This window comes from Haemaphysalis longicornis, unplaced genomic scaffold (assembly GCF_048455015.1).
Source record: "Haemaphysalis longicornis isolate Haplotype H1 unplaced genomic scaffold, Haemaphysalis longicornis Haplotype H1 scaffold_6, whole genome shotgun sequence".
Lineage (NCBI taxonomy): Eukaryota > Metazoa > Arthropoda > Arachnida > Ixodida > Ixodidae > Haemaphysalis > Haemaphysalis longicornis.
This window is the reverse complement of record NW_027526407.1, coordinates 83,484,473-83,606,972: the sequence shown is the minus strand read 5'-3', so window position 1 is coordinate 83,606,972 and position 122,500 is coordinate 83,484,473. Positions and strand designations below refer to the sequence as shown.

The 122,500-nt window shown below is 47.7% G+C and overlaps 3 protein-coding genes across 5 annotated transcripts in view; 2 read left to right on the top strand and 1 right to left on the bottom strand.

Annotated features, from left to right (window-relative positions):
• Positions 1-20,272: 20,272 nt before the first annotated feature.
• Positions 20,273-48,719, bottom strand: Cct2 (chaperonin containing TCP1 subunit 2). 2 transcript variants are annotated; one of them, XM_077675413.1, is made up of 11 exons: positions 48,575-48,719; positions 47,341-47,494; positions 42,018-42,132; positions 39,136-39,325; positions 35,022-35,215; positions 28,676-28,860; positions 26,922-27,069; positions 25,869-26,083; positions 24,521-24,658; positions 23,489-23,588; positions 20,273-20,573 (listed from the first exon to the last, which is right to left on the bottom strand). In XM_077675413.1, the coding sequence occupies exons 2-11, from the start codon at positions 47,485-47,487 to the stop codon at positions 20,404-20,406; spliced, it is 1,602 nt and encodes a 533-aa protein (XP_077531539.1). In that variant the 5' UTR covers positions 47,488-47,494; positions 48,575-48,719; the 3' UTR covers positions 20,273-20,403. The 2 variants fall into 2 exon arrangements, with proteins under 2 accessions (XP_077531539.1, XP_077531538.1); XM_077675412.1 differs by lacking the exon at positions 48,575-48,719 and adding an exon at positions 48,410-48,474.
• Positions 48,720-51,854: 3,135 nt separating this feature from the next.
• Positions 51,855-95,347, top strand: LOC144143593 (toll-interacting protein-like). 2 transcript variants are annotated; one of them, XM_077675411.1, is made up of 8 exons: positions 51,855-51,967; positions 56,032-56,211; positions 59,579-59,712; positions 67,852-67,900; positions 69,110-69,262; positions 73,914-74,007; positions 75,749-75,915; positions 87,524-95,347. In XM_077675411.1, exons 1-8 carry the CDS (start codon positions 51,920-51,922, stop codon positions 87,644-87,646), a joined length of 948 nt encoding a protein of 315 aa, XP_077531537.1. In that variant the 5' UTR covers positions 51,855-51,919; the 3' UTR covers positions 87,647-95,347. The 2 variants fall into 2 exon arrangements, with proteins under 2 accessions (XP_077531537.1, XP_077531536.1); XM_077675410.1 differs by lacking the exon at positions 51,855-51,967 and adding an exon at positions 52,292-52,496.
• A 24,627-nt stretch (positions 95,348-119,974) lies between these two features.
• The window catches only part of LOC144141727 (venom metalloproteinase antarease-like TtrivMP_A), a 44,035-nt gene continuing 41,509 nt past the window's right edge, over positions 119,975-122,500 (top strand). Inside the window, exon 1 of the mRNA XM_077673237.1 lies at positions 119,975-120,184. Within this exon, the coding sequence (XP_077529363.1) occupies positions 120,112-120,184 (73 nt within the window). The 5' untranslated portion in view covers positions 119,975-120,111. The remainder of the gene's footprint in view (positions 120,185-122,500) is intronic.

Sequence of the window (122,500 nt, the reverse complement as noted above, 5' to 3'; positions counted from 1 at the left end):
TCGTTGCGGCAGCGAAGAAGCAAATCGACTGCAATCGCGCCGTGATGGTCGTGAAGGTTGCCTACAGATTCGCTACCTTGAAGTCTTGCGTATTACTGCGAGCTTCCTACATTTTTTTCTGCCTCTTGTCGCTCTGTTTAAAAGCGGGGAGGAGGGGGAGCTTCTTCGCGTTTGTGTGTGTGTATGTAAAACTTTTACTATTTGATATAATAGTAATTGTATAGTTTAGAACTCTATAGCGTGTTCTTCGTCGAAAGCTCTGAGAACATACTGCGTAAATATGTTAGATTTTGTACATTGAATTGATGATAGCTGTTGCAAAGAAAACGCAGAGTTCGCTGTGTCGTTATTGGCACAGCCCATCATCAGCGCCGACGTTGAGCGCGTGTTCTCACACACGAACGTCATGAAGTCTCGCCAAAGAAATCAGAATGAACAAGCCGGAAGAACAGAATGAACAGAAGAATGAACAAGGCGGAATGAACAGAATGAATGAGAGTCGTTCTGCACGTACATTAATGGCCTCAAGTTCGGATGTGCCTTCTGCCGGGATTTTCAACCGACCGCAAAAATTTTGCAGCTTTTCAATTCAAAAACTATCTATGGTTCAGCCAATAGACGGTGAGGATTATACAAATAAGTCGGACACGGGCGTGTGCAGTTGAGGTGTGAAACAAAAAATACGATGGGAAGTCAAAGGGTAAGTAAATCTTGCACTGGCGTGATTAACATAACTGACGAACGTGCATTGAACATGGTGGAGGCACCTTTTGGAGCCTACAATAAAATTGAATAATTGCTTTTGATCATTATTTTGCATACTTTCGCGATACAACATACTTAATGTTGTTTGCTTCCCAATGCTATTTGAGGGAATTTTTGGTCTAATGATGATTATAAACATTTTTCAAGTGCGTAAGTATTTCAGAAACTCCAGCTTGTTTCCGGCTTCTTCAAAAACGTCGCGCCGCATTTTTTGGGCTTCATTTGGAACGATTATTCCCTTTTTAGCTATTGCCGCACCCAGGGTCGTAGCCAGAAATGTTTTTTTCGGAGGAGCTTATAAGTTATCGTGAGGGAGGAGTTCTGCGGAACAGCGTTCAGCTTCGCTGAACAGGAGTTCAGCTTCGCTTACGCGCTTCTGAAAGAAATTCAGAGCGGGTTTGAACCCCCCAAACCGCCCTGCTACGTCCCTGGCCGCCCCTAGCCCCTCTGATGAATGCCTAACCCCTCTCCATCCATTAAAGCAGCGCAGGCCCAAACACAACTTCCGCAACTTGCGCCCTCACGAAGAGACCGAGATCTGATCTGATCCAGCTTCATAAAAAGAAATCAAAGCGTTCCCTCTTTATCTAAGCAGGCAGCCAGCCCACTGCGGACATAACTAAGCAAAACTTTTGGTGAAATTGTGCCCCAACTCCCTAACCGAGCCGAAAGTTCTGCCCACGCAAATGCATTTCCAAAACCTTGCTTCCCACAAACAACTCCCCAGAGCCGCAAGTCACCTTTTGCCCCCCAAAAATCCCACTGGACGACTGACTGTACATCGGTGCTATTCGCCTCCCTTTAGCTTTTTGGCGAAGTGCGCTGGGCTAAATAGACCCTACACAGAAAAACTCCCGCCGTAGCAGCACCCACGTACTCCACGACGTGATCAAAAGACACGGCAACAAGAGTAGCTGCTTGCTATCACGTCCACGACGTATTGACGTCTCTTTCACCGGTGGAGCCGTCGCAGTAATGACGGCTCTGATCAGAGTTGGGCACAGTACGGCAAAAGGAATGCCCATGAGGAAAAAGAGAAATGGAGAGACCATATCGGCGCTCTTTTCTTCGTGGTCGCCAGTGCGGAAATGAATTAGCCCAGCACGCGAGGCGCTTTTCAGAGCGAATGGGGCCGCGAATAGAGTTCATCTCACGGTGCCCATCGTGAGACGTCGGGAAAGAAAGAGGAATAAAATACGCGGTTCTTCGTGCACAGCCAGGGCAAACACATGGAGGGCCCTCAACAGGCTGGTGATTTTATTGGAACAAATATTGACTACTGTCTACCTCTGTCTGCGTAAACACCTATTTCCTAGCTGCATGTGCAGAGAAATCATTTCCACGAATAGTACATAGCATCAACAGGATTGAGACGAGACCAAAAGGGGCATAGTGTTTTACTAGTCTGAAGGTGGGCTTCCATTCGGATGAAGGAAGGCTGTTCGTCGGTTCATCGGACGGGTATATCGAGCGTTAAAGTTGTGAGCAGATGTTTTGGAAACGAACAGACGCCGAAATTCTTGAAGTTGCCGTTAGGCTAAGAAATTCACCGTTTCATTGCTGGTTTTATTGCCGGTTTCATAGTTTCATTGCCGGTCTCTTTCTTAGTTTCGTTTCTTCATTGCTTACATTTTTTTTTTCTAAATTTAATGTTTTTTTTTCTAAACAGAAATTTACGTGTTGTTTTTGTTGATAATAAGGATTTGGTATGTTTTAGGTCGCTTTAGGTTTGGGGTGCAGCCAATGACGACATTTAATTGCCGTTCTGCATCGCGCCAACAGACATGTCACGTGAGTGCTCTGTGCAGCGAAGCGTTCGGAAATACACCTCCCGGTTGCCGCCGTTGAGGCTGGCGCCTTTACGTCCCCTCATCTGGAGATCACAGCCATCTCATAGTATCTTCTCTCGCGCAACGCGAATTTAGCGTGAAAGAAACCCTTTTCACGCCAGCCGTGTCCAGTAGTCGTCGTTGCCCGCGCAGAGTGACGCCCGATTTACGGATTATCAACGGCGGCTCGAGGCGAACGGGCGGATCAGTCAGCTAACCTCTCATTTCACGGGCGATTATCGCACTTTACCGGTAGCAACATTTAAATAAGGGTTACTCCTCCAACTCCTACCCTTTTCCGGGTGGAGTGCGGGAAATTGAAAGTTCGGGCGGCTCGCTTAACCACCTGCAGTGCATTTTGTTCATTTTGCCGACTTTAATAAAGGGACTAATACCCCTGCGACAGAAGCGTCCGAATGTCATTTGAACCAAGTGTCATTTGACTCAAATGCGAAGTTGTGCTGTTCCACGGGGGTTAGAAATGCCATTCGGCTCAAATGACATTCGAGCCAAATGAGCATCCAGAGAGACATATGGGGCTCTTTAAGGCCATTTGTAGCACTCTTGCGCACAGCGTTCCAAGTTAGCATTAACAAAGTGCCAGCTCTCTCCGAAGCCTGCGAGAATTCTCGCGCCGAGAGGCGAAAACGAAAGCAGACACCAGCGGCCTGAAACAAAATATTCTTAATTGTGGGACTTTGTTTACTGCTCGTTCTCTTAAATCCTGATATCAAGATGGAATAATTCCGTGCTCTCAGCAACAGTGCGAGCAAGCGACAAACCAGTGTTGCAAGGCAGCACAAAAAACTCGATTGCGATTCAGAATTAAGTGAAAACTGTGTCAAAGCTTACTTTATTTATAATTTAATATGATTTTATGCCAAAGACTGCTACTAAATTTGATTGTTGCATTATTGTGTAAAAACAGAACTCGACAGCAGCAGCGCCATGCAGCACGGCGAGTGGTTGTTACCGCTTTCAAATGCCATCGAAATTGTAGTGGAGCACGGCGGATTCTGAATGGCACTCGAAACACCCCATTTGAGTCAAATGACATTTCGTTTGAATGACATTCCGACCATAGTGTAGCCGGGATATTAAGCTGCTCCCTGCCGAGTGCCGAGTACATTGCTTGCAGAAGCTCGGACACTCGCCGTCGTAAGTTATTGACTTCGCTAGTTGCGCACTAACGAAACTTAAAACATGATAGCTGACGGAATAGTGAAGGAAGCAGCCTGCCTCGCAGTGTATAAGCGCTGTAGTATGTGTTTTTAGGAGCGATGAGCTCACGGGAAGCTTTGATTTACGTTTATTTCACGTGCTCAACCACTTCGGAACTGTTTATTTCAGGAAAACATCTATACGTGTACCTCTAATCAGCCCTCGCCGTTCACCACTTGTGTGACGTCACAAACCGTGGTACCCAAAAGCGTACGGGGCGCCGTCCCCTGTTTTACCGGTTCTGGCATTTCCTGCCTTACTAAACAACTGCTAGATGCGAGAATAATGTATTTAGATTCTCGGAACCACAATCCATCGATACAGGCCAACTTGTTTCTGCCCTTTGATGCCCCTTTCAAGTTTCGGTGAATCCTCTTCTCAGGTACGTCTAAACCCAAGGGACGCATCAAAGAGAAGTACTGCGCACGCAGCACTGGTGTGGCAGAAGACCGAACCCGGGTGTCAGAAATGCGCAGCAGGCGAAACTACAACGAAAAATTGGCCGCGTATCTGCTCCTTTCGTCGCAAATGTCGACAAAAGACGATAATCTTTGTCGACATTTGCCAAGTAAATGCCTCCCTTCGCTTTCCCGCTCACCTCTCATGTCCCTCTTTTGTCGCGCTCCTTCCTAAAGGTTCACGCTAAAGCTCCACGCTAAAGGTTTGCTCAAGTCAATTTAAATTTACCACGTTCCACTGCTCCAGGCCGGGCGCCTCGATGCCACCACTGCCGTACCGCGGAGATGCGCGTGAATCGAGGCGTCCCACTGATCTCTACTTAGTTGCTGGATGGCGCTTCGCCGCTGTCGCGGCCGGGCGCGCGCACGGCCACCGGAAGTTCAACGCCTCGTCCCGGAAGTCAGGCGTCTGCTACGCTTCTCACCCGCTGATAAGCGTGCCCATTGGTGCGTTTTGGCATTTTGTTCTCACTTTATTGCATTTTGGCTGTACACATCGCGTTCAGATCGCCACTTATGCTATACCGAAATATGGGACGTTAATATGAAGCAGAATTTAATTGCAAAGGAGAATGAAAATGTCACTTGGGTCTTGGTTTGAGAGGAGACGACGCAGCTCTAACGGGATTTATGCTAGAAACTTATGCTAGGGATTTATGCTAGAAAGAAAACAACGTGGGCACGGCGTCAGGCTGTAGCCGAGTTCGTGCGCCCGTTCTGTCAAAACAGTTGTCAGTAAAGTGGTCACTGCAGAGCCTGCCGCCTGGGAATGGAGAGCTAGTTACACGGGCACAGTTAACCAAGGAAAAGCGCGGTTAGACAAAACCACAGTTTGCTGCGTTACACGACAGACGAAACTGCGGTTACGTCGCTAACGATGGTTAACGCAAACTGAGCTTGGCCAGTTCGGTCACGCTAACCACAGTTTCCGCAGCCGCAGTGCTCAAAATCACACAATTCAGTTCGGACGCAAGTGGCGGCGCATCAGCGGAGGCGAAAAAAAAAAATCACCTGGCGTTCGGAAAAGACGAAGGTTCTCAAAAAAGGGCCCATCTCCCCGCGAGGGGGACTCGAGTAAATGCGTCGCATAGGGGGTGGGTGTATTGCGTTAACGTTTAGTGTTTGGGGAGTTGGTGGTAGTGAATGCGTTGTATCAGCAGCTTCTTGACGTAGTTTGAATGAGTCAAGGATATAAGGCGCGTTCGTAGCCTTCCATTCTGTGTCGGCTTTGTGGCGCAGTGAGTAGAGCACCATGTACCTTGCGTTCCGCCTGCAGGGTCGTGGGATCGAAACCAGGCGCCGGTAAGTATTATTTTTTTTATATAATGTAGGGGGAGGGGTGCGGACCTGTTGTTGAGAGCGAGGAGGGTAGCGTGATGCGGGAGAGGAGGAGTGGGGGAGAGGGCGCACCTGGAACGGCTGTTGCGGACGCCGAGGCACGCCGACAACGGCGGGTGACATCGTGAGTTAAAGAAATGCTCTGCATTTAACAGCGGACGCCCCAAAGCTGTCCCCAAGACGCGCTTGCGTTCTTAGCATCGCTCTCGCAATCAGCGCGACTGCCCGTCAGCAGCGGCTCGTTTCCCGATCCGCCCGATCAACTACGACAAAAGCCGTGCTAAATTTGTAAATTCCGCGCGTCGTCCGCCAAAAATGGATATAGCAGGCAATCTTGAAGCGTTTTCAGCACTCGGAAACGATCGGCGCGCGCGTCGGCCGTGCCTGTAAACACGCCGGCGCGCCTGCCCGCACGGCACTGCTTGCGGCCCGAACCGGCAGACCACGGCAGCAACAGCTTATCGCATCGCCGCTCTTCGAAATCAATTTGATCGCGGAAAAGAACTTCCGCATGCGAGAAAATGGATGTTAGTGCGGCGAAAAATTTTGCTAAGCTGAAAGTTCCCAACACCGAACAGACCTATAAGCAAACCAAGCCGGTTGCGAGCTGTTGGGGAAGCCCCTCTTCTCGCCGCGCACGAGTGCGTTTCGTTTGTGTCAGAAGCGAATGCTTTAACGATATTTCTTTTTGTCTACACTGCTTCTCTTTTGTTTTTTATCGTGAAGTTAAAAGTGTGCATTTATATTTGTTGCGCTCATAATCAAGTGACTCCGGTCACCAAACTTGCAATTTCGCGTGTAACATCCAAAACCGCAGTTTGCGATAACCGCGGTTAAAGTTTAGTAACCACGGTTAAACTTAACTGGTTACTTTCGCCGTGTAACTATAGGGTATAGGTTTGCCACCCAACGCCGGTATAAATCTGGCTTAGAGCGAGGGAATCTGCGTAACAAGAGCTACAGCTTAAAAACGAAACTGATATGACATTTGCGTTTCGCTGCGTATCACGCACGTCGTACCGAATATTGTAATACTTCCAAGTGAAACGTCTTCCCAGACGACTACTCTGGTCTGCTTGTGCAGTTGACGGCGCAACAAGCAGGCATTTTTGGCGGAATGCGTGCGAAACCAGCCCATGCGTAGCATGCGCTATGCTGGAACGGCCCGACTTCCGGGACGAGCGCGCGAACTTCCGGCGGCCGTGCGCCGGAGAGCTCGAAGCGCCATCCAGCAACTCTAGTGGAGATCAGTGAGGCGTCCTAATTCAACGTTTATAGAACCCCCTTGACCTAGTCCACGTGCGTTCCAAGCAGAACGTGGAACCCATCTAGTGGAACCTTTCGTAACTGTTGCCGCTTGAATTCTTAGAAAGCCGCCAGAAGCTATAGTGGCGCGGGCAACAGCAGGCGACAAAGTGTTTTTTTTTTTTTCTGCGGTAGATGTAGTATTTCATATCGCGAAAATCAAGCATCCATGATTTTTTTATTAAAGAGCACTGTTAATATCCCTTGCGCACTAATTTTCTGTCTTATATTTTCGTAATGTCTTGTTCTTGTTCGACAATGTTGAGAAGTATGAACAAAGCGGACTTGGACGTTGAGATTTCGATGTGAGTATATAAGACTATTGCGCAGACTTCGTTTCACTTTGTCCGGGTGGCTGAATCGAGTCATACAGACAGACCAAAATTTCTGGGTTTATCTAGCCCAAGAAAGACTATCGTCTTTAAAAATATTAACTAGGTGTCAATAGGTAGCTTTGGTAATAAACAGAATTTGCCATGAGAGAATCCTCTCAATCAAAGTCCTCTCCCATTAATCTCCAATTACCCCGATCCTGTACTAATTGCGACCAATTTGTTCCCGCAAACTTCTTGGTCTCATCTGCCCATCTAACTTTCTGCCGCCCCCTGCAACGCTTGCGTTCTCTAGGGATCCACTCTGTTACCGTTAATGACCAGCGGTTATCTTGCCTTCGCATTACATGCCCTGCCCACGTCCATTTCTTCTTAATTTCTACTAAGATGTCCTTAACCCGCGTTTCTTCCCTGACCCACTCCGCTCTCTTCTTGTCCCTTAACGTTACACCTATCTCCTTCCGCTCCATTGCCAGCTGAGTCGTTCTCAATTTAAGTTGAACCCTCTTAGTGAGCCTCCACGTTTCTGCCCCGTAGGTGAGTACCGGTAAGATGCAGCTGCCATACACTTTCTTTTTCAGGGGCAATGGTAGGCTGCCATTCTTTATCTGAAAATGTCTGCCGTATGCACTTCACCCCATTCTGATCCTTCTAATTATCTCTGCCTCGTGGTTGGGATCCGGGTTCACATCTTGGCCTAAGTAGATATATTCGCTTACCACTTCCACTGCCTCGCCACCTATCTCAAACAGTTATGCTGTCCCGAGGTTATTGATCATTACTTTCGTTTTCTGCATTTTAATTTTCAGGCCAACGGTTCTAATCTGTTTGTCTAGTGCGGAAAGCATGCTTTGCAATTCGTCCCCCGAGTTACTTAGCAAGGCAACGTCATCAGCAAGTCTGAGGTTACTGAGGCATTCTCCATTAACCCTTCCTCCCACCTGTTAGCAATCCAACGTTCTGAATACTTCTTGTAAACATGTTGTGAATAACATTGGAGAGATTGTATCTCCTTGACTGCGCCCCTTATGGAGGATGATTCTAGCTGTGGACCCATTGTAAATATCATCTAGTGTTCTTACATAATGCTCATTTACACCTTGGTTCCTTAATGCCTGAATGACTGCTGACGTTTCGACCGAGTCAAATGCTTTCTCATTATCTATGAAGTCTATATATAGGGGTTCAGTATACTCAGAGGAATTCTCTATCACCTGATTGATCGCATGAATATGGTCCATTGTTGAATAGCCTTTACGCAATCCCTGCTTGTTCTTTAGGTTGACTGAAATCTAAGGTGGCAGAAATTCTTTTAGCGATTACCTTGGCAAGTACCTTGTAGATGACTGGCAGTAAGCTGATCGGCCTGCAATTTTTCAAGTCCTTCATGTCACCTTTATTATGGATTAGGATGATGTTCGCGTTCTTCCAAGATTCCGGTACACTTGCGGTCATTAGGCATTGCGTATACAGGTTTGCCAGTTTTTCAAGTACAATTTCTCCGCCATCCTTCAAGATGTCTGCTGTTATCTGATCCTCACCAGGAGCTTTGCCCCCTTTCATTTCTTTCAAAGCCTTCCTTACTTCTTCGGTCGTTACTGGTGGGATGTCTATCTCCTCTGAAATACTTTCTCGTTCGGCATTATCCTGGATGCCCCGGCTACTGTACAGATCCCTAGAACTCCTAGGCTACTGTGACTATTTTATCCTTATTTGTGATGACATTGCCTTGCTTATCTTTAAGTGCACTCATCTGATTTTTCCCCACGCCAAGACGCCTCTTCACTTCTTTCAGGCTACCTTCGTTCTTTACAGCATATTCAATCCTCTCCATATTGTACTTTCGTATGTCAGCTGTCTTAGGCTTATTGATTAACTTCGAAAGTTCCGCTAGTTTTATTCTGTCAGCTGCGGTGGAGATTGTCATGGTTTTCCGTTTCCTAATTAGATCTTTCGTCTCCTGGGAAAGTTTACCAGTATCCTGTCTAGCGATCGTGCCCCGACTTCTGCTGCGCACTCCACATTTTGATATAGGACGGCTTAAATTGCTCCTAAAAAATGTACTCCCAGCAATGCCATTCTGTTTAGACGTGAAAACGACTTCCAGGGTAATGGTGTCAGCTTGGGCTTTGTAAGCTGGCTTTCCAAATTTCTTGTTCTGCAAAGAAGCATGGTCATTTTCGGAGGAAGTATCATTACAGAAAACGGCTCTAACTCTTGTGTTATCAAAAACATTCCGAAACAAATTCTATACAACGGTTCCTAGAGTCCATCCAAATATACATGAGGGAAATAATCGGCCAGAAGCCCTAAGATTTAAGGGTAGCACAGAGGCAGTTAACTTCAAGGCTGTCGAGGGGACGAAAAGAAGATTAGAGTGCTGGTGGACGAAAAGCGGAGCGGGGAATGTGGACTAGGACAGTTACCACCTGTAACCGGAAAAAGAAAGTATTTCGTGCCTAATAAGTTTTTTGTGCCTGCCCTAAGCCCAGCTAGCATAAAACCAATAGTATAAAACCCCGCTACAAAGGGGAAACCGATTGCAATCATCCATCATTATCGTCGTCGTTGCCGTTCTTAACTAGTACCGAAGTATAATCGCTACTTCGTTTATAGGGGATCCGAGGGATGCGCAGAGGGGGATAGGGGGAAAGAGAAAGGGCGCGTGCCATCAGAAAATGATACAAGAAGGCGCCCGATGCATCAAAGTTCACTGCGCTTTTGTCTTCACAGCGGCACGAGCAGCGTCCGTGTTTTGTCTAGCGTGGTATTGTGTGCTGTAGCTAGAAAACAGAGCTTTTACTCGAAAAACTTACCTTAGCCGCGTTAAACCACGGCAAAATTTATGGATGCAGTTGTATGTATGCCATGTGGCCAAGACGCAAACTCTTTCTTAGGAACGACCGCCGCCTCCGCTCGGGAGAAATAAAATTTGCTCAATTAATCATTTCGCCTGAATTGTGTACGTGTTACCTCTATATCGTGCGATAAAAAGCTAAACTAGCTTCGTGGATATAGCTCGAACTCGCTCCGTCTCCACTAAGCCCTGTGGATGCAGTTGTATGTATGCCATGTGGCCGAAACGCAAACTCTTTCTTAGGAACGACCGCCGCCTCCGCTCGGGAGAAATAAAATTTGCTCAATTAATCATTTCGCCTGAATTGTGTGCGTGTTACCTCTATATCGTGCGATAAAAAGCTAAACTAGCTTCGTGGATATAGCTCGAACTCGCTCCGTCTCCACTAAGCCCTGTGGCTATGGAAAACACGAAAACACAACAAAAAGCTTCTTTGGCCATCCATGCTTCACAGAGTGGAATGCCTCCTAGTTCTTTTTCTCAGAAGCAAGGCGATAACGATCATAACGAGCGTGCACACACCGAGCACTTACACGGAAGATGCCGATAGCCTCCTGATTGATTGTAGGGTTTAACGCGCCGACGCAACGCAGTGGAGGGCACCGGATTAATTTCGACCACCTGGGGATGCTTAACGTGCGCCGAAATCTCGTACACACGGAACTTTGAGCTTTTCGCCTCCATCACAAAAACGGCCGCCGCAGCCGGCAATCGAACCCGCGTCTTTGTGCTCAGCAGCGCAACGCCTTAGCCACTGAGCCATCGCGGCGTGTGGACAAATGAAGGTCAAATTTACCGGTAAAGCTTTGCTTTAAAACCAAAACTTGATTCCTTGAGAAGTTGCTCCGAATAACTTGACAGATACTAGCCGATAAACGTGGTTGCGTAGTCATTCTCCGAAAGGGAAAATAGTAAAAGTGCGCGAATATTCGTAACTCCGAGTGAGTCATGAACAGTGTTTGACGATCGATTCTATTCACCGCCCCGTTTTATTGCTCCAAGTACACGAAGTTTCCGGGTAATCAAATTTACGAATAACAAAGCGATGCAAGTTAATTCTGCCACACGACATGCAAAATTTCAAGCTTCACCTCAAGGCATGCTCCTTTGGGTTGGCTTTTTTGGTCGATGATCTAGCTGTGAAAGAAAGCTGGAAACGTGCGCGCCTTGCGCGAAACGAGTGTGCTAACCCTGGTGTGTGTGAGCTATGTTGAAGGGCATTTGTGCAAAATTTACAAGGAGAGAAGGGCTTTCGTCGCAGTAATTAAAATCACAGTAATTAAATTACAGTAATTATATCATTTTTTACTTTTATGAGTAATGTAATGAATTACTTTTGAGTGTTGGTAATTTAGTAAAGTAAGAAATTACTGCAGGCCAGTAAGTTCATGGAAATTGCTCATTCCTTTTAAAATTAATTTTGACTACGATATAGCCTGTCCGCTTCTCTTACGGCATAAAAAGTTGACAAAGAAAAGTTTACTGAGTTCCATTGCCCGGAGAGTCTCTAGGCATTGGCTCGACAACAAACGTCTTTAGCGGCAAAACTGGCAGCTGGTCCGGATCCACTTCAACGAACTCTTTCCCAGCGAGGAATGCACCGGAAGCAACACGGCAGAGCTAGTTCACAGACGCCGACGATGATTTCTTCAAGATCAGGAGGACCGGGCCCATTCAGTCGTCAAGCGATGAACTCGAGCGTTGGAGGAGCAGCGGCATCGCTGATCTCACTCTTTTCGAAGGGTACGCGAAAATGAAAAAAAAGTTCTTCATTATGTTCAACACAACCCTGGCCTCATCCGCGCCAGTGGAGCGTCTTTTTAGCATGGCAAAAACACTCTGTCGTACAAACGGGCACACCTTTCCGATGCCCACTTTGAATCGCAGCTCCTTCTGAGATGTAATAAAGATATCTAACATATCAATGTATAGCGCTGTAAATAAACTGTACATAAGTTGGTGTATAAAAATATTTTTGAGATTGCAGTGTATATAAAGTGTAAATGAAGTATAAAGTCTAAATATATGAGTGTAAATAAAAAGTATATAAGTTGGTAGTGTATCAGTGATGAATTTTTGTTAAAGTAATTTCAAAGTAATTTCGTTACCTTTGAAAAGTAATAGTATTGTAATGTCATTACTTTCAGCCACCTGTAATTTTTAATGTAATTTAATTACATTTTATAAAATTCTAGGAAAGTAATGCGTAATGTAATTTAATTACTTTTTAGAAGTAATTTTGCCATCTTTACTTTCCTGTCAATATAGTGACATGAGTGAGGAGTCAGGACTTTTCACGCGTTGGTAATACTTGTGGTAAAGTACTGGTCGTACCAGCCTGTAGCATGTCTCGCCTGTTTTCAATGATCGGATATATATTTCCAGTATTCATAGCCTAGTCCCTTTTCAATGATTGGTGGTACCAGACATATATATTTCCAGTATTCATAGCCTAGTCCCTTTTCAATTATTGGTGGTACCAGTCAGATATATTTCCGGTATTCACAGCCTAGTCTCTTTTCAATGATTGGTGGTACCAGTCAGACATATTTCCGGTATTCACAGCCTAGTCCCTTTTCAATTATTGGTGGTACCAGTAAGATATATTTCCGGTATTCACAGCCTAGTCCCTTTTCAATGATTGGTGGTACCAGATATATTTCCGGTATTTGCAGCATGCTGAGAAACCCGCCTTTCTTCATGGCTTAATGTGTGCGGAATTTTGTTGCACTGTATTGCCATCTTGACATAACCTTTTATTCCGAATGGTTTGTAATAATTTCTCGTTGAAGAACATGAACATTCAGATGCATTTTCTGCCTGCACCGAACATTAGTTCTGACTGCCCAAGTGATCAATCTTTTAGCTATATATTAAAAGTTCTATGCCAACTAAACAAATATTTGTGTTTGAAAATACTTGATTCATTCGCACCAACTTTCTCCTGTTCGTATTCAAACTATTCGCTTCGATTTGGAAGCAGTTCCTACTATTCATATTTCAACTGTAGTTAAAAATTGAGCATTTGCACATTGCTAGAAATTAGAAAAAGAAGCCTCGCAGCTTAACACCTAATGCCATTACAAAATTACGATCTGACCCAGGAGTACACTTTAGCAATCCTTAATGTTCGAACACAAATATTCTGTTTAAACAATATTATCTAAGCCGAATAGCGTTTACCTCTCGTGGCGTGAAACAGATTTTCCGGCCTCTTGATAAAACCCTGATGTATGATCGATGTATGATCACATTTATTCCTCTGTTATGCAACATGCCTGCTCCCACCTTGACGATAAGCTGCTTCGTAGTGTTTCGAAAGGAGGTGGAAGGTAATGTAGACGGTGCCTACTGCCTCCGGGTGATTCTGGATGTTCTTTGTAAACTGTTCTGCCTTTTGAGTAGTTTTATGCTCATTTTTTTATATAGGTTCGTTAGTTGTGAAGCGAAGCTGTAGTGTCCTCACTGATGTCGTTGTACGCCAGTACGCCCTGCAGGAGAGCCAACTTTCTCTGACGATGATGATGAATAATAGTGGGTGAAGTGAAAGAAAGAAAAACGCTTCCCGTGGCTGGAATAGAACCTGGGTCCCTCGCGTTATGAAGCCGGTGTCTATCCGATTGCTCCATTTCGACATGATCAAATTGCTCCATTTGGTCATTGCTCCAAATTGCTCCATTTGGTCATTGCTCCAAATTGCTCCATTTAGACATGATGGGGCCAAGCAGTAGGTGCCGATTCGCGCCGTCCACCCCAAACCCAAACGTTAGGCCTACGGAGTGCACACCCAAGAGTTGCTGTGGGTATTCTAGAAAAGTGGTGCGTACACCTCCAGAAAAGCACATAGTCGCAGCGTGGGATTGGCCAACCAAAGGATTCAGCACGAGAAAGCTTTGCGTTCAACCATTGCCGCCGTTAGACGGAGGAGTGGATTTTTTATTTGCTGCCAAATTTAAAGGTTTATTTCAACGTTTGTCAAGCTCGGGGCCACAGCCCCCTCGTTAAGGCCCATGCAATCTTTTGCGTGAACCTTGCTCTGGATGGCCTCCTGTGGTGAAAGCATACAGCGACAATAGAAAGGCGACTAAAGTTTTGTATACAACTGCCCCACTTTGGCGCCTTTGCCTGCATCCCTTTATTCTATCCTGGAGTTAGCATTTTTAATTTACTGCTCTGTTTTTAACACGACAGTGTTTTCGTCCCGGATACACGAAGGCTTCGCTGACGTCATATCCGTCACGGAAGTGACGCCAGTACAACGGAGCAAGTGGACTTTAAAGGGTGCACCCCTGCACCGTGACCCCTGCACACAGTAGCTCCATTCGATTCAGACGCGATTCCCTGCAACGCCTGCACCGTTGCAAGGTGCGCTGCACCAAAGCGCTCGATTCGCCGCTGCAGGAATGGTGCCGTGCACCGCGTCGCTCGATTGCTCATGGTGCAGCAGCGGTGCCGCCGCGGTGCAGAGAACCGCTGCACCTGCTACGGAGGAGGTGCAGCGATTCGGTGCCGTGAGCGTTGGGGCGTTGCGGGTTGGAAGGCGGCTACCGGCAGTTGCGGCGACCGCGTGAAAATGTCCGTCTAGCTCGAAGATACGCTGGACGAACTTAGCGTCGCCGCTGATGCGTACGACGCAACCCAGATGGCCGTAAACATCCAGTTGTAGAGGACGACAGGCGAGGATGATTAGCAGACGACTATGCCTGCACCTCGCTCGATTGTAAACACGCAGGGGCGCTGCTGACGGTGCAGCCGTGATGCACGGCACCGCGGAACCACGCTGCTGCACTGCACCGGCACCACAGAACTTTTAAGTGCGAATGCACTTTATAAGCGACCCCAAACCATCCACCGCCGGCGGCGGCGGCGTCGGCGGCGGCGGCGTCCGCAGTGCTCCTCTATATTTAAAAAAGAAACAGCATCCGGCGCCAGGTTTCGATCCGAGGACTTTGCGGCCGCAGCGCGACGCTCTACCGACCAAGCCACGGACGCGACGCTGATATCAGTGTTAGTGACGCGCCTTATATCTTTAACGCATTCAAACTACGTCGTCAGCGGCGTGCGTTAGCGACTCAGCGGCGTTATAGCGGCTTGATAACTGCGTGGTGTACACGTGATACTACAAACCCGATGGAAGAGATGGAAGAGAAGGCGGCGAGGCGGTGGGCTGCGGGGGCCGAGCGCAAGCGCCGCAAGCGGGCCGACAACCGTGCATTCGCACTTTCACATTCTCCCCCTCGGGGAAATGCGGGGGAATTTTTCTCTGCAACGTTGCCGTGCACCCCTTCTGAATCGAATGGAGCTAGTGTCTTCTTGCAGGGAAGCAACCTTTGGCACTAACGAGTACGTTATACAGTGTGTTGCGACGATAACTGGAACACTTTAAAAAATTTTCCTGAGCGATCCGCCGCTCTGTTCACGCTCAAACTTCACACAAAGGTCGCATTTTGTGGTCTATTTTGTTTGACATCGGGAACAACAACGGTAGTTACCTGTTTATTCTGAAAATAAATAAAAACGATTTTCGCCTATGGGAAAATGGCGGCGATTTGGACGTGCGAGCCCGAAAACCGGGTTTTCTGATCGTCTGTTAGCTCATTTCTAGGTGCATTTTCTGATCGTCTGCTGCACCATTTGGCTCCGTACGTGAATCCCAAACGTGCGTTTCACTCTGCAGGTGGTTCCGTCGTTCCAACATCAACTCGCGCTGGCTCGCACGTCCAAATCAGCGGCCATTTTCCCATAGGCGAAAATCGTTTTTATTTATTTTCAGAATAAACAGGTAAGTACCGTTGTTGTTCCCGGTGTCAAACAAAATAGACCACAAAATGCGACCTTTGTGTGAAGTTTGAGCGCGAACAGAGCGGCGGATCGCTCAGGAAAAATTTTTAAAGTGTTCCAGTTATCGTAGCAACACCCTGTACGTAGGGTTGTTCATTTTCGGGTTTTATATTTTGACACAAAAGTTTTTTATGCCGGAATACCTAAAGATTTCACTGACGTCATTTCCGTCATGGAAATGACGCCAGTACACCTTTGTCGAAGCGACCCGCCAGCAGGACGTCGCTCACCAAGCACACCCACAATACAGCCGCCGACCCGCAAATCATGCTGCGCCGAAGATTTCGCTGCACATTTCACTTTCGTGTTTTACCGATTCCTATGACAGAGGGATCAACCACTCTTTTTACTATAGCTTTGTATCATTCTCGCACTGCCAAAATTAAGTAATGTCTGGTTTACCGCAGGATCCCTTCTCAGCCCTGTTATTATTCACTGTGCAGCATTTTCCCCTTCATCTGCCTATTAACATGATTGCGTGCTTTGAAAGCTCATATCCGGTAACGAGAGACCACTTCTAAAAAATGACCTTAATCCAGATAGGAAAATGGTGCTTACTGTGGATGATGAAGCCTAACATGCTTAAGAGTTATTCAATGCATGCAACATGTGAATACCACAACGTGTCTTCATACTTGCTGAAACCTATTGGCATACCCAGAGTGGAGCGTTGCCTCTAACAAGGAAGGCATCCTCATTAACAGAAAAATAACTACGTCCGACCACAATTTACAATCATTATCATATCATCTTTCATATCTATAAAATGGCTCACAAAACATTTGGCCCAATCTAGAGCAACACTGCCTGTTTTTCTGCGCAACGTACAGCTTTCCTTTCAAAAATACCAACAATTGCCCCTTACTTGTTATCCAAGTAAGAAAGTCAACCAACTCCTTGTACAAAATACCCTAATACTTTTCTGACGACTATCACATTTCATTCCCTCGATCTACTGCCCCCATGCACACTGCGCCACCTCTAACTGAATAAACATGTTAATTGTTAAACCGACACGTTCAACAGATCATACCCATTGCACTTTAGGAGCGGAGTAGCTTGTTGTAACCGATGGCATTGAATGCAATCCCACGAAGGCCAAACAATTCCCAACAGCCCACATGCATGACCTACCAGCTGCAGTGACGAAGTTTGCATCGTTGCATTTCGTCATCATCATCAACAGCCAGCTACGTACACTGCACTACAAAGACCTCTTGTTATCCTCGCCTTATCATTTTTGTCGTTGTTTCTCATAGTTCTTGTATCAAAATGTAACTTGATAATGTAACTTGATGTGTTTGCATTCTCCTTATGTATTAGATGCCCCAGTAAGGGGCCTTTAATTAAACCCTTTCTGGTCTGTTGTCGGGCCCTGCCTGAAAACGCAACGTGGCTGTAGCGGTCCGTTGTCGGGTTAGGCCCGACTTTGGTGTTCAAGGTTAACTTTCGCAGTTTTTCTCACTGCGATATGGTAGCATTGTTCTCATACATGATGCACCATCTTTTAAGGGATAAGTGAACGTTGTTTGTTGAAGTTTTTACTTCTTTTTGCACAAGGGTGCAGCACAATGTTTAACACCGGCCCTTTGGATAGAGAGAGAGAGAGAGAGAGAGAGAGAAAGAGATCAAACTTTATTTAAAGCGGCTCATGTCCGAACTGCAAAAAATGAGGTTCTGGTAGGCCTGGAATCAGGCGGGAATTCCGCAGGTGTCAGGGCCCCGCCCGTGAGCAATGTGCCGGGCGAGGCGAAGCCAAAGGATGGGGCGAAGGTCAGGCGGAGGAGCGGCCCAGCTTTCCCATGAGTATGGAATGTGGGATGGTAAAAGGTGTGGATGAATAAAGTGAGGTGATCGCCTGGCGCGAAGACAAGTCCAGTAAGTGTGCTTAACTTTGGGTAGGCACCACACACCTGACAGTGGGGCGTGCCATGCGTGCCATCTCGAGAGCGTTTTCACGTGCGTGTTGTTCGCTGAGAAGCATGGCTGCTTTTTCATTACGTGCATTTTTCGATAGTGCACTTAGCGAAAGCGATGATTTTAATGGGGTAAGGAATTACGCACCTGCATCAGATGTGCTGTTTGTAGCGATGAAAAAAGGCAGCAGGAGAGAAACTGTGTTTGTCTGTAAAACCTGCATGCGGTAACAACCAACCCTGGCCTGCACCCAGTGAATGCTTCGAGCGGTTTCACACAGCAGCGGAAATATCTGTAATGTAGTCGCAAGCAGAATGCAAGAGAAAAAATAAATATCCCGCGAGTTTTTTTCGCGGCGCCAGAACTTGGCAAAATAGTTTCGGACCAGGAGGGCCAGAAAGTGATTAAGAGTTTTGGACTGGCACATCGGTCCTTGGGACCAAAAAATTGCCCGAAAAAGCATTTTTTTAGGTACCACTTTTTCCTTCGTTTGCACAGTTTTTCCTCCGAAAAGTTGGTACTTGAACAGTACCAGGTACTTATAAAAGCCGTACAGGCTGAATTTTGATGAAAAAGAAATGACAATTAGTATTTTCTCTCTTTTCGCCATTAGCGATATCACAGCAATAGGAAATTCTCAAGGTACATCCCAGCATATACAGCAGCTAAAAAGATAATTTCTTTTGCAGCGTAACGCTGAATGTTGTAACCATCCAATAAGGAAAGCAGATTTTGCATTTTGTGTATCAGTAGTTGTTTAATTAGCATTATTTTTAATCGGTTAGTAGGAGTACTTCAAACAAAATAAACTGCTTGCCACATTTCATTCTCCACAACTTCTGGTATCTATTCATGCGTTGCTGGTAATTATTTGTTGATTACTTCTTGTTCCATTGTTCTCAATAACAATTAAGGAAGATTTTAATTATCTCAGAAACCAAAAGCCTTACTTCAAAACTAATTGGATATTTGAATTCAGCTAAGAAAACTGAACAAACCTATAAAGTTTCAAGATTGGTTGGAAAGCAAAGAACTGTGGTTGATTCCTCTGTCATAGGAATCGGTAAAACAAAACACGAAAGTGAAATGTGCAGCGAAATCTGCGGCTGAGCATGATTTGCGGGTAGGCGGCTGTCTTGTGGGTGTGCTTGGTGAGCGACGTCCTGCTGGCGGGTCGCTTCCGCAGAGGTATACTGGCGTCATTTCCGTGACGGATATGAGGTCAGTGAAATTTTGGTGTATCCCGGCATAAAACACTGCCGTGTTAAGATATAAAACCCTAAAACCAACCACCCTAAGTATAACATACTCTTTGGTACTAAAGGTTGCTTCCCCACAAGAAGACACTGTGTGCAGGGGTGCACCCTTTGCAGGCGGCTTGCTTCGTTGTACTGGCGTCACTTCCGGGACGGATATGACGTCAGCGAAATCTTCGTGAATCCTGGAATAAAACACTTTCGTGTTAAAAAAAGTTTCTGAGACCAGTGTGCCCCCCTTAATTAAGGGAAAAACAAGACCTAGAATGCTGGTGTAATTTCTATACCTGCCTGGTTTGCCGAGATGGCATTCGGTAGATCTGAGCAAGAGTAGGTGAGGAGGGGTTGAGATAAAAAGGTTAGTAGCAACAGAATGGAATAAATTAGTCAGCCCTGAATTTTGTATTTCTACCAAAAAGTTTTTTTGTTTACCTTAATATTGGGACCCTATAAGCTTAAAAACAAAAGAAAATAGCTTGCGGCGAATGTAATTAGCAATTTAGAGGCACATCTAATTGGATCATAAGCTAATTAAACTTTTCAATTCTAGCAGAAAATTTTATTGTGCTTATCCTAGATTTTGGAAACCACCGAGCTCACATACAAAAAACCTCTTATTGCAAGTATTTTTAGATATACAGACATGTTATCAAACTAGGATTTCAGTCCTCGGGGTCACCCCGACGTCAGTCTGGTCTTCACTGCAGTGCCTTCCTCTCTGTAGCGTTCAGCTGTAGCAAAAAACAAACAATGGTGATATTAATAAGAAGAGCCATCCTTGAAGAACTACTTCCCAGAAAACTAGCCATTTTGGCTTTGTTCACAAATTGCTAGTAGAATTTTAGTTACTGTCCTAAATATAGGACACAAGGGCTGAAAGGGTTAAGCTCTTCACTGATAACGATGCCAATTGGTGTAAGATTGGATTGGATGGTCAGCTAGCTCTGGCGCAATGTGGCCAGAATGGGAGAAAGGTTTGGATAAACACTGGTCTGGAGGATTTTTGTTTTGGTCTTACAATCATACAAAACTGAAACTTGGGAGTCTCCTGGACAATTTAGGAAACTTGGCAGGTATGCAGTTCAAACACCCATTCACAGTTCAGAGCTTCCATCCTAGCGAGTCAGCTACCATTTAAGATACAGCACGCACATAGCACAACTGATCTTTTATTATGACAAACAAAAATAAAGACAAAAAAAGGCAACTGACAGAACATGGCCTTCACCTCCTCATTAAGTTACAATGCAGGGAAGAGAAACAAAGGACGAGAAAGCAACGCGCTCAGTGGCTTCTGTCGGGGTGACGTTGTCGCGGTGCTGCCTTGATGATGTTGTCCACGCGCAAGATCATTTCGGCCGCCTCGGCCGCGCTCAGCAGAACCTGGCGCTTGACCACCAGGGCTTCGGCGATGCCCAGTTCTTTCATGTCATCCACACGGGCTTCCACCATGTCTGCAGGAGCAAGAAAAAAAATGTGAAATTCAGAGATTAAAAATTGACAAGTCGACCTGCGAATGTCCAAAACTCGAGTGTTTAGCTTGGTTCTGAACATACGTACAACTCCGAAATAAACAATGTTATAATTAACCAAAGCTCGTGAAAAATGAACGACCACATAATGCAATAATGAAATTCACGTTGAAAAAGTTTGCCATCCCTTCCTGAAAAAAATTGAGAGAAGCGCGAAACCTTTCTCACATCAAAATTCGTCAAAACCACCACTAAAAGTGCGTCTAATTGACTGTCAAACCTTCAAAAACCCAAATTGCATACGAAGAACTAACCCATGCGGCGATTCCACGTGCACTAAGTAAACGCATCTGTAAACGCATCGAATTGAAAGCTAAGCAATCGGAAGGCACTTTTATTATCATGTGGATGCCGAAATTATTATTTTTGTAATCCCAGACTCGGCTTTATGGACAAGTGTAGAGCCACGACAAAAGTTGCGCCAAGCGAGGTGACAGTCGTAGCACCCCACCAGCCCTCCCATTTGAATCCCCACGGTGCACGTTCACTACGAACGTAATTTGAGTAACTTTGGTATGTCTGGCCGCCTCCCTTTTGGCATTAAATTTCACTTCAGATAGATGAACCATTATTACTAGCATGCAATAATAGCCCGTCCCGCTATCGGACACTGCTTGAACATTTTGCGGCAATGTAGCTTGCACTGCCACTTCTGCGGTGTCGATCGTCCCATCCCCGCCGTCTGCAAGCTCGCTGTCAAAGGCAGCAATAACTTAGCGTTTTATAACACCGCAATTAGTCCGAAATTTCACTTCAAGCACGCATCGCGACTCACACTCAAGGCCGAAACACGGCGAATTCGTGGGCACCAAGTTCTTGATGAACTTCCGTCTTTCGAGTCACGCAACTTCCCACAACAGATCAGATGACTAAATGTAAACCCGGCCACCCCCATAACCAAAACCACGGTAGAAATCTGCGAAGAACACTCTGCCTGAACCACGGGCAACTGCTTTGCCCGGCGGCCATGTTTTCCAACCTTCACCACACCAAGATGGCCGCACCCAGTAATGTCATTCAGGCGATACGACGCTCCGAAAATAGCCGTTTTTTCATCAACTTGCACAAGTAGTTTGTCGCCTCAGTACAGATAGGTATTTTTTTTACAGGACTTTGAAATAGTTTTCGATGGGAAAACTTTAAAAACGCACAGAATATAACATATTCAACCAGACATTGTAACTTTCGAAAAAACTATCTCAGGGACAATTTTATGCGGTTTTTTTTATTGAAGGATCAATCAATTAAACCTTTACAAACAGCATCACCTTGGGGGTGCAGGAAAATCTGTCGTCAGTAAGCATTTTCCCCCACAGAAACTGACAGGAGCGTTAAAATCCTTGGCTCTGAGACTGTTCTGGAGCAGTTTGGCACAATTTTTGCAATTGTCAAGCTTTCAGAGCAGCCCTACGCAGGAAAACAATTTTGTATCAAAACTGTGCAATATGCGCAGCTGTCTCACCCCTGCTTTACAAACAGCATCACCTTGGGGGTGCTGGAAAATCTGTCGTCAGTAAGCATTTTTCCCCACAGAAACTGACAGGAGCGTTAAAATCCTTGGCTCTCAGACTGTTTTGGAGCAGTTTGGCGCAATTTTTCAATTTTCAAGCTTTTGGAGCAGCCCAGCACAGCTGTCTCATCTCTGCATTATCTTTGATTATGTCTATCAGTTTTTCTAGCGACGAGATCTCAGCAGTCACTTTCAGGCAACACGCTGTAGCCTACTCCGACGATTTGCGCGTTCGTGCTTTGGCAGGCTATGACGCCGGCAAATTTCGCCTCCTCCTTCCGCATCAAGAGCGACGGTGGCGTCAAAATTTGGCCAATCCCTCCTGTCACGCCACGAATGTTTTGCCGGGTGACAAGAGCGACAGAAATCGTGTCGCTTTTGGTCGCTCCAGTCGCAAGTGTGAACGGGCCTTTATCGAAATTGGGCTGTCAGCAGTACAGTGAAGCCGTGCATCGGTGCTTTCGTTTTTGGCCGCTATCACGCCTCTGCCCTTTTCCCCTGCTTAACAGTACAGCGGTACATACTACCTACACCAAAACTAAAGTCACACTACTTTTTAGGGCGACCTTACCTTAGTTCTGGCATAGGTACAGTGAACTAAAAGAGGCATGGCCGCTGGACAGTGCACCTTTAATCCAGCGGCCGTGGCAGAGGCTATAGACTCTGTATGAAGGGCTGTCTGCATAAGTGGATTGAATTGGATTACGCACATACCTCAGGTTGCCAACGCATCCTTTATTCTTTTCTGGAGTTAGCAAAACTGAGAAATTTTGAACCTAACCGGCATTTGGGCGCAACGTGGCCTAATTTAAGCGAATGTCATGGTTTTGGCACAGCTTGGCTCAAAAATAAGAAATTGTATCAAAATTGATGATTTCTATTGTATCGATTGTAAATTGTGTCAAAAATTTACAAAATTTACAATTGAGCGTCAAATTGCGCTAATCAAAATTGACCCAATTGTTGCACCCCTGACAGTGTTGTAATTAACTGAACCTTCTAAAGGCATTTTGGGGAGCAACGTGGCCAAGTTTAAACGGATTTCATGATTTCGGCGCAGCTTGGCTCCAAAATAAGAAATTGTATTTAAAATTGATGATTTCTATTGTATCAATTGTCAATTGTGTCGTCAAAAATTGACAAAATTTACAATTGAGCATCAAATTGCGCTAATCAAAATTGGCGCAATTGACGCAGTTGTTGCACCCCTGAAAATGTTGTAATTAACCAAAGCTTCTCAAAAAACAAAGGGTTACACAATAAAATAATGAGTTTCACGTAGAATAACGACTGACGAGGCAAGAGCAGATGTGCAATGGGAACTCACTGATGCCCGCAGTCCTCTTTCCCTCGGAGTGAGCTGCCCGCAGCTCAGACACCAGTTGCGCACTGTCAAAGCCAGCGTTGTCCGCGATGATGGTTGGAATCTGGGGAGAAGGCAGCGACATTAGCGGTAATACATAACGGCAGGCTGCATCCCTGCCGCCCAGTTCTTACTGGCAGGCATGCTGCCTGGGGCTTTTGGAAAGCAGTGGCTGCGCAAACTGGCATACGCAAGCTGCATTGTTTGCACAGGCTTTAGTGCAAGAGCTCGAAAATGCACTGCACTTGCTGCTCAGCATGGTTTGCACGCAAAATATATATATAAAAAAAGGCCTACTATACAGTGGACACTTTTGCTGTGAGCAAAGAAAACCCTTTCCACAGCACACAGTCTGCCTGCTGCCTTGTTGCAATCAACGCACTCTGGAGAGAGAGAAAAAGGAAAGCGAAACAACAGACAGAAATGGCGCCAGAGCATCTCAGAATCCCTGCTTCCAGCATTGCTAGTTACACACACATATACATGCACATAAAACTCGCATAAATTTTGCCATAGACGATGGTATGAATCCTGCAGCACAACAAGACTTTGGGTAAAAATCCGACAGAGTGCTCCCATCCAGTACGGCAATCCTCGCTGGTGTCGTTCCACAACTGCAAACGGATCAGTCTGTCTTGATTTTACCCAACCGGACAAACCGCTTCTGCTCACTGACTAGCCACAGTCACTGTTAATTCTTAATAATGACTCTGGCTAGTCTGTGAGCGGAAGCGGTTCGACCAGTTGGGTAAAATGAACATGACTGCTCCCATCGCTGCCATCATGCGACACTAGCTAGACCTTTGCCGAGCCACTGTCCCCAGCAGAAACTGTCCCCAAGCGGAGCTGTCCCCAACTGTAGCATCCCTCCAGGAGAGCTGTCTCTAGCAGAAACTGTTCCTAGCAGTAGCTGTCCCCAACAGTAGCTTCTCCCAGCAGGAGCTGCTCCTTGTAAGCCACCCAGACTGGGCCCACCACAGGGAGCAGCAGCGTTACCTGTCTGAGCGCCCGGGCAAAGGCCTCCATGGCGAGGGCCTCCTTTCCGGGCGTGGACTCGGCCAGCTTGCACACCGCCGAGGCCATGAGCATCTCCGAGCTGCCGCCGCCGTACACCACCCGCTTGTCCTTCAGGGCCTGCAAACAACCACGCAAGACATGTTGGCATGATCACCCGAGCGGACCCACGTACAATGAAGCAGTGCACAACACTACCATTCGTGGCTGACCTCGTAGTACGAGCAGCAGTACAGGGTGTAATGCTTGTGAGGTGAGGTGTGTCGTGCGAGGGAAAAACCAATGCAAAGCGCAGATCCCTTTAGCAATGAAAACAATTGTATGGAGCGCAGGCATTCCCCAGAGAACTCCTGTTACAGCCAGCAGCGCCACCTGTAAGTTTCTAAATCGAACTAAACAGCTATTTGACAAGTCAGTTTTATGAAACTTTATACCATAAAATGAAGAAAAGATTGTTTAGGGTATTAAATAAGGATTAATTTAACAAACAAAACTTCTGAAAACAACTGGTAAGGAGCGGCCGCCAGGGGCGCTGCTTACAACAGGAGTTTCTCAGCAGAAATTTTCATCGCGAAAGGGACCCCCCTAATCGGCCATAAATGACACCTCTCTCTTCTAGTACACTGTATCAAAGGCCTTCGGAAGGCCATCGAAACAAACTGTCTATCGAGTGCCCCATTGTTGTAAATACATTTGGCGTACTTGTGGGCGTTCAACTGTTCGATCGAAAGTAACCGTGTAGCACTGGCATCACACATTTACGTTGCCCTGTCTTGGCTGCTCACATTGAAAACTTCGCAGATTTACTTTAATGTTGCGATACTTCAAACTGACAATCAACAAGGCAACTGTTAACGCGACAGAGATCGAAATCCCTGCCCGCACGCCTACAGTCCAACAATAGCGCAGCTGGTTTCAACACTTGCTGAATTTACAAGCACGGAGTTGATTTGCTCCGTGCTTTGCCAGTGCGTCGTACACTGACACAGCCCCTTAGTCCCGGTGCAGGCCAAACTATCGAGTGAACAAACCACAGAGCTCAAAAGCTTGCCATGACAGGAACAAACGAAAATTTAAAGAAAGAAAGATTTCCTTTACAATTTGAGCGGCCTACAAGACCTGAAAATGTAAATGCCCGAACTCACAACACCAGGCCAAACATTGCTTCCACACGTTAAGACAATCCAGTCTTTCATCGGGAGCAGCAGCAGCAACAAATCTGGCTGAGACTCTTTCTCAACTACTTCTACAGACAGTGCTGCTCGCCAAGGGGAACAGAACTGTGCCCCCACTACTCCCGGGGCTTCCAAGAACGAGCACGACCGCATACCTGGGAGAGGACGCAGAGCACATCGTGCAGGGAGCGGTCGGCCTCGTCGAGGATCTGCTGGGTGGCCCCCCGGATGACCACGGTGCACGCCTGGCCCAGGGGCACCCCAGAGAACTGCAGCAGCTTGTCCTCGCCCACCATCACCTCCTCGATCAGGTCGCACGTGCCCAGCCGCACCAGCTCGGGGCTGTTGAAGGTCGACACGATCTCGCCCCCTGTGCGTGCACGTTAATCAGAGGCCGCTCTCAAGACGTGGGAAACACGGCATCGTCGAAGTATAGCTCCGTATTCGCGCACTCCCAACGCACCGCCCCCGATTGCAACACGCAGGAAAGATTGCTGAAAAAACTTCGAACAAAAGTTTGCTGGATTCAATCGTATTTTTGGAGGCGTTCATGCTGATGGATGCTTTGGGGCCGATTTCAGCTTTGAGCCTAATTGTAATGCGCACACAAATTCAAAGCTTACTTTTAGAAAAAAAAGGTGCGCGTTAGAATCATGCCAATACGGTATCTCAAGGTTTCTTAACATGCGGAGTTTCCCACTGCAAGGGCGTCATCCCACTACTAGTGCTCAAGGTAACACGTATCACGTTGCTGATAAAGGCGTCACAGAGGCAGTTACACGATACCACCTGCATCCCATCAGATGGTGCGGTGGATGCAGATGGTGCAACAAGTAAAAGCTGCCTTTGTACGTTTTTTAATTATGGAAAGCACAGATGAATTCGATTGATTGAAGGGTTTAACGCGCCGACGCAACGCACGTGATGAGGCGCGCCGTAATGGAGGGCTCCGGATAAATTTCAACCACCCGGGGATCTTCAACATGCGCTGAAATCTCGTACACACGGGCATTTTTGCTTTTCGCCTCCATCAGAAAAGCAGCCGCCGCGGCCGGAAATCGAAAACGCGACCTCGTGCTCAGCAGTGCAACACAGACGAATTCACTATGTGAGTAAATACGGTACTTCTAAATACGGGGCAGCATTCCAAGTTCACCAAAGAATCGCTGCATCGCCGACTGTATGTCACGACTGGAGCGAGCCCCCACCTGTGACCAGGGCCAGGCGCTCGATGCCGTCAAAGTCGGCGTGCTCAATGGCCATCACTCCGGCGTCGGCGAACAGCTGCTCGGGGTAGTTGTAGATGAGCTGACGGTTGATGAACACGTTGATGTCGTGCTTCAGGATCTGGTCCACCTGCATTCCAGCCCACGGGGGAAGTGAAGTTTGCACCGCAATCAGCCCCTGTCTGGTAATCCTGTGGCATCTATGCACACCAACTCTGCAGTGAAGCACGACCTAATCTGTTTTTCAGCAAAACTGGGTAAACGGAGAGAGCTTTGAAGGTCAAAAACAACAAACTTGGCCTCTCCCATCACAAACCACAATAGAGAGAAACATCTATTTCAAGCCCAAATAGTGCATCCAAAAGTGTTCTGAACTCCAAGTGAAAATAAAAAGCAAGTTTCTTCAGATGTACAGGTGCTTTCATGAGTAATTGGAACAAAGATTTGCGAATGTCAGAAAATTTGTCTTACTGGCCTTATGACAGCCATTACCAAAAAAGCTCTTTCTATTAGGAAGGACTCCTTTAAATGCACACCAATGAAGCCAGGGAGTTTCTGGAAGAAATTCCTGCAAATTCGTGAGACTACTCCTGTTACTTTTGATGGCACCTGTACCTCATGATTTTCTGTGATACCACCACTTCTTGGTGGTTTGGCACTGGCATACATGGAGCTAGAGAAGCCATAGAAAAAGAGGCCGTCACCGTGCCAGAAAGTAAAGAACAAGCAGCGCACAGCCACTTCCCCGCAAAGAAGTCCTGCTGAGCCTTACGCTCATTCCGTACTTACTTGACCTACCTCGAGCCATCAATATGGTCAATATGACATGATATGGATCATATGATATGACCAATATGATTTGTAGGATGATAGGTGTAACGTTAAGGGACAAGAAGAAGGCGGAGTGGGTTCGAAAACAAAAACAAACGTGTGTTAAGGACATAGTAGAAATTGAGAAGGAGGAGGAATGGGCATGGGCAGGCATGTAATGCGAAAGCAGGATAACCGTTGGTCATTAAGGGTAACAGAGTGGATCGCTAGAGAATGCAAGCGTGGCAGGGGGCGGCAAGAAAGTTAGATGGGCAGACGAGATCAAGAAGTTTACGGGGATAAATTGGTCGCAGTTGGCACAGGACCGCGGTAATTGGAGATTAATGGAAGAGGCCTTTGCCCTGCAGTGGGCATAGATAGGCTGATGGTGATGGGCCATCAATAAGCCTTAGCTGCACACAGGGCTCCTGTGCTGCCGGCGAGCTATGCAGAACGGGGAAAAGCCAATGCTCGGAGGCCATAATCCGTTCTCAGATAAGCACAAGCCTGGGCACTTCTTGTGGGCTGCAAAATATTAACTGAACGTGCTGCTGTGCTGCAACTCTAAACAGACCTAAAAGACGTGAAACCCCTTCTATTTATGAAAAGAATGCGCAGAATTGAGCTAAGGAAATTCACACACACACAAAAAAAAATTAGTCTAGCAAGCAATATTGGCATTGCTGGGACTCTAACCCGGGGCATTCGTTCCAAAAACCCGAGGCTCTATCCCTAGGCAACTGAGGAAGTACAGTGGACTTCTTTTAGCAGTTGTTCGAATCAACAGAAGGGGTGTTCTTAGTGAAGCAGTAGATGGTGCTGCATGTGCACAGGAAATGGCGGGCTTGTGCCCACAGGGGAACGGAATATCGAACCCTGAAGGGGGAAGAGAACGTTCAGTCAGAGCCATTCATTCTGGCACTCGCCTTCTCCTTCATCTTGACCTTCTCGGCGAGCTCCATCTCGGCGATCTGGGCGACCGACTGGACGCGCACCCGGCTGCCAAACACCTTCACCTTGTCCGCGTCCATGGGCGTGTTGGCGATCAGGATGCGCGCCTTCTCCACCCGCTTGGGCTGGTGCACGCCGGGGCGCTTGTCCAGCAGGAAGCCTGCGGATTCACGGAAAAAGAGGGGGTGGGGAGGGATGAACGTCGCCGCTGCTACCGTATTTACACGATTGTCATCACCAGCCTATCTACGCCCACTGCAAGGGAAAGGCGCTAACTGCGACCAATTTATCCCCGCAAACTTCTTGATCTCATATGATCTGTCCACCTAACCTTTTGCCGCCCCCTGCCACGCTTGCCTTCTCTAGGCATCCACTCTGTTACCCTTAATGACCAGCAGTTATCTTGCCTTCGCATTACATGCCCTGCCCACGTCCATTTCTTCTTCTTAATTTCTACTAGTACCGTATTTACTCGCATAATCCTCACACTTTTTTTTCGGAAAAGTCAATGCGAAGTTAGGGGTGCGAGAATTATGCAGGGAAAAAAAAAAAAAATCTGGTGCACAGTGTTGCCAATTTGCCTTCTGCCAATCCCGCTAAATGTAGCGGTCGTTTTTTGTACATATGTAAGCTCAGTGTTGCCAACAGCAGCTATTTCTTTTTATTTTATTATTTACAACGTAAACAGTCTCCCGTCAATCAGCGATCATGAAATTGCCGCCTTTGCTTTCTGGCGCGCGCCCTATCTCGTCGTCGTCATGTGCGTGCCCTACTCCAGTAACGCACGTTGAAGTCGGTGACGCCGAAGTGCCTGCCTGCGGCGCGGTTGCCGTGTTCGATCGGGTACTCTATTGCTTTCAATTTGAAAGCGGCAGTGTAGCTGGCGTTCTTCCCCATGGCGAAGCGGCACCAAGCACAAAACAAAGAGATCAAAAAGTTCTCGATATGGCAGCGAGCTATCCACCACTGACGCGAGTGACTCACTGACTGCTGCTGCTCAACGACGGGACCACAACGGCGACACGACGACACGACAGCGGTAGAGTTCCTGCGCGAACGCCATCTAGTTGCGCCCACGCAAAACCGGCTCAAGGACAGTGTGAGTAGCGTGTTAGGGTGCCTGTTAGGGAGCAGCCATGCAGGTTGTTAGGGCGCCTGGATGGCCTTCGATACACAGCGCTCTCCGCCGAACAGAGAGGCGGCGGGGGAGGGCGCGCGTTGGAGAGCGCGTGCACCATGCGGGTTACGCGAGCAGGCAACTTTCGCTGCTGCTAAGTTGGGGGTGCGAGGATTATGCGAGGAACCAAAAAATCCAAGTTTTGGTGGCTCACATTAGGGGTGCGAGGATTACGCGACTGTGAGGATTACGCGAGTAAATACGGTATGTCCTTAACACGCGTTTGTTCCCTGACCCACTCTGCTCTCTTCTTGTCCCTTAATGTTACACCTATCATCTTCTGCTCCATTGCCTGCTGAGTCGTTCTCAATTTAAGTAGAACCCTCTTAGTGAGCCTCCAAGTTTCAGCCCCGTAGGTGAGTACCGGTAAGATGCAGCTGTCATAGACTTTCTTCTTCAGGGACAATGGTAGGCTGCCTATCATTATCCGAGAATGTCTTACACGATTGTAAGTTGACTCAAATGTAGGTCGACCCCCCAAAAATTGCATATATATCTCTCTCTCCGAAAAAAAAAAGAAAAAAAAAAAAGCAAGCGCTGCCTAAAAAATCGCATCACAAAGAGAAGCTCTTCCGTCAAATACCAATACCCCCCTACAGGGCGGTTATTCCATCAATGATCGATGCTCCCACAAGAGCCGTGCAATCGTGGTGAGCACACTTGATGTTAAAAAAGAAAAGCTTTTCCATAAGCACGCAGAATAACCATGCACTGTGGGGTCAAGCGAAAAACTTTATTCACAATTATAACACATTCGCTGCGAGATGACAACCATCAAAGCAACTGGCAGCGGCCACTACCGTGCGATACCCATACCTCGGCAAAGTTGGCGCGGCTCACTCAAACTCACTCACAATTTTTTTTTCGAATCACCACTCACTCAAACTCAGACTCAATGCTGAGCAGCACATCTGCGCTCACTCAAACTCAAACTCACATTGAGCTCAAAACTCAGAACTCACTCGGACTCAAAACTCAAAATGTACTCAGAACTCAAAATGTACTCAAACTCAAAATGTAATCAAAAATCAAAATGTACTCAAACTCAAAATGTACTCAAACTCAATTTGGACTCAAAACTCAAAATGTACTCAAAACTCAAAATGTACTCAAACTCAAAGTGTACTCAAACTCAAAATGGACTCAAAACTCAAAATGGACTCAAAACTCAAAATGTACTCAAACTCAAAGTGAACTCAAACTCAAAATGGACTCAAAACTCAAAATGTACTCAAAACTCAAAATGTACTCAAACTCAAAGTGAACTCAATACTCAAAATGTACTCAAACCTCAAAATGTACTCAAACTCAAAATGTACTCAAAACTCAAAATGTACTCAAACTCAAAATGGCTTCAAAACTCAAAATGTACTCAAAACTCAAAATGAACTCAGAACTCAAAATGGGCTGAGAACTCAAAATGAATTCAGAACTCACATGGCCTCACAGAGATTGAGACAGTCAGAGAGTGAGAGTGAGAGTGTGAGATTGAGAGTGTGAGAGTGTGAGTGTGAGTGAGAGTGTCAGTGAGAGTGTTAGTGAGAGTGAGAGTGTGACTGAGTGAGAGTGAGAGTGGGAGAGAGTGAGAGTGTGAGTGAGAGTGAAAGTGAGAGTGCGAGTGGGAGAGAGTGAGAGTGTGAGTGAGAGTGTGAGTGAGAGTGAGAGAGAGTGCGAGTGAGAGTGCGAGTGTGAGTGTGTACCTTTTGCTGTATACCTTTTGCGATATCCTCATAATTATAACCAGAAAGCATTTTCATATTTGTCCCACGTGACCCCCTCGACGAGACCTTTAATTTGATACCCCACACACCCTAGCAGGGTCATATGGAATTCATACCACTCAAACTAACCATGACTCATGACTGTAACCAGGACGCATCATTTAGGTGTCCGACATGATTCCCCTAACTGGAACCTTCAATTTGACGCCCCACATGCTTCAGCGGCCTCACCTTGAATTTAACCCCATCTATGACTCATAATGACCATCTCATGATTCGAACTACGAAGCCTTTTTTTTTATTTGTACCACGTGATTCCCCTCTTCAAGACCGTAAATTTGATACCCTACACTCCCTAGCGGGGTCACTTCGAATTTTACCCCAATATAAGACTCGCCATGACAATCTAATGGTTATAACCAGGAAGCATTTTTGTATTTCTCCCACGTGATTCGGCTCATCACGACCATTGATTTGATACCCATCACATCCTAGCGGAATCAATTTGAACGTTAAACCAATCAATGACTAACCATGACTATCTCATGATATAGCCCTACCACATTTTTGTCCCACGTGATTTTCCTTATCGGAACCTTCAATTTGATACCCCGGACACCCAGTGGCATCATTGTTAATTTTAACCTAATTTATGACCCATTTTGACTATGTCATGATAATAATCAGGAAGCACGTGATTACCCTCATCGAGACCTTTAATTTGATACGCCCTAGCGTCATGAACCTGAATTTTAACCGAATCTTTGATTTACCATGACTACGTCATGATATATCCATATCTCATGTTCGTCCCGAATGATTCCCCACATCGAGACCTTGAATTTGATTCCCCACATGCCCTCGCAGCGTCATTTTGAATTTTAACCCAATCTATGACTCATTATGACTGCCTGATGACTACAATCAGGAAGCATTTTTTTATTTACCCCGCGTGATTCCGTTAATCCGGACCTTTCATTTGATACCTTACACGCCTTAGCCTCATCAGTTTCACTTTTCGCCCAATCTAATGTGGTCATTATTCTGTCTTAAGGGGCGCTGCCCAGTCAATTCAGCTAATTCATTTGAAACAGTAGAAAGGACAGCCCCCGCACCCATTTCCCCCCGGCTCTCACCTCTTCCTTTGTGACCCCTAGTATATCAAGCCGTTAACAGTAGCAGGCGAACAACCAGCACGCCAGCGCCGCCGTGTGCTTTCCCACCACCCTTTCCCACGCTCTTAGTGGATCCGTCAGGAGGAAAAGTTAAGACAACCCTTTTTTATGACCTCACCAGTCAATTATCACTCACGCGCCCAGCCGCGAAAATTAGGTATACAGCAAGTGCTTATGGCCATAAAAATTCAACAAGAAACTAAAAAAAATCAGACACCACCTCCCTCCCAACCAATCATGCAGATTGCGATTGGTGCCATACCCGCAGGTAACTTGAATTCCGAGCCCACAGTGACGCATAAAACTTAACAGCCAACCATAGCTGCGTGCTAGGCTACTCATATGTACTCAAACTCCAAATGGACTTAAAACTCCTATTTACTCAGAACTCAAAATGTACTCAAAACTCAATATGTAATCAAACTCAAAATGTGCTCAAACTCAAAATGTACTCAGAACTCAAAATGGACTCATACTCAAAATGTACTCAGAACTCAAAATGGACTCAAACTCAAAATGGACTCAAACTCAAAATGTACTCAGAACTCAAAATGAGCTCAAACTCAAATTGTACTCAGAACTCAAAATGAACTCAAACTCAAAATGGACTCAAACTCAAAATGTACTCAGAACTCAAAATGGACTCAAACTCCAAAGTGTACTCATAACTCAAAATGGACTCAAACTCAAAATGTACTCAGAACTCAAAATGGACTCAAACTCAAATTGTACTCAGAACTCAAAATGGACTAAACTCAAAATGTACTCAGAACTCAAAATGGACTCAAACTCAAAATGTACTCAGAACTCAAAATGGACTCAAACTCAAAATGTACTCAGAACTCAAAATGGACTCAAACTCAAAATGTACTCAGAACTCAAAATGGACTCAAACTCAAAATGTACTCAGAACTCAAAATGGACTCAAACTCAATCGGACTCAAACTCAGTCGTGATCACTCGGCTCAAACTCACCATGCCACACTAGCCTCGCGCTCACTCAAACTCAAACTCACGCGTGAGTTTGAGTCCAAATGAGTCTGAGTGAGTGGGCTCATGAGTGAGTTTGCCGACCTCTGGCGATACCAAAACAAATATGCCGGCTGGCAGACGCAGCCGCTCGCGATTTCTTTTTATTCGTGAGTACGTTACTCCCATTCAAGTACATTACTCCCATTCAAGGAGTGTTTTGTTCGTCTCTAATAAAATAATTTTTAGCGAATCCCTTGATTCAATGCACAGCGCTAACATAGCCACAATCATACCACATCATTCAGTACACTTCCAAACGTGCTGGTGGAAGGTTAGCCGCTCTAGGTATGGTGGACAAAGGGCACAGATCGGGAACTCCAACTTTCAAAGTCGGCATCACCTTTATTAACGCCGTACATTCTGGCGTACATTCTGGCCTGATTTCTCATTTCTCTGGCTGTTACTAGCGGTACAAAGTTCAATTTAGATTGCAAAAAAGGGTCAACCTACAATCGTGTAAATATGGTAGCCAGGCTACAAGAACGGTTATTCAATGTGCCTTCTGTTAGCCCTATCAGATAAAAAACTAAATTTTTTCCGTGATTCCTCTTATTCTTTCCCGTCATCCCAGCAAGTCTCTTGCAATTGCAAGAAAATGACGCGTGTTGCTGTTTTATGTGCCTTTTTTGTTCATTTTTTACACTTCTTCATCAAACTTGACGCACATAAGCTTAATGCAATTCCCCGATTAGAGTCATTAAATGTCAGCATTTGCGTTGTTCCATCCTTCCTTTTCGACCTCGTTGTTCCTTGTTGTTAACTTTTGCCTGCACAGCCTCACTGGCTGCAACAATGCCAAAAATTCCAGCTCTGCATGTCGGCAAGACTAACGCAAACATATGCACTTTCGAAGGAAAACACTTCAGCAACAGCAGCCCCCCCCTCCCCCTCGTAGAAAAACGTAGCACTACTTCTGACGTGATGCCAAGTTTCACAGCACACAGCACATTTACTGTGACAGCCAGAGTACTGTTCCAACCACTGCTACAACTGCGCTTGAATAATGTGTTATTGGGTGAGTTGCCACTCGGCTATAAAACCCGTTACAGTGTGAGGGTTGACGAAGATTTAGAATGCACATGGGACAGTGCTTTCTAAGTGTTCGTCAACATTAGCGCTGTAATGTGTTCCATAACTGCACTTGACTGGCAAGCGATTCCAAGGGGCGTACCCCAAGGCTGCACCCTGAGCCCTCTCATGTTCGCGGTCCACTAACCTTCGGCCAGGTAGGAGTCGGTGAGAGAGCCGCCCAGCTTCTTGAGCACCTGGATGGCGTCCAGGTTGCCGGAGCCCTTGAGCCGCGTCACCGCATCCACGGCCAGCTTGGCGAAGAACTCCTTGTGCTGGGCCAGGATCTTGGAGCCCAGCGTGGTGCGGGCTATCTTCAGCAGGTCCTCGTCGTCCACCACACTGCACATATTCCCCAAACAACATTCAGCACTGCAAACACAAACCCTCCCAGGGCAATATTGAGGCAGAAAGTCACCTCCAGGAGTCCGTCCAAACTGTCCGCCCGCCAGCACGCGCACACACACACATACACACACACACAAAGCACCCTCATAGAACTTGAAATAAAGTCAGGGCTGAAACTAAGTAGAATCTCGATGATACGAATCTCGCGGGACCGCGAAAAATATTCGTATCATCCGAAATTCGTATGAACCAACACAGACCAAAAAATTGAGCGCTGAAAAAAGTTTTCGTTTATTTCTTTTCTTACTTTCGCGTGAAAAATTCCATGATTTTTTCTGCTTTTTTTAAACCCCCACGTCACAAAGCAGTCCTTTCTGGAGCGCGTAACGCTTCGCCGAGCTTCGCGCTTGTCTCCTCACTCCCGGTGTCCAAGCTCGCTACACGCCGCAACAGTCAAGCGTGAACCGCATGGTGCGTTTTTGCACGCGATTCGCACGCCTCGGCTTTGCACGCGCTGTATTTTCAAGGCCGCATTGACGATTTCGCGCCCGCGGTATCTCCTACCTCGGTCAGAAAAAGACGCTGACGACTTGCGAAAACGCTCGAGACAGCCCGCTGGCTCCGCCCGAGATGTTTAGGCTTAGCACTCCGGCAGATATTTTATGGGCGCTTTCACTAGCGGCGCGGATGGTGTTTTATAGTACCGTTTTCGCCAACGTTATCAGCTCCTTTACTGCACAAGAAACTTCGTGTCTGCCTTGAGCGGCATTTTAAAGAGCGGCTAGAAGCAGTCGCTCAAGCGGCCGTGCCACTTCACGGCCGAAGCCGCCGCCATGTTGCTGCCGCCGGCCGCGGCACGCGCAGCGTGCGGGGCGTGTTTTCGCGAGCAGAAAACAACAGCCCGGCCGTTTCTGGAGAAAGAAGAGTGACAAATGGGGAGAGAGAGCCGTCACTTGCTTGTTCGGCAGTCGGGCGCCTCGCCGGCTCGTTCGTATCATCCGCCGGGCCGCGCAGGTCCGTTCGTAAGAGCCGAAATTTTTCCCATTGCAAACAATGCAATTTTGCCGGGACTTTTCAGAAACTCGTATCATCCCGAAATTCGTATCACCCAGAATCGTATCATCGAGATTCTACTGTAGTTGGCTGCACATTATTACACACACAAAAAAAAGAAGACGAAGCAAAAAGCAAAGCGAAAACAGCACGTCTCTTCCTTTGACATTCAGTGATGGTTTTATGCTACATGCATATTCCTTGTACCGTATTTTCGCGCATGCAGTGATGTGATTGCGTCGAGTCATTTTGGAGCAGCTTTTGGAGCAACCAGAACGAGCATTAGGATTTGAGAAGTATTGCTAGAAGGGGAGCAAAACCACCGAGAGGAGCCCAAAAAGCAGCATCCTGGGCACACAGAAATGTTTAGACAAGAAAAACTCCTTCACTGCAGACGAGTTTCTGCCGCAGATGTATTTTAGCCGTAACTATGAAATGCCTCAAGACAAGCACCGAAAGAGTTCAGGCGAGTGTGTACATGCATTCACTGCATGAGCCAACAGATCATGAAAGAACTTTATTTTATTTAAAAACGACTATCGGGGTAGCATTCCAATCGGTAGGCTACAGAACGTTTCATACAACCATAATGAATGAAACACAGTGACACGCGACAGAATGTACTGAGTGCATTTTATGTAAAAGCTTATAGCACACAGCCTATATGTCTGTTTCTCTACGGGTTCCCAAGATGGAATCGCATGCTACATGTCCTCTCCGACTTCTACACTCGCTTTCCAATTTGCAGGGGACTAGGTTTGCAACAGCAACTCTCTGGCATTTTTGAGCGGTAAGACTCTGTCTTCACGAAGCGCCCACCCTGCTTGTGGAAGAGGGTCACCTATGATGCTCATTGAGTAGGTGGACCAACGGCTAACTTATTTGAAATGAAGACAAAAAATCAGTGAAAATGTCGACCACATACTTCACAAAGAGTAGCGTTGCAAAGAAAGTTTCATCATAAAATACTTTCCTGAAGCGCTCCTGAACGACACGTTGAGTCAGGCAACATCACTTTCTTGGAAGCTCAAAACTGTTCAATGAACTGGCATACAGCCGGTCCCAAATCAAGCCATCTTGAACTTTTGTCCCTTTCCCCTTTCCTGCTGGCTACCCTTGCAATGCCCTCTCCATCTCGACCCCTTGGAGTTAGTCACGTGAACTCCTGCCAAGTTTTCATCATCATCACTACCATCAGCGTATATATCTATGCCCACTGCAGGGCAAAGGCCTCTCCCATTAATCTCCAATTATCCCGGTCCTGTGCTAACTCACCAAGCTTTATTGAAATGCAGATAGTAAAGCGTCAACCACATGGCGCGTTTTTACACGCGATTCGTGCTCGTCGGCGCGCATTATTTTCACGCCCGCATCGACGATACCACGCCCGCGGCACCTTCTACCTCGGTCAGAAACTGATGCGCGAGACAGTGGGAAGAGCTTGCCAACTTGCCCCAATGGGGAGGCGCCTCCCCAATGGGGAGGCGCGCGCCTCATGGCGGAAGTTTCGAAGCACTCCAGACAGCCAGCTGGCTCAGAGAGAGATGTTTAGGCTTACTACCCCGGCAGATATTGCATGGTCACGTTCACTAGCGGAGCGGATGATGGTTTATAGTACCGTTTTCGCCCCCATTATAAGCTCCTTTACCGCACACACAACTTCATGTGTGCCTAGAGCAGCATTTTAGAGAGCTGTTACACGCAGTCGCTTGAGATCCCCACACCACTTCGCGGCCGAAGCCGCCGCCAGGTTGCCACTGCCGGCCGCGCCGCGCGCAGCGTGCAGGTGTTCCGCGGCAGCATCAGTGTGCCTGTGGCGTGTGCGGCGCGTTTTCGCGAGCAGATTCCCTCCTCTTCAACGCTCATGGCGTAAAGAGCACGCCACATCGAGGAAGCACGGCGAAACGAAGCTTCGGCGCAAGATTGGCGCAGATTGCTTGAAATCAGAGCCTTTGTAGCAGGATGTAGCAGGATTTACCTCTCGGCGAAGTTAGGCGCAATTGGCGCAGCTATCACATCACTGCGCATGTAACCCGCCCCTGCATATAATCTGCACCCCCTATTTCAGGCCGCCAGAGAAGAAAAAAAATTCCTCACGTATTGGCCGCACATTTGACACAGGAAAGCTGCACCAAAGCTACCGCTCAAGCAACACATCCTATACTATGTAGACGGCAAAAGCGTATATTTAGCAAGTAGAATACACTGACTGCAAGGCAAAAGTCATAATTCACTAATAAAATTTAGTTGTTAGGGTGTACTTGTCCTTGTTTTTTCTTCCTTGACCTTGTGTATGTTTTGCGCAATCGCTGCCATGGGAGGCTTAGTCAGTGTTACTGCATAGGAGCTTCACGGCACAATGCGCATTGCCATGAAGCTGCACTAAAGGAATTACCCCGCGTGTTATCCGCGCCCCTACTTTGCCACTGAAATTTTCGCATTTTTGGTGCGGTTTACACAAGTGAAAATACGGTACTTGCGAAAGCAGCTCAATGCAACGCAGCCTAATGCAACCCTTTTCTTTTAGGTTCAAATTCTTTCTGCCAACACCTTTTCCCTCTCTCAAATCCAACTCAAATTTGAACAAACTCGCGCCCTGTAGCTTTGTACAAGCAAGGAATGCCACAGGCCCCGTTAGGTGAGGTTGCGTCATCGCAGATGGCTAGCACCAGTTTTGCACTCCGCAATAACGCAGTTACCTCATACAGGAAAAGAATTCCCTTTCCCAACAGAAAAAAAAGCGCCGCACCTTCGGATGATCTTCCAATGCAAAGCAGTGATAACGCAAACAACAATTCTCTATTGACAGGGTTGCCCACACTTGAATCGAACCACACAAAGGGTGACCATGTCTCCCCTACCTGTTTTCTTTGGCCATCTCCTCCAGAGCTTCCCTGGCGACCGCGGTGGCCTTTCGCCATCCGGCCACGATGGTCTGTGGGTGGATCTTCATGCCCACCAGATGCTCCGCCTCCTTGAGGAGCTCGGCCGCAAGCACGGCCACCGACGTCGTGCCGTCTCCCACCTCGTCGTCTTGCACCTTGGAGATGTCTGGACGGACAAGAAGGGGCCTTACCGCTGGAGGGACCTCAACAGTTTCTCTCCTCAGCAGTCTAACGTCCAACAACCAAGACATGTCAAAACGAGATAACGTCACTCCTCCTGGACCGTCAATTAACCTCCCCTTGGACACCGGCATTGCATGTCAGAGCCATAGAGGCACATGTAGGCTTGTGCTAATTCTTCACTAGCGGAGTTTTATGCCATCCTGGAGGGTTCTGACGAAACGTTGAGTGACCACAAGCATTTTTGCTGCAACCTTAAACCACTGCGCCACTAACTGTCACAGATACGTGTGCATCACTCTCCTCGCATCTTGTTTGTGAGCGAGACTGTTCTTTGTTAAAGAAAAAACAAAGTAGTGTCAACTACTACCGTCTGTTTAATAAGCGCACTTTCAAGTAAGCAAAGACAATATTTGGCCAGACAGAACTTAAGCCACCCATTTCCACTGCCTAATTTGGGCATTCAAAAAATATGTTGAGAAAAATAAATGCTACAGCCAACTTGCTTTAAAAGGAAGACACAAATTTTTGTACGCTTACAGCTAGTAAAAAAAAAAAATGCATCATCATCATCATCAGCCTATCTACGCCCACTGCAGGGCAAAGGCCTCTCCCATTATTCTCCAATTACCTCGGTCCTGTGCCAACTGTGACCAATTTATCCCCGCAAACTTCTTGATCTCATCTGCCCATCTAACTTTCTGCCGCCCCCTGCAACGCTTGCCTTCTCTAGGGATCCACTCTGTTACCCTTAATGACCAGCGGTTATCTTGCCTTCGCATTACATGCCCTGCCCACGTCCATTTCTTCTTCTTAATTTCTACTAATATGTCTTTAACACCAGTTTGATCCCTGACCCACTCCGCTCTCTTCTTGTCCCTTAATGTTACACCTATCATTTTCCGCTCCATTGCCCGCTGAGTCGTTCTCAATTTAAGTTGAACCCTCTTAGTGAGCCTCCAAGTTTCTGCCCCATAGGTGAGTACCGGTAAGATGCAGCTGTCATACACTTTCTTCTTCAGCGACAATGGTATGCTGCTATTCATTATCTGAGAATGCCTGCCATATGCACCCCACCCCATTCTGATCCTTCTAATTATCTCTGCCTCATGGTTGGGATCTGGGGTCATAACTTGGCCTAAGTAGATATATTCGCTTACCACTTCCACTGCCTCGCCACCTATCTCAAACTGCTGTGCTGTCCCGAGGTTATTGATCATTACTTTAGTTTTCTGCATATTAATTTTCAGGCCCATGGTTCCACTCTGTTCGCCCAGTGCGGAAAGCATGCTTTGCAATTCGTCCCCCGAGTTACTTAGCAAGGCAACGTCATCAGCAAATCTGAGGTTACTGAGGTATTCTCCAATAACTCTTACTCCCACCTGTTCCCAATCCAACGTTCTGAATACTTCTTGTAAGCATGCTGTGAATAACATTGGAAAGATTGTGTCTCCTTGTCTGACACCCTTCCTTATAGGTATTTTACTGCTCTCCCTATGGAGGATGATGGTAGCTGTAGACCCATTGTAGATATCCTGAAAAAAATGCATACATTCTTGCAATTTCTTTCGTTTCGCTCAACCATTAAAATTTCATGCAACTTTTACTTCTGTGCCTTTCTTTTTGGCTACGGTTGCCTACAAACTTGCAGTGTGCAATCGACCAACCTTACCACATGTATAACTATCACGTGTACAGCCGTACCTCGTCACAACCAAGACTGATATAGTGAATTATCAGATATAGCAAACTAAATACGAATTTTGTTTAGTCACGCTTCCTTTCAATCACACTTATTCTTTTCATAACGAAACGGAAACCTTGAGACCCGCGCGATAGCGCCTATAACGCAGAAATATTTGGTTGCCACGAAGCTCAAAACTCAAAAGCTAGCACAATAAAAGCAAAGTATAAAGAAATTGAGACAACACAACCATTTTTTAGTAGCTTGAAAAACTGCAGAAATGGAAAAGGCCCTTTGTTGCATGGAAATTGTGAAAAACTTCATTCCGCTCAGACCATGAAAAGCCACTAGGCGAAGGCCACATCCCTCCTCAAGTAAATAAGAACGCAGGCCTGTATTGCCGAATCAACTTTGCTCTGTTGTAATTTCACGTTCTCATGTTCAGGTCCCTTTAGTTTGAAATGCCAGAAGGAGACAGATAGGGATTACCTCGTTCATAGTGGGTACAAAGCCTAGAACAATGCGTTTTTACCTCAGATTCTTGCGCGAGCCAGACTGCCGATTCAATAGAGCCAATTTTTAAATCTGCGGTTACAACAAATATTGGATATAATGAACTAATTTACTGCCCCAAACTGCTTTGTAATAACGAGGTTCAACTTTACTAATATACACAACACTTCAACTGCTGCACCGAAGAGCATATCTTATGCAACATTCATGTAATATCATTATGTTTATTCAGCAGTGCTAGGTGCATAATTGGCTTTTTCCTTTTCATTTGCTTCTGTTACACAAAACAAGGCAAGCAGTTTTGACTGGCCACTGAGAGAATTGTTAAACATGCAGGTTCATGAGTTACGAAACGTTCTACACATCGTGGAAGACGCACAAAGCTTCTGACATCTCCGCGGTTTGCCACTGTTGGCGACAAATACCAGACACGCGATAAGAATGCAACAACATTCGCGGTCCTCCTAGAAGGTACACATACCGACAAGGATCTTGGCGGCGGGGTTGTCCACCCCGATTGCCTTCAGGATGGTGGCGCCGTCATTGGTCACCTCCACCTTGCCTTCATGGCGGCCTTCGCACATCAGGATCTTGTCCTGCGAGACCATGGGGGAGCAGACCTTTAAGCTCGGTGCAACTAGCACTGCCTGCAACAAGGCAGCTTTATTCCCCAGCGTATTGCTACACCAACACACAGTAGAAATTATCATTAACCTTCGGCTACAGCCTATTTCTCAATCCCATACCTTTTACGTAGGGGCTGACAATGGGCAAGCCCTCCTGGTAGTAGACTGGTGACGATGATGTTGTATGTACTGAGGATGATGTTGCTGATGATGTATGCGAGCCAGTCACGTACACTTACCCCCCCCCCCCCCCCCCCCCATGCGTGTAGGCATAGACATATAACGGGGCACACTGGTCTTAAAGGCCAACTGCACTCAAATTTCACCTCAACCAAATTTATTTTTAATGTGTAGTAAGTACCACCAAATCAGCTGGGACATGAGTGGTAGCCCCGTGAAATGCCTCGTTAATCAGTCAGAAGTGTTTAAAAAAGCTCCGTCGCAGACCACACCTTGCACTCGCCGGCGGATCGTGTAAACGGCCATGATGCGCCTGTGACGCTCCAGCTGACGAGGCCTCTGGCCAGCCACACTGCCGGAGAACCGGTCGAGCTCTGCTGCAAACGCTTCACCCATTCGTTGCCCTGTGTGCGCGCAGAGCTTGCGCGCACGCTTGCTCTTGAGCTGCTGACCGACTGGCCGCTTGGCTGGACGGCTGCAACGTCACTTCAATGGCTGCGCTCTTCTCGATTTCGGTTTCAATATCGCCGATTTTTGCTGACCGCTTGCGGCGTCCACGCGCGTATTTCAGCTGCTGTATTTTGCATCTTGCTTTCTCTTCAGCAGACTATACGGAAATAGAGTTTTCAAGAGGTTGAAATTTTAAGTGCAGTTGGCCTTTAAACATAAATGTTTATTTTTACAGTTGTGGTGATAAAAAATTTGTTTTTGTGTAAAACGGCTACATTCAACTTTATTCAGATTTTCATATTTGATTTCTTGACAGCTTTCGTAGAAAAAGTGCTGGATGCAGCTGAACAAGGTACCAGTGAACTGTGCACAAATCAAGGAGTGCAATAAGACTGACAGTATCACTCTATCTAGTCTGTAGCAGAAGTTACGACCGTTCGTGGTCTCGTGGCTTGAAGGGAAAACCGGTTTTTCTGATTCTCACTTTCCAAAGCCCAAACTTCAAATACTCATAACTTCTGCTACAGACCAGATAGAATGATACTGTTAGTCTTACTGCACTCCTCGATTTGTGCACAGTTCACTGATACCTTGTTCAGCTGCATCACTCCAGCACTTTTTCTACGAAAGCTGTCAAGAAATCAAATATGAAAATCCGAATAAAGTTGAATGTAGCCGTTTTACACAAAAACAAATTTTATATCTACAATCAGAATGAAAAACTACATATGCCCTCGAGTTTTTATCATCATAACTGTAAAAATAAATATTTTTGGTTTAAGGGCCCCCTTAAACCAGTTTGCCCCCAGGGCTGGGGTCATTCATTGTGTTGGATAAACAACACAAACCATTTCGAAACAAGGATTTTTCTTTAACTACTGCTAGCATCTACTGTCTGTTTACAGAAAAAAGAAAAGATATAAGCAACTACACTTTAAAGCACTACACACTAGACAGAAAAAATAGCTTTTTTTCCCATCAAACCTGAGTCCAAGCCAGAAGTGGCGAGCGCAAAGCACGCAAGTAAACTCGCCAATTTGTAGAGGTGTGCGTACGGGCCTGCCCGAACACATTCACGTCACGATTACAAGGGTTAAGGTAAGGTAAGGATGCTCAATGTACTATTATGAGCACTATGAAAGGGAACACAGGAATGTATAGAAAACACCCTCAGACCCAGTTTTGAATGATACGCAGCGGCCGCCGTCGGAAACAAAGTGGAACGGGGGACGCTGTTCTAACAACTGTTCCCATTCCCGCTGTGCGTCTTATCGGCTTTTGGACAATACTATATTATCGGCGAAATGACGTAAGCGGCTGCCTTTTAGAAATGCCAGCGTGGTGGGAGTGCCAACAGTTAGTGGAAGAGCGCCCTCCTTTCCCCCTCTTTTTCACAGCAACATCCACATATCGCTCCGAGTCTGTTAGTCACGCGTTCCTGTGTTCCCTTTCATATTGCTCATATTAGTACAGCCATGCTCAATGTGAGGTGGAACAACTCAGCAGCCCTTCACACTACAGAGAATGGCATCTGTAGCAACATGCTTACACGCTCAAAACTCCAGTATCTGGTTTTAAAAGTTTTATGCAACGAAACTTGTGCTGGATCAATGATGCTTACAAATGCAAGGGCAAAGCACACAGGGGATAGAACAATGTGGAGGTTGGTAATGCAACAAGTGATGCAAAAAGTTGACCCGCCCCCTACAATTTACAGTGCACCTCTTACTGGGGTCAACCAGATCCCCCTAAAACACTGCAAATCGTATGGAGACCGGTGATTCTGCGTAAAGATAATAGATGTTTGTTTCAACAGAGTTTCCTGCCATCCCACTGCCTCCAATCACAGACACAATTGTTAATGATTGATTGCGGGTTTAACGCGCCGACGCGACGCAGGCGGTGAGGCGCGCCGTAGTGGAGGGCTCCGGATTAATTTTGACTACCTGGGGATCTTTCAAAGTGCGCCAAAATCTCGTACACACGGGCGTTTTTGCTTTTCGCCTCCATCAGAAAAGCGGCCGCAGCGGCCGGGTATCGAACCCGCTCCCTTGTGCTCAGCAGCACAATGCCTTAGCCACTGGGGCACCATTAATGATGTGCGACACTTTCAGCCTAAGACAGCGGTGGTATTAAAAGCTTTCCATGATGGCCGCGCTCTGGCAAGAGAGCAGCTACCGATTTTTACCTAACCGGCCAAACCACTTCCGCTCACTGACTGGTTAGAGTCACTACTATAAATAAGTGGCTCCGTCAGGTCAGTGCATGGAAGCAGTTCTTCTGGTGGAACTTGCAAAATGGCTTCTGCGCACTGACTAGCCACTATCACTATCAATAACTGACAGTTACTCTGGCTAGTCAGTGATTGGAAGCAGTTTGGCCAGTTAGCAAAAAAAAAAAAAAAAAAAAAGTCCCAGGCCATCTTCCCTAACGTGAAACCTGGGAAGAGGTGAAGCATGCAGTGTGTAAGTGTATTCTTGGTGCCTTGGCGTTTTTACCAACGGAGATGAAACAGTCGGGGGGTAGGGGTATACAGTCTTGCTGTGTAAAAGTCTCCTGTCTTTGAAGCACAAAGTTCTCTAGCGCGAGTCGTAAATAAGTGTCCCAGTGTTTTTTTAGTACGCATTAAGAAGCGCCCCAGCGCGAGGCATAAACGAATTTCCCAGTGTTTTTTTAGCAGGCATTGCGTTCTAGCGCGAGGCGTAAGCGAGTTTCCCGGTGTTTTAGTACCGCGGCTACATGAGACGAATGACGATTACGATGACGACGACAACAGGAGACGCCACCAGCCCCTAAAATCATGACCTGTTCCTTTGTTGCCTGCAATGTATTTGTTTGTTTATTTTTGTGCAGAAGTTCATACTGGGTGTTTACTAGTTGGGCTAGAGAGGTGCAGTGCGCCACAATTTGGAGCGACTTTTCAAAAGCAGTATATTTTGTTTTTCGGAAGCCGCAAGCACGGCTCAGTGCTTCTACAAAGCAAGAAACACAGGTCACTGACCAAGTCAAAAACAAATTGACGTTTCGGGAGCGCTATGGCTCCCTTGTTTTGTAGTATGCTACCTGACCAGACGGTATGCCGTCCAACCATCGACTTCATCAGTGCTTCTGCAGCCAGGGAGAGCAGTTTGCTCCGCATTCCAAGGTGCATGTGGGGTGCGAGCATCTCAAAACGTCGCCGACCCGACAACGAGTGTTGGTGCCCAGGCGCGAGACCGGAAACCGGAGTCCCAACTGGACATAAATCTCTCCGAGGGCTCGCAGCAAAACACTAGATGATGCGACCTTGCATAAACAGTGCCACACACCCCAGGCGTGTATTGGAATGTGTAGTTCGGAGATCGTGTTTCTCTCTGGGAGCTTTGGAGCGCATTCTGGGATCGGCGTAATGATGCATCAAGAGTTGGTTAGATTTTTTTTCTGGTCTCGTGGCTTCCGATGCGAATCTTTTCCAGGAATCGCCATTTGTGCTTCATGGGAACACGGAGGAAACTCTGGAGAATGTATGGGCCACGTGCCAAATTGTGAGCATCCCTTCGACTGGCCAAATATGGTCATCAGGTTGTTCTCCTCGCTGCCTTCGGTTTCGCCCCCTTTGGAGGCATAGTTTGCTCAATGAAATCAAGGCGTTTTGTGTAAGAGAAGAATAGAGAGCCCCACTCGATGCAAACTCTTTTGAAGCTCTGATTGGTGACGTTTCTTCGTCACTTCTAACTCAGTTGTAAATACTTATAATACTTTGTAAATATTTGTGGAGTAGATGCCATCAGCTATAAGCCTTCGATCAACAAACCATCATCACCATCAATCATTGACCGACTGATTTATACTCCTGTCACACAGCAGATCTAATGACATTTAGAGCAAATGTCATTAATTTGGCGTTACACGAGAGTACCGAATGACATTTAGCGGCTAACTGAGGTCCCGGACCTCAGTTAGTGGCCAAATGAGTAGCCTCAACAGCAGTAGCGCGTCCTTAGACAGGAAAATTCAGTAATAAGCCAAAGGATACTGTTTCTAAAAACTGTCAGTAAACTTAAATTTTCCTCTTTGTGTTGTTGTTCAAATAAAGAAAGACAAACAAGTACTAACAAAAAAGAAAATCTCATCCCCAGTGCGCGTGCTACCCTAATTCGGATTTTTTGCACACTTGTCTCGGCTTGTGATGTCTACTGATGTTACCTAAATCAGTGGTTTTCTTGTTTTTATTTAAAAAAAAGAACCCTTTGTTTCGTTTTTTTTTAAATATTACGCGTGAAAACATTCTAGATGTGCTTTAGATGCAATTTTGAGGTTTTGCGGGCTCACTAATCGTCACCGCTATCACAATCAAATGACATTTGTTTCGCCGTGTAGACCCGCACGGCCGAGCGGAATGCCATTAACAGCTAATGTCATTTAGTTTGAATGACATTAGATTTGCCGTGTGACAGGGGTATTACTGCCAGAGCCACCTAGTAGCGAAGTTCAGCTGCCACCATTGTGGAAGGCATGGAACTGTGTGCTGCCATAGATACGCATTTCAGAAGGAAGAAGCGGCCTCACCATGCCCTTGGGTCCCAGGGTGCTCTTCATGAGCTCGCCAATGGCAATGGCGCCCACGAAGGACGAGAGACGAGCCGTCTCTGCCTTTTCTTCTTCGGCCTCCCCTTTGAGGATCCGCACGGCGTTCAAGTTTCCCATGTGAGCCATGCTTAACCTGCGGTAGGCCAAACAACACACAACAACAGCACAAATCTTGGTCACGCAACTTGACACATTTTCAAGGCATGCTGTTCAGCGGACAGCCTGACACTCAACGTTCCCATTATGATATGATATGTTGTCATATCATAATTCGTTATCCGTCATAATCATATCCGTTACGATATGATAGGTTATGATACAAGTGCTGAAGATTAGGCTTATTTAGATGAAACTGACGTTCCTGCTCACATTTTAAATTAAAGTCAACGCGCACAACTCAGAATTTCATGAACGAGCACTATACAGTGGCCAGTCTGAGCCTCAACGTTTCCACTACTGCGGTTAAGCCATGGACGCTGAAGATTAAGCTTAACGCATACCACTGACATTCCCGCCCACATTTCAGCGCCGATTACAGAGTTGGTAACTAGTGCCAGCATTACAACACTCGCACGATCAGACATCGAGAAGACAACACCAAAACGCGTCATATCATTTAAGCTCACAGCGTCGCCAACGGGAATAGAAAAGTAACCTAAGGTACAAAGAATAGCACAAAACTGGTTCGAACGCCGGCAACGAAATCGAAAGCCATAAAAGGAGATGCTGTCACGGCCACCACCCACGAGTGCGCGCCGGCTCTTACTGTCCTCACTGCGACAGTTCAATCTACCGATCACTGTATTAACTGTCAATTGATCCGACGAAACAGTAGTTAGCGTCTCTAAACGGGTGGTGACTCCGATCCCCCGACGCACAATGAATGGGCTGAAAGCAGCGCCGGTCATCAGCAGTTTTCACACAGGTACAGAATCAGGTTTCACTAAACAATGCATTGAAACACCGACCTATCAGCACCCCGTCAACAACTGCGTCAATATTAATGAGTAAACGCTTTAAGAGGCGACGAATTAGTACCGGCCCGGACCTTAGCAGGTCACACGTGCTTTCAGACCAAGCGTCGCCTCCGCAGTACATGTCGAAACGAGGGCCGTCCGAACGTATCAAGCAAATATAGAACGTAAATTATTCCCTGACATCGACAGCGCGTGCTAAAAACTTCGTTTTCTTCGTCGAAAGCGGAAAAACTTACCGACGATTAGGGCAACAAAGGCGTGCGACAAGGTAGGGTCTGATGACTGAAAGCAGGGTTGCCACTGAGTTTTGGGTCAATATCGCCAGACGGCCAGCAAAAAGTCGCCGAATGTCGCCATTTTTGCTTTAGAATTCGCCAACAGTGTCGCCACACTAAATATCTACGGCAACGCCTAAAAATAAAAGCTCCCAATTTTGTATAACCCCATAAAAATCAGCAACGTTCATGTTTTTCAATGCCAGTCGTATGGTACGCTTCATAACAGAGTTACTCAATATAGACAGTTGCGAAACTCCGCTTCAGAATCCGGGCGGCGCTAGCCCCCCCACTCCATGGAAGCTGAGGGGCAAATCGACGCGCGCGGCACCTAGGAGATGAAAACGGAACTTCGCTAAACTATTATTATTCAAAATTCTTCTGAAAAATAAAGATTGCTTTTTAAATTAAAACACAATAATTACGTAAAATTTACTTGTGTTTTTGCGGCTTTTCTTTTTATGACTTACGGCAGCAGCCGCAAGCACTTGAGTACTGTTTCAACGTCCTGCCGACAGACGACAGGCTAGTCAACTTGCCCCGTGCTTGCCCGGCGCAGGGGGGCAACCGAAGACCGGCTTTCGATACATTGGGCCTATGGGGAGTTTCGCAACTGTCTATATCCAGTAACTCTGCTTCATAATGCCTGGTTCTTCGACTAGCCGTTAGCCGGCGCCGCAGGAAAAGCCCACTCTGAAGTAAGCAGCGGCTGTAGTATTGGTGGAAAAAAAGCAGAGAAGTCGATAAAGTGGCAGGGCAGAATTAAAAAGAAATCTGAGTTGAGGGTTAACTAAATTTAAGTTACTAAGATAGGCTAGATGGCGCATGCCGTTACGTCGATTCAAAGGGGAGGCCTTTGATCATCATCATCATCATCACTTTGGCGGGAAAAGCCCACTTTGGCGGCGGTTTGCGCGCAGGCGGCCGCGGCCGCGGTGCAGCAATCCTCCCTGTTCTGTGAGACTGTGGCACAACCAGCACAACCACAGCTTGGGGCGCGCGCTGCTCTTCGAGGCTCGAGCGGAAGCTCTCCGTACTCTTGTGCGCTCCGTGCTCGCCACTATCGGGGCGCGCGGTGGCCCTGCGCCGTTTCAGACCGGCTACGTCGCCGCTGAAGGCCTGGGTCGCACTAGAGAGGCTTTCTTGTCGCACACGCCACCCGTTTTCGGGAGCAACGCGGCAGTAGACCATGTACGCTGTCGTAGCCTACGCGGGGGCAGCGGAGGCTCGGTAAGCGCCACTCGCCAACACCAGCGGGCTGGGCGCACGAAATATCCGGACAATCCGGCCGCCGAGCCACCGAACGATCAGCGAGAGTTTTCTCGCCCCGCCGCGGACCCCTCGCCGCGCACGCAGTCGTTCCTAACGGAGATGCTCCCCGAGATGCAACCTCGTTCTTGCAGCAAGCCAGTAGTTTGATCGAGTCCCTTTCAGGCGCTCTAAAGGTTTCCCTGGAGGCACCGAAGCTGTCAAGGCCACTGGTGAGGCTGGAAATACCAGTTTACCGCGGTTAAGAGGATACCATCAGCGTGACCGACTTCACTATATGGACAGCGATATGCTCGCTCGTGTCGTGCCAGTCGTGCTTTCGAAGCGAGCAGCGCAGTGGTACCAGCTTGCCGGTCACCGATCCGCCACGTTCACTGAACTCAAGGCGGCAATCCGTCGCTAATTTCTTCCAGTGGACTGCCATCGGAGGACGCGGCGTGAACTGTAGCTGCGCACACAAGCTCCCTAGGAATCCCTCCTAGTGTTTGTGCGGAGTATGGAGAAGCTATATCAAATCGCCGAACCGACAGCCCTGAACGATGAACACGTCGAGAGGGTTATCAGGCAGGCGCAACCCACTTTTGCGGCGTACCTGCGCGGCGCTCGGTTCCGCGACCTGGAGGAGCGAGCCGCTGAGCCGAAGCGGATACAGGGCCACATACTCGCTTCCCGAGCGTATCGCCCTCTTCCTCCGGCAAGCGAGGCTCTTGAGCCCCGCTGCGCGTGGAAGGGAGCTTCCTCTTTTTCTCGCCACCCGCCGGACGCCGCCCACGCAGTCGGAGCGGAAGACAAAGGTCTGTTGGAAATTAGCGAACGAGCTTTGGACCCATACACTTACGGACGCCACACGGCCAATGCCAGGAAAAAGCCTGCAACAACCGCCCTGAACTCCCAGGTCCGGCGGCAGGCGGAGACACTCCAAGGGATGCCAATCGCGGGAAAACCCGTGGTGGGCTGCGCTGTTTTCGTTGCAGAAAAGAGGGCCACATGAAGCGCAACTGCTCCCAGCCGCCGGCGCAGTTGAGAAACACAGGTGCCGGCCGAGCGGGAAAGCCCGTTCGGCCGAAGTAATTCTGGCCCCTCCCTAGGCCGCCCGGGTTACCACGTCGGAGGGCCTGCTCCGTTCATCAGTGTCGTCATTGCGGGCCGAGAATCCCGGCTTTATTGGACACGAGAGCTAGCGCTTTGTTCGGAGACAAAATGTTGTACGTCCTGCAACAGCGTTCTGTTCGCCTCAGGGAGTGCCGAGCTGCGTTCAGCCTTGCCAGCGGTGTTGCGCGTGCCGGCGGCGCCGCAAGGTTGACAGTTCGATGGTACGGGCGGAGGAGTCGATGTCGTTTTATCCGCCTGCCAAGCCAGAGTGTCCCCGTGATTTTGGGCCGCGACTTTCTTCGGAAGTCCAGAATTACGATCGACATTACGATCCCGCTTTCTGACCCCCGATGACAACCCCCACGCCGCCGCCTCGACATGCCCACGCCTCGGGTGAAATAAGACACTGAACAGAGACGACTGAAACTTTCGAACACCGCATGACCGCATCACGCGCAGAGGTACCAGTATTTCTTTCTCTATGGAGGTATTGCGGCCGTGTCAAAGCAACACAGACTAGGCAGAGCAATGCCACCTAGACTGGAAATAATTTCCTCTAGGTGGCGTTGGGCAGAGCCGTCGGGACGGACGGAGAAAGAGAAGTGGGGGAGCGAGAGTCCCAAGCCGAAATTCGCCATAAAATCGCCATGACGCCATTTGTGATTTTCGGGCGCCACGGGCCTCTCAAAGTCGCCAATTTGGCGAAAAGTCGCCACCAGTGGCAACCCTGACTGAAAGCCGTGAAAGCGGTGTTGAATGAATTCGGCCTACACAATTCTTACTAGTAGAAATGTAACAATAAAAAAACAAAACTGCAAAAATTAAAGCAAAAATAATGAGTTTGACCGTATATTAATGGAAGTTACAAATCCGGTATTTGGTCAATTAATTCATACGAAGCAGCGGCTGACTACCTTCATTCTGATCAATCCGATATAAACAAACATGGCGTCTGCTTCAGCGGATGCACGTAACGCCGAACGGCGAAAACAGGTGAATATTCCACCTATTTCTCAATTTTCAATTTTTGGGACGTTGTGAATGATGCTCCGAATTCTCAGATCGCGCAGCGATTGCGTAGAAACTCTCTCTGTCGTTCAGTTTCGCGGTCGAACCGAACCTTCCCATCGTGTCTGGACGGCGAATGTGATGTCATCGTCCCCGATCACATGTCTCGGGGTGGAACTCTTTATTTTTATTTCCCCCCAAATCGCTCTACAACTCGCCTTCAAAAACGCTTTTGGTCCCGTTTTCAGCGCTTTGAATCGGGTCTTCTCATCTTATCTTCAATCGGTTGTCTGAGCGCGTCAAACGTCACAACGGTGATGCTAGTACACCTACGCAGGATGTGTCACCGTGCATACTTAGTGCGCGCTTTGGAGTCTTGTGACGCCATATGGACATGATTTTCATCCCGTTCATATTCCCTGTGGCCGGCTGCTCGTCGGTTCGGCGGTTCTTTCCCTACTCGGAGCGAACACGGGTGACATGCTACAACGTCTACAACGTCCCCCCGAACGCGGTACGCATTACGCGGGTTGGAACATCTAGCTCGCGTCGTATGTCCGCTTTGAAAGCCCGTGGTGGCACCGCGCCAATAACTCGAGGGCTCTCAGCTGTCCCCGCAGTTAGCCTTTCATTCTTATCTCTACAGGTGGCTAGCTTACGCTAGTTTAGGAGCCAGTTTAGTAATGGGCCGTTTTGTACGCCGGGAACGAATTCAAGTAACCTGCCGGTCCCGTTCGACGGTTTTACGACTCGGGCTTGTTCTGGAAAGTTCTTTTTGAGTGTGGTCGTAAAGCGGCCGCGCTCGCACGCGCACCGGTCATTTATTTTTTATACGGCCCTTTTCTATTCAGAACCAGACGAAACGGCCTATCGTGCTTGAAAACGGCGGGAAGTGTTCTATTTTTAAGGATCCGGTGACGTCGTTGCTGTCGCCTCGCCGTAAATACAAGGTCTGCGACCCTTGTCTTGCACTGCCTTGCTGGTGTTCGGAACAATAACGCCTGACAGAGCTCTAATTTGATGCGCACTCTGCTGTTGGGATGTTTTATCGCACACTTAGCCTCCCCTTCTACTCACATGCGAGACACGTGTTGGATTATGTCTTATCAGGCGCGCGGCGGAGGCTATTATCAGAAACGCGAAACCTAGCTCTTGCCAGGAAGCGGTTTGATAGGGGCCCAACGTGCTTGCGAGGCTCGTGCTGTTCGCGCACCTATTTGTACGTGGATCGGTTTGTTGATCATCCCCTTGGAGCCTTCTGGTGTTTGACGGGCTTTGAAGGCAAAATTCAGCCAAGTTTATTATGAAAGAAGCAGCCGTTGGGAACCCACTTAACTCCATTCCAGCCACAAAAAAACTTTGTTTAATTGAAAACATGGAAGAAAAGTATTGAAAAACTTTCAAACTTTGTGTTACACGACATCAGTAATGTTGCAATAGAAGAAAAAATGAAAGCGTAGGTATCAGTTTACGTTAGTTATTACTTAAGGTTGTAGTTATAGTTTATATACTTTATGTAGTTATACTTTGCTTTATTTAGTCGGGACTGGACTGGAAAGGACTTTATTCACATCGATCCTGCAGTGGGCGGGGGTTTGTTATGACCCCCGTCCCGACGCGGCCGGTCGTCGCATCTTCTTTGCTACCCTAATAGGCGCAGGCCCCTTTACGGAGTCCGTGCTTTTCGCTTATAGTTATAAAAGAGTACTGTGTTGTCTTGTGTCGTCTGTTCTTTCCTTAGTCCCCACCTCTGGGCTGTTTTTAAACGTTATAGTTATAACTTTGTTAGCAATCAGGTCAAAGGGAATGTGAGGCACTGCTACAATACAAGATTCTGTGACGACATAGAGACGTCAACAGAAAGTGATTAGGGAGTCACCACTACTCCGTCTGTTTTCTTTAATACCTTGAATGTTTAATTGAAGTTTGCGACAAAACTGGTGTCGTTGTTATGGGGACGAAACAGTCTTTTAGTGAACCAAGCTTGTATTTTGTCTTCATGGCTCCTTTGAAGTGAGGGCGGTGCTCGTGTTTAAATGGGCTTTTCAACAGCTTGTAGCCCCTCTTTTCAAGTAGCATGCCTGTCTTGCCTACTGATTTACTTAGCTGTCATTTTAACTGAACGCTCCCGGTTAATATGTGCACCTCAGCCCCAAGAACCAACTTCACAGAAGCCATGTTATGTCTGTTTTCCATTTTCTTGTTAAAAAAAATGTTGGCCAACTCTTTTTACTGGTTACGTTGCACACTGCGCAAAGTTGACTGTGCCATCTGTTCATCGCAGGTAGCACTGCGCAGGAAACAGGATGAGCGACAGACTTCGGCACGTGGCGTTAGCTGCATTCCTAAAAATAAAAAAACCCACTCGGAAATGGCTCAAGCTGTATATAGTGAGGGCAGTGATAAAATGGTGGAGGGTGAACCTCGGCAAACGTTTGCAGTCGATTCCAAATAGTGGTCCTCATTGGTGAGGTCTTCTACATTAAAAAAAAAAAGGTGGTGGCAAGGGGGAAATGATAGTAGACCTTTGAGACCTCAATTAGGTGTGAGGTTAGGTTTTCAATATTGCTGAGATAGAATTATTGGGGCTGGATTTCTTGTTTGTCAAGATTTTTTTGGTGCATGCTACAGATCCCCAGTTGGTGCCAATTAATCTGGAGCCCTTCACCATGGTGTAGCCCATAGCCCAAACGTAGCATTAGCGTGTAAAAATGCTCACAATTTGAATTTGTAGATGACTCCGTACATGCCCGGTTTATTAGGTCTTTCTGCTGAATTTTCTGTTTCTGGTGGCTAAGGCATTGTGCTGCTGAACCCAAGGATGCGGGTTCGATTCCAGCCACGGTGGTTGCTTTCTGATGGAGACAAAAAAGTGAAAAAGCCCGTGAGTTGAGATTTCGGCACACGTTAAAGATCCCTGGGTAGTTGAAATTATTCCGGAGCCCTCTACTATTGCACCCCTCAAAGACCAGGTGTAGCTTCGGCGCATGAAACCCCACAATTTGAATTTTCAGATTGCTCCCTGCATACCGAGTTAATTAAATGCTTCAGTAAAATTTTCTGTGTTTTGTTAAACTGTTGCTTAAGACGCCATGAAGACAATATACATCATCATCATCAGACTGTCTACGCCCGCTGCAGGGCAAAGGCCTCTCCCATGGATCTCAAATTATCCCGCTCCTGTGCTAACTGTGACCAATTTATCACTGAAAACTTCTTGATTTCATCTGCCCATCTAACTTTGTCGCCCCCTGCAATGCTTGCCTTCTCTAGGGATCCACTCGGTTACCCTCAATGACCAGCGGTTATCTTGCCTTCGCATTACATTCCCTGCCCACGCCCATTTCTTCTTCTTAATTTCTGCTAATATGTCCTTAACACGCATTTGTTCCCTGACCCACTCCGCTCTCTTCTTGTCCCTTAATGTTACACCTGTCATCTTTCATGCCGTTGCTCGCTAAGTTGTCCTCAATTCAAGTTGAACCCTCTTAGTGAGCCCCCAAGTTTCTGCCCCGTGGGTGAGCACCGATAAGATGCAGCTGTCATACACTTCCTTTTTCAGGGACGATGGTAGGCTGCCATTCATTATCTGAGAATGCCTGGCGAATACACTCCACCCTAGCGTCACTAAATAAAGGCTTGTAGAGTATTGGCACTCTTTTCTCTCATTGTTATGTGCCGCCAGGATTTTCATTGGTCGGTCGGCGCCACGTGATATTTGTTTACATATGGGCGCAGCCATTTTGTTTTTGGGCGCCTCTCCTCTCTCTCACTCGCTCTCTGCTGCGCGGACGCTAGAGCGGCCGGTCGTACTCTGCCCGTCACAACCGGCGGCGGTTCCGTTGGGAGAGATGGCAACACTGTGAGCCAGAAACAAAATGGCCCCCAGACGCTTCCGGGTGCACGAAGTGGCGGTACTCTTAAGCGTAGCTTATTTAGTGACGCTACTCCACCCCATTTCAAAAGTCTGTGTGAGGGGGCTGGTAGCAATGGCGGTGATTGTCGTCCTGGATTCACGCTGCCCCCTCGTTGCAATCGTGGCTGTGCAGTTGCTGGTGGGCGAGCTGCCCGGCGACTTTTTGCGGGTGGACGTCGCTCCGGTTTCGCCCAGCGGCCAGCAGATCTCGGCCGACGAGCAGGCGGCCCTCGCCCTGCAGCAGCAGCTGTCGGGCGCCACCGCCTTCACGACCGCACAGGCTGTCGGCCGTCTCAGCATCTCCGTCATACAGGTGAGGGGGGGATCGGCCAAAGGGCCCCCACGTGCGTAAAGGCCAACTTTGGCCTCTTGAAAACACTACAGTCGATCCCGGATATATCGCACCCAGATATGTCGAATTATTGCATATATTGAACAGTTCAAAGTCCCCTTGGAAATCCTATGTGGAAGAAAATATTTTATATATTGAATTATCGATATATCGAACTTATTTGCTATCCCCTTGGAGTTCAATATATCCGGGATGGACTGTATTTCCATATAGTCTGCCTAAAAAGAAAGCAAGATGCGAAATACAGCAGCTGAAATACGTGCGTGGACGCCGCAGACGGTCAGCAAAAATCGGCGATTTTGAAACCAAAATCGAGAAGAGCGCGGCCATTGAAGTGACATTGCAGCCGTCCAGCGAGCGGCGGGACGGTGAGCAGCTCGGGAGCAATCCTGTGCGCAAGCTTTACGCGCGCTTGGGGCAGCAAATGGGTGAAGTGTTCGCAGCAGACCTCGAACGGTTCTCCAGCTGCGTAGCTGGCCAGATGAAGAAGCCCCCACCAGCTGGAGCGTCACAGGCGCGCCATGGCTGTTTACGCGATTTGCCAGCAGGTGCAGCGTGGTCTGCGGCAGAGCTTTTTTTAAACGCTTCTGACTGATTAATGAGGCGTTTCACGGGGCTACGACTCGTGTCCCAGCTGATTTGGGGGTACTTACTACACATTGATAATAACTTTGGTCGAGGTGAAATTTGAGTGCAGTTGGCCTTTAATTCGCAGTCTGCATGATTGATGTCAAGCCAGACCTATACTCTGTTTCATACACAACGTGCAACACAGTAGAAGGTATGGAAGTAGTCCGCAGCAAAAAAATAGAACAATTGCAGCAGCTTTGCACCAATGGTGCAAAAAGTGGGCAAGTCAGCAGTGTTATGCTTAGTGACTCAGTCATGCTTTGAGGCTGTGTCAAGTTTCTGCGTGGTGTCGTTCCCCCCCCCTCCGAGGAGCAACGAATGCTTAGTCATTGAAGTATTGTAACGTGGCTGCAGAGCAGATGATGAGACGAACCATGAAGAAAGCAAACAATCTATTTACATTATTTGCATGATGGCGATCAGAGAGCCAGCGCAGGGTCAGCCAGCACTTTCTTTGTCGTCGTCGTCTCTGGTCTTTTGTGATGGCGCTGTGAAACATTGTCCACCTATATGTCCCGTGACAGTATGTACAGTGGGGTCCACTGTTAAAGGGAAACGGCGGGCGCGTGGCCACTGCGCTCCGCGAAGCGCCGGTGCCGAGAAGTGGCGAGAATCGGAGACAGCCGGCACATGCGCACTGACCGCACGAGGCGGCAGAAGCCGCTCTGTCGTCTGCTACAGCGCTCCGCTGCACCGATCAGCTTGAAACAGCTGAGCGATTTCGCACTAGAAGGATGTCAGCGGCCGTGCGAAGCGCCGTAGCAGACGACACAGCGGCTTCTCCCGCCTCGTGCGGTCAGTGCGCATGTGCCGGCTGTCTCCGATTCTCGCCACTTCTCGGCGCCGGCGCTTCGCGGAGCGCAGTGGCCACGCGCCCGCCGTTTCCCTTTAACAGTGGACCCCACTGTACAATGTACGCAAGCTCGTAACCCCAGATCTTCCGCAACTTGCTGACATTTCACTGCCACTTCGTCGGCGCGATATTCGGAAGTGAACCAAAGTGGTCGCATCCATTCTCAAGTAGCAGCGCACTGGCTTTCACGCCGTGCTTCCTCTTCTTCAAGATTGACATTCTTCTTCTGTCGCCCATCTCTCCCTTCGTTGGAGACCTGGCTGTTGCACTGCACATGGATTTCTGAACGTGCAGCTGAAAGTTCTCCATGACTGTCAGGGATCGTTTCGTCCGCAGGCATTCACATCTCTGCCATAGCAGACTGCGTTAGCACGGGCTATAAACGGTGGCAACCGGCTTCAAGAACTCAGCGTCTGTAACAGGAGCTTTTCTGTGGTTCTCACTTAAGGCGCAAACACATGTGAACTGGTGAGGAGAAGAGCACACCAGAGATCATGCCATGAACGTTGGGCAGGGTGTTCTCGAAGGTCGAGTGATGCCGGCACGTGTGATGACGTCATTTCTTGGTGAAGTTGTCTTGTGCACGTTCGCCTGGTCAACACCAGCCTAAACAGCATCGCTATTAACAAATTGCATCACTCTACCATGTGCCGTGGCTCAGTGGTTTCAGGTGCACACCAGGGACTAGAACATGTTTCAAGGAACGAAGTTCAAAACAGAGCCAACGATTTTTATGGGCAAAATTTTTTTAAGCCATGATGAAAGGCAAGAAAGAAAATAAGGGCAGACAAAATAATGCTGCTTGCACAACTGAAGAAATGGGCAGAAGTGATATGGTGAAACTGGATGCTCCGTCTGCTCTTATTTCAGGCGCGCTCGTATCTATCAGAACTCCCCTTGGACCTGTGGCGCCATCTCTGGGTCCCTTTTCTGACAGATACTTAAAGTAAAAGGCTATCAAATATTCAGCACTGAACGTACGTTAACTGAGTCTGTTCAGGTAACACTAACAAAATTCTAATTATAATGATTGAGTTCATAGTATTTGCAATGTTCATGCTTAGATCAGCCTTGCTCACTACTCTTGTCATCGCAAGAAGCGCCCTATCATGCCCTCCAGCTTTGGCAGTGTTGCACACTATGTATTAAACGGACTATAAAGTAAAATCTCGTTGATACGATTAAAAAAAAACATGAGGGAGAAACGTTCAATTCGGTAAGAAACGTACCACGGAAAAATTTTAGTGTTCATAGTTGAGAGCATAGTAATTGGGAAATCGTATGAACCAAGAACGTACCCTGGTGTTTCACTGTACTTCACAGAGTGTAGTTGACCGTGTACTTGGACTAGCAGGCCGCTCCTTGGCCGGCGTGAAAGCCTCCAGTCCCAGTCTGGAGCCATAATGGTCCAGGACTTTGTAGCAAATCACTTACAAACTGTGATGTCATTGTATGAACATTTTGTTCAGCCAGGAAGCAGGCTTGAGGAGTATTGCACACTGTCAAATGCAGAGCTGTGTTCGTAATTAATTCAAACTTTTGCATGGTAGGCTGGGGTTGTCAATGCAGTGTCTGATGACGATGTGTGACCTCCCGGAAGAAGGCTAACGTGGTGTTGTAGCATGGAGCCTGGAATGTAAATAGTGCGCGTGGTAAAGTGTGCACATGTGTACTGTAAATTTCTTGTCATTGTAATGTACAGTTGTGTTTCATGATTTGTGCCAATTGACATTTAAATTTGACTTATAAGGCTAAGCGATGGGCTCACTTGTTAGCTGCATAAGCGTGTGTCATGTTCTCGACCCATTGCGGATTGGAAGGTCACAAGTCCGTCGAAACTTGCAGGCGAAGCTGGTGAAGAACTATGGCGTCACGAGGATGGACCCGTACGTGCGGATCCGGATCGGCCACAACGTGTACGAGACACATACGGACTACAACGGTGCCAAGAACCCCCACTGGAACAAACTCTTCCACTGGTACGGGTACAGCACCACCTCTTAGTAGACGGGACCTCTGTGGGACTTAGTTGGGACCTGTGTCGGACTTCGATGCGACCTCTTTAGGACCTCTGTGGGACTTAGTACCTGTGTGAGACCTAGTTGGGACCTGTGTGGGACTTCGATGTGACGTCTTTAGGACCTCTGTGGGACTTAGTTAAGACCTGCGTGGGACTTCGTTGGGACCTGTGTGGGACTTTAATGCGACCTCTTTAGGACCTGTGTGGGACTTAGTTGGGACCTGTGTGGGACTTTGATGCGACCGCTTTAGGAACTGTGTGGGATGTAGATGGGACTTTTTTTAGGACTTGGGACCTGTATGGAACTTAAATGGGACCACTGTTGGGCTTATGTTGAGTGTTAGTGGAACTTTGGCGGGGCAGCTGCGGGATTTTGGTAGGACCTTTCTGGGACAACCCTTTTGCGATCGTGGAAAAATGGCCGATTTTGAGTGCTTCCAGAAAGCCTTTTTTTTTTTCTCTTGAGCTACCGGACATATTTGGCATAGCTATGCATGAAATTGTAGCTAATAGATTTCTCTTTCAAATACATTACACAGCAATTTTGTGAAAGATGAGAGTTTATGGAGAGGTTATTGGTCAACAAAACGAAGAAAAATGCACAAAAAAATATACACAATACACAAATAGGCTATTTTATTGAGCCTAAAAACTATTTTGGGAACTCTAAGATATAGGAAAATGTTTCTACGTTCCCAAGCAATGATTCAACATATAAATCAAGGCTGTACACCAAGTTCTGGATTTTGCGGGCCCACCAACCTAACGGCTCTGACGGCTGTGCCACTCTGCGAAGCCACTCGAGAATTAGTCTGTCTCTCTAAAATATGAATCCAAGCATGCATAGGCGGGGAGTTTGCATTTTCCCACGAGGGGGGATAACGCTCCTCTTGACTTGTAGCCGACGATGATGATGATAAAGTGCACCCATCATCATGTATACATACATACATACATATATACATACATACATACATACATACATGCATGCATGCATACTTACATGCTTCCTGTGCACTTGTCCTCCTGTGGTAACAATTGGAAGGAATAAATGGAAAGTATGAAAGTAAGCCGTCCACGTCGGCACCACTTCAGTGATGCAGTAAGCTTTTAACCCCAATCAAATTTTAAGTGAGAAGGTAGAGGCAACTCTCAAGGAATGTCAACTGGCAATGGCACTTAGGGGAGTAGGGAGGTGTGGGCAGAGTCCCTTCTGGGAAACTCCGGAGGTCAAGGCTTGACAGGTCCTTGAAAACCTTGAAAACCCTTGAAATTGTAAATAGAGTTTTCGAGGGCCTGAAATTTTTTCCTTCTCCGTGAAAACCCTTCATTTCTTCGGGCAACAAAGAGGAGATTCGATTACGTGATCGGGTTTTTGTGGATAATATCAGTGTGGCCCTGCACACTCACCATCCCTAACATGCTTTTTACAATTTAAAGCACGCTTAAAGCTGCACTAGTGCTGCTTTATACAGCTGTTACAATTTAAAGCGAGCTTGTGAGCAGAGGCGAGCTGCTTCATACAATGGCTCGTACTGAATGAAGTCCCTGCGTCGGACGAGGCCAAGATTAGCATAGGTCCCCTTCCAATCTTCCATACTGCTTTTTGCATTGCCTCACCCTGTTATTCATTTCACATATCTTCCTGTTGCTGTGCCCTGCCATAGCTATTCCCTACTATGTTTCGAAAACTAATGGCGCTTACACACTAAGTTGAAGTAAATATGAGCACAGATAAGCAAAGCTCTGAATTTGAGATGACGATTTATCCAGCTGCTGAGCTTTACTGGAATATTTTACTTTGACGGGTGTGATGGTGGGCAGAGCCAGTGGAGTCGTCAATCCCTCCCCCTTAATCAGCACAGAAATTTGGCTGATAAGAACGGCAGGGCGTATTAAGTTATGTTCCTCACTATTCGACACTGCGTATTGAGAGCATCTGCAGAGCTCGAAAAAGTTCAAGATGGCCTGGATTTTCTCAAGCTCCCCCAGTATTACAGTTGAACCTCGTTATAAGAGACAAATGGGTATAAGAGACACTATTCACCCACATGGTTGGCTGCCCTATCTTTCCCATTAAATTGACCTCTTTTATAACAGACATCGGATGTAGAAGACAGTTGGTTATAAGAGACAAGTCATCCTTGAACTTTAATCAGTAATCTTGCTTGTAAGAGACATTTTAACTTCAGATGCAGTGCCACCAGTCGCTAATTGCAGTTGCTTCCATTCTGGAAACGCAGGTGGACGACAGACGCCTGCAGTCGCTATTTATTATAACTTCAGCAAACACAAAGTGGTTCAGTCAGCTATGAAATGACAACGAGAAGCCCTGCCAATGGAAATGCGCAACTTACAGAAGTGGTTGAAGCTTACTTCGATCTACTGGATGGAGCGCGATCGCACATGCGGGCTCTCCCACTCGCGTAGCTCCCAATCAAGAAGCGTCGCCGATGTTGAGTCCTGCCAGCGTAATGAATAGCCTGAGCACACGGCGGAAGAAGCTGTGCGCCCTGGCTATTCATCAGGCTTGTGAACACAACATCTACACGATTCATCTTCCACAAACAGTGAATAAAGAGAAAGCTTGTAGAATCGGTTGTAAAAAACAGTGTAAGTACTGTCATGAAGCAAAGAAAGATTCAGAACTGTTCCATAAATTGTGGGGGGCCAAACATAAATTAGAATGAATCTTTTGAAACATGCTGTAGCGTTCTTTTGGGCTTATTTTAGTCATACGGTGCCCACAGTGAACTAGGGTGTGATTAGTAAGTGAAAACATGGTTCCCTGCTTATAAGAGACATCTCGTATAAGAGACAGAAACTGCTCCCCGGTACGTGTCTCTTATAAAGGGGTTCAACTGTAGTGTGGGTGGGTCTAAGCTTGTCCACTTAGGGTGAAGCCGGCTCCAAGGAGATTTTTCTTGAGGTCAGTTTTCGAGATGTAAAGAAGCAAACGTTTAGCGTGTGCAAACAGTACGGAAACGTTGGTACGCGTGCTCCTCTGGACCCTTGAAAATGCCTTGGCGGGGCCTTGAAAGTCCTTGAATATCCTTGAATTCTTGTCCCTGAATTCTGTAAGATCCCACACGGCTGGGGCGCCCATGCACTCCGCCTATGCAAGCATGCTTCTTTGTGTTCTCAAACAAAATCCTTATCACTGCAGCAGTAAAAAAAAAGAAAAAAAAAAGATAACCGCTCTTGAGAAGCAGCGCTCATTGCCCCGCAGCGGTAATTTTACACGAGTGTCAAGCTATCTTGAGAGTGATAACGAAATACGGCGCGGTGCATTTCGCAAAATATGTCCGCCGCACGTTGTCCAGACCCTACACATGAAAGCAATACTGCAGTCGTCAGATATTAGGCTTGTTTTGTTTATAAATACAGCGCGAAGTCAAAAACGAACCACCTTTAGCAGCGCCTGCCGAAGTCTGAGGCTGTTGAATGGTAGAGCCTTCATCAGAACAAAAATCTAATGAATCGGCATTGCTGCTGGAGTCATCACTGCTGCTGGGATTAAAAAAAAAAAGAAAAATTGGCAGCAGCAGTGGCCGAAGTCCCTGAAACCGCTGTCCGCCTTTGCAGAGCGCGCAGTGAAACAGGGCACCACTTTCGCCCAACTCGCCGCTACCTTAGATTCAAATTTCACTCGCGATGTTGTCTACCCACGTGAAATGTAAACAAGCGGCAGCAAAACTGAAAAAGGTGTTTCCAATGAACACGCCAGATGGCGTCAGTCGTCCTAATTGCGCCGTTTGTAGTTTTTGCAGAAAATTTTGAAAATCGTCGTTCGCCAGTGAGCGATGGCCCATGATGTGGTCGCGAAAGGGTTAAGTGGGAGGCCTTGCTAAGCTAAGCTCTGACGCTGAGAAACATTTGTACGTATTCCAAAGTCAGCACTAAGTTCCCCAACTCTGCCCATTTCTTTGATGAAGTAATGGGCACCAGTAGAGCCTGTATATTACTCACTACCTTCTTCGTTTCTGTGTGTGTGCACGCGTGAGTTGTTTTTTATTTTCGGTCCTTTTCAAAGCTAATTGAAAACCCTGTAGCAGATGCGGGCAAATTTGAGTCACTCTGGAGTGTTTATTTCTATCTTTTTGTGGGGATCTGAATGTGTTTCGGCACTAACTGAGCGCGTGAGTAGCTGGATGAAATTGGCGCCACATCTTTCAGTGGGGAGGTTGAAAGGGGAAGGCTGTCAACCTTGAGCCTTCGGGCATCAATCAGAGCTGTCATTGTTTAATGCTGCATTGCAAAGCTATTGTTTGTGGAGCAGCACTTGGGGCTATTGTTTTGGGTTTGCGAACTTCCGAACATGGGGCAAATGGAAATTCTCATTGTAGCAGTGAATAAAGAAGTGAGCTATGCTTTGTGTCATATTACAGTTAAACCTCGTTATAACGAGACGGGCTATAACGAAATAATGGATATAACGAGCAAATCGTAATTCCCCTTGAAAGTCCCCATAGAAACCAATGTATTTAAAACCTCGTTTTAACGAGGTAAAATTTCCCCGTTACGGGATATAACGAACAAATTTCGTTGAGAAATCAAATTTTGAGCTAATTTTACAACAGTGCGCAACGCGGATTTGAGACAGTGCGTGACGCGGCAACTGTATTAGCAGTTCAAAACTCCCGCCACGCGCGCGAAGCTGGCTGGCGCGCCATGCGGACGCTGCGCCCGCGAAGCCCCCACCCTCCTCTCGCTGCGCACGGCATGCAGACAATGGGGCCCTTCGATTTACAGTGTCGGACTCACCGCGGGCTCCCCGAGAAGCAGTTCGACGTTCGATTTTCCCACGTATCCCTATGGCTTCGGGGAATCCGCGGACTATCCGCGGTGAGCCCGAGAAGAACCCCAATGCACACGGCGCGCGCGGTTGCGTCGCCTTCCTCTCTCCCCCCCCCCCCCCCCCCCTCCTCCCTCCCCTCCTCTTTTCGTATCGCCGGCGTCGCTGCGTAGTTGTGTGCGTGGGTTTTGGCATATCTTTTCACGTACTGCCGGCGTGATTACAACACCGCGAGTGCGACAGGCGGGAAGCGAAAGCGAAAGACAATCACGCTTGAACAGAAAACGGCTATGATAAAAGCCGTCGCATAGGGCGTGAAGGAAGGTGCACCCCGTCAAGGTGGCAAAGAGACTTTGACTTGTGGACGAGTACGCTGTCCACCATCGTGCATCGTGAGCAACCGAGAGTCCATCGTCAGCGCTGTTGCACATGGCTTGAAAACATGGAGGAAGATGCTTGAAAAGAAGCGCTAAGGACGGCGTCGGAGGCTGATGCGGTGGACGTGCTGCGTCGCTACTTCGGCACGCACGAGGGCGACGAAGATGGCATGAACGTAGCGGTAGCGGCCGCAGCTGAGGGAGCAATCGCTCGCATCAGGAAGGTGCATCAATGTCCATTTACGGACTTCTTCGTAGCCAAGTCTGTTTGAAATAGGAGTTTTGAACTGCAATAAAGTAGGTTCGTGACTTTTCCTTTTTACCTCCGGAATGTGTTTATTTACTGACTATCGCCGTGCAGCAAGATGCTATTTCGCCCGCTTTTTGTTTTAGGTAACTACATATTATCTCTATGGTAACTACAATGCATAATATTTGCAGTAAATGTCGGCTACGGCTATAACGAAATATTGGCTATAACGAGCAAATCGCGGCGCCCCTTCAATTTCGTTATAACGAGGTTTAACTGTAGTGTGAGATAGGCGCATTGTGGCAGCTTTATGTTGCCTGTGGTGCATTTTTTTGTTTTTGTTTTATGAAAAGAATTGAGCTGAGCTCTTAAACAATATTGTGAATTCTGGTGCAGTCAGGTGTGTGAAAACTTGACCCTAGGAACACTTCGTAAAGCAGTAGACACTATTAGTAGTAGACTTACCCCCGTATTCTGAATCCCTCCTCCACTCAAAGTGCTTCCTCCACTCCGTTGAGTGGAGGATAGGGCAACACCTCCACTCGAGGTCTCCAGGCATTTCATAAACGTGGTGACGCCGACCCTCCGAGGAAATCCTTCGTTTGGAGGGACCCTCGAGATCGCAGTTTCGGAGGAGCAGCGAAAGGCATCTGGGGGCGAGGTTATGGCAATTTTTTTTATTCAAGACATGAAAGTACGCCTAAGAAATATAACTTTTTAATGTTTTTATTTTTTGTTAAGTAATTATACAGCTATTTTAAGAACTATTAGTTTGTATGGTTGAGATGAGCACGAAAATAACATGAACCAGGTGGCCACAACTAGAAATAACTGTTTTCTGGTCTGGCCACACTGCACACACACTTCGGTAGCAGACGATAAATCTGTTTTGTTTTTGTGCACGCTGCTCCATGTCTCCTCGTATCCCGTTGTGTCTCCTGTTCTTTCTGATCCTATCGATTACTATAAGTTTCAGGGCCCCCCCTCCGGATGACAGCCAAGATAACGATATGTCAGCGGAAGGGCTGGAGGTATAGGGCGGTTTGCTTCCATGCGTGACGAGCGCATATCATAGACCGGAATTGCCGACACAGTGAGCGCCTAATTATTTGTTCTTCTCGGTTCACGCCACTATCGGCAGCTCAAAGCCGACATAATGTTCAAATTACAAAGTAGTGCGTGTGTAATTTTACAGGCACCACGGTGAACCCGGTAGAAATGTCCCCCTTCGACAGCACGCAAGGACGCAAGCGCGAGGTAGCAGGCGAGCACAAAGCGACGGGCACTTGGAGAGGGGCGGAGCCTCGCAGCGCGGGCGGCTCGAAGAAAAAATAAAAAAAGAAAACTGGGCTTTGGAGCAGACGACACGCTCGCTCGCTTCCATACGGCGATCGTCTGCTTCATACGCACTGTAAGCAGCTTACGGTAGCCGTGTCATAGGTTAGTGTGACACCTTCATTACAGAGCGATGACTTTCGGTACATGACAGCGACAACCTTGTCATTGCGAGGATAAAGACAAGTCCGCACAGGTCATCACGACGCTTCGAATTACGAGTTCCAACCAACGCCTGACGACGCGGATTGTCGGCGGCGAAACGTTGACGAAGGCACCCATCACAACTTGAAATGTCCCGGCGCCATAACATCGCAACGTTACCAGCAGCCGGAACGCAGGGAGCAGTGGGTGGCCGCGGTTGCTGGCGTTTGGCTCGGCAGCCACCTCGGCAGCTCCAGCAGTGACCGATTTGGGTGGCACCGCGACACGAATTCGCCCTTGCTGAAGTGCTCAAGTGTATTCAGCCAGTACCTTATGCGCTGACATGGCAAATTCACGGTGCGGAAATCCCCTGAACCTTCATTATATGCCTCGTCAATGCGGGATACATGCTCCGGAAAAGAGGCGAGCGAGCACAGCCGGCTCGAACCGAGAGGAGCGTAGGCGGCCATCTTGAAAATAGTACTGGAGGGCTGCTTCAAGGTAGCACAGACGACACCTTGGAGTTGCTCCTCCAAATCGTGAGCGGCTCCTCCAAATCGCCGAGCGGCTCCTCCGTTGGAGGAGACACTCGAGTGGAGGTTAGTTTATGAAACCGAAACTCGCTTTCAAGGGTCCTCTCGAGCGGAGGCTCGAGTGGAGGAGGGACTCAGAATACGGGGGTTAGTAGTAGATACGGCCTGCACCATGACACGTTTCATTATTGCAATTATGCGCATAAGTGCATTGAAAAGAGACAATAAAATATATTGTGCAATGGTCTAAAAAAAATGTCATTGATGATATTTATAAATGTAAATTGTTTTGTTTAAACTCTTGTGTATTAATGCTGGCCTATGTCTTCATGCTGGTCCACAAGCTTTGAACGCTGAACATTTAGGTTGTGACCTAAATGCATTGCATGGGGTCAAAATTCGTATTTCTTAAAAAATTCCTAAATTCTTAATTCTTAAATAGTGTGTGCACAAAAGAGCTCTAAAAAAGATGCCTATTGTAGAACATGTTTTGTTGTAATTGCGAAGAGCGTAGCTCTTGTTTTTTCCTTACTGCACTGTGACGGAATAGGAGAGTTTGCTCTGACTGTAAACAAGGAGGATGACCATTGCACCCTGTGTTGGGTTGGTGAAAGTTCACTTGTGAGACGATTTTCTTTTCTCTTTTTCTTCTTTCTTCCCATAGCTTCCTGTCTCCTGGCGTCACGGCGTTCCTGGTGGAGATATACGATGAGGTGAGTTCAATAAGCTTGCCAGATTGTCACAAAAAAAAAACTGTGAGAGGAAGGTGGAAAGCTTGAATTGGCACTGTTCGAAGTCGCTACGAAAATATTCTTCAAAATCGCAAAAAAAAAAAAAAAATTATTTCTCATGCAAAACAAAATGGTTTGACCTAACATTAAGCCATAAATTTTTTGCAAAATTTGCTTATTGGTTTTGTTCACATCGGCTTAGGCGCACTTACACCCTAACAACAGTTACAGAATTGACGTGCTAATTATTGTGTGCAATTTGGTCAGGCGAAGCATTGCTGCTTTTATAAGTAGAAGAGGGGTTACAAAGGTTTGCTGAAGAACCACAGGTGTCGTCTAAATTAGCCAAGAACCCTTCTTTGCACTGCTTTGATACAGCCCGTGTTTTTTTCAATTTTTGAAGAGAACACGTCAACTTGTGTCATCACACTTGTGGGGATGCATTGTGACAAATTGGCTGCTACCATGGTATTAAAATTTGATGTAGACATGTTAAGTGCAAGTCTGAACTTGAGCTGTCTTCACTCTGGCTAATTAGGGAACTTGTTACTTTCGTTGCTCTTTCTTTAACATTTTTGTATTACAAAGTTTGAAATACCATATTGCTCAATTCTGAGACCATCGTGGTTAAAATGAGCCGAGTGGAATTGCCTTGCGTGGGCCATTTGTTGTGTAGAGTAGATAACAGGTGCGGAGGAAAAATTCAACTTGTAAGTTATCCATACACTCGCTGTACATTTATCGTGTTATCTGTACAGCTAGCTGCGCAGTGATCCCATTGGTGGAGGCAGAGAGGACAAGAAGGTTGGGCCTGCAGAAAACTGAGTGGGGAAAAAAGATGAGCTGAGCAAATTCAGGTCCAAAAAGATGGACTTGGCTGATCGAGGGTTAAAGAGTGGTCTGAAGTAATTTAGACAGGCTATGGTTGCGGTTAACACGAAGAAGGAACAACTGATGACAAGAATTCTGGGACTTTGCATTCTTTTGTGAGGACGGGTAACAACCTTCGCATATTCAAGAAAAAGTCACGGGTGCCTTCTTACGATGTCTATTTCATTTTGAGTCACCAGTAGCAGTCACCACTGCGTCTGCTTTCACAGTTGCATGCTTTCTGAGCTCCCTGAGCGGGTGCCGAACTGCTTCGAACTGCTCCCCCCGCTCTCGTGGCTTTTCCTCCTCCTCCATGGCCAGTGTGCCTTCACGGTGAACGAGAAGATTGCCTGGGCGCACGTGGTCATCCCAGAGGCCGTCTTCCAGGGACAGACGTGTGACATCTGGCACCCGCTCTCGGGCAGGCAGGGCGACTCCAAGGAGGGCAACATCAACCTGGTCCTCTCCTACCAGGTCAGCTTCCCCCTGCACCTCATTACCGCAGCCGGCTGTTCTTCCGTTTGGCGCAAAGAGTGCGTTACTGGGGGAATTTTCAACGTGACACGAGTCGTTTCTGTGATTTTTCGGACTTGATCTGCTCAGACTTGATCTGCTCAGAAACTACTGTGGCAATGACAAGAAATTAGTGAGGCAACGAAAAACAAGCTGCGTTAGAAAAAGCTCATGATGTCGCCCATTAAGCGGAATCTCCTTACAAAACGCATGCCCTCGCTGACATCTGGGTCCGTCGCTTCAGCAGAGCGGTACGCTACATGAGCTGTTACAGTTTTTAGCTCGTAGCCGAGTATAAATGAAAGGTCTCTCTGGGGAAATTGTGTGGGCGCCTTCTTCGTGCGGTTGGTACGGAATCATGCAGCAACTTTCATTTCATCCTTCGGTTGTACGACGTTAGTGGTGAAGATGACATTGGTCACTGCCTTTACTGTACCTTGGGGTGTATTTAATGGCGAATTCCATTGGGCGAACAGGAGCAAGTGCAGCGAGCAGCCAGAGCAGCACACGGGAGCAACGGGGACGTGTGCTTTCGTTCCGCGAATGAAACATTCGCGCTGCTCCGGGAGCAGAGAAAAGAGAGGGAGGGCGTGATGTCAAGGGTCATGTGACCAAACTTTTCCCGCGCTTGCTTCCCGGAGCATTTCGCGCGCTCGCGTTGTCCGCACGGAGTTATTCCGCGCCAGTTTTGCCAGATACGTGCCAGTGGTTTTGTGTCTGCCTTCGTCACGGCGACGACTGTTAAAGTAGCAGCAATTCCTCGTCCAGACGGCGGCGCTTAGCTGCTGCCGTACGAACTGAACGACTATCGTGGCTGCTAGATTCCGCCATTTTTCCTCCGCCACCCCGGGGATAAAACCAGAGGTGACGCAAAAGAGGTCATGTGACTTCCTCGGCGTTCCCTGTTACTCCGCCGCTGGCGACGGAGTACTGAGAACTCCTCTCGGCTGCTCTCGGTGCCATTTTTTTTTTTTTTTACAATCTCACTGCATGCAGTTTTTACTCGAAAACACATCTTCTTTATTGCTGCAGGTTTTCTGGCAGAGAATGCTTTGGTGTCATTGCACTTGTTAGCTCACACGGAAATGTAAGCAGAGTTTTGAACTGTCTGGCACAAACAAGAGTTAGTGTGCTACAGCATATCACTTTATAAGTGAACTTCAGAATGCGCATGTTGATGGGTGTCCGAGTGACACTGATCTTTTTTTTTTCTCTCTTTGTCTTTTGTTTCTCTTTCAGCAATACATGTATCCGCTAGTAAGTTTTGCTGCCCGAGTTCCGCCCTCTGCGTGCTATTTTGTGTGCTTGTGTGCCCTGAGATGTGGTGTTCTGAGGTTTTAAAGGTTGCGAGACCAATTTATTTATGTATTTATTTATTACAAATGCCTACTGTGCCAACATGACATTGCTGGAGTGGAGGGAGGTTCAAAACGGAAAAAGTTTCGTTCAATCACAACAAACGACATCACTGTGAAACTAAAAAGCACAGTGGAGGAAGAATGGCTATTACATGCTAGATAACAAAGTTGTCAATGGCAGTGGCGGAGCCCCTTAGGGGTGGGGCTGTTGGCGTCTCTTGTGGTCGTCATAACCGTCGTCTCATGTAGTCACGGTACTAAAATACCGAAACACTGGTTTGCGCGTCGCGCTAGAACGTGACAAGTGCCAGAAAAATACTAGGAAACTCATTTGCACCTCACGACGGAGAGCTTCGTGCTTCAAAGACGTGAGACTTTCACAGAAAAGCTGCAGAGCTCTATTCTCGCAACAGTTTCATCTCCTTTGGCGAAAATTCCAAGACGCCAAGATTACACTTATACACTGCATGCTTCACCCGTCCGCAGGTTTCACGTTAGTGTAAATGGCCTGGGATTTTTTTTTAGTTCCCACGTCACTGGGATAAGTGAATATATCTAACAATGTTCGTACTAGTCTTCATGGGCCATCATTGGATGTGATTTTTGGTACGCAACACAGTGGTGGGTGTTTTCATGGGTTCAGCAAAGCCGAGTAACAGAGAAATACGAATCTATTGCTGATAGGTCAATGCAGCTACTTTTTTGTTTTGTTTTTGGCGCGGTTGACTCAGAGGCCGACCCATCGCGTATTTTATCTTTGCAGGTTAACTGGGCGTTCTTCTGAACATTACGGCAGCCCTTAACTCTTTCGGGACCGCCGCAAAAAGTGATGAAAAAGGGAGGTCTCGGTACAAATTTTTTATTACATAAAGCAAAGGCACCATCCTGCCTTAGCATACACCAAAATGCAGCTAATTATATGTTCTTTGACATAGAATACCAAGTTTTCCTTCAAAACTGACGACAGAACCATGAAAAAATCTGAAAGTAAGAACTTCGTAAAAAAACTAAAGAAAAAGATAGAAAAAAGCGCGAATATAAAAACATTAATAAAGAATAAAATTATTTCAGGATATACAAAATCCAACACAATGCTTTGTTTCTTTATCGCGAAAGTTTGATGCGGCTAGGTGTAACTCGTTTTTTGTTTTGTGTGTGATCTCTTTGGCACTAAGGCCTTGGCTACGTCGTCGCCCCGGTACACGCCTGGCTCTCGTCTCGGCGAAAACTTGACCTGTTTCTGCGCTGGTGGCAGGAGATCACTACCATAGGTAGTTAACACCCTAGCGAACAAATATAAACCAGCCAGAATATATTTCGAGCGCACAAATCTACTCTAGAGCCAATTGAAACTAAAACGAACACCCACCTTTGAGCGCGATTTGATGTTCCAGGCTGATCGACACCCGAAACCTCACTCGAGCGGAAATCCGATCTCTAAAGCCGCATTCCGACTTTTCACTGCCACTCTCATCGTTAAAATCAACAGTAGAAGGCAGAGATATGCGAGACGAGACGAGGCGGATTTCTTATCGCGCTGGCGCGAGTATGACGCCATGTTTGTTTACATTCGAAACCACTGCCCGTCAGAATAAAATATCTGATGCGTTGCCACCTGGCGATAAAAAAAGGAACTTCACAGAACAGAAAACTCCAGGTTTCAAACTATCTCCTAGATGTCGCTAGGTGTTCCATCGAGCGAAAATTTGTATTCTGCAGGCTCGCGAAACCATCGATCATATGTGATCGATCGCCTATGGAGCGGTCCTGAAAGAGTTAAAGGCCCAACTGCACTCAAAATTTTGACCTCTTGGAAACCCTATTTTCGTATAGTCTGCTTAAAAAGAAAGCAACATGCAAAATACAACAGCTGAAATACGCGTGTGGACGCCGCATGCGGCTAGCAAAAATCTGCGATTTTGAAACCGAAATCGAGAAGAGCGCGGCCATCGAGGTGACGTTGCAGCCGTCCAGCGAGCGGCCGGACGGTCACCAGCCCGGGAGCCGCACGATAAAGATCCCCAGGTGGTCAAAATTAATCCGGAGCCCTCCACTACGGCGCGCCTCATCGCCTGCGTTGCGTTGGCGCGTTAAACCCCACAATCAATCAATCACCAGCCCGGGAGAAAGTCTGCGCGCAAGCTCTACGTGCGCACGGAGGAGCGAATGGGTGAAGTGTGCGCAGCAAAGCTTGACCGGCTCTCCAGCTGCGTGGCTGGACAGAGGAAGAAGCCCGCTGGAACGCCACAGGCGCGTCATGGCTGTTTACGCGATCCAGCGGCAGGTGCAGCGTGGTCTGTGGTGGAGCTTTTTTTTAAACACTTCTGACTGATTAACGAGGCGTTTCACAGGGCTACCACTTGTGTCCCAGCTGATTTGGGGGTACTTACTACGCATTAAAAATAAATTTGGTCGAGGTGAAATTTGAGTGCAGTTGGCCTTTAATGTGCAATAAAATGGCATCATTTTCGCCGCCACAGACTCTGCCCAACATCAACCGGTACGCAAGCTTATTAAGCGGGCATAAAAAGCACTACCACAGGAGGGGCTGTATGTTGGTGGGCATCACATGACCTGTCTAAACTTGGTGCAACAAACTTGAATTATAGGGTAGCAGCACACATGTCTTTTCCATTTCTGCTGAATGGTGGCGGACTGTGGAGTTGCAGGTCTTTTCAAGCCAGAGGTTCGAACGGAAAACGAGTTCTTTGGTACTCGCGAGAAACTCGACATCGCATCTTTTTGTAGGTTTGAAGAAAGATGGACTGTATTCGTACTGTGATGTCGGAGGAGTTTTGGGGGAATTGGAAGAGGTAGGAAGATTCCTCTGCTAGAGGGGTCGTGTATTTTCGGGGCTCTTTGAGCGAGCCTTGAAGAAAATGCCTGTTGAAATTTGTGCGCTGACTTATACAGAGTTATTTCTAGCGGTGTGATGAATTATCAGTTCCTCTGCGCTTCTCACAACACTGGGCTGACAGAAATCCCAACAGAAATATCTTGTTTCCCACCTTTTCCTTAGCAACAAACTCCAGCAACCAGAATTCCTTCGTTGCTTATTCTGGAGCTTCTCCATCTTAATCTACTGTTGAGAAACTTGGCATCGGATGGGTATTATTGTGGGGCTTCGAATGTAAACTTTGTAGGCTTAAAATTTGGCGCGATATTGGGATCATTGAGGAAACTTTTCAGTGATGTCCCAGCCCGTCGAAGAATGACGTTCCCAACACACGTGCTGTCCTTCTCGTACATTGCAGGCGATTCCTCCTGGGTCCCTGGCTGCACCTCCCGTCGTTCTGGTCAACACGCCGTACATGATGCCCGGAGTGGTGCAGTACCCCGCTGCTGCCGGTGAGTTGCCAACCCCCGAGAGGAAGTGGACGTTCTCTTCTCATTAGGCCGCGGAGGGAATCGTATACGAACTGAGCTCTGGGCTGTAAAGTATAGGTTTGCGTTTTGTGTGTACACTATTTTCTTCAGGTGTAAGTACGTATCTATTTATTTATTTGTTTTTGAAATTTTTGGCAGTGGTAATGAAGGGAATCGCTACTACAGTCTAGTCCACTTATAACAATATCCAAGCGCCAAGGAAATCCCATCGTTATAACAGATAATTGTTATAAGCGGGTTGCGAAATAAAACGACGGAACAGAGCTAAAAACATTTTATTCGCATGCCAGCAAGGTGGTACTACTACTAATTTGCGGAAAAGAAGCCACAGTCGGTCACCTTTGTTTGCTGCATGTGAAGCTAGCGCAAATCTTTTCCAAGAGCATCTATAGGTGCTTCACTTAGCTGAGGTAAATGTCCTTGGTGGAAACAAAGTCCCCGAGGGACTGTGTCACGCATTTGGCCTTTTATGAAGACACTACCTTAATAGGCTGCGCAACCGTGTCGTTAGAGTCGCCACTGTTGCACTTTTGGTGCACAATGTAACCGGATTCAATCGTTACATCCGATATCGTGGCACTGGAGCATTGTAATAAGCGGTTTATTTTACCATAGAAAGAATACAAAAGTTGACGGTGCCATAGCAGTTCGTTATATCCAAAATATTGTTATAAACGGTATCGTTATAAGTGGACTCGACTGTATAGAGTAGTACTTGGTGGTAATGACAGGTTTATTTCAGAACGATGGAAGGTGAAACGTAGAAAATGTTGGCGCTGATTTATGGCAGAAAAGGTGGCAATGACGCACCCCGAATCGTAATGCACTGGAACGATTACGCAGAAAAATTGGACAAAATAATGACGCTGATTCTATCGCACAGATTTCAAATAAATCCTACCGCGTACCCTGCAGAAGACATCTTATTTGATTCGCGCCACTGTGGCAGCAAAAATCTTTTGTGCCTTATAAACTTGCTGATTCAGCGACTGCGCTCGCATTAAAACTTAAGTGGGGAACATTGGAAGCCGATTTAAGCTTTCAGCCTGGTTGTAATGCACACGCAAATTTTAAGGCTATACTTTTAGCGAAAAAAGGTGCGCGTTAGAATCGTGCAAATGCGGAAGAAAATGTGCCCAGCCTTGTTTTCTTTTTTTAACTTTTTGTTCCCTCTAATCGTCAGGCCTGCACCTTTTTTTTTTTTGTCATGAATAAGCTTTATTTGGCTGAGGTTGGGTCAAGCCAGTCCAAGTGTTGTGTGTGCTGTGCTTGTCGTACCAGCAGTCATGTCATTTGTTGTACTAGCTGTAATTATATCAGTCATTGTGCCATTAGTGGTACCGTAGTACAGTTGTACCAATAATCGTTGTACCAGCAGCAAAAGATGAATTGCGGGACGATGATATTTGTCCCAGTGTGTACAAACTATTCTCTTTTGCTTTTTACTGTATTTACTCTATAGTAATGCGAGGGGTAACTTTTGACTGCATCCAGAAAGAAATTTCCGTATATCGGTATTCGATTCTAACGCGAGGGTTGACTTCAGGTGGCCAAATTTAGGGAAAACGGCTCGCATTACAATCGAGTGAATACGGTACATGCTGACACGGTGGTCTCAAACTGAGCTCTAAGAAACACGGTCTCCCCAGCCGTCAAAAAGTAGATATTGTTAGATCTGTTGGATCTCCTTGTGTTGTTCCAGGCTACGTGTACCCACCTTACCCTGTTTCCGTGCCACGACCCGGCTTGGTGACTGCCAATCCGGGCTACAATCCGGCTTTGCAGCCAGCTATGCAGCCGGCTATGCTGCCGGCTGTTCAGCAGCAGCAGCCTCCGCCAGCACCCATCACGGAGAGTGATGTCAAGCAGGTGAGGGCAGACACCGGGCTTTCGCAGTGCTGCCACTCCTGCGCCAAATGCGCCAATTTGCGCCAAATGAGGTATCCTGCGCCATCCTGATAAAAAAACCACGATTTTGCAAGCAAGTGCGCCAAAAGTGCGCCAAAATTTGTGTCGCGCAAATCGCATGCAGCCTGTTATAAGCACTACTTCAGTGGTCTCTAGACATGTGTAACTAATTCGGCTTGATAACTTGAACTCCCTAGCACCCGTCATCGTATTTGCCGCGGTGAGTTTGGTTGGCGCCGTCACTGTACCGCCGATACAGTGTTTTCGTCTAGCAACTGTAGCGCTGGCGTACCGCGGTTCAAAACTTTCCTTCTTGCTGTAGTTTCCAATGGTTCCTGCTATGAACAATAGGTAGTTTTAGGTGGCGTTTATTGCCGGCTCTTTCCGCCCCGAGAGCCAGCGGGAGCGCCGTTTCGCGGCATGCATGACGCGCTCGGCTGCAAGCTCCCGCTTCGATTATTGGGCTCGCGGAGTGGACCATCGCAAGTGAAGCGGGCCGTGAAAAATGGCCAGTCTCTCTAAAGCATGAACCTCGTGGAGCGTTTTCTGCTTGCGAAAACGCGCTGCGCACGCCACAGGCGCGCTGCCGCTGCCACGTAAACACCCGCACGCTGCTAGCGGCGCGGCAACATGGCGGCGGCTTCGGCCGCGAAGTGGTGTGGGGAGCTCGAGCGACCACTTTTAAGCGCTCTCTAAAATACCGCTCAATGCACACACGAAGTTCCTTGTGTGGTAAATGAGCTTATAATGTGGGCGAAATCGTCATTATAAAACATCATCCGCGTTGCCAGTGAAAGCGTCCATGCAATACCTGCCAGGGTGGTGAGCCTAAACCCCCTCGGATGGAGCCAACCCGCCGTGACCAGGCTACGCGACTGGGCTGTCTCGAGCGCTTCAAAACCGCCGCCATGAGGCGCGCGCCTCCCCATTGGCGCAAGTCGCCAGGCTCCTCCCACTGCCGCGCGCGACGCGCGTCATTTTCTGAGCGAGGCAGAAGCTGCCGCGTGCGTGGAATCGTCGACGCGGGCATGAAAAAATCGCACGCGCAACACCAACGCGCAGGAATCGCATGCAAAAATGCTCCATGCGCATTTCTTGTGCGCATTTCCAGCTTGCCTTTTTGCCTTTTATTCGCACCAGAAAGGAGCAAAATACCTTGCAAATTATGTTTTGTGTCATTTTTTGCTATTGCGTGGATACTTAGGGGATTTAATTGCATCAAACTTCTGGCTACTTCTAGCGACTGTTTCGAAATAAGTGGGAAAAAAATCCCATTGCCCCAGGGATGCCAGGTTGGGGCTATAAATAGCCGAATATGACTACTTTTTTGTGGTTGGTGGAATTTTTATTGGCTATTTGGCTATTCTTGGGCTATTGGGTGAGCTGTCTGTGAAAGCTATTTTTAATGCATGTTCGAGCCTGCCAGCTATGGAGCGTTTTAGGTGACGCCTTGAAAAAGTCTTCCCTAGTAAGGACAAGAAGGCCATTATTCTTCAGCTGTGCCGTCCATTTTTGATCGCACGTGTGAAAAGCATCTTGAAGCCCATTCCATGGCGACCTCTACATCAATTACTGGACGATACTGGTAAATGTTTAGTGTTGAGAGTTGCTTTGGACATATCTAGCAGTTGATGTTTATTTGCTCCAAGGTGCTCCAAAACCAGAGGTCGGCAAACTCACTCATGAGTCCACTCACTCAGACTCATTTGGAATCAAACTCATGCGTGAGTTTGAGTTTGAGTGAGCGCGAGGCTAGTGTGGCATGGTGAGTTTGAGCTTGAGTGAGTTTGAGCCGAGTGATCACGACTGAGTTTGAGTCCGATTGAGTTTGAGTCCATTTTGAGTTCTGAGTAATTTTGAGTTTGAGTCCATTTTGAATTCTGAGTACATTTTGAGTTGGAGTCCATTTTGAGTTCTGAGTACAATTTGAGTTTGAGTCCATTTTGAGTTCTGAGTACATTTTGAGTGAGTCCATTTTGAGTTCTGAGTACACTTTGAGTTTGAGTCCATTTTGAGTTCTGAGTACATTTTGAGTTTGAGTCCATTTTGAGTTTGAGTCCATTTTGAGTTCTGAGTACATTTTGAGTTCTGAGTCCATTTTGAGTTCTGAGTACATTTTGAGTTTGAGCACATTTTGAGTTTGATTACATATTGAGTTTTGAGTACATTTTAGTTTCTTGTTGAATTTTTATGGCCATAAGCACTTGCTGTATACCTAATTTTCGCGGCTGGGCGCGTGAGTGATAATTGACTGGTGAGGTCATAAAAAAGGGTTGTCTTAACTTTTCCTCCTGACGGATCCACTAAGAGCGTGGGAAAGGGTGGTGGGAAAGCACACGGCGGCGCTGGCGTGCTGGTTGTTCGCCTGCTACTGTTAACGGCTTGATATACTAGGGGTCACAAAGGAAGAGGTGAGAGCCGGGGGGAAATGGGGGCGGGGGCTGTCCTTTCTACTGTTTCAAATGAATTAGCTGTATTGACTGGGCAGCGCCCCTTAAGACAGAATAATGACCACATTAGATTGGGTGAAAAGTGAAACTGATGAGGCTAAGGCGTGTAAGGTATCAAATGAAAGGTCCGGATTAACGGAATCACGCGGGGTAAATAAAAAAAATGCTTCCTGATTGTAGTCATCAGGCAGTCATAATGAGTCATAGATTGGGTTAAAATTCAAAATGACGCTGCGAGGGCATGTGGGGAATCAAATTCAAGGTCTCGATGTGGGGAATCATTCGGGACGAACATGAGATATGGATATATCATGACGTAGTCATGGTAAATCAAAGATTCGGTTAAAATTCAGGTTCATGACGCTAGTGCGTATCAAATTAAAGGTCTCGATGAGGGTAATCACGTGCTTCCTGAATATTATCATGACATAGTCAAAATGGGTCATAAATTAGGTTAAAATTCACAATGATGCCACTGGGTGTCCGGGGTATCAAATTGAAGGTACCGATAAGGAAAATCACGTGGGACAAAAATGTGGTTGGGCTATATCATGATAGTCATGGTTAGTCATTGATTGGTTTAACGTTCAAATTGATTCCGCTAGGATGTGATGGGTATCAAATCAATGGTCTTGATGAGCCGAATCACGTGGGAGAAATACAAAAATGCTTCCTGGTTATAACCATTAGATTGTCATGGCGAGTCTTATATTGGGGTAAAATTCGAAGTGACCCCGCTAGGGAGTGTAGGGTATCAAATTTACGGTCTTGAAGAGGGGAATCACGTGGTACAAATAAAAAAAAAGGCTTCGTAGTTCGAATCATGAGATGGTCATTATGAGTCATAGATGGGGTTAAATTCAAGGTGAGGCCGCTGAAGCATGTGGGGCGTCAAATTGAAGGTTCCAGTTAGGGGAATCATGTCGGACACCTAAATAATGCGTCCTGGTTACAGTCATGAGTCATGGTTAGTTTGACTGGTATGAATTCCATATGACCCTGCTAGGGTGTGTGGGGTATCAAATTAAAGGTCTCGTCGAGGGGGTCACATGGGACAAATATGAAAATGCTTTCTGGTTATAATTATGAGGATATCGCAAAAGGTATACAGCAAAAGGTACACACTCTCACTCTCACTCACACTCTCACTCACACTCTCACACTCACTCTCACACTCACTCACACACACTCACTCACACACTCACACTCTCTCACACTCACACTCTCTCTCACACACACTCACTCCCACACTCACTCCCACTCTCACTCACTCACACTCTCACTCTCACTCAGTCACACTCTCACTCACACTCTCACTCACACTCTCACACTCTCAATCTCACACTCAAACTCTCACTCTCACTCTCTGACTGTCTCAATCTCTGTGAGGCCATGTGAGTTCTGAATTCATTTTGAGTTCTCAGCCCATTTTGAGTTCTGAGTTCATTTTGAGTTTTGAGTACATTTTGAGTTTTGAGTCCATTTTGAGTTTGAGTACATTTTGAGTTTTGAGTACATTTTGAGTTTTGAGTACATTTTGAGTATTGAGTCCATTTTGGGTCCATTTTGAGTTTTGAGTCCATTTTGAGTCCATTTTGAGTTTTGAGTTCATTTTGAGTTTGAGTACATTTTGAGTTTTGAGTCCATTTTGAGTTTTAGTTCACTTTGAGTTTGAGTACATTTTGAGTTTTGAGTCCATTTTGAGTTTTGAGTTCATTTTGAGTTTGAGTACACTTTGAGTTTGAGTACACTTTGAGTTTGAGTACATTTTGAGTTTTGAGTCCAAATTGAGTTTGAGTACATTTTGAGTTTTGATTCATTTTGAGTTTTGATTACATTTTGAGTTTGAGTACATTTTGAGTTCTGAGTACATTTTGAGTTTTGAGTCCGAGTGAGTTCTGAGTTTTGAGCTCAATGTGAGTTTGAGTTTGAGTGAGCGCAGATGTGCTGCTCAGCATTGAGTCTGAGTTTGAGTGAGTGGTGATTCGAAAAAAAAAATTGTGAGTGAGTTTGAGTGAGCCGCGCCAACTTTGCCGAGGTATTCATTTAGGTGCTCCGAATTGCTCCAAAATTAATAATTTGCTGATACAAAAATTGCTCCAAATCACCGTTCATCAGTGGCACCACTGCTTTCGAAGTGACATTTTAACTTCCCATAAGCATTCGATGACTATAATGATTATGGGTAACTGACGATGAACTCATTATGCAGGTATTAAAAAGTAATACCCCTGTCACACGGGCACTTTCAATCGCGATTGAGTCGATCCGGATCGAGTTCAATCCGGATCGGGCGCATGCTACACGGCAGTTTCAATCGCGATCGAGCTCGATCCCGCTCGAACTCAATCCTGGTTTCTCAAGCGCGATCGAGGCTTCCAAGCGCGATCGAACGAAAGCGGCGATACTCTCGTCGCCACTCAGTAATGACACAGAAGGTGAAAACTTCAACTAACGCTACAAACTGTGTCAAATAACTTGACCCAAATAAGCGTGAGGTCACATTTACATAGTTACGTACTACCTACGACCCGAGAAGTTAGCAGACGCCGGCAGCAAGTACAATGTTTGCGCCATCTAGCGGACACGAGTGCAACCGGTGCAACTTTTCGATCGCGATTGAAACGGGCCGTGTAGCAGCGGCAGCGCATCGAGCGCGCTCGAAAACTCGATCGCAATTCACTTCAATTGCGATTAAAAGTGCCCGTGTGACTGGGGTATAATATACAGTAAAAGCTCATTAATTCAAACTCGGTTAATTTGAACTTACAGTTAATTCGAACTGACGCCGTGATCCCGCACAGCCCCGTACATTTCAATGGGGGAAAACTGCCGATAATTTGAACGCGTCGGTATTCAGAACGGTTGTAATTCGAACTGGGATCCCCTGGTTTCTATCGCTCCTCGCAGAAGAAGTCGGTCCGGAGTGATTACAATGTTTTGCAAATCCAAACCAAAGCAAATATACCAGAGACGCGAAACAACGAAGCAGAAAAACAACATTGTAGGGTGTGCGCTACGCTGCTGCGACAGGTTATTTCTCTTTCGCAGCGGGCACCGCGCCGCCAGTGCCAGCGCTCTGGCATATGCCATTGCAGGTTTTCTTGGACATTATTTGCGAAATCATTTGCCGCAAATGTGTAGTAGCGCCTAATTGGCGGTAACGAGTCCGGAGGTGGCTTCTTTGTGCTCTGCCCACGCAGTGTGGTCCGATGTCCATTCATTGTAGCGCCCGCCCGCTAATTCGAACTCCGCTTAAGGGGGGAGGTGGGTCTTTAGACAATTTTTTTTATTATTAGTGCCAGCTAGATGAAAGTTGGCAGTCTTAAGCAGTTTTTTACACTGATTTCAAATATGTAATTGGTTTTGACATAGCTTCATTTGTTCAAGAAATACAACACTTTGAAATTTATTTATTGAGGCATTTCTTACGGGGGTTTAGAGCAATTTCGCTTTAGCAAACTCAATGATGATTTATACGGACATAATGCCAAAGGTCTACTCTGGGGGGCTATGCTATTTTTATTAATTTTGAAGACTTTTGCAAAGCATGAAAGAGGTGAACATTTGATATCAGCAATTCGTATAAAATTGCCTCATTTTTATTAATTTCTGGAAATAGGTAAACAATGACAGAGCAATAAAAATAGCATCACCCCCTAGATCAATTCAGTACGAATACAATGGTACCAGTATTGTCATCCTAGCCCAAGAGCAACATTACAAAAAACCCCGTAAGGCAGAGCTTGGTCTTGCAAAAAAAGAAACTGAGAAAAATGCATTTGAAGTTTCAGATCACGGTAACTTTTGCTACAGCATAGCTACAACAATATAAATAGCATCATTTTGTAGCTCTATTCTTTACGCAGAAAAGCATACCAAGTATGTGACTGTAACACAAAAATAACTTTGAAAAGATTGACGTAAATTCACACGAATACCGCACAAATTGCAAAGGAAAATTAAATTTTCTACTGTTACACCTCAGAAACTGTATATCCTCATTCACCTTTTCTCTGTGTCTTTACAGAATACAGAAAGGCACAGATACCATGTGCTGTTGTTATTTTTGTGCTACCAATGAGACTAAAGCACAGCAGCCACCCAGAACTAGATTGTCCTGCAATGCATCTCAAACCTACAGCAAGGCTGTAGGTGAAATGCACTTTGGTGATCAATGCTTCAGTGATGCAAATAGCATCAGCTGCTAGACCAATTCAATACAAATGAAACTATACCAGTCTTGTTATCCTGGCTCAAGAGTAAGATAAGGAAACACCCCGCAAAGAAAAGCGTGACCTCACAAAATAAACTGCAGAGCTGCAAGTGGACTTCAATTTGGCGATGGATAACAGAGTGATAAAAACAGCATCACCTGCTAGACAATTTGGCGATGGATACCAGAGTGATAAAAACAGCATCACCTGCTAGATCTAATAAATAAATGATACCAGTCTTATCACCCTAGGTCAAAAGCCTGATAGTGAAACACTCAGGCAGAGCATGACATCGCAAAATAAGAGAGAAATGCATCTTTAGTTTCTAACTCTCGCTACAGCATGGCCCAATATAAAAAGCGCCGTGTCACTCTGTTCTTCAAGAAAAAAAAAACAAATATGCGCCCGTACCACAAAAATAATCAGGAAGGCTTTATGCAAGTAATGAAAAACTTTTGTAAACAGCGCTGGAAAACTGCACTTTTTGCTGAACTTCAAGTACGGTAGTTCCTACTTTTCACTTCCTTCAATGTCTATGCAAACTAAAGAAAAGCACAAACATATTGTGCTGCCAACTTTGTTTTTCACAAATGAGACCAAAGCACAACAGCTAACTAAATCCGGACGTTTTCACGCGGCGCTTCTCGGACCAGATTCGTACATGACAGGCGATCTCGGCACCGCCGTCTACGGCGTCTTCCATCGTGTTTCCGTACGCTTGCAGCGCGTAGTTCCTTGAGGTAAAAGTCTCCAGGCATTGCGGCACGAGACGTAAAGACGTTGTGACAGAATTGCAGTCACTAACGGCAGAGAAAGCACACCTGAATTGAAACTACTGCGGCGCCGAACGCGCGCCTGCAAAAACAAAACGAAAAAAAAAAAAATGGCGGCTCAACGGCGCCGGCCAATCAGAGACGCGGAACGGGGGGCTCGACTCGAGCGCGCCTGCTCCTGCCAATCAGCGGCTCCGAAACGACCTTCGGTAAATCGGCGGTACCGCTCGTTCTCCTCATGCGACGCCATTTTGAGTTGGCGCAAAATACGCACAAAGAAATCAGCTACAAAGCGAGCCCAAGATGGCCGCCGCCGGCAGTCTGCTTCGAGTGTGGCGCGCGCGCGAAATTCAAGCATTTTTAGCCCGTTTTTCGGCGTTTTGCGGCTCCCGCTGCGTTTTCAAAGTCGTTTTTGAGATTATTTCCGATCGAATTCAGCGGTGAAACTTTTAGAGTAGGTGCTTGAAGGTTCAAAGACTTCAAAAATGTGTTTTTCCCAAAATGCGTATTTTCGCGATTTTGGACCATTCTAAGACCCGCGTCCCCCCTTAATTTGAACAATTTCATGGTCCCCTTTGAGTTCAAATTAACGAGCGTCTTTTACTGTATTACGTTGTTTGCTCAAAAAGACCTCCGTCTTTCCAAGTTTATTACACTTGGCATGCAACATCTTCAACTAAGATGTGATGTGGCTGAAGTGAAACGCACCGAAGAGAATACCAACCTAGGAGCTTGAATTCAGGGATATGAGAGCAGTGCTTACAACTAGCGCTGAGTTGAAGGTGTACCGGAGTAATGGGTGTCCACGAAAAACGCCGATGTTTAAGCAGGTTTTGTGTCTTGCATGATTTGGCGTCATATTTTCCAGTTCTTGTGTCGCTTGTTTGTTATACAGGCTGTTACAACAATAAATAAGTTGATTTAAAGGATGTAGACCCGCCACGGTGGCTCAGTGGCGAAGGCGTTGCGCTGCTGAGCACGAGGTCGCGGGTTTGATTCCTGGCCGCCGCGGCCGCTTTTTTGATGGAGGCGAAAAGCAAGAATGCCCGTGTGTACAAGATTTCGGCGCGCGTTAAAGATCCCCAGGTGGTCAAAATTAATCCGGAGCCCTCCACTACAGTGCGCCTCATCGCCTCCGTTGCGTCGGCGTGTTTAACCCTACAATCAATCAGTCAATCAATTTAAAGGATGTAATTGACTGGCTTTAGTTGGTATTCCATTAGGTACAGTTCAGCGCAAAAAAAGACAGGGTCTATCTTTTTGTGTTGTCTTTTCTAGTCCCTGTCTTGTTTTTGTGCTGAACTGTACGTAATGGATTTAAACAATTTTCATTTTTAAACTGCTGAATGTTTACCACTGAAATTTTACAGAAAGCTATCAATTTATGGGCAATTTCGTTTAAAAATAATACAGGCTGCACCGGTGCGGTGGTTTTTAGGAATTGATTGAAGGCCAGTTTTCTCTTATGGAAGATAAGGTGGCCTGGATAATATTTTTCTTATGTGGATACACGTAAAAAATCCAAAAAGGCTTATTCTGGGTTCATATATCAAAGCATGTTTTTTTTTCTAGACTGCGAGAACAGTAAGGCAATAAAGTTGCCTGGATCTTCACAGCAAAAGTAGACCTCGAAATGTGATCTTCGTGCAAAGTCTGAGCACAGTCGTCAAGCCAGTTATTCTGCTTAAAGGAGCCATGAAGAGAAAACACAACTTTGGTTCATTCGAAAGATTGCCTCGTTACAATTATACTGACACCACGTTTAACGTGAATTTCACTCAAATAAGCTGCATATTTGGGAAAAACGGGGATGGCCATGCGACCCACTAGCTCAATTTCCCGCAACAGAACCTATGCTGTCATACATGCCAGCTCTGCGATTGGCTGAGGCCGGCAAAAGCAATCGCAAAGTAGGCAGGGCTTATAAGCGTGCCGAACGAGCTATTTGCGCTTAAATTTAGGGCACACTCTTTTTATAGCAGTAATAATTGTGGGGTAAACGGTGGAAGTTACGAAAGTGCAAGTAAACATAAAAGTACCGATTTGTGGGGCTGTTGGTACTGGGCACACTACTATGCTTGTTTTAGCTGCACAGCACTGCGGTGCTTTGGGGTTGTCTCAGACGACACTGGCCGATTGGCTTAAAGGAGTACTGACACGTAATTTTTACGTTACGTTTTTTTCGCTGCTATGCGTGCCTACCAGCCCACTAATCATAGAATGACAGATTAGACGGTCGAGCGCAGCGTAAACATTCATTTACGGCGTCATTTATTTGTGCCTGTTTCGGTTTCGACAAAAAAATGCCGAGCGGCCGCCATGACAGCATGTATCACATGGCGTCACCATTCTTGCCGTATCGCTGCCTCTCTGGAAGCGCGCGCGAGCGAGCGCACGTGCGCGCCCAGACCGGCCGAGGTCTTCGCCGTCCCCACAGGCCCTGGCAGCATGACGTCAGTCCCAAAACCATGACGTGTACACACGCCCGAGCAGCGCGGGCCAACCATAGCCAGCGCGTTGGCTTCGTCACGGGAGCCCCGACGTCGGCAGTTTGGGGCACGTAGCAGATGATGTCACGTCGGCCCGCTCTGGGCTTTCTCGTGCGGGCGAAGATTAAAATGGATCTTAAATATGTTTCGCTGAACGTTTGCTGTTGAAACTTGCTGGGAGATATCTCCTGATAAAAAAGAAGCGTTTTACATAGTTATCTCAGCTTTGAAATTTCGTGTCAGTACTCCTTTAAAGGAGCCATGAAGACAAAATACTAGTTTATTTGAAAGATTTCGTGTTTTACAGTGTCCCCAGCGCTTGCGCGGCAGCAAATGATGCCGTATTCACTGAGAAATTAATCAATTTAGGTTGAAATATTCATTCTCCCGCCAAATCGTTTGTTTTCGTGCGTCTCCAATGAAGTCATAACGGCACGTATACAAACTTCCACTGCGCCATTCAGCTCTGCAGCCTTGCTGCCGTCAAACCTCCCAGATGGCGCTAGCATACTCAGCCCTCTGCCGTTGCTTTGTATTGGAACGTATATACACCTGGCTTGTTTTTGTTACGGTAGAAAGTAATCGCTTCGTGAAACCTCGGGTATGCTTGACAAACAGGGTCACATAAGACAACGTCGCTTACGCCAATCGGCCAGCGTCGTGTAAGACAGCTCCGAAGCGCCGGACTGCTGTGCAGCTAAAGCATAGTGCGCCAAGTACCAACAGCAGTGCTCATCCGTTTTTCTGTTTACGTGTATTTTCGTTACTTTTGCTGTTTCCCGCACAATTCTTACTGCTGTAAAATGGATATTACATTTAGGCGCAAATAGCTCTTTCGGCAAGCTTATAAGCTCTGTCTAATTTGCGTTTGCTTTTGCCGGCCTCCGCCAATCGCAGAGCTGTCTGGTATGACATCGTAGGTTCTGTTGCCGGAAATGAGCTGGTGGGTCGCATGGCCATTCCCTTTTTTCCTAATTATATAGCTTATTTGAACGCAGTTTACAATGAAACTTGTGTCAGTATGATTCTAACGAGGCAATCTTTTGAATGAAACAAATTTGTGTTTTGTCTTCATGGCTCCTTTAAATTAAGCAATGGTATCTTACGTGACCATATTTGTAGAGCGAACACCATGTTTCATGAAACGATTATTTTCTACCTATACAAAAACAAGCCTGGTACAAATACGGTCAAAAACAAAGCAAAGGCAGAAAACAGCCCGCCGCGGTATGGTGGCGCTATCTAGGTTGACTAACGGTAAATGAAGCTCCGCAGCACACCAAGTTTAGCTTGATGACCTGTTTTTATGATGTCATTGCAGACATCATGAAAATTTTAACTCAAATTTATTAATTTGTTAGTGAACAAACCATCGTTTGCTTCCGGACAAGTGCTGGGGGCACTATAAAACACGAAATCTTTCGAAGGAAACAAACGTATATTTTGCCTACGTGGCCCCTATAAATAAGTTTTCAAAGATTTATTGTAACATCTTGTCTAAATGTAAACACCCTTAAAGGTCTTCCAAACAAATACCAATCTACAGTTTTTATGTTTGTCACTTTTTGGGCGGGTTGAAACAGTGCCACTAATTTGAATTTGAAGACAGAAAAAATTTACGGGAGTTCTTTTTTCTGCAGGTCCACGAGATGTTTCCAGACATGGACGCTGAGGTAGTCAAGGGAGTCCTGGAAACACACCGGGGAAACAAAGATGCCGCCGTGAATGCGCTTCTATCAATGACGGCCGACGCCAACGCCTAGACCTTCCAGCTTGCGCGTGCAGGAAGCAAAATTCTTGAGGGAGTTCGCTCTCTCGTCAAGTTTTCCTAAACTTGAGGCCATGTCTTAAAGGGACCTTTCTGTGTTTGGGGGTCCTCAAAGTGGAGGGTAAAAGCAGGAGAATGACTGAACTTTAAGTTATAACTGGCTGACTGCAAATCCCAGATCTCTAACCTGTCTACTCTAAATTAAATTCTGCGAGAGCCTGCGTTCGTAGTTGTTGTTCGTAGACCTGAGGCCATTTCTTAAGGGACCTTCTCTGTTGAAAGGTCTTTAAGAAAGAAAGAAATAAGTACAGGTGAATGTCTTTTTTTTTTTCTTTTTGGTAGTTGAGAAATGTTAATGGTACTTCCAGGGTTTCATTAAGTGTGAACTCTTGTAAGAAGCAAGTTTGAAGAGTTTAGTCTGAGTGTGTAATCCCACTGTCTTGTGTTATGTACGTTCTTGAATTTCTAGGCAATGTACAGCACTTTAAGAAACCATACCGATATTTTTGTATTCGTAAGGCACACTTTGCATTTTGTGAAACTTAAAGAGGCACTGACACAAAAATTTTGCATCTTGTTTTTTTTTTTTTTTTTTTTGCGATAAGTAGCTAGTGACCTACTTATCACCTGTAGAAACCTCATTTGCTTCAGCGTACAACGGTTGTTTAATTAGAGGCATATTCAATGTGGCAGTCGCAGTTTCGGTTTCAGCGGGTGCCGCGAAACGATGGATTTTGTGTGAACAAAGCTGGCCACGTGACCGTCGGTCGAAGGATATCACAGAGCAGAGCTGCCGTACACTGTCTAATCCGCATCGCCGGCAGTTTCTGCGAATGCCCGTACGTACTGATTACTGATCTCGTGAGCCGCTTAATTAAAAAGCGACCGTGGACGTGACACAGGCGCTGCGAGTGCAAATGCTACCGCGGCTAAAGAACGACGCGCGACGCTCGACACAGTTGGTGGCAAGACGCGCGCTGGGAGCAGCCGGCTGGTCTGCCTACAGGTCCGCCTACAGATGTGTTCGGCTTAGCACTGCGGCGGATATTCTGTTGCCGCTCTCGTAAGCGGTGCAGATGAATATTTTTAATGCAACCCGCCATCGCATCATGAACTCCTTTCTCATATGAGCTGCCATGGTTGCGACTTGGGTACAATTTCGTGCAGCGGTAACAAGCTATCACTCGAGTTACCTGCGCCTGCCTGCGCCATTTCGCGGCCGTGGCCGCCGCCTGCACAGCAGCCGTGCGGCTCGCTCAGTGGTCTTTTCGTGTCTCCGGCGCGTTTTCGCGTCCAATGTAAATAAAAAGTATTAAAAACAGTGCCTGGAATCGCTGTAGAACTTTGGTCGCGGCCAGCTGCTCGATGAGCCGACGAAATCGCGGCGCCTCCGCCGCAAACGGTCGGGTCGTTCGTTCTCGAGAGCAGAAGCTCCGCCCCCCGATTGGAGCGGTGAGCTGGCGAAAAACGCCGGCAGTGCGGAAGCGGCAAACACAAACTCGTGACGTGTTTGGATGTTGTTTATTTACAAAATATCCACGGGATGTCGATTGCGTGAGGTCCTTTGCTGGCTGCTCGGTTGCGTTTCGAACACTTTAAAATTGATTTTAAATATGTTCTAGGCTGTATTCGCCGCTCATATTTTGCAGATGATGTACAGTCTACGCCCGTTACAACGGACCCTCTGAATCCGGAAAAAAACGTCCGCTGTAGCCGAAGTATGCAGTATCCGACGGGGGGGCTATGAGCTCTAAGTACTTTGACCGATATTGCATGCATAGTATATACACTTTGTTCTTTCTACATGCCTGCAGCACCTCTGCACAGTGTTCGGGCGAGGGCAAAGAATCGAGTAAACACCGTTTCCAAAACTTAGCACCGGCACTTCGAAAAGGCCTAGCGCATGTGGTCAAGCGTGTAAAGACGCAAGATAAGCTGAGCAAATAACGCAAGAATATAACTAGGCGCAATTATAAACCAGCTATAAAACATCAGTCGTGCCCATCAGCATTAGCTGGGCTCTTTTAAATCCCCTCACGACGAGGCAGGTTTTCCCGAAACCGTTCGTCAAACAAATCGGATCGCTGCCTGACGTTCCCTCAAGGCAGATTCCACATTTTTAGCGATTTTATTCTGGTCATTGAAACAGATGTAATGAAATAATCTGATGACGGTCAGCTGTAAAATCGAAAGTTAGACCAGTTGGACTGCGCACGGTTACCGGCAGATTGCACACAATGGATGGGGAACAACCCCTACTTGAGGCATTTCTTACCTTTTTCACCGAACGGAACGGGAACGATGCATGTGTGGGAATAATAAAAGCCGAACTTCACTGAACCCGAGTTTTTTATTACATAAAAAAACTGACGAGGGCAGACTCGCCTCCGAGTGCACCACTTCGAGTATTCGATTGCCCTGTTTTCAATCTCACCGGAGTCGCGTTTATCGGCAGCGGCCTTGTTCTTGATGGTACAGCGGACACTGTGCTTAGAAAGGCCTGTACTTCTGGCGATGTCAGCCTGTTTTTCCTCGTGTTCAACAGCGTTAGTTACGCTTAATTTATCCGACAGTGAAATCAGCTACCCTGCCGCTCATGCCGCTGGTCGCACAAAAAAAAAGCCACTGGCTTGGCTTGGCTGCGCCAACGACCCGGCTGCCAGCAATGTTGCTAGACATAATAGTTTTCTTGCCAAAATAAACGAAAAAGCACACCGGGCGCCGGCCCCGCGGAAGTCCGCTATAAACGTTCAGTCGAAACAATTTTCGCCTAAAATTTAGTCTGTTGTAGCCGATAGTCTGCTCTAGCCGGGTCCGTTGTGAGCGGAGTGGACTCCATTTAAAATGCATGGGTACCAGACAAACCAACAGAAATGGTCTGTTGTAACCGAAAGTCCGTTGTTGCCGGATCCGCTGTAACGAGCGTAGACTGTATATGTGTTCCCACCAATCTATCTCCGAAGTTATCTCGCCGTCAAAATTTTGTGTCAGTACCCCTTTAACAGGCAAGATTGTTTGAACGGTCGAGCACTTTGTTAGCGGAGAGAAGTATATTGCTTTTTCAACTTTACTCTAACCTGTTGCCACGTGAAGCCTTTATGGGCTTAAAATTTTTAAGTCAAAGTTGCTAAATTTTGTGTGCTTGAATTTGTTCATATCACTTGTCTGATAGCTTGCAAGTCAAGAAGAGGTTTGCATTGAGAGCTTTTCTTTTTACTTTTCCGGTGTTATCGGCGAAAATCTTGTTTGTACAATTTGACCTGTTTTGTAAATTTGTTAGAATTTCACAGTTGGGAATTCAATAAAACACTCCCAATGTTAAAAGAATAAATTCGTGTGGGGGTTTTATTAGGTGTGACCGTATTGCACTGAAGTTTGTCACTTAGACTTTTGTATATTACATTTTGTCCAAGATTTTGTTTGACTTCATTAAGTAACCGTCTTGTTTTTTTATTTGAGAAAAGTTTCTTTTCATTTTTTTTTCCTAAAGTAAGTTCGTTGTTCTTATTTGTCACCAAATTGCGCAGTTTAACCCACATTGTTCATTTCCTGACTACAATGTAGCAGAAGTCTGAAAATCGGCTAGAAAAACTTCAATCATGGTGTGCATGCTTCGTACTTTACGTTAAATAATCAGACAATTATTACGATGCCCTGTCCCATTAAATACCAAGGCAATGCGTCTTTAGCCTTTAAAAAGACAGAAAACCTGCATGCATTATTATTGTTATTTATCAAGCTTTATTACGATGCATAGTAATTGATTGAACACAGCAGATGTCGTGCCAGGAGGCAGAAGGGAGCAGTATGATGTAGCTTTTACGATTTTTATTTTGTGGCACCAGACAATTTGCAGGCAAAAAAAATATTAGGTGTGTGTTTTGGTGTGGGGGAGTTTACAGATGTTGTGCTTTATGCATCATTCAGCTGAAGACATAGCGTTTTTGTGGACATGTGTCTGCGTTTCAGAAAAAAAAAAAGTTCCCTTAAACTATGCTGCTAGAGGAATGTGCTAGGCCTGTTGCTGACATTAGGCTCATTTTCATTCTATTCTTTTGTTAAGTTTGGGTTCGATCACTTGAGTGTGAGGCGTTTAATTGGAACTACCGAAATGCGAACATTTTTATGCATAACCTTCGGCATTGCACTTTTGCAAGGGTCAAATGATTGCTTGGGTGTGCTGGTAGCTAGAAGATTGAGTGCTGCGCTTTTTTTTTTTTTCATGGCTTGTTTTTTTGCAATTGCTGGCAGACTTCTTGGACCAGGCAAGGACTTGGAAATAGTCTGCGTAATTAACAGCCTGCAAATTTCGCTCGAACAAGCACAAATGTTATAATTAGACAGTCCACCTAAAACAGTGCAGAGTTTGTAAGCCTGAGAACGCTATCGGCAGTCGTAGCTGTAATCTCTGAGATCACTTGAATGGGTCTGAGGGTACTGCTGGACTGATACAAGTCGTGTGATGTTTGTTTGCAAAGCTTTGCAGTGCTGGTGAATATGTGTTCCTGTGCAGTTCCGTTTTTGGTGTTAAGGGTAGGCTCTTTAAATATATGGCTGATTAGCTGAGCATTTCTTCGACCTAATCGCTTTTTGTAATTAAGGGGGCGGTATTTTGAATTTTCATCCATTCAAATGTCGCGTCTTTCATGTTTGCACTTTTTTGCATCTATCGACAACTAGAATGCGACACTGAAGAAGCTTGAAACTATAAAGAAAAGACAAAATTTGTTTCTTGCTAAGCTACGAATGGACAGTTTGGCTGGGCAAAAGACAGAACATCCTTTTCAGTGTGGTTGGCTTTAACTCGAACTCGTGTGAGATCGTCAGTAACGCGAATGCACTGGTTATGATTTAGTGCTGAGTGTTCAAACTAGGGGTGTGCGAATGCCAAACAGTAACTTTCGAATCAAATCCGGAAAAAAAAGCCAAATATCGAATCGAATATCAATTTTTTTTACAGGCCTCAATTTTTCATAGGTTTTTGTGTAAAAACAGAAGCTACTTCGCAAGTTTAGGAGACATGACGTTCTTTTTCAACCCAGAGAATGCACTTTTCAACTCGCATTGGCAGTACTCCAGGAATCTGGAGCGGACATGATGCGCAATTGTAGGCAACGACTAGAAAGTGCCTCGTAACTCAGAAGCGAGCACTGTACTGGCAAAAACACGGCACTACAATGGGGCACTTCTTTGGAAGCACACGGGCAGCGTGAAACGTGAATAATACGTTGCAGAAGGAAAGCTCGCACTACAGTCACCGTGGGCAACCCTGCACTATCTACTGTGGTCTAGAAAACAAGTAAACACGCAGAATTGGTACACCAACTGCATTAAAAATGGCCAGAACCGCTTTTGATTTTAAATTAACGGAAGCGCTGTGAAAATTGCGGCGGTCTTCATGGAAGCTGCCCTAACGTAAACGTCCGGTTGCAGAATTGAAAATGGCGGCCAGAGTCTCAGATTACTCCGTGCAGCGGGATAAAATTTACGGCCTCCGCGAGGCTTGCTCATCAAGAGCGCGATTTGAAAGAAACTTGCCGAGCAGATGGTGTAGCAGCAATGCGCTAGCGTGCGCCGTCACCACCTGCTTTTGCAGAGCTGGGCAAGTTTGGGAAATCCATTCGACTATTCTAAAAATCGAATAGTGGATATATGATTTGCGAATCGAATTATTTGCAGAGGTACTATTCGATTCGTATTCAAATATTCGAGTGTTCGCACACCCCTACATCAAATGCATCACACGCGCCACAGGAAAACCATGGCACAATCGCGGCAAGTATGCAGTGGAAGGAGTTGTGTGAGTTGTTGAAATCTGTCATGCTCACAGCAAAAGTGGTACGCTATTTTGTCCCTTCTGATGGTTCTAGCGCATGGTGTGCTTGCTCTCTTTTAACTATCGTGCAAACCCTACCCTGAAAATACAGGGTGACTTGGAAGTGGATGCTTTTGAAGTGTGTTAGCTACAGAACACAGGACAAGGCTTGGGTAGTTCTTGGTTGTAGGACATTGGTCTAATTGGCAGAGGGAATATAGCTGCAGCGAAGAAAAATTACTGAAATCAACTCCCTAGAGCACGTATTCAGTTGAGGATACGTTGAAACTTGGAAACAAAAAGCTGAACATTGCTTTTGCAGTAGCTTATTGGTGGATTTGCAAAATAGCTGCTTTGGGTTTCACTACCGAGTTTTGTTTTGTATCTTTTTCATGCACCAATTGCTCTGTATACATATTTCCTTGTGTCAAGCTCATTTGAACGAGTTAGCTTGCAAGTGGAGTCAGCTTTGGTGCATATTGTAAAGGCTTCATTTGACGCTGTGATGTGGCTTGTATTTGCTGCTGTGTAGGCTTGTATCTTAACGGCGGGGACATGGACATTTTGCTGGACAACTTGCAGGGGTGATTGGGCGATAGCTTTTCCAGACCACGGCATTTTGCATGGGTGGTGTTGAGCTCGATGGGCTTTTGCTGGTGGAAAACCCGCCCTCTCCTACTGGGGTGCGAACTTCTCAAAAAATGAAGAAAGCTCACAGTAATGCGCAAGACTTGGAAGGTAGCAAAGCTGAACCCAACCTTCACGTCCATCATGAAGGTTTAAGTCCACGATTGCACCCGATTTGCTTCTTCTTCGCTGCTGCAACGACCTTTACTCCATCATTGTTGCCATAAGTGTGAGCTTCTTTCATTTTTTTGGAAGTCATAATTATTGGATGTCGCCTTGTCTTTCTCATTCCGTGCAAGTGCTGCCATGATTGCGGCGAACGCTGGAGTTTTTTTGGCCAATCTTAGCCCATCTCCTTAAGTGGGCATGCATGGCTTGACAAACGTGCACCGGGGACGCTGGGCAGTTGCCACGAGGCACGCACACACGAGCACGCTCACCTTTTCGTTGTTTTTTTTAACTGCCGGGCAGTCGCCGCAATCTTGGCCAATCTCCCTAAGTGGGTATGCCTGGCTTGACAAACGTGCACCAGGGAGGTTGGGCGACCGTCGTGAGTGGTCATCCCATACGTGCACGCGCTTGGCAATTTCTTGGTATTTTTGGCTGTGGACACAAAAAATTACGATTCCTTAACAGCTTCGCTGTAAAAATGACGTCTGACTCAACTCAGTTGTTGCTGGGTATTTGGCTCCGTGTAGCGCAGCAGACCGTGCTCGAGTTCAGGACAGCTGCCAGTCTTCACCCTATCGCCCCCTGTGTAGAGGATTGTGTAATCAACTTTTGTTACCATTATCTCCACACCGCAGCAAGAATTCAGTTGAAATAAGCCTGACATTGAAACAGGTAGAACCAGGAAGTCTGGTCGATTCTAGTGAACTGCCAAGTTAACCGTGGACGAGATGATGAAAGTTGATCAATTAAGGGTTTGTGTGGGGTGTGTGTGGCGTTGCCGACTGGTTGGTGTTGGATGAACGAGCTGTTGTTAAATGTTGGGTGCTGTGGTGAGCCATGAAGCGCATTTGGGTTCTTGTACAGTAGCCATATCACACAGCCCCGTGGCGGAAACTTGGTGCGACGGTTTGGTCGGCATTTGAGAAAAGTCGGCTATGTGTGTGGCATTCCAGTGTGGGTCGTGTGTACACGTATGCGTGCACTTTGTCTCCTGTCTCAAGACTGTGCATGGCTGGTCCCCTAAATCCTGCACAAGTTGTGCCCCCCGTGGCATTGTGATATAATAAAGCTGTTTCTTGCGCATAGGACAGTGTCAGCTGTTGCTGATTCGGTGTGCATTGATGCAGTGCACGCACTGGACTCTATGCACACACTGGACATTACACTTTTTCTAATGTCATTGCTGTGTGCCATTATGTGTTGCCTTAACAAGCAATAACGAGCTGGTACAAGAACCTGTGTACTTGAGGCCTTCTGATCCCCACCACCTTTTTCATTCCGAGTAGTCAAAAACATTGTGTGCAGCAAAAATTTGGGCTCCTTATGCTACTACACTATAGCCCTCTTACAGCAAACCTGGTTTTAGTGAAATCCCGGCTATAACGAACAGATCTTTGTTTCCCATGACTATTTGTATACATAGATTTTATGCACAGATATAGCGAAAACCGGCTAGAAACGAACTGATTTCCGTTTCCCGATGTGTTCGTTATAAGTGGGCTGGACTGTACCACTTGAAAGGGGTGCAAGCGCAAAGCTGATGGGGCCTTTCATCACAGTAGGTTCCTCTTGGATCTCAGATATCCTATTTGCACCGAGTTTAAAATATCTATGGACCTGCTGCAAGTTATCTTATGAATGCTGTGTTGACCCCCGGCGTTGACATTGCACAGAGTTTCAGGTTCTGTGGCGCGTTGCTGTGCAAACGCCTTTCAAGCGAACGCTGCGTTGAGTTACTGTTTTGGAAACCCATCCTGCTGGTGCCATTTCCACCAGGGCCAAGTTGACCGGGCATTGCCACCACACTATTTGGGGATATGTCTCCTCACCACCTGCAGTGTGCATGGCGATCTCTTTCACGTGGACCTTTTGCCTGCATCTCCTGTTTTCTGATAACACTGGGCACATACACAGTATAAATCTATATGTGTATAAATCTAGAAAAAGAGAAAACTCGCAAGGAGCGCGTAGAAATGATGAGTAATTAGTTATACACATGGCAAGAACAATAACAAGGATGGTTACTCAAGTATCGGCAAGGGACTTGCCTTCATCAGAGTGTGGTTCACATCACATTACTGAAACCTTACTCTGATGTAGCCTTACACTGATGAAGGCAAGTCCCTTGCCGATGCTTCAGCAAACATCCTGGTTATTCTTCAGGTCTGTTCGACTATTTCCTCGAACTATATATATTGCTGAGCTCCATCACGACTCCATTTGGTGATGACCTGTAGCTAGGATATTTGAATGTGATGCAACATAAAATGTTGCAGCAGAGCAGCAGGGATGCTCTTGACCCAAAAAAAGTGTTATTTGGGTGAACACCCCTATGCTTGTCAGCAGCAAATACACAGAAAACATTGTGGGCTTTGTTAAACAGAATTTGTTGGCAGAATTTGTGGTCTTAAAGCACTCATCACCACTGATGCTGGACGAACAGCTCTTCACAGACGCCATGTGCCAAAGACCTTTCAGCATTGGATGTGGCCTCCATTAAGTCTAAGTTACCCCAATTGGCAGGCTGGGCGTTACCATCTGTACAAATGCTGGAAGGGTGACCTGCTCAGCTGTCGTGGTCTTCGATAGCTTGCCAGGCAACCTAACCCTGGGGCCAGACTGCCTGCTTGCTGATGGCGTAGAAGTTTTCATTGAGTGCAAACGAGCCAGCCTACGTCTGTCTAGCCCATGTGACTAGAGTTCAGTTATAGTGTTGCCCATACTTAAATGCCTGTGCCACTAACTCTGCGCATGCTGTCTCTGTGGGCAGCCACCTTGCTAGTACGTTATTGGCCCTAAAAAGCAAGGCTTGTGGGCTACAGCTCGTTCAAGAAGCATTTCTAGATAGCAGAACAATGTGTACTGTTTGTTGTTGCGACTTATGCCCCTGTTACCCGCACGCTTCAACAACCATTAACGAACGCAGCAGTTGGCCTTAATGGCCATTAGGCAGGGTTGCACGGCACCGCGAGCTCCGTTGGAAACCCAACGGCGATCGTGCCAACTGAGGTCGCCGGTCTCTGTTCCGCCGCTGTTTCCGTCCGTTCTGTCGGCAGAGAGGTAAGGCTGCCCCAGCAACAACGTGTGGCCGCTGCAGGCAAACGTGCTGCCGCAAAAACCAAAATGTGAGCTAGGGGAAACTTTGTTCTTGGAAGCGGAGCTCAGTGTTGTTGCCTCGGGATCAGAAATGGTAGCAAAGAATGCTGTCTGTTGGAAATCCCACTAGTGTCGTACTAGCAGATCTTGTCCTCCATACGGCGGCGCTGGCATCGAGGCACCGTTGTCATGTAAGCGTCATCACGCCACCTGGCTATGACGCTGCGTTGCTATCGTTAGAAAGCCAAGCGCCCGCAAGTTTGTGCGGCGAGCGCCCTGTTAAAGCTTTACTAACCTCGTTAAGCCAAGGTCAAATTGCTGGCGTACGCCAGCAATTTGACCTTTATTTGACCGCAGCTGCGCCGTAGCCTTGGCAGCTCATCACGTGACTCGCCGCGTGCGCTATCGGCCTCAGCCGCCGGCTTGGCGCATGCGCTCTCTGCAGCTGGGTCCCCGCTTGATCTCGTGACTCGCCGCGCGCCTGATTTTCCTCCAAAATTTAGTCTCCTAAAGCGGGCACATTAGCCCCAACATATCTCCCGATCCTTTCCAATCGTGCCGAGGGAGATTTTTTTTAGTGGCGGCCCTTCCCCCTGGGCGTAGGGTGGCGATGTTGTTGCCATGTCGTCATCTCTGCGGACAAGGAAAACCCCAAGACAGCCTGCAATGAAAGAGAAGCATTAGTAGGTTACCGAGATGGTTCGCCCTGCCTCCTCAAGAATGGCTGCCAGAGTGCACTAGGTAGATGCGAAGCCCTGTGGCCCGAGCTGCCGCTCTCTTCGCAGGTGAAACCAGACTTCATTCCGCACTTTCGCAAGCACTTCATGTAGGCCTTGCCGCCTCTCAGAGTGAGTAACAGCGCAGCGGGCCAGCAAAACCTGATGCGAGCGCTCCACAAGGACCGAAACAAACTGATTTAGTGCTGCGCTCGGGAGCCTCAGAATTTGATACGGAATTTGATACGGGCGTCAAACATTTGCGGAAATTTCGTCTGGAGCGCCTGCGGGATTGTGGAGTCCTGAAAGATGTGCGTCGTCACCCAGGAGGTGGCGACCACCCGGTCCTTCCTGAACCCTTTCGTGTCAATAAACTGTTTTCCTCCTCCTTGTGGACTCGAACGCGACGCAGGATATACAAAGTGCCCTGCGGTGCGCCGGAACAAATCCCATTAGGGCATGACTGTGTTTAGGAAAAAAAGCAGGGTTCCCGCGCGCAAAAAAGCCACTGGAAGATGCCCTACGGGGCTCTAGAAATTCTGCCAGGATTAATTTTCACATAAGATTCCAATTTACAAGCAAGTACTGTGTCAGATGGGGTGGGAGGCTGGGGAGACAACAATTCTGCCAATACTTTCAACGGAATACCAAACAAATCGCGGCAATAATCTCGTTAGTGTTGCACCATGGCCGTCATGGGTGCAGTTGATTTCCCCCAACCGTCTCAACCGCTTCCGCTCTCTGACTATAGCTAGGCAGAGTCAGTGTTAATTATTAATAGTCACTATGGCTATTAAGTGGACGGAAGCGGTTTGGCCGATTGGGTAACATCAAGGCAGAGTGATCACTTGCAGATACGCAACGCCAGCTAGCTTGGGTTAATATACAGGATGGGAGCAGTCAGTCTAGATTTTTACCCAATCCGCCAAACCGCTTCGTCTCAGTGACTAGCCAGCGCAATTAACTGTGACTCTAGGTAGTCAGTGTGAGCGGAAGCGCTCCTGCCGGTTAGGAAAAATGAACACAATTAACGGTCTAAATTAATGGTGTTGCACCATGGCCGCTATGGGTGCAATCATAGTTGATTTCACCCAATCGGTCAAATTGCTTCTGCTCAGTCACTAGCCAGTCACTGTTAATTACTGATAGTGACTCTGACAGTCTAGTCAGTGAGCAGTTGGGTACAATCAAGACAGGCTAATTCCTTGCAGACACGGATGGACACCAGCGATGATTGCCGTATAGCGCGTCGTAGCGCTTCAGGTGTCCGTGTTTTGATGCCGATAAAGCTCAGCAAACGGTCTACAACGTTCGTGCCTCTCTGCTCTAAGCGGAACTGCGCTTTTATTTGCGCCTGTTTATTCTTTTTTTTTTTTTTTTTTTTTGCAAATTCAAATCCACGCATTGCCGGGTGTTGCGTACGCAGGTTCCAACCACGACCTGCTTTGTCTCAGAACTGAGAACCCGACGTCGACATGGCTACAGCTAGTGTACTAGAACTGTAACATGGCGACATGCCGTCCCAGCCCGATGATTGACGTGGTAAGCGTTGTAATTACGTCAAAACCCCGTTCACGACAAGGCTCGATCGTTGGGCAGCATTAAATTAAAGTAGTGCGAAAATTTCTTGGAATTGTTATTCTTGAATATTTTAAGCGATTTATAAAATATATCAGCTCGAAACATTATCTCTTCCATGCATGCGAGCGTTGAATTTTTCATTTTCGTTCTGCCTATTTACAGCTGCTAAAAAGCTTTCATCATTGTTCTCATGTGTGCGCTTTTGGCTTCTTTAATTTCACAACTCCATGGAGGTTACTTCCTGCTCAAATTTCAGTAAACGCCAGTTTACTTAAATGTGCAAAACTTTAAGTCTTCCGTGTTAGAAGTGCACTAATGCAACGTGCCTGTTTGCAGCTTTTACAGTTGTGCGGTTCCTGAAGACTGATGAAGTGGAAGCGGTACATTCTTCATGGGTATGGGACAAGATTTGCTTTTGGCCGGTCGCCTACAGTACAACACGGCTAAAAAAAGGCAATTACCGTAATTACCCGATTATAACGCGCACCTTTTTTCCGCAAAAATAGACCGAAAAATCGCATGCGCGTTAGAATCGGATACGAAACTGAAACTGCCGAAACAGCTGAAATTTCGTTCCACCCATCGCCATCGCAGTCTCAAGATGGCGCCGAAGCTTTTAGCAACAATTTTTCTGATCTAGGCGCCTAGGCTATTCTTTCAGCGTTCACAGAAATCCTCAAATTATTCCACTTGCGTGCTTGATAACAGTGATGGCAGCAGCGGCAACGAAGGTGCGCCGCTTCCGCGGCTTACGAGCGGCTCCCACGCGTTCACAACGAGCGGTTGGCTGAAGCGTATGCCTCTGGAGAAGCTCGCGGGGTGGGTATGCGAGGCGTGGGCCACGATCCCATCGAACATGGTTGAACGTTCGTTCAGAAATGTGGCATCGCGAACGCGCTTGACGGCACCAATGACGAGATGTTGCGGTCAGCGGAAGGCGACAAGGAGCTCTCGGAGAGCGACGAGGAGTGAGATGAGTGAGATTACTTCGGGGAATAAATCGTCCGTTTCTCTCGCATTCGTTTTCCTTGCTCACAAAGTTCCTTGCGCGTTACAAACGGAGGTGCAAGTTTTTTCGGTTTTTTGCCTGGAAAATCGGGTGCGCGTTAGAATCGGGTAATCACGGTACTCAGTTTGACCGACCGTACCCTTCCTTCAAAAAGCACGACGTACGGGTATTTGGCACAGCAAATAAGTGAATTGTACCAACCTCGTGGACAGTGTAACGTTAAATGATGGGGCAGGGAAAACTGACTACACTGCTGTTTGCTCTAACGCAAGTGGGCAGTCTTTTTTCATGCCCTTATTATTCGGGGTAACCCAAGGTGGTAGCGAGTGCACATGAATGAAGCTCATTTGTTTAGCTGCAGTGGCTGTCATCCGTATTTGACTTGTCCAGTTACTCATTTACCTTTTCATTGCGTGCGCTTTTTGGCACTGTTTCAGTTTGTGTTATCCAGACCAGTAAATGTTCGTTTTATGTTCGCTATTTGCAGAAGTTCGCTATTTGCAGTAGTCATTTTTTAGAAGGGGGTTTAACCAGTGCTTATAGTGCCTATTACAAGGAGAAAAAGGCTACACATGGCTTTTTATTTGTTTAGAAAGAGTTTTTAACGTTGCTGGCGCCAGGTGAGCACTGGCATTCTGCCTAGTGATTTTCTTGTACACGATCTTTGCAATGTGATCTTTTAAATAAACTAAGTTTAATTGTTTCACTTTCCTAAGCGACTGTCATTTTTTGCAGAACCAGTTGTCCTTGCATTTTATTGTTTAAGCGTGAAAAACAAATGTATAAAGTTGTGTACTTGATGGTAAAATTTTCTAATATTGACCGGTTTTTGTCAGTGCTTATTGGTGTTGCATTCTTATTTTCAAACCATACGCAAATGTACAAAGTTGTGGACGTTATATGCAAGTTTCTTGCATGTACCCTTTTTGTACAATGTTTTATTTGTGCTGCATTCTTGCCTCCAAAAATTCATAAGAAAATGCGAAGAGTTGTGGACCTGATTGTACAAGTTTCTTGCATTTATTCTTTTCGTTTTGTTTTCAATGTTCTGTGTGCGCTCCATTCTTGCTTTAAAAATAAGAAAGTGTGGAAATTTGTGGACATGCTTGTACAAGTTGCTTGAATTGATCTTTTTTCTTTAATGTTTTATTTGCACTGAATTGTCCCGTTAAAATAACCAATGTAGTGTTTTTGTATAATGATGCTTCTGGCACGTGCAAGGAAGATTTTTCCTCTGAATTATGTGTTTTGAATGGTAATGGTATTTTTGTGCTCAGTACTTTCCCCCGCTGCTTGGCCTCAAATAAAATGTTTTCTAAAACCAAAGGCCTTTTTATTGCGAATGCGTGCAGCAAAATGGCCGCATTCACGCCTAGCATCACCTCCGGGGGAGGGGGGTTAGTAGGAGAGCGGGTTTATGCAGCCGTATTTTATACGCATAAAGTGCGGCTCTAAATATCCCAAGAAACGGATTCTTACCGTCTTTCCAAAGCCCTTTTTTAGACCGTAATTTTTGAGACGTCTTTAAAACATCTAAAATGCCGATTGAAAAGCCACATTGACGGTCTTATCCCACTCTTGCAAAATCCCACTTTTAGACCGATTTCCAAAAACGTTTTGAAGCGGGTAAATAAGTTGTCTAGAAATAGTAATACCCGCTGGACATTAGACGTGATTTAAGACCCCTCTAAAACGCTGCGAAAGCGTTATCGGATTGTCTGGAATGTTTATAAGCCGTTTCTTTCGTCCTTGAAAACCCTGATAGTAGACGTCCTTAAGCTCTTTTGTGCTACCTGGGATACTAGATGGGAGCAGGAATTTTACCCAACCGTCCAAACTGCTTCTGCGCACTGACTAGCCGAAGTCACTACAGTCAAACTCGGTTATAGCGAACTGCAATATGCGGCACGATTAGTTCGATAAATCCAATAGTTCGAAATAGCCGAACCCGCCTAAGGGAGTTTTCTGTTACGAGTTCGCAATACGCGGTACCCCCTCACCCCCACCCCCTCCTCCGGCCATCCCCGCATGCAGAAACGGACACAATGAAGTATGCCATTACCGTACACAAAACTATCTATTGCAAGCAATAAAGCTAACTTCCGCTGTCTCTACCTACTTTCCCAAAAAGCGGTGATCCTTGTGTTCACTTTCGTTTTGGCGGCGTCAACTATCACAGCATTCTCTACATAAAACATCATTTGCATCGGTTGCAGTCCGTGTCCTTCAATATCGAAGGAATATTGGTGGAGCCCACTGACTGCCGAAAGCGCTTCATTAAGCATCGGACGGCTTTCACTCGCGACATCCTCCGCCTCTTCGGTGCCTCCAGAACCGCCAGCAGCCATGACATCGGTGACGGTGTCGGCGTCCGAGGGGCTCACAGTGAAGGCAACGTCGTCGTCGAAACTCAGGCAATCCTCGAAGGGCACTCCTTTCAGCGCAACATCGGGAACGTTGGCGAGCTCTTCTCGCAGTTCATCGATGCTCCCATCTTGGTCTGGACTCGCTGACTGGGAGGGTTTAATCGTGAGTCAGGCGCGTCGGAAACAGTTACGGAAAGTGCCGGGAGTCACGTCGCTCCATGAGAGGCTCAACATCTCCATCGCCGCCAATCAACATCTCAATCACCGCATCGAGACCATGCATTTTGGCGGCAATTCTAGGCGCACCGAGTTCGATATATCAGATGTGAACTTCGTTATAAGGAATATGTTTCGCGTGTATTTCTTATCTTGCTTTGTTCGATATATAGCATAATTCGTTTTATCCGGGTTCGTTATAATCGGGTTTGACTGTATTAATAATTAACCGTGGCTCTGTCCGTCAGTGAACGGAAGCGGTTGGGACGTTTGGGTAAAATCAACTACGGCTGCACCCATAGCGGCCATGATGCAACACTAACAAGACCAACGAACCGATACTGGGGACTATTTGGTGGATATTGAACGTGGCATTAGCTGCACCTGTGTAAAACAGTGATGGCATGTCCGCTCGGGCGACGTTATTACCGAGGGAACTTCGCGCGAACAACCGTAAACGAGTACTAAGAAAATACGACGCGAGACAGCGGCCATAGACCAGCGCCGCCCGCGTCCACTTTACGTGCAATGCTGTCGGAAGCACTCCCACATCAGTGATGCCAAGGCTTCCCTTAATCCTGGGCAGTTGTACGACCTGCCTCTTGACCTTGTCTGGCTTTCCACCCCAGCGGAAACGGAATACGATGCGCTCCGCAACCAGTCTGGTTCGCGCAGGTACGGTCGATCATGATTGAGGCTAAACAGCAAATTCCGCGCGTTTGTGCGCAAGCAGTCACTGGACAGCGCAGCGATTCGAAATTATGAGCTTTCATTCGGAGCTTAGTCAGAGCGGTATGCCAGTTGCTAGGAGCGGGACCAGTAGCGGAGAAGCGGAACCCAACCCAAATCCAAGGCCACTGGGAACACGTCTTTTGGTTGCGGCGTTGCGCACCGAAGGTGACTCAACGACCACTCGGCGGCGTTGAACCGCGCTCCACTGGCCTGACTGTACAGAGCAATCACGCCCGGCGCGGAGCAGAGAGCTCTCACCGGGACGACCACCGCCAGATTACCGGCATAGGCGAAAACAGGAACATTTGCTTCTAACAGACCTCTCTCTCTTTAATGTTCGGCAACCGTTGCTACCGACGTAACAATAAGACATTGTTAAGCCACTAGCAACGGACGACGGTCATTGCATGCTAGGAGTTATTACAAGAGCTTTGTCGTGTTGTTGGACACAAAAGCACTGAACAACAAAATCATTTTTACCGTAAATAGATTATGATAAAAAAGAACTTTCAATTATTTAGCGCAAATCCAGAGCGCACAGAGATCTTTTAATTGAAAACACTTTTTAAAATGACTGTTCTAGCAGAAAATAAAACTGAAGCCTCCTGAATAATTGCTACATACGATTCAACAACGTTGCCGATACATTTTACGGCGGCGGCATTCACGGGAGCCTTTTCGCGGCTCCAGTGAATCAGATCGGCGTACACGTCGTAAGGCGTCCCGCAGTAGCTTCGAAAACCAAGCGGTTTAAATAGTCATAACAGTTCAAATCTTGTGAAGCGCTGGCGCCATGCAGTCAAGTTTGCCGATCAAGCGCAGCGCCATCTACCGCGCCTCCGCGCAACACTAGAGAGTTATAGCAGATCGGAAAAACGGTTCCGGTACGGTACACGGTAGCCGCTACGGGACCGTACCGGGAAGGCTCGTTTTTAGAGTTATAGCAGACCGTAACTACCGGCCATGCTACCGTGACTGGGAGCGACTTGTGTTGTATGTCGTTTGGCAATTTTTCGTGAGTCTGTGGCGCTTCCTGTGCTGAAATATTAGTTTTCAGTTCTCAAAAGCGCTAAAGACAGTATTAGAAATAAAAAAAAAAAAAACATCCAACGCCCCTACGGAGATTCGAACTGCGACTGCGTGAACATGGAGCGGCATTTTAACTCTACGCCATTTCAATAGATGGCGCCAGTAGGTCAAGCTCAGTACACACGGCTGGCTGTTTCTAGTTTTTCGTTGTATTTGAGAGTCCCTCGCACTGATACCGCCTGTTCCTCACTCGCCGATTTGTAGACGGGCCCCATGTTGCTGTTGATACTAGTTAAGTAGCCGTATCGCCTTTATTTAACCTAAAAGAAGCTATCGGACATGCGTCGTTCGACGACACAAGCCACGGCAGTTGGGCCGGGACCGTGTTTCGCTTGCTGCTTGAGCTGTCAGAATCGCGTGGATTTCACTTGTTGCAACCTCATTTTCCTTAAACGATCTCATATTTACAATCCGTTCGACTAGGCGTGAGCCAATCGTGCGTATCCTAAACTCTTCCAAAGCGGCCGCCCGCTTCCGAACGACGGACACGGTATGTCTCGGTACCGCGCGGCCAAGTCGCTCCGGTATACGGTAGGGTTCTGCGCATGCGCGGTGGCGTCCAGACGGTAGACGTTACCGTACCGGAACCGTTTTTCCGATCTGCTATAACTCTCTATTAGGTAGGCCAAGCCGCACCGTCCTGCCCGGCCGCCTGCTTTGGGCACTGTGCAGGCACCCTTGCAAAGGTGTCTATCAAGTGGTTAGGTGCGCTTCAGTTTGCGGAATACGCTGCAATGGCGACATGATAGAGTGGTATTGACCGATAGGCTTTGAAAGAAACAAAGCGCAAAAGGAACGCTACCGCCTTCGCTGCCCTGAATCGTCCGAGTTGGGAAGGCTGATCACAGCCTCACAGGCGGCACATGTTTCCGTGAAATTTTTAGAAAATACAACGGCGATGAGTGCCAAAGAGATTACATGCTGCTGTCAAAGTAAAGTATATCGGTCTGCCAGCCGTTAGTACTCATGAGCTTACAATAAATATCCCCTCTTAGCGAATACCGCGCGCATTGTCAGTATTTGCACGATGGTTGGTTTCTCTGCATCATGCGTGCGTGTTCCGCGGCGTTTATAATGAAAAATTCACGCGGCACGTAACACTCAGCTGTATTTTTAAATTGTGAGAGAACTAATTGATGGCTGCAACATCTCACCCCCTTTTTGGAAAAAAATATGATGTTTTTAACAAAAGTATGGCCATTTGTTTGAAACAAAAAGCTCCCACGAAATACCTACGTCAGTACAAGGGATAAAAACAAGGCATTTGGGATTTTTGCGCTGCAAATAAATGCTGTTCAATAAAACAAAGTCGTTTTAACGGGGCTCACAACTGCAACAGCAACTTCAGAGAACAATAAAAAATAACTGGAGTTTATGATGATTCTAATATTCGGATGCCCGGATACCAGCAAGGAAGAGATAGTCTTAAATCGTTCACGGGCATTCCTTGGCGGGCTTGCAGTGAAACCCGTGTACGTTTTGAATGTATTCACGGAAAAGGAGACGGAGGGCACAAAGGTTGCAGTCTACCCTCGCTCCTTTTGCTCCTGAGGCGATACTGCTTGACCTCGTGCACGCAGCAAGAAAACGTGCTCGCTCCCAGATATCGGCGTGGGACGAACTGGCACCAGCGGAAACGAACTGTCAGGGACGAAGAGCAGCATGCATGCTGGGATTATTTGGCGATCATTCAAGCCGTGAAATTGTAAATCGTCGTCAGGTTCCTTTCCAGGCCGCAGCGGCCGCTTTTCCGATACAGGCGAAAACCGAAAACGCCCGTGTGTTCGAGATTTCGGCGCACGTTAAAGATCCCCAGGTGGTAAAAATTGATCCCGACCCCTCAACTACGGCGCGCCTCATCGCCTGTCTGGCGTCGGCGCGTTGAACCGCACACTCAATCAATCGAAAATCGCCGCGAGTTGGTGCGCAGTTCTCAATGCTTCCCACTCGCCTGATCCACATTGAAGCCCGCGTATTTAAGGTAATTATACTTGGTTTCACGTAAATGCTAGTAGCACGTAGCGGAGCGTATGCAGACCGCACTACACCCAAACAATCGATCCTGTTAGACGGAGCACCGTACTCGCGAAACCACGGCGGTCCGATTAATAGTATGCGAACAAAACGGCTTCTTTCGAATGCGGTGAACAGCTAATTAATTTGTGCTTTCTAGCGGAAACACAAAATCACTGAAAAAACTATGTGCAAAGTGAAAACGTGCGCACGAAATGCTCCACCTGCTCTGGCTATGCGTGGCACTGGGAAGTCAATATCGCTTGCCCTCTCCTGCGTACGCGTAGTCACAGTTCAATACTTCAGCCTACTCCTAGTCCGGTGCGGTAGAATGACTGTGGTATGGAATAATCAATCTAACATTTAAAAATTGCGCATAATACATTCCATCTTTTTCCACCAAGCGAAAGCGCCACCGAAACCCGAGGACGCTGGCGAGTGGTGGCCGACCCAGTATTTTTCTTATTCCCCGATGGCGGCGCTGGGTGTCGCGGCTCAGTGTCGCCCTCCGCAGCGTCCGCGTTCGTTTAGTTGGGAACGCTCGTTGGGATTGGTTTTTACGATAGTAAGCGAAAACAAAAGTGGCAGTGCAACGCTGGCAACTGCGGGAGGAAAACAAGCACAAAAAAATGGCTGCGTATCTGCTTCTTTCGTTGCAAATGTCGTCAAAAGACGATAGTCTTTGTCGACTTTTGCCAAGTAAATGCCTCCCTTCGCCTTCCCGCTCTCCTCCCATGTTGTTCCTCTTGCATCGCGCTCCTCCCAAGGTAAAGACGCCATTGCCTAAATCATTTTAAATTTCCCGCGTTCCACTGCTCCAAAACGGGTGTCTCGATGCCAACGCTGCCGTACGGCGAAGACGCGCGTGAATCGAGGCGGCCTACTTCAACGTTTATAGAACCGCGTTTCCCTACTCCACGTGCGTTGCAAGCAGAACGTGGAACCTATCTAGTGGAACCTTTCGTAACTGTTGACGGTTGATTTCTTAAAATGGCGCCAGAAGCTATATTGGCGCGGGCGACAGCAAGAGACAGCGAAGTGAATTTTTTTTTCTGGAGTTGATGAAGTATTTACTTTCGCCAAAGTCACGCATGTATGATTTTTTATAAAGGAACACTGCAAACATCACTTCTGTATTAATTTGTTGTCTTATATTTGCGTAATGTCTTGTTCTTCTTCAACAATGTTGACAGGTATGAGTTACATTACACTGGACTTAGACGGGTAGATTTAGCTGTGACTATATAAGACTATTGCGCAGGCATTGTTTTACTTTGGCCGGGTGGCTGAATCGAGTCACAGACAGACAGACGGACAGACAGACAGACAGACATACAGACACCAAAATTTCTGCGTTTAAGTAGCCCAAGAAAGACTATCGTCTTTAAAAGAACACAACTCCCGCTGGCGCAGTTTCAGGCAGGGGGCCCGCGAGCGGGAGGCGGGAAATTTGGATGGTATTGGGTGGTAGCAATGAGTGGATAACGGCGCTACAGCCCGTTATGATGAATAACTGGTCTGCACTTCCAACAGCTTTCACGCTGAGTGGAACGGCTTTATATTTCTTCTCCTGTTAAGTTCGGGCTCCGCATGTAATTAATGAAGGCCGCCGCTGGACCATGTATTGGCGTCGCCTCCGCTGGTAGCTACGATCCTGTGTCTCTTTCATGTAGCCGCACGGACGCCTAGTTCGGAGCCGACGAGAGCGTGTTTTGTGCCCGTCCTTTTGTGTGTCAAAAGACGGGGGCGATTAGCTTGAGTACCTCTGTCGCGTCGGAGGTGGCTGGGTCATTCGGCATGACAAGCCGACGAGAAGCTGAATGATGGTGTGTCTCATAGTATTGGAAAGGCGCGCGGTGTAAGTTTTTGAGCATCTGCGACGTAGGCGGAGGCGCTGGTCGTTGACGGGTCGTTCGCCTTGAAGACGATCGCTTGGGCCTGAAGCGCCTCTTCCCGGGGGACAGACGGCAGGCGGCGGCGTCCTTAGTCTGGGAGGGGATTAGCAATGACTCCCGCATTGTCCCGACGCGCGCGCAGACGAGGGGGCAGGGCAGACGCGGGGGGATGTTAGCCTCGCAAAGACCGCTGTAAGCCTTCCGCTTGGCCTTTGAGCAGAGGCCACCCTGTTGAACGTAATGATGCATCCACTCTGCACGGTCAGTGACCTTAGGCCGCAGACGTCCTGTATTTGCTTGTCGGGTGTAATAGCGTGCGTGGGAAACGCACTATGAGTGCATAGGAGAGAGTGTTGAGTCACGTGACCGCAGGTGGGGACACGTGTGTGATTGGCTGGTTCCTGTGGCCAATCAATGGGTTTCTATTAATTGTTTAAAGGGTTTTTCTCTCTTTCTTGTACGCCCCCTTTTTGGAGGCCGGGTTTTTTTTATCAAAACCGGAGTGTTGGGTTTTCTGGGAGGTCGGTCGAGAGGGGATCTAGTTCAGTATAGATCTCGGCCGAACAGGCTGCTGCTGGCAGAGTGACAATGTAACCGTCACTCTGACCTGATGTAAAGTTGGAGTAATGTAAATATTGTAAATATACCTAATATCCAGCACGGAAGGCAGTCCTCATCCCTCACCCGCTCCAAGCATCGGTCGTCGGTCATCGGAGCGAGTAGAGATCGTCCTCTCGGCTCGCGCATAAAAAGAACATCACTATTTCGTCTCCATCAGTTCGCCAAGAAGATGGAGAGGCGAAATTTAACTGGCGCAGTCGACAGGATGACCACGACCATGGGCTGGAGCTTGTGGGGCATTGCGGAGAGACTCCTTCAACGCAAGGTTCGGCTCCGACCAACGACGAGCCAGACTCCAAGCATCGACGGGGTGACACCTCAGCGGGAGGCCTCGTGAGCTTCGGCTCAGTGCGGCAGCAGCCGCGATTCAACGGCAACGGGGCGACACCTCAGCGGGAAGCCTCGTGGGCTCCGGCCCAGGGCGGCGTAAGCCGTGGTTCAACGGGGCGACACCTCAGCGGGAGACCTCGTGGGCTCTGGCCCAGGGCGGCGTAAGCCGCGGTTCAACGGGGCGACACCTCAGCGGGAGGCCTCGTGGGCTCTGGCCCAGGGCGGCGTAAGCCGCGGTTCAACGGGGCGACACCTCAGTGGGAGGCCTCGTGGGCTCTGGCCCAGGGCGGCGTAAGCCGCGGTTCAACGGGGCGCCACCTCAGCGGGAGGCCTCGTGGGCTCTGGCCCAGGGCGGCGCAAGCCGCGGTTCAACGGGGCGACACCTCAGCGGGAGGCCTCGTGGGCTCTGGCCCGGGGCAGCGTAAGCCGCGGTTCAACGGGGCGCCACCTCAGCGGGAGGCCTCGTGGGCTCTGGCCCAGGGCGGCGTAAGCCGTGGTTCAACGGGGCGACACCTCAGCGGGAGGCCTCGTGGGCTCTGGCCCAGGGCGGCGCAAGCCGCGGTTCAACGGGGCGCCACCTCAGCGGGAGGCCTCGTGGGCTCTGGCCCGGGGCAGCGTAAGCCGCGGTTCAACGGGGCGCCACCTCAGCGGGAGGCCTCGTGGGCTCTGGCTCAGGGCGGCGTAAGCCGTGGTTCAACGGGGCGACACCTCAGCGGGAGGCCTCGTGGGCTCTGGCCCAGGGCGGCGCAAGCCGCGGTTCAACGGGGCGCCACCTCAGCGGGAGGCCTCGTGGGCTCTGGCCCAAGGCGGCGTAAGCCGCGGTTCAACGGGGCGACACCTCAGCGGAGGCCTCGTGGGCTCTGGCCCAGGGCGGCGCAAGCCGCGGTTCAACGGGGCGACACCTCAGCGGGAGGCCTCGTGGGCTCTGGCCCAGGGCGGCGTAAGCCGCGGTTTAACGGGGCGACACCTCAGCGGGAGGCCTCGTGGGCTCTGGCCCAGGGCGGCGTAAGCCGCGGTTCAACGGGGCGACACCTCAGCGGGAGGCCTCGTGGGCTCTGGCCCAGGGCGGCGTAAGCCGCGGTTTAACGGGGCGACACCTCAGCGGGAGGCCTCGTAGGCTCTGGCCCAGGGCGGCGTAAGCCGCGGTTCAACGGGGCGACACCTCAGCGGGAGGCCTCGTGGGCTCTGGCCTAGGGCGGCGTAAGCCGCGGTTCAATGGGGCGACACCTCAGCGGGAGGCCTCGTGGGCTCTGGCCCAGGGCGGCGCAAGCCGCGGTTCAACGGGGCGACACCTCAGCGGGAGGCCTCGTTGGCTCTGGCCCAGGGCGGCGCAAGCCGCGGTTCAACGGGGCGACACCTCAGCGGGAGGCCTCGTGGGCTCTGGCCCAGGGAGCACGGCCCCATCCCCGCGGCGAGAGCGGCGCATCGGGTCCACGAGCTGCTGCACCAGCGACAGTGCGACCCGGCCGAACCCGGAGCGGATACAGGTGGGCCCTGACTTACTTTCTCCGGGTTCACCATGGCCACTATGCTGACGGGATGCCGCGGCACCGACCGAAAGGTTAGTGCCATTGTGCTCGAGATTGAGGAGTTGAAAGCGGAGATAGCTCTCAAAAATGCCCAGCACGCTTTAGAAAAAGCACGGCTAGCGGGTAGCCCGTCCGCATGGGCAGCTGAAGAGCTTAGCGCTCAATTAGCCCAAGGGCGAGCGGAGATCGCTTATGAAAAAGTGAAGCTTCACAAGATTGGTGGCCTCGAAGAGGACGCCAACGTTTTCACGGTGTTTGTTCCCTCGTGGGCGCTTCGAGCGCCACGGGGTAAGGAGAGTGGGAATGTAGTGGAGGTGGCCGAAGCCACCCCAGTTGTTGGGCAACACGGTAGCGTTCCCACTGCTACAGAGGAGATTGTGGAATCTGGTGAGACATATGTCTTAGCTGCAGCAATTCTGTCTGTTGCGGCGGGCAGTGTTGCCGTGGCCACGCAGGAAAATGTCGAGAGTAGCACCGCCCAATGCGCCGACATAGATTCCGCGGCCGACCGCGAGGAGCCCCGCGTGGATGAGCTAATGCAGAGATTGAGCGAAGCTGCAGAAAGCATTCTCATCTCGGAGGAGGCAGAGGAAGCGCAGGGGTCGGGCAAGGGCAGCTTCCGTGCGCGAAGCATGAATGCGCAGGGGGTCCGCGGCGTCTTGCGCGTAGCTCGATTCCGACACGCCCGAGAACGCGGAAGGCGGCGGCAGGTGTGGCGGCGCAGGTGCGACATCGTCGTACGCGCTATCGCCGCGTAAGGTGTTCCTTTTCTCCCGGGAGCACGGGACACCGCGAGCCACACCAGGGTTTGCTTAGAATCAGCTGGTGGCGCATGAAACGTAACCAGCTTCCGTGCGACGGTCGGTGTGTGCCGCCGTGGAAAGGGGTGTTTGCGCTGAATAGTAGTGTGCAGTGCTAGACAGAACGGTTCAGTGTTGTTTGCCGCACACGTAGTTGTTTGCGTTTTTTTTTGTTTTTTTTTTCTAGGTGTGTAGGGTTCACCCAGATGAGGATTATTGTTAGTTTGACCTCTACTGTCGTTCTCCCCCTTGTAGTTAGTTTTCTTTTTGGTGTGTGCATGTTTTGGTTGCGTTCAGCTGTCGTAAGGCATGTAATTTGCGAGTAGCGCAGTTTGGCGGTTTTAACGCTGTCTTCTTGTGAAGCAGAGCCGCGGTTACAGCACGGTAGGGAGTGTACCTTTGGGTACAATGGCGAGTGCCGTTGGCATGTGGTCATGGTGGGCCATGGAATGTGCAGGTAGGGCCCCCTTGTGGCGCTTGTGTGCGAACTAGTGCCTGAAGTACTGAAAAGTGAACTTTCAGTATATCGCATGTGGACAGCAAGTGAACTGCAAGCGGGACGAACAATCTGTGTCGCATTCTGAAAGAACAGGTGTCCGCGAGTGCGTGAAGAGACGCTGAACTTCTTTAGATGTTTTTTTTTGTACAGGAGTAGCCTCTTTTGGTACGTTTGGTTTTGTTCGGATGTTTTTTTTTCTTTCTTTAGAGTGAAAGAATGTTCCTGCATGCGCTTAACGTTTAAGAGTGGATGGTGTCATTCATTCAGTTGTCAGGTTCGAACATTTATACCCTTCGTGGGGTTGGTTGCCTTTAATGGTAGAGGGTGCCACGAGTTTGTTCTCACGGGCCCTGTAGTTGAGCGTTTTCGTTTATTGTTTGATGTTGCGCAAGCCATGGCTAGGCCAAGGCACTGAGTATGTCGTGTTGTATCCGTTTTTGGTGCAGTTGGCCAGCACGTTGTGCTGGTTGGGTTGGTGTGTGCCGGGGTAATTTTTTTTGTTGTACTGTATTGTACTCGCGTTGTATTGTACTTGCGTAACGGCTTGAGTGTGTTTTTTTAGTTCTGGCTCTGCAGTAAGACATAACGTGCAGGAGAGTTAATGTTGTACGTACAGCTAGTGTACGGACAACATTCTTAGTGCGGAGCTAGGAAGTTCGGACTCCGCATGTAATTAATGAAGGCCGCCGCTGGCCCATGTATTGGCGTCGCCTCCGCTGGTAGCTACGATCCTGTGTCTCTTTCATGTAGCCGCACGGACGCCTAGTTCGGAGCCGCCGAGAGCGTGTTTTGTGCCCGTCCTTTTGTGTGTCAAAAGACGGGGGCGATTAGCTTGAGTACCTCTGTCGCGTCGGAGGTGGCTGGGTCATTCGGCATGACAAGCCGACGAGAAACTGAATGACGGTGTGTCTCATAGTATCGGAAAGGCGCGCGGTGTAAGTTTTTGAGCATCTGCGACGTCGGCGGAGGCGCTGGTCGTTGACGGGTCGTTCGCCTTGAAGACGATCGCTTGGGCCTGAAGCGCCTCTTCCCGGGGGACAGACGGCAGGCGGCGGCGTCCTTAGTCTGGGAGGGGATTAGCGACGACTCCCGAATTGTCCCGACGCGCGCGCAGACGAGGGGGCAGGGCAGACGCGGGGGGATGTTAGCCTCGCAAAGACCGCTGTAAGCCTTCCGCTTGGCCTTTGAGCAGAGGCCACCCTGTTGAACGTAATGATGCATCCACTCCGCACGGTCAGTGACCTTAGGCCGCAGACGTCCTGTATTTGCTTGTCGGGTGCAATAGCGTGCGTGGGAAACGCACTATGAGTGCATAGGAGAGAGTGCTTAGTCACGTGACCGCAGGTGGGGACACGTGTGTGATTGGCTGGTTCCTGTGGCCAATCAATGGGTTTCTATTGATTGTTTAAATGGTTTTTCTCTCTTTCTTGTACGCCCCCTTTTTGGAGGCGGGGTTTTTGTTATCAAAACCGGAGTGTTGGGTTTTCTCGGAGGTCGGTCGAGAGGGGATCTAGTTCAGTATAGATCTCGGCCGAACAGGCTGCTGCTGGCAGAGTGACAATGTAACCGTCACTCTGACCTGATGTAAAGTTGGAGTAATGTAAATATTGTAAATAAACCTAATATCCAGCAAGGAAGGCAGTCCTCATCCCTCACCCGCTCCAAGCATCGGTCGTCGGTCATCGGAGCGAGTCGAGATCATCCTCTCGGCTCGCGCATCAAAAGAACATCACTATTTCGTCTCCATCAGTTCGCCAAGAAGATGGAGAGGCGAAATTTAACTTTTCCCTTCACCCGAATTTTACTTGCCGCGGAATAGAATTAAGGCTGCGGACAGTGCCTTGTGAATAGTCCTGTTGGTGTTGTGTTTCATACGCCTGGCAGGGCATAGTGCGGTGTGTTCCCTGTGGCCTTATGTCACGCCCGTCAATCGTTGAAGTGAAGTTCATGTGGCTACGGCTCGGTGTATTTTTCACGCCCGAGAAGAAAAAGATTAGCTCCAATCCACGCTGTGAAGGTGGTTGGAAAGCAAAGCTGATACCCACAGCAATTGACCATGCGCCGTTGGGATTAAGATTAGGAAAAACTTTATTTGTGCCTACAAAACGGTGGTTTTTAAGCGCCATGACGCGGGCCCGGCGTCATCCTAGGGTTTGCTGTTGCCAATGCTTCCCGTTGCTGGGTCGCCTAGTCTGTGCTTTTCCAGCGCACCCCGGACTTGCTGGTTCGTGAATTCACAGACGTGGCTCTAGCAGCATGTGTTGGATCTTGCTTACAGCGCTCTCGATAGAGACGTTACTGTTATTCTCGTCCAGCTTTGTATTCCCTCTTTTCTTCTGCAGTTTACACTTCCCGTGGTCTTCCCATGGCAGCCTGCGATGAACCGAAGGCGTCGCTAGAGCGGTTACGCTTTATCCGTTACCTGGGATTCACGGTGGTGGTGTCCTGAACGCAGCAGCGCCGGCAGCCACGGTCGGGCTAGAGCGGCGGACGCCGCCGTTGTATCCTGACCGTGCGTCGCCAGAAAGAAAACGGAGAGGCGCGTCTTTTGAAGGGTGAGGAGGAGGGTGGCACGCGCGGCTACTGCGTCCTCTCTCTCACTGCCTCGCCCTCATTCTTGTTTCATGTGTCGCCTCCAAGGCACCCTCCCCGTCTCCAGCCGCTGAACGAAAACCAGCGTCTGTCTCCCCGTCTCCACGTGTGGACGTAGCTCGCTCCGCTTCTCGTCGGGGCCAGGCTCGATCCGTGGCAGTGCCAGCAGTTTTATTTAGCCTGGTTGGAATATTTTTTGGGGCGCACGCGAGGAAACCGCTGGCTGGTAGAGGTAGAAAGCTTTGCTGTAAGAAAAGGGACGCGAAGACTTTACAGAGCGCGAAGCTGGCGCCCACATCTATACTTCATTTCTTGTTTCGGCTAAGTTTAGGCGTGTTTATGCTTGGAAACTCGCGCGGCCAAGTTTACTGCACGGTTGTGCTTCGAGACTGGGTCAAGTTTTCTACGCTGTGTCGTCATCGTTAGCCTCCCACAGAACAACGGGTACACGGTCATTAAAGTAAAAACGCCCGTGTGTACGAGATTTCGGCGCACGTAAAGATCCCCAGGTGGTCAAAATTAATCCGGAGCCCTCCACTACGGCGCACCTCATCGCCTACGTTGCGTCGGCACGTTAAACCCTACAATCAATCAATGTACAACGTACGCGAGCTCGTAACTCCGGGCATTCTGCAACCGTTCCGCCGTTTCTACACCGGCGCGATATTCAGGATTGGACCGAAGCCGCCGCATCGGTTCTGGAGTAACGGTGCGGCGGCTTTCGCGCCATGTTTCCTCTTCTTCTCCTGACGCTCATCTTCTGTCGCCCCATCTCTCCCTCCGTCGGAGACCCGGCTGTTGCACCGCAAATGGATTTCAGAACTTGCCGCTGAAAGTTGTTTATGACTGGCAAGCCCGGATCGTTTCGTCCGCAGGCGTTCTCATCTCTTCCATAGCACACCGCGTTAGCACACGCTATAACCAGCGGCAACCGGCTTCGCGAACTCGGCATTTGTAGCAGGAGCTTTTCTGGGCTGCCCATTTCAAGCGCGAACGCACGCGAACTGTCGAGAAGAACAGCATGCGAGATATCACGCCACAAACGCTACGAAGGTAGACAGGTGCCGGCTCGCGCGATGACGTCATCGCTGGGAGAGGTTTTCCTGAGCACGTTCGCCGGCCCAACGCCAGCATAAGTTTTAACAGCATCTCTGCTTAAACTCCCGAGGACGCACGCGCCTCCGAAGCGTGTGGCTTTTAATAGCGAGAGGAGTTCCAAACATCCCGTAGTGTGCGTGCTATTAGCACGTGGTCACTACCGAAGTCGCATGCCGTTCAAGACATGATTTGGACCTCCAGCTTACACATCTCATCCCTTGGATATGCGTGTTGAGTAGATTGACTAATAGGCGCCATTTGCAAGATTAAACCATCACTTGGAACTGAAAATTATACACCTCGACACCTCGGTACACGCTTTGAGCAGATTATAATTATCAACAGGTACCATTTTCAAGATGTGTAGTCCAAATAAATGTGTTTGCGTGCATGTAGGTGCCTTTAGGGACGGACGCTGTCAATGCTCAAGAGAAACAAACAAAGGGCACCTCATATAACACCGGGTAAATATATAGTAATTTTGTCCTGACGTAGTGTTGTGCGTCATTTGGAGTGTTCCAGAACAGCTAAAATTGCTGCCTGAATTCATATATGTACAGTCTTAGCAATACAATTTAAAGATTGGCGGCATAGAAAGGTTTTTCGGTGTCAGTTAAGACGCCAATTGTGTATTGCATGATTGCCGTTTAATTCAATGTTTGAGGTCTCGTTGGGGCACGGTTCTGCTTCAGCTGCCGATCTCAATCCATGCTGATTGTCTACAGATAAACTTTTCGAAGAACTGAGAGAAATGTCACTGTTTCTGGCGGTGGGCTATAGATGGCCGAAGAAGCCATAAAATTCAAAATAGAACTTCATGCATTCAAACACGCCCTCAGCTGCATTCTTTGTCCACCACCAGCCGAATGTGATATATTAACGGATTTGAAGACAGCGCTACAAACCCTACGGCAAGCCAGTTGCTTCAGCCTTCATGACCATGTATCCCGCGACGTCATCTACCTGCACCAGCTAGCCTACGTCGCCGGGCATTGTGTGACCTTACAATGAATACCCGCACATTGTGGCATTCCCGGCAAAGCAGATGAAGCGACTCGCAGAGCGCTACAACTGCGCAATGTAAGGAAAATTTTCTTTACAAAGCACGAGGCTGCAGCGCTAGCGAAGCAGCTTGTCATAGAGGAACGAAACCGCCTTTGGTCTTTCCCCGAAACTCATCACCCCTTTCTGTACCGTATAGACTCTGGCCTGAGAATGAGGCTCCCAGAGCGAATCCCACGTCAACTTGAGACGCTTTACCATCGTTTGCGCCTCAGCGCAGCACTTACGAACTCCTACCAACATCGCCTCGGTCAAACCACAAACTCTTATTGTGATAACTGGGGTTTGCCAGAAACTGTTGAACACATCCTATTAGAATGTCCGGCGTACAGCCAGGAAAGGAACCATCTCGCCAAGAAGATCGAGGGCCTCATCAACGGACTCATTGAAAGCTCTTCTTGGAACATGGTCATCGCCATCATCCCAGCGGAAAGTATTAGATGCAGTGTTTGATTATTTACAAGACATCGGCGTCGCAGAGGCAATGTAGAACTATACATCGTCATCCTGTGAGACAACCTGGGCTTTTACGTAACCCACGGAACACTCCATGTTACTTTGTTTTTTACCTCTTCCTTTTTTCCCCTCTCTTCCGTCCTGCTTCCTTTAGGGCCTTTATTGCCTTCACCATATCCCCGCAGAGTAGCATGTAGGCGAATAAATGCCGGCAGACCTCTATGCTTTCTTCTAATAAAGAGCTTTCTCTCTCTCACCATCTCCCCCAAAATAGATGGACAATAAAAACTTCCCCCACCTCCCCGAAGGGGATCGTGCGGAAATGCGAATGCATTGGGTGCACCGATGAGTGCGCTGCGGCAAGCAGTCACGGAGAGAGGCGCGCGCTCCACTGCATTTATATATATTTTTCTGAGCGCAGCGAGCGGAGAGAGGGTACGCGGAGAGGAGAGAGAGACCCGCGCAACACGCCCGCCCCGCGCGCGAGCTCTCTCCGCCGAGCTCCGCGATGCGAGCGAGCGCCCTCACACGCCTGAGCGCGCTCCTCCTCTCCACTCACTCTCCGCTACTCCGCCCGAGCTACGCGATGCGAGCGCACTCACACGCCGAGCGCGCTCCTCCTCTCCCCTTGCCCTCCGCTACTCCCGCCCGAGCTACCATGTGCTCCGGTTGCTAGGCGCGCCACAGCTGTCGCTAGGCGCACGCCGGCCAACGCACGACAACCCCCGACTAAGAAATGCATTCGCATTTAAAACAGGACGCAGTAAACACAGCGCCCTGCAGATGATCGCAGTTCTTCACCCTGGCACAGTCGAGCAGCTGCCATACCCTCCGGAGAGAGAGAGAATAGACTTTATTAAGAGCATCGTAATGTGGTGTGGGGTCCTTAGTCCAGGACTCTATTGGAGACCCCTGAGGGCCGTGGCGGCAGGGGTCTCCATGTCTCCGTAGACCGAACCTCGAAGTTCCCCGTTGCATGCCTTCCGTATGACAGCGTATGACAGGGCCTAGCGACTGTCTCGTATGGTGGCCGAAACTAGTCCGATGGTTTCCTGCGACGCCATAAACGGCTGTTATCCCCCTGGGATCCTCCAGGCCCTCGCAGAAGTGCCTCTACAGCCCGCGACGTCACCTTTAGCCCAAGCTATATTGACCCTCATGGTTCAGCTTTATTTCCTGCAGAACCAGACATATATGTATTTCGCGGATTCCAGGTTGACGCCATTCTCTGTGTAAGTATGATAGTCGTTCTTGCCCCACACCACGCGTGGCTCGAATTTGCGGAAGAGCACTGGCGTGATGCTGCTTGAGTGAAAAACCTTTCTGACGGACCGTCCTTCTAGACCGGGTCCAGCTGGAGCGGGGCTTTGGTAGGTGAAGTCGGTGATGCGGCGAGTAATGCCAGGACAACAGCTTCATGAAGCTGCGCGCTCGTAGCTAAGAACCAAATGAAAACATCACCTACCAGTTCGAGAAGCATGCATTCCCTCACTGGCTACGACCTGAAAAGGATGCTTAAGATACCTTCAATATTATGCATCGTATCGAAATAAGATATCCCGGCTGACACCCGGCTGACACCTTTCGACGTTTTATGCCCATAGTCGTGGCCGAGTGCAATGGACGAAGCTGCGAGCAGCGGTAACTGGAGAAGTCGCAAGAGCACGCAATAACAGCATAAAAGGACTAAGACAAAAGCGGGCCAGAATAAACATGACGCTCTGAGTCCTTCAAGATATGTATGTCTCCTGGTAGCACCGGTCGATCAATGCTCCTATCCGTCTGTGCTGTCCACTTGTGGGTGTTTTTTTTCACGTCAAAGGCATGGCTTTTTATGGCCTGACCTCTCAACAAACTGAAATGCTCGACCCTTATGTTTTTCTTTTGACCTCTCTGGAAATTCAGTAGCGAGGTGGACCTTTCAGTTCTAAGAATATTTTGGCATTTCGCAAACTGCCCTAAAATAGCACCTCCATATTTTAGAGCGATGTGCTTTTGAGAGCCACGATGTCGCGTGGTCGTAGCCGGTTGTTCTGCGGGAAATGTTATTAAGGTGCGAAGCATAGGTCTTCAAGAAACTTGGGTAGCGGCCGAATGTTTTGAGGGGGAATATAGCGAAGCGAATACAGCTTGGGAGAGGAGACACGATGCAACGCTGGAGTTTTAGGTGTTTTTTGTTGCTTATTTTGCTAACATGCGTACACTCGAAGGAAGAAAACCGTAAGTCGTTTACCACTTTAATTCTGGCTAAGCTGCTTAGCTGTTGTTCGAGGAATTAAAGGGCATTAAATGGTACGTCATAGGGCTTAGTGAGGTTAGTGAAGCCTGGTGAAGCCTTTACGGTGCTGAAGAATGGACACGTCCTATGTTACCGCGGTCTAGTGGATAGAAGCAAACTGGGAGTGGGATTTATAGTCAATAAAAGCATAGCTGGAAACATAGCAGAATACTATAGCATTAACGAAAGGGCAGCAGGTCTTGTAATTAGGCTCAATAAGAGGTACAAGTGCAAGGTGGTACAGGGCTATGCGCCCACATCCAGCCACGAAGACCAGGTAGTGGAACGCTTCTATGAAGATGTGGAATCGGCAATGGCCAAATTAAAAGCACAGTATACCGTAGTTATGGGGGACTTCAATGCTAAAGTACGCAAGAATCAGGCTGGAGACAAGGCAGTTGGGAACTATGGTCTGGGCTGTAGAAATAGCAGGGGGACTTACAAGTTGAGTTAGCAGGACGGAATACCCTACGCATAATGAATACCTTCTTCGGTAAACGGGAGAGCCGGAAGTGGACGTAGAGAAGCCCGAATGGGGACCCCAAAAATGAAATAGACATCATATTACGCGATAACCCTGGCGTCGTGAAGGTTGTGGAAGTGATCGGAAGAGTAAGGTGTAGTGACCACCGTATGGTAAGATCTCGAATTAGGCTAGATTTGATGAGGGACCATAACAAGCTAGTACGAAAGAATCCGATTTATGAGCTAACCGTAAGACGTAAAGTAGAAGAATTCAGGATCGCGCTGCAGAACCGATATTCAGCTCTTACCGAGGAAGCCGAGCTTACGACACAGGAAGCCAGTGACAACCTTACACGCATTATTACGGAATGTGAAGTAAAAGTCGGGGGCACGATGGCTAGACAGGATACTGGTAAACTTTCCCAGGAGACGAAAGATCTAATTCGGAAACGGCAAACCATGACAATCTCCTCCCCATCTGACAGAATAGAACTAGCGGAGCTTTCGATGTTAATCAATAAGCGTGAGACAGCTGACATACGTAAGTATAATATGGAGAGGATAGGAATACGCTGTAAAGAACGGAGGTAGCCTGAAAGCGGGAAAGAGGCGTCTTGGCGTGGGGAAAAATCAGATGCATGCACTTAAAGATAAGCAATGCAATGTCATCACAAATGGGGATAAAATAGTCACAGTGGCCGAGGAGTTCTATAGGGATCTGTAGAGTAGCAGGGACATCCAGGATAATGCTGAACGAGAAAGTAGTTCAAAGGAGATAGACATTCAACCAGTAAAGGCCGAAGAAGAAAGGAAGGCTTTGAAAGAAATTAAAGGGGGCAAGGCACCTGGTGAGGATCAGATAACAGCAGACCTCTTGAAGGATGGCGGAGAAATTGTACTTGAAAAACTGGCAAACCTGCATACGCAATGTCTAATGACTGCAGGTGTACCGGAATCTTGGAAGAACGCGAACATCATCCTAACCCATAAGAAAGGTGAACTGAAGGTGGTGGTGGTGGTAAAAAACATTTTATTGAGCAGCCAAGGGAGCTGGAAAGGGACGTGGTCAGCCTCCTACGTCCAGGAGGCCGCGAGCCTGCACCGGGCTCGTTGCACCAGGGCGATTTGATGCTCCGGCGCTGAGCTGGTCAGCGCAAACTCCCACTGCTCAAGGGAGGGGGAGTGAATGGGGTGGGGGTGGTGGGGACATGAATACACAAGGTGGTAGGTTGTGAGAGGGATGTCACATTGTGGGCAGTTGTGGGGGAAAATGGACGGAGATATGTGGGAGAGGATAGTGTGGTTGTAGAAGGTTTCTGTTTGTAGACGCCGACATATGTGAGCTTGGTGGTTGGAGAGACTGTGGTGTGGAGGAGGGTATGTTCTTCTGATGTGTGTGTAGTGCGCGAGGAGGGAGCTGTAGGTAGAGTCCAGCGGAGTTAGGATTTCATGGTCAGAGATGAGGCGCCCGGCGGTGTCGGTCCTTGCGGTTGGGACTTGAAAAATTACAGGCCGATCAGCTTACTGTCAGTCGTCTACAAGGTACTTACCAAGGTAATCGCTAACAGAATTTCTGCAACCTTATATTTCAGTCAACCTAAAGAACAAGCAGGGTTCCGTAAAGGTTATTCAACAATGCACCATATTCACACGATCAATCAGGTGATAGAGAAGTGTGCTGAGTATACTGAACCCCTATATATAGCCTTCATAGATTATGAGAAAGAATTTGACTCGGTCGAAACCCTAGCAGTCATTAAGCATTGCGGAACCAGGGGGTAGATGGGCATTAT

Coding starts and splice junctions, on each gene's coding strand:
- Cct2 (XM_077675412.1), bottom strand. CDS start 48,459: ATGTACTGCGGAGGCGACGCTTGGTCTGAAAGCACGTGTGACCTGCTA. Junction 39,326..42,017: donor CGCCGCCAAGATCCTTGTCG/GTATGTGTACCT, acceptor TTGTCCGTCCAG/ACATCTCCAAGGTGCAAGAC. Junction 23,589..24,520: donor TTGCCCGGGCGCTCAGACAG/GTAACGCTGCTG, acceptor CCTTCTCCCCAG/ATTCCAACCATCATCGCGGA.
- LOC144143593 (XM_077675410.1), top strand. CDS start 52,371: ATGGACATGATTTTCATCCCGTTCATATTCCCTGTGGCCGGCTGCTCG. Junction 52,497..56,031: donor ACAACGTCCCCCCGAACGCG/GTACGCATTACG, acceptor GTGGCTGTGCAG/TTGCTGGTGGGCGAGCTGCC. Junction 56,212..59,578: donor TCAGCATCTCCGTCATACAG/GTGAGGGGGGGA, acceptor CGAAACTTGCAG/GCGAAGCTGGTGAAGAACTA.